The 118,464-nt window shown below is 44.7% G+C and overlaps 3 protein-coding genes and 1 long non-coding RNA gene across 8 annotated transcripts; 3 read left to right on the forward strand and 1 right to left on the reverse strand.

Annotated features, from left to right (window-relative positions):
• The first annotated feature begins 356 nt into the window (after positions 1 to 356).
• On the forward strand, positions 357 to 39,617 carry LOC123371383 (alcohol dehydrogenase 1A-like). Of its 3 annotated transcripts, XM_045018956.1 has the most exons (10): positions 362 to 494; positions 2,370 to 2,459; positions 13,452 to 13,553; positions 14,080 to 14,218; positions 29,018 to 29,105; positions 29,701 to 29,920; positions 30,860 to 31,123; positions 32,244 to 32,379; positions 34,803 to 34,941; positions 37,456 to 39,617. In XM_045018956.1, the coding sequence occupies exons 2-10, from the start codon at positions 2,442 to 2,444 to the stop codon at positions 37,478 to 37,480; spliced, it is 1,131 nt and encodes a 376-aa protein (XP_044874891.1). In that variant the 5' UTR covers positions 362 to 494; positions 2,370 to 2,441; the 3' UTR covers positions 37,481 to 39,617. The 3 variants fall into 3 exon arrangements, with proteins under 3 accessions (XP_044874892.1, XP_044874891.1, XP_044874890.1); XM_045018957.1 differs by lacking the exon at positions 2,370 to 2,459 and having other exon boundaries at positions 357 to 494; XM_045018955.1 differs by lacking the exon at positions 362 to 494 and having other exon boundaries at positions 2,314 to 2,459.
• A 5,623-nt stretch (positions 39,618 to 45,240) lies between these two features.
• Positions 45,241 to 51,048, forward strand: LOC123371080 (alcohol dehydrogenase 1-like). 2 transcript variants are annotated; one of them, XM_045018262.1, is made up of 9 exons: positions 45,241 to 45,381; positions 48,996 to 49,097; positions 49,310 to 49,451; positions 49,696 to 49,783; positions 49,877 to 50,096; positions 50,185 to 50,445; positions 50,520 to 50,655; positions 50,739 to 50,877; positions 50,969 to 51,048. In XM_045018262.1, exons 1-9 carry the CDS (start codon positions 45,364 to 45,366, stop codon positions 50,991 to 50,993), a joined length of 1,131 nt encoding a protein of 376 aa, XP_044874197.1. In that variant the 5' UTR covers positions 45,241 to 45,363; the 3' UTR covers positions 50,994 to 51,048. The 2 variants fall into 2 exon arrangements, with proteins under 2 accessions (XP_044874197.1, XP_044874198.1); XM_045018263.1 differs by lacking the exon at positions 45,241 to 45,381 and having other exon boundaries at positions 49,038 to 49,147; positions 49,203 to 49,451.
• Positions 50,988 to 71,585, reverse strand: LOC123371081. The gene is made up of 3 exons (XR_006579698.1): positions 71,572 to 71,585; positions 57,558 to 57,561; positions 50,988 to 51,127 (listed from the first exon to the last, which is right to left on the reverse strand). It is a non-coding gene; the product is annotated as an uncharacterized LOC123371081 (long non-coding RNA).
• Positions 65,306 to 112,315, forward strand: LOC123371079 (all-trans-retinol dehydrogenase [NAD(+)] ADH4). Of its 2 annotated transcripts, none has more exons than XM_045018259.1 (9): positions 65,306 to 65,446; positions 99,190 to 99,291; positions 99,891 to 100,032; positions 104,101 to 104,188; positions 105,701 to 105,932; positions 106,595 to 106,855; positions 108,840 to 108,975; positions 110,906 to 111,044; positions 111,929 to 112,315. In XM_045018259.1, exons 1-9 carry the CDS (start codon positions 65,423 to 65,425, stop codon positions 111,951 to 111,953), a joined length of 1,149 nt encoding a protein of 382 aa, XP_044874194.1. In that variant the 5' UTR covers positions 65,306 to 65,422; the 3' UTR covers positions 111,954 to 112,315. The 2 variants fall into 2 exon arrangements, with proteins under 2 accessions (XP_044874194.1, XP_044874196.1); XM_045018261.1 differs by lacking the exon at positions 65,306 to 65,446 and adding an exon at positions 85,139 to 85,287.
• The last annotated feature ends 6,149 nt before the right edge of the window (positions 112,316 to 118,464 follow it).

Raw genomic sequence — 118,464 nt, forward strand, 5'->3', positions numbered from 1 at the left:
TAGGTATGCATTAAGTAGCCCATAAGCCAGTCTATCCTAATTTACGGCATGGGACCTCAATGAGGCATCAGAACAGCTGAATGAAGCCACGGGGCAGGAAAAAGGCACATTCAGGTCAGGAAAAGTTGCGTGAACCCAGGTCCACCCTGCTCCTATCCTGAGCATGCCTCTACCGCTGTGGATTGAAGCAGCAGATAGGTTTCAAGAGACTTTCTTCCTGGCTTCTGTTGGGCCCCAAAACGTAAGCTCCATGAGCAAGTTTACAAGGACATAGTTGTAGGGCTCAGATTTTATATTCTGAAAGCCAAAAATTTTTCTCTGTTTTCTGTGAAGTTCAGATCAGCTATGAATGCGGGAGGAGAAGAAAGAAGAAAAATATGGTGAGGGGGAATCAAAAGAGAAATACACAGGAAGTAAACAACAAGACAAGAAAGAGATGATGGCAGCTGGGGACACGGGTATACTCATGCCAAGGGGCACACCCACAAAAACAGGTGAGGAGGTACTGATTATGTAGCTACTAGTGTGTATGATTAAGTAAATGCAGAGTTAAGGAGTAGTGCTGGGTGAAATTTTTTGGCAGATTTTTTTTTTGGGTGGGGGGGAAATGCAGATTTAGTGACACTGAAACATTTTACAAATTAATGCCAAATTGTTCACATAAAATAACCCAAACAAACATCCAAATATGTAAACATTTCAATATTTGGCTTGAAATAACTTTTTTGTTTTGAAATTTCCTTTTATTTTAAAAATGGTCAAAACTGAAAACAAAACTTTTTTTGGTTCAAACAGAATTTGTTCAACCCGAAAAATTGTCAGTAAACCAAAAAAATCTGTTATTCACACAGCTTTATTAAGGAACTCCAAACAGCCTTAACTCTGCCCCCATAGCCTTTATACACAGCACTCTCTTCATAGAAGGTAGACAGCAATCTATGACACTAACTGACATCTTAGTGGGTTGGCCAGGAGCCTTTAGGGGTAGGAACACTTTAAACCCTGGGTAATTTGATAACTTTCAGTTTGGACTTTAAGAAGTCCACTCTCTGCTGCTGGACAGCAACAGCAACTATGGTTTACAAAGCAGGGAGTGGGTCTGCTCCGGTAAGGGACCCACCACATGTATAGTGAAGGATTATTGTTGGTGTCACAATGGTACCAACAGGCCCCAATCAGGGATCAGAGCCCCATTGTGTTAAGAAGCATACATATGTGATAGATAGTTTCTGCCCCAAAGATCATATGGGATTTGCATCTGAGATGAGACAGCAAGAGGGAGAACAAGATAACAGTGAAACAATCAGATGATATTTTGTAATGGCAGTAGGAGTGCTACGACTGCTGCTTTAGCCATTATCTAGAGTTTTGTAGACATCCCTTTTCTTCACAGGGCTTGACTTCTGCAGGTCAAGTCAAACTCGTCCAAGGCAAGTGGTAAAGAAAAACTGACTCAATACAATTTTACTAAATGGCACAATTTCGACAGGGCAGGATCTGCGTCCAGCACAGATGTCTCCAGGAAGAATTCCTCTAAACTAAATTGCCACCTAATAAGCATCAGCAAGATATTCCTACCTGCAGACAGCTCTTTTTCTGAGGAAATTCCATCTAGGCATCTTCTCTCACTCAGGTCCTGACTTCCGAACCCCGACAATAAAATAGCTCACGTCAAAACAAAATGAGCAAACAAACCTCCTGGCCTGGAGGATATGTGCCTCCCTGAGGCTGCTGAGGAGGAATTCTAAGCCTTCCCCAAATTGATCCCCTTTATCAGCCACTTGCAATACTGGTGTGTCCCCCTCCTGGCTGAGAAGGGCTGGTGATGATCCCTTTGGTACTTCTCAGTATCATCCTGAGAGTCAGACTGGGTTGCCTCAGAGCAATCCCTGCTTTCCTTTTCCCAGTTCACTGCATCTCTGTAAGGAGATGTGTGTTGCCTCATTGGCGCCCATCAAATCCTTTGCTAGACCAGGGGCTGAGAGAGGTGCTAGAGGTCTGAATTCCCCTGTAGAGCTGTATGCCTTGTACTTCACTGGGCTTACATCTGCCTCCCACTCATAAGGACAAGCACACTGTGCTTTATCTGGCATACCCTATTTATTGTATAATGCCATGTATGTTTGTGGCACTGTATAAATGCACTGTAATAATACAGTAGACACCGTTTCAGCCCAATTCTAATTGTTTAATGTTACAAAAGTTCAGTGGAGAGTAGGGATTCATTAGAGGAGTGGTTTAGTTTTTCTGTTCAGTGCATTGGATGTTTAAGGGGTGGGGTTAAGGAACAAATAGGCTTGGTTAAAAGGCCCCAAGTCACGTATTCATAGCAGCAAATTGCAGGAACAGCTTCGAATCTATTTATCCAGCAGGACAATCAGCAAGAGAAATCAGAGCAAGCAAGAAACCAGAGTTAGCAAGCTGTGAAAGAGACAGACAGCATGAGCACTTCAGGCAAAGTAAGTAAGCAATTCATTTAAGAAAGTTCTCCTCATTGCAGGTGATAAAGAAACTGGTACAGAATTGTTGTTTTTAAATTTGTGACTCTTAATATTTTAATAGTTTAGAAAACTCTTAAATAATGGTTGGAATAAACATGGTATGGAGTGTTTGCTGCGCTGCCCAAGAAAATAAGCACTATGCTGAGAATGAGCAACAAAGTTTAAATGCAGAACTTTGCTTTTCAAACACACCCTGTCAAGACATAGCAGCAAAATCAAAATGAAACCCTGTTGTTTGTGCATTTATTTTCATATCTGATTGTTTAGCTGAATACATTTCAGGTTCATTTTTTATTAAGCCCTAATTAAATTATACATTTATGCAGTGTAGCACCTTTGTCCTGAAAGATCACAACGCGCTTTAAGCTGTGGGCATAGGGATAGTGTTTTTCTATTTTATTTTCCTTTAAAAATAATTAAATACAAAAAAATCAAGACTAAGTTTATAGAGTCTTAAGTTAGCAAATGTAACTGTAGAAATGTCCATTCAGAACCAAAGTTCACACAGCACTTGTAACTTAACCATGTTGAATACGATCTTAAATAAACAATGAACAACTACTGCAAAATAGGGCTAAATTATGGTTGCTTTGGGAAACAATGTGTAAATATTATCTATTGATCAAAATCATTTATTGAATATTTTCCTGTTCAATATTAAATTTGTAAAATTTATAATTTAACCAAAGATAAATGAATGAGTATTTAGACCTCTACTAGGCTCTGTAGTTTCCATGCTGTTGTAGGTGGCATTGATAGATTTGGTTTCCTACATTTAATAAAAGATAGGGAAAAACCTTGATATAAGAATAATGGATTTTGATAGATGAACATGGGCCCTGCCAGATGGAACACCTAAAGGAAGAAGATACATCACTGAAAGACTCATTAAGAAAGTTCTGTTGAGACTATATTGTTTGTTGTACATACAGTCAGATTATGTATAAAGAAGGGTTACTACATTACAAGTCTTGGGGCTAAATTTATGTTGCAGAAAGTCAGAGATGTTCTGAAGCCTCTGACTGTGTGACCCCCAACTCATGCTGCCAGACACTAATGGTTCCTACAATAATCCAATGGGTGAACACATGCCTAGGGCTCCCACTGAACTCAGTGGGACTTCTTCAGAGGGAGCCTTATGTACTTATTCAGAAAGAATTGGGTTCAAATATATTTGTTTGTGTTAGGAATTTGTAATTCAGAGTTTGGAGGTTTTGGCTACACTTCTATTCATAAACTGTGCAGGAACTTTGCCCTTTGCAGGTTGTAAAATCCACATCGCCACTTGGTAAATGAAATATTATGTAAGACCAAAGTGTACAAGCTTTTTTTTCCCCCCACTTGTACCCTATATCTCTATTTAAAATGTGATCTTTGACCTCAGCTGTAAATTGATGTTGGACATCCTTACATCTGACATGTGAACTTGCAGACCTCATGGAGCATTTTTATTAGGTCTGTCTCTCTCACGGATTACAGTCATTCCCATCTTGAGTCAGTGTGCTGGGGCTGGACTATTTTGTTGCACTCTGCTATTATTTTGTAGAACTCAATTTTTTTTGTTCAGATAATAGGATTTATTACTAATTGGAAATGTTTCTTATTTTGTATTTTTGTTAAACAAAAATTGGTATTTTTCTCACCACTCTGATGATAAAATCCTTTTGCATTTGTGAAGCTGTCTGGAGTAGCTGACAAGCATGAGTGACAACCTCAGGGCAGACTGTGAGGAAGCAGGGCTCAAACCCCAAATTGGTTGGGAGTTCTACACTTAGATTTCACCAACCAAGAAGTGTGAACTCCAAGCGCTATAGCAACCTAACCATGGAGTTACAGATAGTCTCCTGGCGTAACCCAGTCTGTATTGCCACTCAGGCAAACTTGCCTTTTGTGATAGATGGTCCCTTACACTTAAAAAAAAAAAAAAAAAAAAAAAAAATCACAAGCAATATTCAGGGTACTACCAGTCCCAAAGGACCAGTCACTTACCCCAGGTCAATTGCACCTTAGATCTCGCACCAAAAGACAATACTTGTAGCCAATCCTATAATAAATGAACTAAAGGTTTATTAACTAAAAAAAAAGTTATTTACAAGGTTAAAGCAGGTGAACAAATGCGTTACCATCTTAGGTTCCAAAAGGTAATAGACGCTGCTGCAATATGCAAGCATTCCATGTTCTTAAGAGCTAATCCGAGCTAAGCAGCTTGAGGATCCCTTGCTTATGTTAAGAAATATTGCCCTCTCTGAATGCCAAGTACCATAGTGATGCAGTTCCTTCTGGTCAGGGATTTTTATATCTTTCTCCCTGAGTTCAAACTCACGGGACAAGTGTTTGTGTCCATCTCTTCTTCATGGGTGGGCGTTTGAGAGGGGGGAACACAATCAACAAAGTCTCTGGCCTTTTAATGTTTCACAGTGGCTTATTTGGTTTTAATGGCCCTTCTTGTGTGAAGGACCAGCACTTTACATTAATTGATGCTTCGTTCCTGTTTGAGTTATGCAGTTAGAGATTTACATGTAAACACTCAATATAACTTTATGCCATGGGATATGGAGGTTATAAGTGAGATCAGTACATCCTACAAACATTTCATCAGGTCTAAAGACATTCTTATAAATTTATCATCTCTTTTAACAACACTAACACACAGCTGAGCCAGCCTGGTTTTCAGCTGTGCATTTGTGAGGGTTGGGGGAGGCCTAGAGGCCTTGGCATGAGCTTGGCAGCATTATATATAAAGGCCCACTCCTGCAAAAACATATACATGTGCTTAACTTGGTGGACTGTGGGCTTGATCCTGCTGCCACTGATGTCAATGGCAATATTGTGCCATGTGAGTCATCCTAGTGCACTCAGTGAGACCAGTCACAGTGTGTAAAGTTAAGCACGTGCTTAAATCTTTGCGCGATCAGAGCTGAAGTTGCTTATTTTTGAATGTTGTGGTGTTTTCTATAATTACGCTAGCTAGCTTTTATAGTGGCCACGCTTAAAAAGTCCATTTTAATTTTAGTGGCGCTAGTAACCAAGTTTTTCATTGAAAAGGTTTTTTTTTAAAAATGCCATGCAATCTTTTGACAGATGTTCTTTTTTTCACTAAAAATGTCATGTCTTTCTAATATTTAGAATTTTTAATAGAAAGTGTCAAAATAGTCAAAAATTTTCATTTGCTGAAAACAATTTCAGTAAACAATAAATGTCCATAACCTTTTTGATGATTTGAATAATGCTTTACATAAACACTTCAGAAATTTAAAAAAAATTGACAGATTATTAAAAACAAAGAATCCATTTCCAAACCTTTCAAATTAAAACAAGTTTGAAACTTTGAAAATGTTAATTAAACTAGTTTTTTTTCCTTTTTTAACCAGCTAATATTTTGAGAGAGATGCTTGGTTCCAGTGGCATTTCCCATTTTAAAAGTCACACCTACAAGTAGAATCTTTTACAGTGGAATGAACTTTTAAAAGTGGAGTAGTCACACTTTAAAAGTCCAACAAGAGACAATGGTATTTAAATTAAAAAAAATTTTTTTTTTTTTGGTGTCAAGTCTACTCTCTTTCAAATGAATTTTCATCATTTACAGAAATGTGATTCTGGAAATGCCAGCAGAGAAGTAACTCATTGACCCCTTTCAGTGCAGTTAATTTAAAATATTTAAATATATTTCATGCAGCAAGAATCCTGGATTTAACTTCAAGATTTTTCTGTCTTCCCCTCATTTAATAAAGGTCGGAAGTTGATGGAAGAATTCCATATTTTTCTCATGCCACTTTTCATTTTAGAAATTCCCCTAAAGACAAATCCTCCCAAGCACAAGGGGAGGAGCCAGATGCTGCCCTTGGTCAGTGTTCTTGTCCTGCAAGAGCAGCCAGGACCAGAGTTAACCTGATTTACATAAGGCTACTTTTGCTCTAGTTTCTAGTCCCTGGTCTATGTGCAGAGCAGCAGCAGAGGTGTGGCCTTTTAAAAGGGTAGGATAGAACAACACACACAGAAAAAAGTGGGGAAGATAGTGAGCAAACAAAAAACTAGGAGTACAGAAGTGGGGAAGAGCCCCCCTCAGTGAGAGAGAAGAAACCACCAGAACAAGGCCTGAGGGAGTTGCAACAATGGTTTTGCATCAATTGATCTACATTTAGGGACTGAATTTGGTTCCTGGTTTGCTGATCCAGGTGTTGTAATTGCTCTAATGTGGGAGCAAATATTTGCATTTGCAAAGGACTAGCTCAAGTGCATGCATATTGTACACCAATGAGCCACAATCAGGGATTAGAAATCAAAACCTTTAACTTCCTCCTATTATAAATAAGTGGGGCTGGAGGCAGAGCCTCCTCCCAAACAGGGGATAAAGTTCCTGATTTCTTAAATGATGAAAAGGAGTAGAGGGATAGGCTCTAAAAATGGGGTATTTTGGCTGGGTTCAACAGTTAGAATCCTGAAACTGTATCTGAATTTCTCCTACTGAACAATTTTGCCAACAAAATTTGTTCTAAATTTGTTTTTAACTTACTTGCATAGTATTTTACAAATATGTTTTACAAGGTCCCTTCCAAAGAATTAAAATATAAACAAAATATGGGAGAAAGGAGGGCAACATACAATTTAATTGCTAAGTAGTTATACTTACCATGGGTTTTGTTAGGTAGGGGGGTGTGTGTATTTTTGGATGCAATTATTTAGAGAGAAGAGTGGGATTTGTAGGCTGCATGAATATGGATATTGGAGGAATAGAGCAAAGCCTCAAGCATGAAATATGTCTGTACAGAAGACAAAGCTTTCTCAGCAACTGACTCTGAATCTGGAATTCATTCTTTGGTGATACCCTGATGACCTCAGCATCTTTGTCACAAAATGCAAAAGCTACTGCATTTTGACCTTGCCTGCCCACCATGACATCACAGTCGTGGGGAATATACCTCCTGCCAAACAAGATACCATATAACAGACTACTTACTAGGGGGAGGTGAGAGAAAAATCGCTATCTTGTGTATGCTATAAAACTGGGAGATGTTCAGAAATCTTCTTTATGAACGCTGAGACAAAAAGCTGCTTTAAAAAAAAAAGGAGCACTATAAGCTAGAAAAATTGTTATACGATATCTTCTTTCAGTGTAGCCTCTCACTTATGCAGAATGACTCGATCCTGAGTTCCTGGTAGTAATCCCAAAACCAATATACACTCAAGACTTCTCTGGGAGATTTGATTGCAAAAAAGGGAATTCAGGATCTGACCCAGTGTCAATAATTGTACACACTTGTAAACCCAGACTGGAGTTTGCCAGCTCCTGGGGTGCCAAACTCTTGCCTCTGAAGCTGCAGACTCTAAAATGTGGGACAGTGACCTTCAAAATGAGGGACAACACACCTTGAAATGAGGAACACTATAAGGGACATTAAGTTTTATTTAAAATAGCCTGGAAATTTCTATAATGAAAATAAACAGTGATTCTGTGCACTAAAGCCCTACTTCATGTATGAAGTTTGAGAGCAGCCCTGAGGCATCCTTTTGCACAGTACTTCAATGCCCTAGTAACTTGGGTATTTCTTGCATTGCACAAAAGGAATCCACAGGTTACAACTGTAGGTGCCCAGAACAGAAGAAGCCCTTCTTCAGGGATACCTTTCCTCCCTGCTCTGCTACTTGCCACCAGTGGCACTTTCCATTTATGCAGAAAGTTGTGCTCTAGCTGGGGTGGAAGGGTGTGGGAGGAGAAATCTTATTCCTTTTAAATCCCTTCATTAAAGCCTATGCAATAAGTGTCTGCAGAAAGTTCATGAGAATCATTAGGAGTGAATACAAAGATACCTTTCATTGTGCTGCTGCTTCCAGCCTCTGAGCTCAGCTGCTGAGTAGGCAGTGCTTGGCATGTGCCAGCTGCCACTCAGCACAGTGCAAGAGAAACATGAACCCTCCCTGAAAGATTGAGCCAGGATGCTGTAATCTTGGGATGTGCCATCCCACATCTCTGCAAGGAGTGGAGGGAGGGGCAGGGTATTAATTAATTATTCCCCCCTTCTAGGTGCCACTTGGTAGATTGGTTGCCATTATCCTCAATTGTTTTTGTTCTTTCCTTCTGTTTCTCTTGAACCAATCACCTTCAACCCCTCCCAGAGCTGAAGTCACCTGACACAGCTCTGACTAGCCCCAAGACAAAAGTTATGCATTCAGAATGTATGTGATCCACAGGTCGCATGCCAGCAGCCATGATGGGCCAAGTCAGACAGGTGCAGGAACTCGATGGAATATTTGGAAATATTGGACTTTAGAAAGGTTCTCCAGTACAAATAACCTCAAGAGCCAATGCTGACCCATGCAGCATGCACATGCCTCACCACACCATAAAGTGGAAACTGAATTAAAGAGAATGGAATGGATTGGCATAATTGAGAAAATCTCTGAGCCAACAGCATATTGTGTTCCAATAATACCAGTTATTAAAATAAATGACTTAATGAAGATCTTAAATGACTTAATGAAGCAGCTGCAAGAAAAAAAAAAGTATCCTCCCACCACTGGATGACTTCCTCCCCAAAGTTAAAGGAGCTATAGAATTCTCCAAGCTGGATACTTTGGGCAGATTCTGGCAAATTCCTTTAGCCAAGAAAATGCTAAACTGTCTCTCTTTATCACGTCCTTTGGGAGATTTTACTTCCAAAGATTACCTTTTGGGATCACCAGTGCACCTGAACATTTCCAAAGAAAGATGGCAGAATTGGTAACTTACACAAATAGGGTTGTAGTTTTCATGGACAACGCATGGATCTTCGATGGAAGAACACAAAACCCTCAAAGTCCTAAACCTGATCAGTCTGTCTGGATTAAAACTCAACAGTGAAAAATGCATTTTTCACCTACCCCAAATCAAGTTTTTTGGGACAGACAAAGAAAGATGAAATCAGTCCTAGCCCTGAGAAAGTACAAGCAATTAGAGAATTGAATGCAACAACTAATGTACCAGAACTGAGAATGTATTGGGGATGGTAAATTGCCTTGGTCAATACCTACAAAACCTTTCTACAGTGACAAAACCACTGAAATTGGCTGTGGTGGCCTGTTAAGGGGCAGATATACCCCATCAGCCCCGTAGGGCAGTATGGCCCTGTGGCCCCAGCTCCTTAAGGCAGGCCTGGGCTTCAGGACCATAGGCTTGGTGGCTAATGTCTAAGTAGCTGCTCTCCTTCCCAGGACAGCATGACCCAATGGCCAGAATCAATAGGGCTGTCCTGGGGTTCAGGAAGTAAGGCCTCGTGGCCAAAGTCTAAGTAATGGCCTTCAATGGCCCAATTCACCTCCCTGTATGGTGGTGGTGTCCGTGGTGTGTTAGATGGGGCAGGGAGACTGGGACCTTCCCTTCTCCACCGGGTTCCATCCAAACCAGGGCCTTAGGGAACTGATACCTCGCTGCTCAGTGTTGGTCACCTGTTCTTACCATCCCATTCCCTAGGTTGCTTCTTATCCCCCTGCACTGGGAGAAGGGGTCCCTCGGCAATAACTACCTTCTCTCCATCAACCTCAGCAGTCAACTGGGGTTCAGTAGAGGCACCGACTTGGCTGGCATTGGCATCTGGTGGCTCTGGCACTCTCCCAGAAGGAGCCTGTAGTGCACTTCTACCCTCATCAACAGTCAGCCCAGACTGAGCTGAGCTGCTCCCTCTTATACTGAGGTTCCAGTCAGAGCATGACCAACAAGTGTGAAGGGTCATGGCTACCTCAACCCATAGCATGGGATTAACCCCCTCCAGTGGGGCAGGTATTCCCTATCATGGGGCCAAATTGAGAAATAGCCTTCAAAAAGAAAAAAAAGACTTCAACAGCTCCCATTCTCAAGTACAACAGTGTTAACAAACCCACAGTGGTCAGTGTGTATACAAGCAGCTATGGCCTAGGTGGTGAATTGTTGCAACAACATGGCTCTGAGTGGAAACCAGTTGCATTTTGCTCTTGCACACTCACAGAAGCAGAAAAATGATATGCGCAGATTGATATGCGCAAGCATATGAGAACTTTTACAGATCTCTGTACAAACATGATTTCTTTATACTGATAAGACAATAAACCACTTGTAACACTCGTTAATGGAAAAGACCTGGATCAAGCACTGCTGAAATGCCATCTGTTGCTAAGGTTAATGAGATTTAACCTAATAGCTAAGTGTTTTCTGGGAAAAATTTGGTAGCAGCAGACACTAAGTCATGGAGCCCATGGAGTCACATTCAACTGCCCATGAGCTCGAAGATGATGTAGAAGCATACGTGGATGCTGTGGACACACATAGGCCAGTGTCAGAAGAGAGACTACTCAAGCTACAAAAAGCAATCTCGACAGACACACAACTTCAGGAAGTTCTAAGTTACATTAGGGGCAACTGACTCAAGTATCTAAAGGACACTGAGGAAGTAACAGGAGACTACTTTGCGGTGCGTGTATAAGTAAGTGAGTCAAGTGGACTGAAAATTAAAGGGAATTGCAATTCCAAATGAAATGAAAGGTGAAACCCTAAACCTCATCCATGAAAGACATCAAGGAATAACTAAATGTTGTGAACCGGCCAACCAGTCAGTGTGACGGCTGGGCATCAGCAAGGACTTAAAGAATAAAGCATCTGTATGTGAACACTGCAGAGCTAACAGACCAACATGAGACAAAGAACCTTTAATAACACGACCTTTACCAGGCAGATGTTGGAAGAGACTAGCTGCAGTTTTATGCAAATTCAGAGGAGGACATTACCTGGTCATCGTGGACTATTTTTTCCATGTATATAGAAATAATGTACTTGAAAGACATATATATCACGTCACAGTGTTATCGAGAAACTGAAGTTCGCTTTTGCTCACTTTGTTATTCCAGAGCAACTAGTGATGGACAACAAACCACAATTCACTGCAGCAGAATTTAAGTTGTTCCAAACAAAATATAATTTTGATCCTATTAATAGCAGCCTACATTATCCACAAGCAGATAGAAAGGCTGAGAGATCTGTGTAGACAGCCAAGAAAATCCTACAGCAGGAAGAGCCATTTCTCGCTCGAGAGTAGCCAGATTGAATGAAAAGGCCAAAAGAGCTTATGAACACTGCTAGAACAAATGTCGCTCAATTAGAAAATTGCTGGGTCTAGAACTTGGTGACTATGTTTATATCAAATTGGATGGAGAAAAAGGATGGACAACTGCAGCTGTCCTAAAGAAAAGGAATTCAGTACCAAGCTCATATGTGATCAAGACTGACAGGGGAGAGTTCAGCATAACCCATCAACGTCTGCAGTTTGTTCCTCAGAAAGAACAATCAACAGAGAGAACTCTACAGATGGTGGATGCAGAAGATGACTCAAAAATTCCAAACCCACCACAGCTACTCATTGCAACTAATGGACAGACAGATGACAAAGTAGTTATGCCTTTGGGTCATATAATTTAGAAAAACAGCATGATTCAGAGACCCTTAACTGTACTGAACTTAAAAGACAGTGTGATAGTGTAGGACTCTGACCGAGGAGCCTGCCTGACCCAGCATGAAGACACAAGAGGACCCTTTTTGTTTCAGCCAGCCGATGTTCACAGTGCTGCTGCACATGTCCCCAGACTCGTCTCTAGCATACCATCTGCTGGGGAAGGTGCCCGGAAGGGAGTTAGGGATGGTGAAGATTTGAGTGTTGGTAGGTGGAGAATTGGTTGATTTGCTATGTTTTAATACTTAATTAACCCTAACTTTTTTTCTTCCCCAGATCCTATTTTCCAGCTCCAAATAAAGTCCCCTTTTGTATTGTTGTTTTTGGGTGTGTCATTCCTTTCCTGGAATGTGTTGTTTGTTGCGTACTGGGCATAACTGTAGTGTCCTCGAGGCCCAGACAGAGTCTGCTTTGTGGGGCGGGCTCTGGCCAAGAACAGGCCCCTGCAGGAATGCAGCAGGGAAACTCCCTTCCACCCCAGAGACACTTGTTCTACCCGTCTCCTCTCTCCCCTCCCCCTACGCACTAAACACATGCGTGCACACACAGTGGAATAGTACAATGAATATAGGAAAGGGAAATATTTATTTACAGAAGGATGAATGGAGGAAAAACAAGGGAAAATTTAGGGGGAGAAGTAAAATGATTACATCCAATGCAAAGATCCAGGAGCCCAGTGCTATTACAGTATAAAAGGACAGATGCTGAGCACTGCATCCAGACTCAGGGCTCAAGAATACTTGGCAGAGTTCCAGTCCAGCAGTGAATCTTGAGTGTTCCTCATCATCTTCAGCACCAGTAAACTTCCCCCAACAACCCCTCCAGTGTCCTCTTCTCCATCTCTCCACAGAGCGACAACCCTCCCACTTAACTGGTTACAACCTTTCTCCATATTCTCAGTGTAGTCATACGCCTCAGTACTCATGGCCCTATACAGTCTGTCTGAGTGACAGTGATACTAGGTACAGCTTTGTTTTGTCCTTCTGAGGTGATTCCTTACTGGCATGGTGCTCCTCCTGGCTCCCATTCTGGGGTGTCCCAAGTCAGCAGTTGTGTCTCTCGCAGGCGTCAGGCTGGTTCTCAGCTGCTTCGCTATGTGGGGGTCTGCTGGCTGTACAGATACCCACACGTCCCTGTCCTCTCTTTCAACCCCCTCTCCCTTGGACAATCAGCACTTCCTCTTCTTGGAACAATAGCACTTCCTCTGCCTCAGGACAAGGTTTTAAAGCAGCCACTCTCTCTAAATCCGAAGGGGTTACATTGGTTTTATACTGCTTACCAGCAGAGATAGCATAATTCATTTTCCCAAGGGACAAGGTGAAGAGTCACCTTGGGTGAAGGCACCAGGTGTCAGAAAAAGAACCCAAGACCCAACCCTGGTGAATAGAGGGGAGAAGCAAATCTTAAGTACAAAGTGCCAGGGAGGAGGCTTGCGCCACACCTTGGGGAAGGTGCTACATACACGAATGCCATTTTGTTTTCCTTGCTGTTTTCATAGGTCATTAAATGCAAAGCAGCTATTGCCTGGGAGCCTAAGAAACCATTTTCCATTGAGGAGGTGGAAGTTGCCCCCCCAAAGGCACACGAAGTTCGCATTAAGGTAGGAAAAAGATGAACTTTGTAAATTACATACTATAGCGGTGCCAGTTACGTTTGTGCTCTAGAAATGTAGGGCTCGATCTTACAAATATTGCCACCAGAGTGGTTACTATTGGATGAACTCGTATTGAATTACGCAGGCTATTTAAAACTGCTGTGTTGGTTCCAGAATATTAGAGAGAGAAGCTGGGTGAGGTAATATATTTTGTTGGACCAACTTCTGTTGGTGAAAGACACAAGCTTTCAAGCTACATGGACCTGAAAAAGCGTAAACATTTATGGAAGAGTCTTGTGTGGCAGATGACAAAGGCCATAACTTGCTTTGCAAAAACACTAAAAGTTATGATCTCTGTCATGAGTCATGGCTGTGATAAATAAGCAGTCTTAGGGATCATGTCTTAGGTTTATTATGGTTATGCTCGCTTCTCTGGATACAAAATACATCTTCACTTCTATATCATATCAGACAGGTAAAATCTGAAAAATTGGTTCCTTACATATTGAAATATTCTTTGCTTTCCCTACAGATTTTGGCTACAGGGATCTGTCGCTCGGATGACCATGTTATGAGTGGTGCATTAACTGTGCCTTTTCCAATAATTCTTGGCCACGAAGCAGCTGGTATTGTAGAGAGCGTTGGAGAAGGGGTGACTTGTGTGAAACCAGGTATAAGAAAGCATCAAGCTCTAACCAGTGATAAGTAGTTCTCACCTAGCATTCACATACCCTGCTCCAATATCAAAAAACCTACATGTATGAACTCCTTTATTGCAGAGGAAACAAGTAATCCAACATTCAACCTTCACAGGGCCTTGTCAAGGATATTTTGGAGCAGAAATATGTTGTTTGTCTTTCTTGCTATACTCCCAAGTGATCTTTCATATTTCAAAAGTTTTTGCCTGTTCGTGCATCCGACGAAGTGGGTATTCACCCACGAAAGCTCATGCGCCAATACGTCTGTTAGTCTATAAGATGCCACAGGACTCTTTGCTGCTCTTCTAGTTTTATGTGACTGTAAAGTGCTCTCCCCTTCCCCAGCAGTCAAAAGAAGTGCTTATTTGTATTTCACTCAAAGGGAACCAAAGGTGAGCTACCATCTTGAGTTCAGACCCTCATTATGGTTTCCGTTCAGCAAGGAATTTGAATATGTGCCTAGCTTTGTGCATATAAATAGTCCCATTTACTTTAATGTGACTACTTTGTTAGGCATGTGCTCAGATACCTTGCTAAATCAGGGCCCAGGTCATCAGACTTTGATGGTACTGAAATTCACACTTTGGGTATGTCTACATTACAAAATTAATTCGAACTTATTTTATTTGAATTTTCGGAAGCGATTTTATACATTGGGTGTTGTGTTCCCCACTAAAGTGCGTGAATTCGGTGGAGTGCGTCCACAGAACCGAGACTAGCATCGAATGTCGGAGCGGTACACTGTGGTAGCTATCCCACAGTTCCCGCAGTCTCTGCCGCCCATTGGAATTGTGTATTAAGCTCCCAGTGCATGATGGGGGGGAAAAAAACATTCTTGCAGGTGTTTCTGGTTGTGTGCCGTCACTCACTCCTCCCTCTGTGAAAGCTACGGCAGATGCCATACTACCAGCAGACAGTGCAGCACGGTGCACCGCCTGTCTCCTGGTACTATGAATCCATCTCACATGTCTTCTCATCTTTCTGTCTACTCTTTCATCTGACTATTTCCTGCCTTTTTTTGGCTACCATGAACAGAGCCGCACAGCTTCCGCTGCTTTTTCCATGTTGTTGGTCATGGGATCCCGTGGAAGCTACAGAAGGCAACAAGTCCCCGCCATTTTTTGGCCATCGTGAGCAGAGCCGCACAGTTTCTGCCGCAAACTCCGCTCTCCCACTCTTGCAGCTCTAATGAGCGTCCCGACTCCATGAAAGCTACAGAAGACAACCATTTACTGCCTTTTATCGGCCATCTTGAACCGAACAGCTCGTTTCATGCCCTTTTTCCAGGATTACCCGTGCAGGTGCCATAGTGTAGCAAGCATGGAGCCCTCTCAGATCTCCACTGCAGTTTTGACTATTGTAAATACCTTGCGCATTATCCAGCACTATGTGCAGTATCTGCAAAACCAGGTGAGGAAGCTACAACAATGCAATTACTATACTGATGAGGACATGGACACAGACATTCCTAGAAGCACAGCATGTGGCCATTGGGAGATCATGGTGGCATTGGGCCTTGTTCATGCTGTGGAACGCCGATCCTGGGCCCGGGATACAAGCACAGACTGGTGGGACCACATAAGTGTTGCAGGTCTGGGATGATTCCTAGTGGTTGCGAAACTTTCGTATGAGTAGGGCCACTTTCATAGAACTTTGTGACTTGCTGTCCTCTGCCCTGAAGCACAAAGGCACCAAAATGAGAGCAGCCCTCACAGTTGAGAAGCGAGTGGCCATAGCCCTGTGGAATCTTGCAACACTGGACAGCTACCGGTCAGTTGGGAATCAGTTTGGAGTGGGCAAATCTACTGTGGGGGCTGCTGTGCTGCAAGTAGCCAATGCAATTATTGACCAGCTGCTATCAAGGGTAGTGACTCTGGGAAATGTGCAGACCATTGTGGATGGCTTTAATGCGCTGGGGTTCCCGAACTCTGGCAGGGCGATAGACGGAACGCATATCCCTATCTTGGCACTGGCACACCAGGGCAGCCAGTACGTAAACTGCAAGGGGTACTTTTCCATGGTGCTGCAAGCACTGGTGGATCACAAGGGACGTTTCACCGACATCAACGTGGGATGGCCGGGAAAGGTGCATGACGCTTGCATCTTCAGGAACTCTGGTCTGTTTGACCAGCTGCAGAAAGGGACTTACTTCCCAGACCAGAAAATTACTGTTGGGGATGTTGAAATGCCTATAGTTATCCTCGGGGACCCAGCCTACCCCTTAATGCCATGGCTCATGAAGCCGTACACAGGCACCCTGGACAGTAGTAAGGAGCAGTTCAACTATAGGCTGAGCAAGTGCAGAATGGTGGTAGAATGTGCTTTTGGATGTTTGAAAGCGAGCTGGTCCGTTTACTGCCTCAGATCTCAGCACAACCAATATTCCAACTGTAATTACTGCTTGTTGTGTGCTCCACAATCTCTGTGAGAGTAAGGGGGAGACATTTATGGCAGGGTGGGAGGTTGAGGCAACTCGCCTGGCGGCCAATTTCGCACAGCCAGACAACAGGGCGATTAGAAGAGCACAGCAGGGCGTGCTGCGCATCAGAGAAGCTTTGAAAGCCAGTTTCGTGACAGTTGTTTGTTTCTCTTGAAGTTACCCGCCCCCTTTATATATGAAAGGAAATAAGGTCTAAATTGTTTAAAAACTGTTCTTTGTTATTTGTTGCACAACACATTAAGAGAAATCCGAAGGTAGACCGGGGGTGGGGAGGGGTATTGGGTTAGTGGGGTGGAGGAGGAGGGAAGGACAAGTCCAGAAACCAAATCAAAAGTTCGCATATGCCAGCTTTCTGCTGCTTGGGCGATCCTCTGGGGTTGAGTGTGTGGGTCCCCGTAGCCTCCCCTCTCGTGTTCTTGGGCGTCTGGGTGAGGAGGCTGTGGAACTTGGGGAGGAGGGAGGGCGGTTATACAGGGGCTGCAGCAGCAGTCTGTGGTCTTGCTGCCTTTCCTGCATTAGATCCACCATACAGCGGAGCATGTCAGTTTGCTCCCCCATGAGCTTGACCATAGCGTCCTGCCTGCTCTAATCGCGTGCGTCCCTCCTCTCTTCGTGTTCCTGTAATGCTTTACGGGACTCCGCAATTGTTTGCCTCCATGCATTCAGCTGGGCCCTATCAGTGCGGGAGGACTGCATGAGCTAGGCGAACATGTCATCCCGAGTTTGTTTTTTCTGCCTTCTAATCTGGACCAGCCTCTGGGATAGAGTAGGTAGGGGCCGTGTTGAAACATTTGCACCTGCAGGAGAAGAAAAAGGGAGGATACTATTTTAAAAGATGCATTTCAGAGAACAAAGGGGACACTTTGGTGAGAGTAAGCCATCACACACAGCCAGGCAACAGAATTCAGCTTGCAGGCAGCCTAGGGGCAAACAGGGTTCTGCTTCTTTTACATTCATTTCAATGCTTTCAGACTGCTGGGCCCCCTTTCCAATAGCAAGCAATGCCTGGTGGGTTTGCCATAAAGGAGGGCCTGCGGGCTCTCTGGGATGATCACTTCACACAACACCCCCTCCCCCGCATTGCACCCACCCCGTGGCTCCGATGAGGCTCTGAGCAGGGATAAGCCCTTTAAACTAAAGCAAACAGCCCAGCACGGCTGGGTTCCCCCCCCCGCCCACCACTGCATGGCTCCGATCAGGCTCTCACTCACTAGAAGTACCTTCTCTAGGGTCATGGTCCGGGAGCCCCCATTGGGAGTGGGGGGAGGCTATTGGCTACAGCATCAAGAATAGTTCCTGGCCAGGGGGGAAAACGGATTCCTCACTTGCTGTCTGTGCACCGTCCCTCTCCTCCTCCTCCTCCTCCTCCTCTTCATCCTCCAATGACTCTTCCTCCTCGCTCCGTGCAACTCCCCCCTTGCAGGTGTCCATGGACAGTGGTGGGGTAGTGGTGGTGTCACCCCCCCATAATTGCATGGAGCTCACAGTAGAAGTGGAATGTATGGGTCTGTGACCCAGAGCACCCGTTTGCCTCCCTGACTTTTTGGTACGCTTGCCTGAGCTCCTTGATTTTTGTACGACACTGCTCTGTGTCCCTGGAGTAGCCTCTTTCCATCATGGCCCTGGAGACTTTAGCATACGTATTTGCGTTCCCTTTTTTTGGAACATAGTTCTGCCATAACAGACTCGTCTCCCCAACATGCGATGAGATCCAGTACCTCCCGTTCAGACCATGCTGAAGCTCATCTGCAAATCTGGGACTGTGTGATCTCTTGTGATGGTGGACTCTGCATGGTTGCCTGTGATGGTGCACTGTGCTGACGGTGACCTGTGCTGATGGTGACCAAACAGGAAATGAAATTCAGAAGTTCCCAGGGCTTTTCCTGCCCACCTGGCTAGTGCATCAGAGTTGAGTGTTGTCCAGAGCAGTCACAAGGGAGCATTCTGGGATAGCTCCTGGAGGCCACAATACCTTTAACCCGGGATTGCGATCTCGATTTAAGCACTACTCCACTTGCCGAGGTGGAGTACAGAAATCGATTTAAAGAGCTCTTTAAATTGAAAAAGCCAGTTTGGTCATGTGGACGGAATCATTTTTTTTTTCAAATTAACTCAGCTAATTCCGAAATAACAGACTAGTGTAGACCAGGCCTCAGTTTCACGCTGAGCATTCAGGTGACACTAGCACAGAAAGTATCTTAATTCATGTACTTAATTCATCTGCCAGACAAAAGATTTTGTTCCTGTGCCTGTTCTCTCAGAGAACACTGTTTCGTTGTTTATTGCTTCTTTCATCATATTCTCTGTGCAATAGAGCTGGTAAATATCAAGCTCCAGGAGGAAGTTTTCATCTTCCTCTGCACACTGCAAGATGGGACACCAATGCCTGTACTCTTTTCCCGGTAACTCTGAACTATGAGGAGGGCTGCGCAGAGTGTTTAAGGTGAAATATTAAATGAACCAAATCGGTATCTGAATCTTGAACTGAATCCAAACCATTTTTTAAAGATTAAAATATTTAGCTACTCCTCCCCACCCCCCCATGTCTCTGTACCTCCTGGCTATTCTGGCAATGTAAGTGCTTCAGTAATGTAAAAGCATGTATTCTATTCTTACTGGAATTAGAAAGGACTGGAAATCTTCTGAGAGAGCTTATTCCCATCAGATTTCCAGATCAAATTGCGTTGGATAAGCTTCAGATAAGCATGCAAACTGTTGGACAAGTTTTGGCTGCAAAGAAACACCTTTTCTTTTGAGCCTGGCATAGAGTGTGTGACAATCATTTGGTCCAGAGAACTGATATAAACATAATACTTTTAATTCTAACTACCATGTAATTTCAGTGGGGTCAGGCTGTACTTTTGGGCAAATCATCAGAACAACTTTTTACTTTGGAATTCTGTTGTTGCTTTGGGCGCACAGACCTTTGGTGTGGCCCGTGAGACAAAGGAAGAAGGGGAAGTGTCTGTGCTAACTGCAGTTCAGAGGGCAGTTGGCAATGAGATCTATCAATCTCCTATTCCATCAGGTTGTAACAACAAAAACTGGAAGGTTTCTTTCAGCAGTCTTATTACTAAGTCCAGGTCACAGTTATCTAAAATTGGTTGCTTTCTGTCTTCTCCATCTTCTAATTCCCTATGATTTATTTCCCTAAATCAGCATTTCTCAAGTGTGGCCACTGGGGGATTTTCTTGTGGCCACAGCCTCCTGGGCAGTGATTGGTGGGGGCAAAGCAGCTGCCCCTCCCTGTTGCTTCTGGATATGCCACCTTGGTGTTGGTTGCTGGGGCTGCCAGCAGGGGTTGGGCCCAGGGGCGGCTCTAGGATTTGCGCCGCCCCAAGCAGGGCGGCACGCCACGGGGGGCGCTCTGGCAGTCGCCGGTCCCGCGGCTCCGGTGGACCTTCTGCAGATGTGCCTGCGGATGCTCCACCAGAGCCGCGGGACCAGCGGACCCTCCGCAGGCACGTCTGTGGGAGGTCCACCGGAGCCGCCTGCCGCCCTCTCGCGGGACGCCGCCCCAAGCGCGTGCTTGGCGCACTGGGGTCTGGAGCCGGCCCTGGTTGGGCCCCCCCGGAGACACCTGGGGCAGAACCACAGAGGAGCGGCAGCCTGTGAGTTCCCCACCTTCCCAGGGGTGGTGGGGCTCGGGCTTCCACCCTGGGATGGTGGAGTGGTAGGCTCCGGCCATGGGGCTTCAGGCTCTGGCCCTGACCCCTGGCTGCAAGGCCCCGTCTCCTGGCTGCAGGGCTTCAGGCTACAGTCCTGGGGCTTCAAGCTCCTTCCTGATGCCCCATCCCTCAGGCTTCAGGCTCTGGCTCCCCACTGCCACCCCTCATCGCCCCTGGCTCCTGCTGCCTATCCATCCACCTCCCCATCCAGGGCTTAATTTGTCCCCAGGATTGCCAGGGCTGAGTATGTCTGCAGTGAAAAGTGTTAATATCCCTTTTCACAGCAGAGACTTGTTAGCTAGCTGGGAGGCTGTGAAAAGTGATAGTAACAAACATACAAAAATCACTTTTCACAGCAGCAGACTTACTAGCTAGCAATAAATAAATTACAAGGATTTTGACATACGTATTTATTTGTTTCTCCTAAAGTTAATTATATATTTTAGGAAAAAATTGTCAGAGCAGCCACCAGTAAGAGTTGGTGGCCGTACACTGAGACCACCAAAAAATTTGTCGTGAGAACCCCTGCCCTAGATAATCTGGCACTAGAGAGCCCTGACAGCTTCCATTTAAAGTTAGGCATTGTGCGGCATGTGTTTATCCAGATAATCCTCTGAAATCGTTTGATGTTTGCCCATTGAGACTGGGCTAGGAAAGGTAGCCGTGGTCTTCCAAAATCCATCATTCTGGGGTAAAGTTTTTATTCTTTTGTCAGACATTGCAGTAAAATAGTGTCTAATCCTAATGTTATTTACTGGGGTTCCATTGTGTATTTCTCCACCACCGAGTTAGATTTGTGTTACCTTATTAAAGAAAATTAGCAGATTTTTTTTTTAAGAATTCCCATGCCACTCCGGGTCAGCAATTCAGCTACTGGTTCTGACTTGACTTCGTCAGGATTATAGTACCGTGGCAGTTAACAGGTGCATTAAGAAGTTAAGGTTTTATTCTGCAGAGGTCTCACATTTCTTTAGTATGAAGGTATGATTATAACTGATGTCCAAACTTGCACATATCATTGTTTTCATAACAAGGATTCCTAGTAAATGTATTGCACAAGTAAATGCATAGCACAGGGTTTTATTAATTGACGAAGGCAAATTTGTGCACCGGTCTGAAGCTGTTGAATTGTAGTGACATGACACTTAAGCCTGGTCTACACTAGGCGTTTAAACCGGTTTTAGGAGCGTAAAACCAATTTAACGCCACACCCGTCCACACTAAGAGGCCCTTTATATCGGTATAAAGGGCTCTTTAAACCGGTTTCTGTACTCCTCCCTAACGAGAGGAGTAGCGCTAATATCGGTATTACCATATCGGATTGGGGTTAGTGTGGCCGCAGATCGACGGTATTGGCCTCTGGGCGGTATCCCACAGTGCACCACTGACCGCTCTGGACAGCAATCTGAACTCGGATGCAGTGGCCAGGTAGACAGGAAAAGCCCCGCGAACTTTTGAATATTTCCTGTTTGCCCAACGTGGAGCTCCGATCAGCACGGGTGGTGATGCAGTTAAAAATCAAAATAAAGAAAGAGCTCCCGCATGGACGATGCAGACGTGATCGCTGTAAGGACAGGCAAATCTGTTCTATCAGTGCTCCGTTACAGAAGACGAAATTCAAAATCATTTTTAAAAAATCTCCAGACAGATGCCATAGCAGGGACACAGCGCACTGCTGCGTGACAAGCGTAACGGAAAGCCAAAGAATCAAATGGACGCTCATGGACTGGAGGACTCAAGCTATCCCACAGTTCCTGCAGTCTCTGAAAAGCATTTGCATTCTTGGCTGAGCTCCAAATGCTTCTAGGGTCAAAAACAATGTCCGCGGTGGGTCAGGGCATAGCTCGGCAATACGCAAACCCCCACCCACCCCCAGAAGTGAAAGGGAAAACAATCCTCTATTGACTCTTTTACATGTCACCCTATCTTTACTGAATGCTGCAGATAGACGCGATGGTGCAGCACTCAACACCAACATCCTTGCTCCCCCCACGCTATGGATGGCTGATGGTACAAAATGACTGGTATCCGTCCTCATCATCAGCCTATTAGCACATGGGGCAGTGCAAAAGGACTGGTAACCATGCTGACTAGCATCTGTTAGGTCGATCAAGGGCGCCTGGTCCTAATTTTTCCTGGTAGATGGTACAGTATGGCTGATAACCATCGTCATCATAGCAACAGGGGGCTGAGCTCCATCAGCCCCCACCCTTCATGTGTAAAGAAAAGATTCAATTGCCCCTGAACTAGCAGAGGGATGCTGGGCTCCTCTCCTACACACTCCTTACTGTCCTGTCTGGACTATCATAGCAGCTGGAGGCTGCCTTCCACTCATATCTCACTAACAAGTCACTGTGTCTTATTCCTGCATTCTTTATTACTTCATCACACAAGTGGGGGGACAATGCTACGGTAGCCCAGGAAGGCTGAGGGAAGAACGGAATCAACAGGTGGGGTTGTTGCAGGAGCACCCCCTGTGAATAGAATACAGCTCATAATTACTGCAGGATCTGACACAGAGCAGCTGTGCTCTCTGGTTCTCTGATACAGTGGTTCTCTAGTACACTTGCCTATATTCTAGGCAGGACTGATTCTATTTTTAGATACCAAAAAGGAGGGATTGACTCAGGGAGTCATTCCCAATTTTGGCTTTTGCGCCCCTGGCTAAGAGCAGCCAGGGGCACTTATGACAGCAGCAAATGGAACAGTGCAAAAGGACTGGTAGCCACGATCATCTTATTACCAATTTATGGTATGGTAGATGGTACAATATGGCTGATAACCATCTCTGCTATCATGCAAAAGCAAAAGCATGCTGCTGTGTAGCGCTGCTGAATCGCCTCTGTGAGCGGCATCTAGTACACATACGGTGACAGTCACAAAAGGCGAAACAGGCTCCATGATTGCCATGCTATGGCATCTTCCAGGGCAATCCAGGGAAAAAAGGCATGAAATGCTTGTCTGCCGTTGCTTTCCCAGCGGAAGGAGTGACTGACGACATTTACCCAGAACCACCCGCGACAATGATTTTTGCCGCATCAGGCACTGGGATCTCAACCCGGAAATTCAAAGGGGCGGAGGAGGCTGCGGGAACTATGGGATAGCTACGGAATAGCTACCCATAGTGCAATGCTCCAGAAATCGACGCTAGCCTCGGACCGTGGACGCACACCACCGATTTAATGTGTTTAGTGTGGCCGCGCACACTTGATTTTATACAATCTGTTTTGTTAAACCGGTTTATGTAAATTCGGAATAATCCCGTAGTGTAGACGTACCCAGAGACCCTTCAAGTATTTCTGTTGTTCAAGGGAATGTTTACTGGGTTGGGAAAGAGAAGACGAAGAATTCAGATCCTCATGTAATTAACTACCCTTATTGATGACTAAGACCATGAGCTCCTAACCTACCAGACAGTTAAGAAAGACCCGCAGAACATTTTTAAGTATTGAAGGCAAATATGTGGGTCAGTCTGAAGCTGCTGAATTTTAATTTGATCAGAAAGACAAACAGATGCCCTCATCAAATATCCCTGAAGCATAACAGAAGGTTCCCTGAGCTGGAAAAAGAAGAAACCAGGAGTTCTAATCCACATGTAATTAACTACCCTTATTACAGTGCTATGGTAGCATAGATAAGGTGATATTAAGAACTTTAATTTTGACAGGGATAGATTCATGTTATCTTTTGTTCTGAAATAAGTTTCAGTAAAATGAAAAAATGGAGTAGAATCTTAGTTTTATCTTGGATTGTTTGTATTGGTTGTTGAATCTGAAGTTCTGAGAAGTGTATAATATGTTAAAATGGGTGTTTGGGCATTTCTTTCTGGGAGTGTCTTCACTATCTACAGTGGTCTGCTTTCTTTGTGCGGTGGGTGGTTTTTTTTTCCTTTGTAAGCATATTACATAACTACAAGACAATTTAACAGGCCTTTAAAGTTTGTTTTGGCAAAACAGACTGTAATCAATTCCGTGGAATATAAAAACTGTTTACCTATCACTCATCAATTATCAAAAGTAATAGAAATGATTAATATCTTTATACAGAGATAGCTCAACAACAATAAGTCAGAATTAAGGCTGGCAAAAGTAGAGCTGCTGGAAAAGATGGTAACATTTGATTATATTAAAAGTAGCCCATTTAAAAATGCCTTCATTACATATTTCCAAAATTTTAAGGCATTAGGTTTTTATATGTTAAAAATTCCAGAGGGACACATGTAGATTTTGCCCTGTTCATGTACGCTCGAGTGGGTCTGCAGACATCCCCGCAAAGTAGCTGGTGCTCCTGGTTTTGAATCGTCAGATTAAGCTCTTGTAACGGGTTCCATGATATAGACTAGAAACATGAAAAATATTTGAATTTCATACCTCCATAGGTGCTAAAAATTAATTCTTCTTTGGCAATTGAATGACAGCTGCTCACAAAGATTAGTTAACATTTGCATTGCACTTTTTAAGATGTAAAAGTACAATTAATGTTAATGATTAGATCAGGAAGTATGGCAGTGAAACTTGCCACACACCCACTGTGCAGTTCATGGTCTTGGGTAGGCTAACTTTTAATATGGGCACATATATATCTCATGCATTTTAAAGGCCCCCCTTTTGACAAAAGTGGCATGATAATGGAATATTTGCTGTCTGTAGCAGCAGCTCATCAATTAGCTCATCTAAAGATAGTGCCTTTCCTCCTGACTTACTGGAAAGGCAGCCAATATTGTCCAGAATGGTTTTTCTTCAATAATGCCACAGTAAGATTTAAGATATTCTTTGCTGGTGTTTGCCCAAGAACTTTTGACTTAAACATAATATGAGAGTGAATTGTTTGGTTGCTAATTGAGATTGTCTGGTGAATATATATATTTAGTGGAGATAAACTGTAAATAAATTAATTGCTTAAATACCCAAAAGCTGGTGCAGAAAGGATGAGTGATTGAATGATCTAAAGAAGTTTGCCTTACAGAAATTTGGTAAAAGAAGAGGTCGATTACCTTTAGAAATTTTGGAATATACTGCCATGTGTCTGACCAAAGTAAAGATGGAACAGGAAATGGGTAGGGAATGTTAGAGAACGGCTATCAAAAGGGAGTATTGGTCTAGGGACTGATCTGTGGGGTATGTTCATCTTGATTCCATCAATTCCCTGTACATTGGGTGGTAGCGATGGGCAAATAGTCCATTAATCTGATATGTATAATAGTTGGATGTGGAGGGCCTAGTAAAGAGGAAATAACCCAATTTGGAAGTACAGCTATCATAGAATCGTAGAACTGGAAGGGACCTCAGGAGGTTTCGTAGTCCAGTTCCCTGCACTCAAGGCAGGACTAAGTATTAGCTAGACCGTTCCTGACAGGTGTTTGGAGATTTTTAAGAGCAAGTTAGACAATGATGGAGATTCCACAACCTCCCTAGGCAATTTATTCCAGTGCTTAGCCATAATGACACAAAATTTTTCCTAATGTCCAACCTGAACCACCCTTGATGCAATTTAAGCCCATTGCTTCTTGTCCTATCCTCAGAGGTTAACGAAAACATTTTTTCTCCCTCCTCCTTGTAACAACCTTTTATGTACTTGAAAACTGTTATCTTGTCCCCTCTCAGTCTTCTCTTCTCTAGACTAAACAAACCCAATTTTTTTCCCAATCTTCCCTCATAGATCATGTTTTCTAGACCTTTAAATGTTTTTTTTTTTTTGCTCTTCTCTGGACTTTCTCCAATTTTTGTCCACATCTTTCCTGAAATGTGGCGCCCAAAACAGGACACAATACTCCAGTTGAGGCCTAATCAGTGCGGAGTAGAGCGAAAGAATTACTTCTTGAATCTTGCTTACAACACTCCTGCTAATACATTCCAGAATAGTGTTCACTTTTTTTTACAATAGTGTTACACTGTTGACTCATATTTAGATTGGGATCGACTATGACCCCCAGATCCCTTTCTGCAGTACTCCTTCCTAGGCAGTCATTTCCTATTTTTATGTGTGCAACTGATTGGTATGTGTATATATGTATCCAGAGCCGTCCCTTGGGTATGGCGAATTGGGGTGACCACCCTGGGCCTTGTGCTTTGGGGCACCCAGCACTTTGATAAAATCATGAGGGGGTGGGGAGGTGAGGCGGGTGGATGAGCGGGGTGAGAAGGTGAGCATCAGGCTGGGGGAGAGGGGTGAAGGGGCGGGCAGACAGCAAGGAGGAGAGCAGCGGGTGGGCAGGGGGTTGAGAAGGTGAGCAGCGTTCACCAGCAGCTCCCCTACAAGCATCTCCCTCTCAGCACCTCCCGCCTCCCACGGATCAGATATTTCACGGCGTCAGGAGGCGATGGGGGGTGGGGAGGGGAGAAGAGTGAGGGTGCAGCACGCTCGGGGGAGGGGGTGGAACTGGGCAGGGAAGAGGTGTGGCAGGAAGGGGGATGGCTGGGGTGGAACGGTGGGGAAGAAGCATGGCAAGGTGGGGCCTTGGGGGAAGGGGTGGAGTGGGGGCAGAGCCGGGAGGAGCATCACCTGGCAGATTAGGAACTCGGCGCCTATGTCCCTGGCCCTGCACCCCATCTAGGGACAGCCCTGTATGTATGTACTCGTATATCATCCAACCCTGGCTGTCCCAGAGCTTCAGAGAATGTCCAAAGGGCCTGTTGCCCCATCTATTCTTGGTTACAGTAATGGTGGAACAGTTGATATTATTTATAAAATACCAACATTGTGCTAGGTTATGTACATTCTATAGCAGGGGTCGGCAACCTTTCAGAAGTGGTGTGCCCAGTCTTCTTTTAGTCACTCTGATTTAAGGTTTTGTGTGCCAGTAATACATTTTAACATTTTTAGAAGATCTCTTTCTGTAAGTCTATAACATATAACTAAACTATTGTTGTATGTAAAATAAATAAGGTTTTTTAAATGTTTAAGAAGCTTCATTTAAGCTTCATTTAAAATTAAATTAAAATGCAGAGCCCCCCCGGACCATTGGCCAGGACCCCGGCAGCGTGAATGCCACTGAAAATCAGCTTGTGTGCTGAAGGCCATAGATTGCCTACCCCTGTTCTATAGGTATGAAGACCAGGGTCTTGCCCTGAAGAATTTACAGACTGTACACAAAGAAATAATGCAAGAAGGAGATGAGGATTGGACAGAAATCAATGTGTTTTGAGCACTGAAGTTCTGCACTTCTTGTGAGCGTTACTGTTTTTTAAAAAGAAGAGTTTATACCATCTGGCTTGCTAACTCCTCAATGAGGAGAGACTAGACACTTACGTAGGAAGTGCCTGAAGCAGAGTCTGGAGGGAAGAAATCATACTGGGTTAGGGAGACTCGGTTTCAAACGTAGTGGACTGCATGGAAGAAGGCAGAGAGAATCAAAGAGCTGGTAAACTCACTCACATGCAAATTCTCCTCCTGTGATCTTCTGGGGAGTTGCTTACCTGTCTGCATCCCCATATTGCAGCAGCATGACTAGATATGGGACAGAGACTCAAGACACAAGAGTTTCGGTCAATGAATGCTTTGTTTCCTGTTAATGCAGGTCTTTCATATGGAGTTACAAAAGAACCTATAAGGCCTACTTAATTTAGCACCTCTAAGCCCCCACCAGTAGTTCTCAACCTTTTCCATACCATGACTCATGTTACAACAGAATGTAATGGTTGCATATAGGAATTAAACAGTTTTGGGAGGGAATTAATAAAGATTCATCTGATGACAAAATGTTGGCTTCCTGGATATCCCCTAATGTGTGTTTAGTGCTCCAGTAAAGGGTTTTCATTTTAAACAAAACAACAAAAAAATTTTTTATTGTTAGCAGCTAGACTTTATATTGATCATTATTGGATATGTGACTCCTTCTCCGGAATTTTGGTATAGTAAAATATGGACCGTCTTTGTAATGGAAAAGCTTTCGCACCACGCATATACACAAGAGAAGAGACACAAAGAGGATAGATATTTAGAAATGTGGTCGCTCTTCCTAGTGTACTCAGAGGAGGAGGGCTCCCCAGCCAGCCAGCCAGAATCTTTAGCCGGATTCTTTACTTGTTAGCATCAATATTCAGTGTGTGATGTATGTTAATGTTCTGTTGTAACTTTGCCTTAATAAAACGGTTTTCAACAACAACAAAAAGTTTCATGATCGCCCTACTATCTATTGGTAAAGAAAGGAAGGATGGTTATGACCCACTGAAAACCTTTTTGTCACTCCCAGGTTTTAAATTCATGCTCCACACTAACAGTACTTCATTTCCCCCTTCCCCCCGTCTGCCCCATGAGAAAGGGGAAATGTGGTAGATGAGTCATTAAATTTTTCATAAACAGCATCACAAATTATGAACAGGCAACAAAGCTTTGTCACATACCATGTCTCCAGCACATCCACAGCAGCTGATAGATACCATCTGTTTGAATTTCCTAATGATTTTTTGTGTTAGAATTCCCAGTTAGAACTTGGTACTAATATATTTTGCAGTGAATTTTGAGTCTTAGTGAGCAAAAACATTTAGGTACTTACTAGCTACTCTGTTTGAAATGGTTGTGCTGAGAACTCAAGTCTGCATTGTACTCTTCCTGCAAATGTGTTTGTGTAATAACTGTACCCACTACAATCTTTTACATGTGTGCTCTTCAGTGTTATCTATCTGCTTGACTGAAATTTTCATAACTGCTCTGCTCGATTTCTAGGTGACAAAGTCATCCCGCTCTTTGTTCCACAGTGTGGAGAGTGTAGCTCTTGTGTAAGCTCCAAGGGCAATCTGTGCACTACAAATGAGTGAGTTTCATTGATTATTATTATTCAGGCTATGATTTAGTCACGGGTATTTTTAGTAGAAGTCATGGATAGGTCACGGGCAATAAACAAAAAGTCACATCCCTGATCTGTCCATGACTTCTACTAAAAATACCCCCAACTAAATCTTAGGTGCTGGCTAGGGCACTCCCGCAGATGTTGCTGTTCCTGGGGGTGTGGGGGGTGCTCCGGAGCCCCGATGATGATGATGATGGGGGGTAGGAGGGGGAGGGGGAGCTCCAGGCCCATGCTGATGCTCGGGGTAGGGGGTGGCCTGGGGCCTCACCACCACTGCTGCTCCAGGCGGGGGGTGGCCCAGGGCCCTGCCAACACTGCTGGGGGGTGGCAGCTTGGTGCTCCTCCGCTGCTCTGGGGCAGCCTCGGATCAGTTGCCCAAGCAGCGGCTGGTGTGCCTGGCCCCGGGGCTACACGAGCACTGGCCGGTGCCCAGCTGCTCCATGCTTCCATGAAAGACTTGCAGCCTTAATTATCCTAAGTAATTTGATATCGTTCATGCAAAACTGACCCACCTTTAAAATATCGAATTTACCCTTATTTTTGGTTGTCTTTTGAATAGCCTTGGTGCAGTTCGCGGCTTAATGAAGGATGGCACCACTAGGTTTACCTGCAAAGGAAAACAGATTCATCAGTTTATTAGTACAAGCACCTTCACTGAATATACAGTGGTGCACGAGACAGCAGTTGTCAAAATTGATGCTGGTGCTCCTCTAGAAAAAGTCTGTCTGATCGGCTGTGGATTTTCCACTGGTTATGGGGCTGCCCTCAATACTGCCAAGGTGAGGATTAGCATGTGCGTTTAAAGGACAAGCTCTGTTGTTGGGATAGTGCTGATTGTTTGTGTGGGTCTAGTAAAGAGGGCATCAGCCTGATGAGTCAGGAGAACTGGCTTTGCTGCTGTTTGACCGTGGCCAAGAAATATCACCTCTGTGTGCCTCCCTCACTTTCCCCATCTGTGAGACTCTTTGAGTTCTACAGATGAAAAGCTACATACAAAAGCTAAGTATTATTATAGCATGTAGGGTTTTCTCTGTTAGTATGTTAGTTTTTATTTATTTATCTTATGGCTCATTTTTAGGAGTAAATAATCTTGCATTTACTGAATTGCAAAAAGGTTTCCTTTAATTTATATTAAATAAATAAAGCCCTTCTATGAAATCACTGGTTCCCTGTAAGCATGGAGTTCTTCAGGGCTTGACAGTTTTTTCTGTGGCAACAGCTTTCATGCTGCAAAATTGGCCCAGTTCAGGTTTCTTTTTTGGCTATACTTAATGAAAAGTAGAAAGAGGCTCCAACCAATGCCATAGATGTGAAGAGCCCCACGTTTATATGGAGGGTTACGAATCCAAATCCACATGAGTATCTGATTTTACAGCTGGCCTCATCTCCAGAATGGGCTGAGCCCAAAGCCCTAACCTGAACACCCCCAAACACAGGAGGGCATGAGAAATCTGGATCTAAAAGCACAGTTTGTGACTTGGGAACATCTCTAATACAAACCTATTCTCAAATGTATGCTGTGGTAGGTTTTATCCCGTTGTAATCCAATAATGGGAACCTGTACTTTGAATAGCAAAAATGCTTTCATCCCATGTACAAGTGTGTAGTATCCAATACAAACGGAGCCTAAAATGAAGAGATTTGCAAGATAACTCATGCAGTGGAATCACTATACATCACTTGTGTACTAAGAGTCTGATGTTTTTATGATTATGCAGGTGGAACGTGGTTCTACCTGTGCTGTCTTTGGTCTGGGAGGAGTTGGCCTCTCTGTTGTCATGGGCTGTAAAGCTGCTGGTGCTTCCCGGATCATTGGGGTTGACATCAACAAAGACAAATTTGCCAAGGCTAAAGAGTTAGGAGCCACCGAGTGCATCAACCCTCAGGACTTCACAAAGCCCATTGAAGATGTGCTGAAGGAGCTGACTGGTGGTAATGGTGTGGACTATTCCTTTGAAGTCATTGGACGCACTGATACCATGGTATGTGTTCAAAAGATGTACAATAATGATGTTCATCAACTTTTGTCCAGAGGCTAATGCAAAATTAATCAGCTAAGAGTTGCTTATCTTGTGTCTTGATGCACTAAGGACCCAATCTGAGGTGCTGAGTGCCTCCTGCAAGGCGTTAAGTGGAAATTCAAAATCATGGAATCCACATGCCTCGCCCTCACACTGATATTCTGGAATGGCAGGAGCAAGGTGGGGAGGGGGAACTTTGTAGAAACTTTGAAAAAGAAATTATACCATCCCCTATGCTGGCCATGTTCAGCAAGGAGGCAGAAAACTCTGAGGGCCTTATGACTCCAGTTTTATGGCATGTAACTCCATTGATCCCTACTGAAATTAATTGAGTTACACTAGTATAAAACTGGTATAACTGAGTGGAGGATTGCATTTACAGAGATTCCTTTGCTTTCCTCTGTTTGGTATGAGTGCAGTGGTTTTCCCCCTTACCCAAGGCAGCAGCATTGGGGTTCACCCCCAATCCAGTAACTCTTTCCAATCTGCAGAAACATGAAAACATCTGCACAAAAACCCTGTACCACCACAGTGGCACCTGGAAGCCAGGAGCCATGCTGCCAGAGAATGCCCTTGTTATCCAGAAACCCCCTTACAGAAGGGGTTCAGGAGCACAGAGCATTAAAGTAGGTAGAATAATGCTGAAAGGATCAGTGTCAGCATTAACTTACCCTTTACAGCCCCCAAAACTTTGAGGAGGGGACAGTGCCTCAAAGAGCAGATAGATAGACTCCTGCCTACCCGTGGATCCCAGTCCACCCAGATCCTTCATGGAGAGGCCTTTGCAGGTTGGGTGGTAATGGTGAGGAATGATGCTAAGGAGGCAGCACTACCCTCTTTGGCTCCCGTCACCTATCAATATTTGGTTCAATATCAGGCTTTTTGTCCCTCCTCACCTCACAATGGCAGATGGGCCGATACGGGCCACAATATTTATTTTATTTCTTGTTGATATCAAAAGGACTTTACATTTTCAGTCACACAACCAATAAGCAGCCTGGAGTGGAAGATGATTTCATAATGTTGCTAGTAGATAACTGCCTTTGTCTGATTTATAGAGTGTTTCTTTGTTTTAAATCAGACAGCTGCCCTGGCATCCTGCCACATGAATTACGGAATGAGTGTGATTGTAGGAGTGCCTCCATCAGCGTCACAGATCACCTACCCTGCTATGCTTCTCTTCACTGGACGCACCTGGAAGGGGTCTATTTTTGGAGGTATGCACATGAGAAGAAGTGACTAAACACTGTTGTGTGCTTATGAAATTCACAGATTCTTGGACCAATTATTTTCAAATTTGGGTGCCATAATTAGGTGTCTAAATCCGTATTTAGACTCACGACTAAAGGGTCTGGCTTTTCAGAGATGTTGAGCACTGTTCTGCTGATCAGAGAGTATCTTGGGCCCAAGATGGGATAAAGATGTTAATGAAACCCTTGTTCATTTTTACAGCATTAAGCAGTTATGTAAATACGATTTGAGGTTTCGTGTCAAGTTATCACTGGCTTACTCCCACTGTAACAACCACTGTTAAAAATCTTTTACACTTTTATTAAAGACACACAGAAGAGAAAGGAAAAACTATTAAAGCTTTTGAAAGATAAAGTATTAAGTAAAGCTTTCATTTGAACAATGTCCCTTATTCCCTCTCTCTGTAGCTGGCTTTTATAGGTAGAAACCCTGCTTAATAGTCTTTCTGATAGCATTAAACGGGTATTAACTGTCCTTTTTGGGGGGGGAGGGGAATGTTATATGGTCTAGAGATGCTGTTGAAGTCCAATCCTTTTTTCTTAAGACAAAACAAGACACGCACACAAAATGGGGGAAGAAAAGGCTAGCAAAGCTTTTTTTTTTTTTTTTTTAAATGTAGCTTTGGTGGGCTGGTGCTGTCTTTCATGTGCTGTCTTGCTGCCGGAGAAAAAGTCTGCAACAGACCTGGCAAAGTTTTACCAGCGTCAGGCTCTTAAAAGGTGTTGCTTTTACTTGCCTCTGGTCACAGGATCACAGCTGTGGTAAGGTGGAGTTAAGGTGGTAGATAAGCCAGACTTACTGGACAGGAAGCAAAATCAGAGAGCTAGGAAAGAGGAGAAATAAGGTGGGGAATGAAAACAAAAGATAAGGGAGGGGGTCAATGCAAGAACCCCTGGCTCACATTCCAGGTGTTCTTCAGGATTTAGCTGAAGCCTGTGAAGGTGGCAATGTCATCTGGTTCCTTCTCTCTGGCCTGGCCTGGCCTTATCAGCATGCCTTTTTAAGATCAGGATATGAAGGCCCAACAGTGTCACGGTGGATCCCGGGGCCCCAGGAGATTGGGGGGGAGTACCAGTCATCATGGTAAAGCTTGCTTCGTCCAGCCCACCCATCCCCAGATAACAATGAACTCATCCAAACGACTCATTTAGTTGTGATCCATTGGAACACACTTTCTTAGTCTTCTTTTTGGCATGTGTTTTCCACCAGGCTCATAGTTTGTTCTCTCACAAACCCTGAAGTAACAGTTTTATTGTCCATTTACAGTCAAACATCAGAGGGAGCCACCTGACTCTAATTCTCATTTTATAACTTGGTTTTTTATTTCAAAACACTTCTGACCATGAGATTTTTTTGGTACATCTGAAAATCATACCAATGGAAATAAGATTCAGGTTGCCTAAATACTGAGTTGAGCCCAGATCCCCAGTGGAAATTAGGCACCTAAATACCTTGAGGATCTGGGTGTTGGGTCCCTAATTTAGGCCTCCATGATTGAAATAACTCTTATAGAAAGTAATTTAGAAAATTAAACATTAGTTCTAAGTTATCAGAAAAAAATAACCTATTTGGAGTGACCCAGGTTAAAATGAATTGAAGTGTAGAGTAAATTGTTAGAACTTTTATCACCAATTTCAAATGACAACACTGGCTTTTCCCCCCCTCATCTTCCATTTCTTCTGGCGTATTTAAAAGATATGTGAAAAAAGAATTTGTAACTCAATGGCACACGCTGAATTCTAAGTACACTCTGAGGTTCTGAAATACGTTAGGGTCCATAGGTCATTTGGTGCCTCTTGACGGGGGCCCTGTAGCTCTGATACATCCCACTTCAGTGATGCCTGTAGGAAATTATAAAATCCAGTTTTCTGTTTAAGGAATCACTTCCACACTGAGCTTTGTCTGTATGCTTGCAAATGTTAGGGGTACACGGTTAGTTTGCGTAGCCAGTGTAAGTCAAATGGAGTGATATTGAGTGGGAATGGATTGTATGGCAGGAAAGAAACTGGCTGGATTCTATAAAGTTTAATTTGCAGACATTTGAAATTTTGAATTTGTTTAAAAACTGTAGAATTCTTATAAAGAAAGTGTTTAAATTGTTTTTAGAGTGCCAGCTTGATTCCACTGAAACATACTTTCAACTTAATATCTTAATAGGACTCCTTCTTTTTAACAATGTTTTTTGTTTGCACATGGCGTTCTATGGGTAAATACATATACATTGATAAGTCCCAACAAAGTCTCGATTGATGCATTGCTCTGCCAAAGAGCTTACCTCTTAATTTAAGTCTTCAGGGCTATAATATTCACCAACATTTAATTATTTTTTCACATTTATTATTTCAGTGACAGTATGTTGCTAGATAATGGATAATCTTCTGTCTTTCAGGCTGGAAGAGCAAAGATTCTGTCCCTAAACTAGTTGCAGACTACATGGGGAAAAAATTCAACCTGGATGCATTAATAACCCACACTATGCCTTTCGATAAAATCAACGAAGGATTTGAACTACTGCGGGCAGGGAAGAGGTGAGAGTCATTTATTTATTCATCTTGTAAATACCATTTCAGTGAAAAATTCACTGTAACACAATGCAATAAAAAACCAAGCACTGACAAGAGTGGACTCTAAGAATTTAACCCTGCTCCATTACATTCCTCCACCCCCAAAAATCGAGGTTAGCACCACTGTACTGTAAAGTCAAAAGACAAATGCTAATCCCAGGTTCTTGATCCTGGAATTGCACCTCAAGTTATCTTCCGTACATTGTATACATTTCCATTCATGGCAAAAAATGCTCATCAGAGGTCATTTTAACTTTTTAAATCATGCTGTATTATTGGAGGCCCTCAATTTTTTGGTAAGTGACTTATGATGTTCCAGCAAGTATTTTATGTTCTCCAAAAGAAGAGGTCATGATCCATCTTTGTTCCTTAACAATACAAAGTAACAAACAAAACTCTTTCCCTGGAAGATAATTTAAATCACTGTATTCATTTAAAATTCTGTCCTTGTAAGCATATATGAGGCTCCTGCTGGCTTCAAGGGCTCTTGGAAAAGAAGAACAGCAGCAACAAAACCTCATATTTCTTTTTATTTCCAAAGTGAGACTTTATGGGTTCTAATATAGTTAATGTAAACTCAGGCTGTATTTTCATGGGAGATGTAATCAGAATCACTGGCTTTGGTGAGCTGCACCTGATGGAAATAACCATTGCTAGGGGGGAGAGGAACAAACTTGGTAACATTCACATCTTAATATGAGTGGAGCCTCCCCTTTTTCAAGCATTAAGGTATGTCTGCAAATCATACACATTTTGAGAATTAGGTCCAAATTCTGCTCATATGTGATGCGAGTCCCTTCTAGCTCCCCTGAAGGGCGTGGAGTTACTCTGGACTTACACCTGTGTAACAGAGAAAAAGAATTTGTCCTTTCACACTTTAGCTTTATTCAAAGGCGCTTCTAGTTCGGGGTGGGCAAACTACAAGCTGGATCCAGCCCGTCAGGGCTTTGGATCCAGCCCGCAGGATTGCAAGCCCCATGGCTCAGCGGGACTAAGTCAGGTTCCCATTTTTGTGCTCGTTTTCAAATTCTACATCCTAGTGTGGTGGGAGAAATAAGAGTGCCGCGTTAATAATAAAGTTAGGCTCACTGAATTTTGACAGGCATTTTCAGAAAGCGGTACGGTTCAGCTGAGCAGTTATTAAATTATTTTCAAATTGTTAGTTATTAACAGGATGCTGAATTATTACAGTGAGCAACTTATCTTTACAAAACATAAATGGGAGCCAGAAACAGGATAATAGTCCTAACACTGGCTATGTTGTTCCTTCCCCAAATGTGTTAGGGCTATTTTTGCCAAAGTTCAATTAGAATGATAATCTTATCGTCACCTACTAATTGGAATTCTTTCCGTATCTCGCTGCACCCGTCTGGGTATTCTTTTCCCACCATTAGAAATGTCCCTTGCTCTTATTGTAGTGTTTCCCACATTTTTGAAAGCTGAGCCCTGCTTCAGGAAACCAATTGTGCCTGCATCTCTCATGCCTGCCAACAACTCTGTTGTTGTTAAATGCCTATATATCTTAATCTGTACGTCTTCCATGCCCCCTCCTTACCCTTTAGGAGATACTGCTGCATCCCTTCATAATATGATTCTTCTCCTCCTTTCTTACGTCTTTTGGGGATCAGTGAAATAGTTACCATCTGTTGAAATGAACAGAGCAGCTCAAACCTCAGAGCTACTGTTTTTGGCTCTCTGCAAACTCAGGCAGGCATCTCTGCATTGGTTATGCTCATGTTTTGAAGGTGTACTTCACAACCGTAACAGCTAGAGACTCACTGTTTCTAAATGAAAGCTGAGACGGAAGAGCAGGCTCTCCCAGGGGGATGTGCCCCACAGTTTGGGAGAGTCTGCTTTACAGAAAGCATGTAGTGTAGAACCAGCAGAAGCTGGATTTCAATTTGATAAGTGATAGAGAAATTAAAACTTACCCTCTCTGGAAGGGAGAGAACCTTTCAGTAATCTAGTGAAATGTTTACATGGTAGGATAATATACATTCCTGACATGAAAACAAGAGGATTGCATCTCAGGATTTCGTTAGGGAGGTCTGCAATAATGACAAAACAGTTCCTCTTAAAGGAAGCCACATATTCAAAATAAGGTATGCATAAGGGCTGCAGCACTAGGAAATTTATTCTTGGGAACTGTCATGAACTGAAAAGGGAATGACTAAATGACCCCATGGGGCTTTTCCATCTCTAAATTCTGTGATTAATGGCCAAAGCAGAGATGGGCTCATGAGTGAACTATATGGCACAACAACATCTGAAAGACACAAATGTTACGTGAGAAAGGAGTGTTTCCTTATGCATTTCTATTCAGCTAAATTTGCAATCACTTCTTTTATAGTTCAGCCAATAGCGTGTTGGTAGGGATATAACAGAGGATGAGGTTATCCTGAATCTTGTGAAATGTTAGCAGTTACATACTGATGTTTGGAACATCAGTCATTAACCTGACTTTTTTTTCTATTTCAGTATCCGCACTGTTCTGGTGTTTTAGGATTGGCATGGGGGTTATCAACAGCATGACACATCTCATCCAAAATCTCCTCCCTGCAATATCTATATCGTGAAATCATAAAACAAAATGTGGAAAGTCTTGGATGGTTCTTTGCTACTAATAGCTGAGTAAAATGGACCAAACAAAAGCTGGAGTCATCTGGACAGAATTTGATTAATAAGGAAGAATCTTTCTAAGCACAGAATTTGAAATACAAACTGTTGTTTGGAGGTCTTTTAAATAGAGGCATATAAGAAGGAAATGAATCTGCTTCCTACCAGGGTATCCTACAAAGGACCCTCTATTGGTGATTTCTTTAAATCCTTTACCCTGTTGCCCCTTTCTGTGCTGAATCCTCGCTGTTTAATTAGTACAATTATAAGCATATGAAATCTACGGTACTTGACATCTCAAACACCAGTATGTTGTGAAATGCCTTGATTCTTTTTTTTTTAATTGTTGTACTACCTGAGGTGAGAGAGAGATGTTTCTTTAGGTCTTTGTCTAGCATCCTGTGAGGTGTTAATTTTTCCTCAATGATGGTCCTTTATCCATCTTGAAATAATTTGGTTTTCTGAATACCCAAGAGAAGAAAGTTATTGGTGGTTTTAAAAAAAAAAAAAAAGAATCCAGGAACAGGTAACTCCAGTGCAGCAGTTCTCAAACTGTGGGTCACAACTCCGTTTTCATGGGGTCACCAGGGCTGGCGTTAAATTTGCTGTGGCCAAAGCTTGAGCCCCACTGCCTGGGTCCAAAGCTGAAGCCCAATCCCCACCACCTGGGATCAAAGCCTGTGGGCTTCCCTCCCTGGAGTGGCTATGGCTTCCCTGTCGGGGGCAGCAGGGCTTGGGTGGGCTTAGTCTTTGGGGTCCCCCCCTTGGGGACATGTAGTAATTTTTGTTGTCAAAAGGGAGTCACAGTGCAATGAAATTTGAGAACCCTTGTTTTAGTGTTTAAATCTTTAAATATGTTACATAATACTCAATGGTATAGTGAAAGAAATTGCAATATATGGCATTAGTTAGCAGGATATTAGAGAACTCTTTTATTTACTACTTCTGATTCAAGTATATAATATTTTAAACATCAGTCATTATATCTTGTCATTTGCCTTTTTAAATTCTCTTGAACCTGCAAGATGCTCAGTGCCCTCAACTGGAGTCCTAAAATCTTTCCAAGCTTGTTCAAATACAAGTGTTTTAATTTCTCTGTTTTTCTTCCTTTGAACTCCCAACCCTCTCCATCTGTCTATGGTCACTCAGGTAGCGAGGTTTGTAATGACTGAGAATGCCAACAACCAAACACTGAATGCTTGAATTTTTAACTCCAATAGATGACATGTAACCAAGTCACAAATCTAGATACATGAGGGTGCTCATGCCATTGCATATATTGCTCATTTTGCAGTTTCAACTTTCATAACTCTGAAATCAATGTATGTTTAAAAAAAAATCAGGACTATTTATATGCCTCTTGTACTCCTGCTTGTTTAAATTAGTTGTTGGGCTGATCTGGGAGGAATGTAGTTTTGGACATTGTTCCAGTTTGTTTTTATCCAGAAAACTTGTACATGGGCCCAGAGCTTTGGAAGTTAATTAAAGCAATTAAATGAAAATTGTTATCATTTAGCATTATTACAATGTTTTTATCAAACCCTGCAAAGTTATTTGCACTGTTTAATTACAGCATTGTGTGAGAATTTTTACTCCTTTTTATAAAAAATAAAAAAGGGGAAAAAAGGGAAAACAGACAGTGGAATATGGCTGCAGTCTAAGAGATTGTGCAGCTTGGAAAGGATGGGATTATCTGTTACCACCTGCAACAGTGAGAGGAGAACTCAATTTCAGTCAATATCTGTAAGAATTTTTGTTTCTTATTTAAGCAAGTAGACGTTCAAAATGATCACATTAAGAATGGATGTTATGATATTTGAGTTGTAAAGCATGTGAACTGAGGTTGCTCTGGATGTTAACTTAGCCTTAACTGATGAAGTCCTTGATCTGTATTGATTCTATCAATACGAAATGTCCTTGAGAAACGACAACTCTCAGTTAATGATTTTTTGTGGGTGAGTTAATATATACACATTTCACATTTTTAAACAGTAACGGTTTATTAAAACCAGCTTATTCTGAGATTGAAGAATTAGACTTTACTTGTTTACCACCATATCGCTATTCAGGCTTACTGTGCACTTTGCTCAGAAAATGTACCTAATTATTCTATGGGTCGTGAAACTTCTTGTTTTCTGAACCTTTTAGGGTACATTTGATCACCTTTTAAAGCTTTTCTCCACAACATTCGGGCTAGAAATGTACTTTTAAAAAAAATTAATGAAAGCTGTGATTTTCACATAAACACACGACTCCAGGAATGAGAGCTTCAAGGAAAAACACCAAATATGATGAGACTCAAAATTGTGAAAGCTGGCAATAATGGATACATCATGTTTATTATGTCTAAAATAAGAGTGAGCTCTCCCGAGCAGAGATTGTGACTTTCTAATAGGCTCAACCACCTACCACATTTTTAGTGTTGTAAAAGTAATGCAATAAGAAAAGCCTGAATCGTAACCTTGGGCCAGGTGCATGCATCCCAACAGGAAGAAACCAGATTCAGGTAACCTGGTAAATATTTTCTTGAAAGGAGAAACATAACTGAGAAGCCATTTCAGACAAGAACCAGAATTGTTTAGACTGGTCTGTAAACAATTATGGTATTCCAGCCATTTATCACAAATTGTCAGTGTTCCAAAAGATTATTTACAAGGGTTGCACAACAGCTTTCACAGCACTATTCAACTCTTGCAATATTTTTGTGTGAGCTCAGCATATTTAGTGTTTTTCTAAAATCCCCGGCACCTAGACTCAAGTGCTTACACAAGAATCTGAGCTTCAATTTTTTATTTTTATTTTTAAATGGTTCGTAGACTTAAAGCGTATGTATGTTCTACATAGCGGCTGGGAGCATGCTTCCCAGCACAGAAACTAGCCAGCTTGAGCTAGTGTGCTAAAAATAGCAGTTTAGCCATGGTGGTATGGGCACCAGCATAGCAGATGCCTGAGTGCAATCACACCTGATCTCCTGGGTACATACTCAGGATAGGGTTGCCAGGTGTCCAGTTTTCGACCAGAACGCCCCCTCAAAAAGGGACCCTGGCGGCTCCAGTCAGCACCATTAAAGGTCCAGTTGGTGGTGCGGTGGGGCTAAGACTGGCTCCCCCTGATTCCTGAAAGCGGTTGGTATGATCCTGCCCCCACCCCGGGAAGGGCTGCAGGGGCAGTGCCTGTGGGTGGGGCAGCATTCAGAGCCTCCTGGCCGCACCTATGCCTAGGAGCTGGAGAGACATGTCACTGCTTCCTGGGAGCCGCCTGAGGTAAGCGCTGCCCGGAGCCCGCACCCAGAACCCCGTCCTGCACCCCAAACTCCTGTCCCAGCCTGAACCCCCTCCTGCACTCTGAACCCCTCATCCCCAGCCCTGAGCTCCCTCCCACATCCCAAACCCTTCATCCACGGCCCCACCCCAGAGTCCTCACCCCCAGCTGGAGCCCTCACACCCCAACCTCCTGCCCAAGCCCTGAGCCCCCTCACATACCCCAGAGCCAGCACCCCCAGCTGGAGCCCTTACCCCCCTTACACACGCCAATCCCTTGCCCAGTGAAAATGAGTGAGGATGGGGGAGAGCAAGCGATAGAGGGAGGAAGGGAGGATGGAGTGGGGGCAGGGGAAGGGTGTTTGGTTTTCTGCAATCAGAAAGTTGGCAACCCTAACTCAGATGGCTCTCTCAACTGCCACCCAGGCTGCTGCAGCCACACTGTTGTTGACATGCTAGCTTAAGCAGAGCTAGTGTGTCTCTGGTGTCTACCACTGCTGGGAAGCACATTTGCAGCTGCAGTGTAGCCATACTCTATGATCGCAGGAAAAAGCTTGAAAACATGACCTCAGTGCTTCCTAAAGGCACTAAAAACAGAACGTAAATTAAATAAAAAAACCCAAAACATTATTTTAAACCTCATAAATTTTTTGAGGCCTGACTCATGATTTTTGAACACTTGGATTATAAATACCAGAACAATCACAACAAAAGATCATCCCAGGCATTTTTAACGGTGCAGTCTGCTGCTTACACACAGGACAGCCACCTTCCAAAGCACTCTCTGGCCTCAATACTGTTTACTGGTCTCTTCTGGGTTTCACTATTTTTCTCTCAGCAAGTCTCAGACTGTGGGTTGGGACCCCGAGTGGGTCGTGACCAAGTTTTAATGGGGGTTGCCAGGGCTGGTGTTAGACTTGCTGGGGCCCGGGGCCGAAGCCCAAGCCCCACTGCCCAGGACTGAAGTTGAAGTGTGACAGCTTCAGCCCTGGGTGGCAGGGCTCAGGTTACAGGCCCCCCCACCCCGAGTTGAAGCCCTTGGGCTTTGGCCTCCCCGCTGGGGCTGTGTGGCTTGGGCGGGCACAGGCTTCAGTCCCCCTGCCTGGGGTCGTGTAGTAATTTTTGTTGTCAGAAGGGGGTCACGGTGTAATGACGTTTGAGAACCACTAGTCATCAGGACTGGCTAGAGATGCTGAACTGAGTCTCTAACTTGTCCTTTCCCTGCACCTCATTTTGTGGGCAGCAGGTTCCTTATGCTATTGTAAACCTAGCAAACCAGGTACATTGGGAATAATTGTGAAGTCTGGTACATGTAAAGGGCTTAAAGAGAAATAGGGCAACAAGAGGCATTTTTTTCCCAGTATTTCATGTTCTTTGTTCTACAAATGGCTTTCATTGTTGAATCAGACTTTGATTAGGTTAAATGGTGGTGGTGGTAATGCATTGCACTTAGGCAGGAAGAGGAGAGAGGGTGTTGTGCAGGTTGCCGTGAGGGTGGTATCTTCATATTGCTCTGAGAGAGCTTGTAGTAACCAGCTTCTCTTCCTCCTACTTGTGGTGAGGACAACACTGTCAGCAACACTTAGCCCAAGTTAGAACACCCAAGCAACTAGCTCAAGCTGGAGTAGCCATGCTGCAAAACAACACTGGAGCTACCACAGCGACTGGATTAGTGGTTGATGAGTTGTGGTAAATCTAATCTAAACCATAACCTGTAGCTGCATCCCCACTGTATTATAAACCAGAGGGTCAGCAGCACGAGCTTCAACCTACGGGCCAGCTAGCTTGAGTTTAAAGCACCACTTAACTAGAGCTAGAGATTTTTGTTTGTGGATAGGAGTCAGGTTAAGGGTGACACTCGAGAGATATTTTGAGTTAATTCTGCAGTGAAGATGATCCTGGAGGCTGCTGTTCCCTGGGAAGGTAACAGAGTAGGAACAGACCTGCTGCTAAGGAAAGATGCAAGAGCAGAGAGTTTGCAAGGAAGAGGGACAGAATAAAGTCCCATCCTTACCTATCAGGTAGCACAAAGACCCTTTTGTCTTGTGTTTGAGGGGGTAGAAGCAAACTGTAGGGTGGAAAAAACAAGCCTCACAAGGGATGGTAAGCTTCGGTAGCAGTTTTCCCCTCTATGTCCACTATTGCTCTGTGAAATAACATAGTTACATTCTAATGGCAAATGTAAAAGCAAATGTAATTAAAGACAATGATGAATAAAAATCCTATCACATGAAAAGACGGACTGGGCTGTTATTTGCAGTGTTGCTGTAGCTGTGTTGATCCCAGGATATGAGAGAGACAAGGTGGGTGAGGTAATATCTTTCATTGGATCAGCTTCTGCTGGTGGAAGGTACAAGCTTTTGAGCTACACTGAACTCTTCTTCAGGTCTGGGGAAGGAAGCAGAGGTTTTGGAAGTTAGTTTAAAAACCCCTAAATCCCAGACTGGGGCAATGGGAACTTCTACAGCTTGTCCTAGGCTCTGAAAATCTTGGCTTCTGCCCTAGTTCTTTTAAAACCATGATCCATTTTTCTTTCAATGTGCTTGTTTGAGGAGGGGCTAAAATGCAGGCACGTTACTTGAAACTGTCCCAGAGTGGAAGCCTACATATGATAAATCAGCAGTTCTCAACCAGGAGTCTGGGGCCTCCTGGGGAGGCTGCAAACAGGTTTCAGGAGGTCCCCCCAGCAGGGTCAGCGTTAGACTCACTGGGGCCCCTAAGGCAGAAAACTGAAGGCCCTCTACCCATGGCTGAAGCCTGAACAACTTAGCTTTGCAGGGGGGCCCACCAATTGCCCTGCTTGCTGCCCCTTAATGTCAGCCCTGGCTTTTATATGTAGAGAAACAGTTGTGGAAGAAGTGTGGCTGGGAGTTTTTACAGTATGTTAGGTGGGGCCTCAAAGAAAAAAAGGTTGAGAACCTCTGTGATAAATAACAAGAAAGCATGTAGCATCTCTGATTGTGAAGTTATATGTATGGCTACTGTATCTTTCATACACAGACCTGAGGCCAGGGGTGAGCTGGAGCCGTTTGCACGAACCGGTTGTTAAATTTAGAAGCGGTTAGAACCGCTTGTTAACTGGCTTCCCTGCAAGGGAAGCTTTGATGGGCTCTGGCTGGGAAGGGTGTAATTCCTCCTCCCGGCCACCGGGGGGCGCTGCACTGCACTGCAGGAGCCATGTGGGCTACCTTCTGGCCCTGTTGCTGCTGCTCCTTGGACTTCTGGCCGTGGGGCTCCTGCTGCTGCCTGGTGAGTCCCTGGCTGCGTCCTGCTGTTCGGGCTGCTCCCAGCTGCTCTCCCCGCCTTCCCTGCCCGCAGCCACCCCCCATCGCACCCCCTGCCCGCAGCCACCCCTTGCCTGCAGCCACCTGCCACCCATAGCCAGCCCCTGCCCGCAGCCAGCCCGTCTGCATCACCTGCCCACAGCCAGCCCCTGTTGCAGCCAGCCTGTGTCACACTCCCTGCCTCCAGCTAGCCCTGCCCCACGCCCCTGTCTGCAGCCAGCCCCATGTCCACTGGTGCCCTGCAGTTCTCAGGGCAGTAACCCTGCACACCTGCTTCACCGAGGGGGAGCAGGGAGCAGCTGGGACCAACACGTGCACACCCTAGGGTGACCAGACAGCAAGTATGAAAAATCGGGACAGGGGGTGAGGGGTAATAGGAGCCTATATAAGAAAAAGACCCAAAAATGGAGACTGTCCCTATAAAATTGGGACATCTGGTCACTCTAGCACACCCCAAGGGAGTGGCGGGGACCCACACATGTGAAAAGGAGCTCATTTCTAGTTCAGCCCCATCTTTTTAAAAAAGAACTTTAGGTAGGGTTAACATACATCTGTATTTTCCTGGACATGTCAGGCTTTTCAGTTCTTAAAAATTCCTCCCAGGAAAATACGGACGTATGGTAACCCTATTGGTACAAAAAATAGATGCTGTCGCACATCCCTTAAATCAGAACTTTTTATAGGGAACCGGTTGTTAAGATTTTAGCAGCTCATCACTGCCTGAGGCCAGTACTTACTGTCAGGAACCCTGGCGCTAGCCATTACATAAGCACTAGGTGAACAAGACAGTGCATATTTAAATTGCAATCACAGGCTCCCCTGCATTTATTCACAACAGAACTGTTAAAGTCTCATTTCCAAATTTCACAAGGCCAAATATTCTGAAATCTGATTCTGCTTTGATTTATTTTGGTTTTGCTAATTAAACGTAAGGAAATGTGGTAATTTTGCAACCCCCTCGGCCCCCTTTCAACCAGGGAACAAATGATGAGACTCGCGTGGTGCCTTTCAGGGTCAGCGGATCCGCAAAGCAAACGGAGAGCGCAGCTGATGAAGACTTTGACCGCTACGTGGAGGCTCTGGATCTAGATCTCTTCTCCCTCCAGAGGACGGCGGCTGCTGCGGGAACCGCCGCGCCTGGGAGCCGGTGATCTGCGCCTGGGGCAAAGGGAAGCGGAGCCTGCCTGGAGGGAGCGGCCGGGCCGGGCCGGTTCTCCGCGCGCCCCATGGGCACCTCCGGCAAAGTAAGACTCAGGGCCTGATCGTCGCTATTTCAAATAGCCCGCACCGCTGCCCCGGTGATTGTTCCGGGCGGGGCTGCAAAGAGTTGCTGCCGCTGAGCCTGGCCCCGTGCTGGTAATGGGGGAGTCGCTGCAAGCGCCGCGCCACGGCCCCACACACTAGCGCCTTCGCTCTCCGCAGCTGGGCCACACAGCTGCAGCCCCGGGCCAGCCTCCAGGCAGCTTTACTCAGCGTTAATCAATCACCCCCCAAATAGCTGGTCACAGTAAATGCTGAATTTACAGGTCTAGCGCCCTGACCCCCCCCCCCAGTTCTGTGGTTTGGGGCGGAGGGGAGCTGCGTGCTCAGGGACTTTGATTTGTAAGTGCCCCCGAAGGCAGTGGGTAGAAACAGCCATAGTCCGGCGGGCACATCCCAGCATGGAACTGGCAGGCTGGTAAACCAGAAAACTAATCCTGCTAGGACAGAAAACGGTTGTGTTTAAAACCAAAAACGACCCTCGACGCTGAGTCAGTTAGAACTACCTCTCACTGGCACTTGAATAGTCTCCTGGTGCTGCCATCTGGAATTTCTTCTGTTATTACCTGGAAATCGTTTTGATTCCCCCACCCACCCCCACCCACACACACACATTTGACCTTTCGAACTCTCTCTGTATATTTCGTTTAGTTCTCTTAAGAGAACAGTTCTCTGAGAAAAAAGCAGTTTTCTATTGCAGCATGCCATACACACGTTCAAGTCTGCTGCTGCTGCCCCCTGGGCTAGCATTCTCATCTATATTATTGCGGCAGAGCAGTAAATTATTTGCTTTATTAATTAGATACTGTAGTATCTGAGATTTTGGAGCCTGGCAATATTGGAATTATATAAATAGTTTGGTAGCATCATATGCCATTTTGAGCACAGGTGGTCTGTGATGTAAAATAGCTCTTTTTTGGAAAATTTTATTGAGTCAGACACTCTGGTTACCTTCTCCAGACCTAAAGAGGACCTCTGTGAAGCCCGAAAGCAGCTTCCACCAGCAGGAGTTGGTCTAATAGAAGACATTATCTCACCTAGGTTTTCTCTCATATTAAAGGACTGGGTGGGAACTTGGGAAATCTAGGTTCAGATTATTAGCTCTGGCAAAGATTTCTTATATGACCTTGAGGAAACCACTTAAGCTCTGTGTGTTGGCGCTAAGGTGGCTTTAAACCACCGTTGCACCCTCACAATCCTGCGCTGCTTTGGGCACAGGTAGCACCTTCCAGAAACTCAGCAGTGTTGCAGCCCCCTCATGTGAGTGTTTGAAAAGGGGCCTTGGGATGGCAACCTTAGCTCCACGGTGCCTGCACTGAGATGTGGGGGTGTTAGGGACTCTTTGTGACCCTCCTCCCCCATACCCAATGTAAAAGGGTCTAAAGGCGGAGGTGAGGATCTGAACCCTAATTTCAAGATCATGTGAAAATGGAAACGTGGATACAGGCAAACAAAACGGAAAGGTCCATAGGTATAAATATTTCTTTTGATGCGTGGTCTTTAATTTAGAAGAGTTCTATAAATGTGTCTGAATAAAAGCAAATCACTATGAAGTAATGTTACAGTGGTACTTCAATCCCAAACTCCACCTACCCCCAAGAAATGTCTTGGAAGCCCAGGGTACAGGATCATTTTCTCTGTATCTGGTAGGAGTATCCAAAAGTGGCAATGCTGAATTCTACAGGTATGAATTCATAAAGACTAATCCGATGAGGTGCTGAGTGCCCTAATGCTCAGTACTTCACAGGATTTAAGGCTTTGAGCCTTCAAACTGTTGTTAGATTGCCCTTGGATGTTCTGGTGATACTTCTAGCCTTGCAGTGAAAGATATTAGATTAATAACTTTGCACCTGTTCATTGTGGCAAAGTATTGTCTACTTGAATACAGGATAAAGAATTTCCCCAGATAGGTTTCAGAGTGGTAGCCGTGTTAGTCTGTATCAGCAAAAAGTACAGGCGTACTTGTGGCACCTTAGTGACTAACAAATGTATTTGGGCATAAGCTTTCATGGGCTAAAAGCCTAATTTGATGGTGTTCAGTTTGCAAATTAATTCGTTCTGCAGTTTCTCGTTGGAGTCTATGAATGTTATAATTCTTGATGTCTGATTTGTGTCCATTTATTCTTTTGCATAGCGACTGTCCGGTTTGGCCAATGTACATGGCAGAGGGGCATTGCTGGCACATGATGACATATATCACATTGGTAGATGTGCAGGTGAATGAGCCCCTGATGGTGTGGCTGATGTGATTAGGTCCTACGATGGTGTCCCTTGAATAGATATGTGGACAGGGTTTGTTGCAAGGATACGTTCCTGGGTTACTGTTTTTGTTGTGTGGTGTGTGGTTGCTGGTATTTGCTTCAGGTTGGGGGGGCGCTGGCTGTCTGTAAGCGAGGACTGGCCTGTCTCTCAAGGTCTGTGAGAGTGAGGGATAGGTTGTAGATCCCTGATGATGCGCTGGAGAGGTTTCAGTTGAGGGCTGAAGGTGACGGAAAGTGGTGTTCTATTACTTTCTTTGTTGGGCCTGTCCTGTAGTAGGTGACTTCTGGGTATTCTTCTGGCTCTGTCAATCTGTTTCTAGAAATCCTGTAGGTGTGTGTCTCTGTCTGAGGGATTGGAGCAAATGCGGTTGTATCTTAGAGCTTGGATGTAGACAATGGATCGTGTGGTGTGTCTGTTGAAATCCTGGTGGATAGTGCAAGTAGAGTAGGGGCATTAGGAGATGAGAGCTGAGGAAGCGTTGTTCTAAGTCATCCATAAAAATGTTGGCATACTGTGGGGCCATGTGGGAATCCATAGCAGTGCTGCTGCCTTGAAGGCATACATTGTCCCCAAATGTGAAATAGTTGTGGGTGAGGGCAAAGTTCAGCCACCAGGTTTTCTGTGACATTATCAGGGATACTGATCCATAGTGGCGTAGGGCCTGAGGAAAGAGTCTACATAGCCAGACAATCCTGCTGTCAGGGTGCCAATGCCTGAGATGCTGGGGCATCCAGGTTTATGGATCTTGGGTAGCAGATAGAATACCCCTACCTCTGCTTGGAGTTCTAGGGGGTGTGTCTGTGCACATTTGTTCCTGTGCTTTGTCAGGGTGTTTCTTGAGCAGATGATGTAGTTTCTTTTGGTAACCCTCAGTGGGATCAAAGACTGGGAGTGGATGGGTCAGTACAAAAACTATTTCCCCCATGCTAATTTTTCCCCCTACTGTTACTCACACCTTCTTGTCAACTGTTTGAAATGGGCCATCCTGATTATCACCACAAAAGTTTTTTTCTCCTGCTGATAATAGCTCACCTTAATTGATTTGTCTTGTTAGAGTTGGTATGGCAACCCCCATCTTTTTATGTTCTCTGTGTATATATATATATATACACAGCCCACAAATGCTTATGTCCAAATAAATTTGTTAGTCTCTAAGGTGCCACAAGTACTCCTGTTCTTTTTTGCAGATAATAGTAGTTCCAAAGGGACTCAAATGCACTGTCCACACTCATTTGGTGTCATTCTCAAAAGATATTTTAAATGTAAATAACTGCTGGGGAAAATGTTTATTTAATAACAGTTCCTACATAAATGTAATCAACCATATTTTTCACAGGTTATAAAATGCAAGGCTGCCGTTGCCTGGGAAGTGGATAAACCACTCTCTATTGAGGAGGTAGAGGTTGCACCTCCGAAAGCCCATGAAGTTCGTGTTAAGGTACCCTACTTTTGTTTTTAGTTGTCTAAAACAAGATGCTAAAATGTGTTCCCTTCAAGTTCCTGATTTTCAAGTAGCTAAGCTCAAAAATATTCATCCAGCTTCATATCTGATTGAAAAATGGGGAAAGTTACCAGGTGTCAGTCATGTTATTGGACACAAGGGGTACATCTCTTCAGTTTCACAAGATGTGTTCTTTCATTTCCATACAGATAGTGGCCACAGGGATCTGTCGGACAGATGACTATGTTCTGAAAGGTTCTTTTCCAAATATAGATTACCCAGTTATTCCTGGCCACGAAGGAGCTGGGATTGTGGAGAGTATTGGAGAAGGAGTGACATGTGTGAAACCAGGTATGAAGGGCTTTCTCTTGCACCCATTGAAGTTTTACCATTGACTTCAATGGGTGCAGGAGCAGACCATTACTGTTGTGGACGCAGAGGGGAGGACAAAAATATTTCACCTCTTTGATCCAGTATTGGAACTGAATTTTTCAAAGCTTAGCCACAATTTAACTTTGTGAATAAATTCCTTGCACAATGCTTCTCGATCACCAACTGACAAAGACAAGATATTCTTCTTTCTTCCCTCCCCCAGGAGAAAAAGTCATCCCTCTGTGTCTTCCCCAATGTGGGGAATGCAGCTCCTGTTTGAATCCTGACACCAACTGTTGCCTGAAGATACAGTGAGTTTGTTTCAACTTCTGTTGCCTGAATCTCACCCTCAGTTTGTCTGACAATATTAATCATCATATATTATGTCTCTTGTCTCTTAACAGCCTCTATGAATCCCAGAACCTCATGCCGGACAAGACCAGCAGATTCACCTGCAAAGGGAAACCAATTCATCATTTCCTGTGGATCAGCACCTTCTCAGAATACACAGTTATGCCTGATTCTGCCATTGCAAGAATTGATGATGATGCTCCTCTGGATAAAGTCTGTCTGTTTGGCTGTGGATTTTCCACTGGTTATGGTGCTGCCATCAATACTGCCAAGGTTACCACCCCCACCCCCTATGTTCCAGGACTACAATTCAATCTATGGATAGATTCTTACAAAGTCCCCTGTTTTTGTTGTTATGCAGGTTAAACCTGGTTCAACTTGTGCCATCTTTGGTTTGGGAGAAGTTGGCCTCTCTGTTGTTATTGGCTGTAAATCAGCTGGTGCTTCCCGGATCATTGGGATCCACATCAACAAAGATAAATTTACCAAGGCTAGAGAGTTAGGCACCACTGACTGCATCAACCCTCAGGACTTCCTGAAACCTATTCAAGAGGTGCTGGTTGAGATGACTGGCTGTGGTGTGGACTATTCCTTTGAAGTTATTGGACACACAGATACTATGGTATGTAAATATACACTGCAGTTGTTTCATAAGTTTCACTCCATGTGATGTTGTCATCTTTTTATTTAAACCAGGTAGCTGCCCTGGCATCCTGCCACATGGGCTCTGGCACCTGTGTGATGGTTGGAGAACCTCCTTTAGGATCACAGCTATCCTTTGACCCTATGCTGCTGTTTACTGGACGTACCTGGAAAGGGAGTATTGTTGGAGGTATGGAGATTCAATTTTGATTGCTCACTAAAAATCTGGAGTAAACAACTAGTGATTTCAGTACCCATCATATGTTTTTCCAGGTTGGAAGACCAAGGATTCTATCCCCAAATTAGTGTCTGGTTATATGGAGAAGAAATTTAATCCAGATGTGCTAATAACACACACTTTACCATTTGATAAAATCAATGAAGGATTTGAATTGTTACAGTCAGGAAAGAGGTGAGTGGGTTTTTTTAAACTTACATATATGCTATGATGCAGCTGAGCAAACATTACTATGATCACTGCCTGCTTTTGTTTTATGTTTCAGCATTCGCAGCATCCTTCTCTATTAAGGTTCCACTTCTCAGACCAGTGGGATGGGATTAAAGACCTTTTTATTAAAATCAATGAAATGGTAATTGTTGGAAATCCATCCTCCTATGCCAAGTATGTAGGCATTCATAAAGTAAATGTTTTGTTTGTGTAACTTGCATTATCCTAACAGATCTAGATTTCTAAAAGTATCCCGGGGGGGGGCAGTAATATTCAGGCCCTCCTTAGGATTTATGGTGCCTTAGGCAGGATTATAAAAGTAGGATATAAGAAGGGCCGTACCAGGGTCAGACCAAAGGTCCATCCTTTCTCCTGTGTGGAAGTAAGGAAAGAATTAACAAGGATTTGAAGGGGATCTTAATGCATGTCAGTTAGTTAGCAAGAGTCAGGCCACACTGTGTAGCCTGGCGTCTCCTAGAAGTGAGAAAAAAGAAAAATAAGATAGCAGGATGGCTTATGTATAAACAAGTTGCTGTAATTGTTTACCTGTTGAAAGACCTGTCTGGGAGTGGGGTGACCCTGTGTCCTAGGGCACTCCCTCCCTCTATTGTAATTACTGGAGAAATACTTTATTATTTGATTTTGCTGCACCCAAAGAAAAAGCGAGAACTGAGTTTTTCTCTGGTCCGGCGAGGAAGCTACCTGGGGCTAGGAGCATGTGAACTCATCTCCTTTCCTTTGTGTGATCACTGGACACTATCAGAGTAAGTGTCACAGTCTCATAGAGACTAGCTGACACGCTTTTAGATAAGATCATACATCTCAGAGGAGCTTTTAATCACCAAAAAAAGCCTGCCTCTGACACAGTTTTAAATTCTGCTTGGCCCAGAGATAAAGTGTCAGCCTGATCACCTGTCATGAGGGATAGATTGGATAAGCCAGCAAGACCCCTTAAAGATAAAGAACTGTGTAAGAAGTTATTATCAAGCTTGCTTGCAACTGAACTCTGATAATCAAATATATGTAGACTGGTGTCTCCTAGACGTGAGAAAAATAAGATGATGTATAAAACAAAATGCAGTTGTTGCTCATTGTTGTCTGTAACAAAGGCATAAGACATGCCCTGGACTGGGGCAACCCTGTGTCATAACAGGGAGTTCATGCAGCAGCCCCGGGGGGGGGGGGTAGCATATGTGTGCAGTCAGTGCAAGGAGCTCCTGGCCCTCAGAGACACCATGGTGGCATTTTCAGAAATGCTCCCAGTTCCATGCTCTCAGGGTGGTGTAGATAGAGAGGGAGGGGTTCACATTCATGAGGAACTGGAGAAACGGGCTCCACCTTAAACCCAGGTTATGGCCAGGAGCAGAGGACTGAAAAGTATAATTATAGATATAATAGGCATCACAGAAACCTGGTGGACTGATAGCAATCAATGGGACACTGAAATGCTAAGGGAAATTAGAGAGGCTATCAAAATTAAGAACCCAATAATAGTGTGTGTGTGTGGGGGGGATTTCTGAATAACCTGTCCTTCAAATCTGCTTCAGTACCCAATGACTGGAAGTTAGCTAATGTAATGCCAATATTTAAAAAGGGCTCTGTAAACTTTGAAGGGGGGAGGGGGTTGTCAACAATGCCCTTATATAAATCCATGGTATGACCACATCTGTACACAGTATCACAGTCAACCTGAGGGGGGGGGGGAGGGGGGGTTGTGAAGGTTAGGACTATGGCTATTAGCCAGAATGGGTAAGAATGGTGTCCTTAGCATCTGTTTGGACCTTTGGTCTGACCCGGTACGGCCTGTCTTATGTTCTTATGACCACCATGAATTTAATCCAGTCCTAGCCTTCACAACCTCCTCAGGTTTTGTTCTATCCAGGGAAGGGACTGGCAGCAAAACCAAATCCAAGCTGGTAATTCAGGGGAGGAGAACTGCCAGAGTGGGGAAGGAACCTTGACAGAAAAGTAAAGCAAAATCACCATTGGTAACAAACAATGTATGATAAATAGCTGCCAGAGCAAGACATGGCAAAATTATATGGCTGTAGAACATCATTCACTATTTATCCCCCAGGTTGCAGCCAATCTGTAGTAAGAAAGAAAAAATGGTCAGTTTGTAACTCAAAGCCAAGCACTGATTCAATAACGATGAAATGCCGCCAACTGTGTGACGCTATCCCACAAACAAAGCGTGTATGTAACATGAGACCATCCTCCCCCGGGGGGGGTTGTAACTAATCCCAGCAGCGACGCGGCAGCCCGCACCCCCTTAGGCGGCGGAACGGGGGCCCCGGCTCGCGGCTGGGGCGGTGGAGGGGGGGAGGGGGCGCGGTACCGTCCCTTACTTTCAGCAAATGCCGGAGTCACGTGGCCCGGGGAGCGCCCGGCAGCGCGACACGCACCGCTCCGGCCTCTTCCTTGCTCTGGATGCTGGAGCAGCCGCCGCTCCCTCGCGCGTGAGCCGCTTCCGGCTTTGTACCCCGCCCGCGCCGCCCCATTGGGTGGGGCGGCGACCAATGGGACGTTGTTCCCCAATGCGCATGCGCCAGCCAGACCAGCAGGTGGCGCCGGAGGCTGATGGATGGGCCGCGAGACACGCTGGGTTCTTAGCGGGGAAGTCACGTTCCACGACCTGCCTCAGGCCCCTCCTGATGAGCTACAGCCCCCGCTCCCCTGGGCCGTTGGTTCGTGCCAGACCGCTGCTTTCACCCCAGCAGCTCATGGTGCCTTCCCCGGCTGGCTGAGGCTGCGTTGAGCACACACCAGCAGATGGGCAGAGGCCTTAGGCCAGCAATAACCAACCCTGGGTCACGTTTTTATTTTATTACCCCTGAACTTGTACAAAGAGCATGTGGAACGTAGAACCCAGACATCAGCCTTCCCCTTGATGTGACACCACAAAGTGGAGAAGGGTACAGCACCAGGTGCAGGTTGCACAGAAGACAAGTGGGAGGGTGCTTTACCACACTGACATTCCCCTGGGTCAGGAGGCACCTCACTACTACCACCACCCCTGCCCTTTGCATGAGGAAGTCTTGCTGGGGAGCCACTCCCTGACCCCCTCCACCTCTAATTACACTGCACTCCCTGACCAGGAGGCACTAAGTACACACACCCACTGCAGTGCCCAGCCTGTGCCACTCAACACTTTCCCAAATGAACAATACATACTGACTTGTAAGATTCAACTCAGGACCAGCACTTGTCTTAACCACAGGCACTGAGATTACAGAAAAAGAATAAAATTAACAAAGAACAGAGTTTAATAAGAATGTTGGAAACAAGTCATTACCTAAACAACCAAAATCATAGCACACTTTCTAGACACAAACTATCAGGTTAACCTCCTGCCTGAAGACATTTCTCTCATCAAAAGTCTGTTGCAGACTTTTCAACCGAGGCTGCCTGCGCCCCACGCTCTCCATTCGCTTGCCAAGTGCAGGATGAAGGGTTGTCTTCTGTGCCTTCTACATATACCTCTGAGGTTCATTGTCTTTACTCCAAGGCAGGATAATCCCCCGTGGCTTGTTTTCACCTGCACGGTCCTTTTCTGTAGAGGTCACATCTCTTATTACATAAACTTTGTATGTAAACAGGCATGATGACTGGTATGTCCCCAGCATTTATGTGAGACCTCACCTGAGATGCTTTGGGAGAACCAGAATGTTCATAACAGACTCGGGTTTCTGTATCCCCCCTTGCCAGGTGCAATTAACATATTCATTTGTCACAGACACCAGACCGGTGGCAATGAGTCAATGCAGGGATTTGTGACTAGCCACTGAGCCCTTCGTTAACCCATCAAACAAGTAACCCCCGGCCCCAGGAGATGGATTGCAGAAGCCCTCGGATGGCTCTGTGTTGTAACCAAAAGGCAGGCAGAACTGAACATCCAGGCAATGCAAAGGAGGTAAGCTACATGTTGCAATAGTACCGCTTGGCCTGTGATATAAGCAGATAGGTCACTTGTCAAAAATCCAAATACATTTCTAGTTTGCCACAGAACAAACTATAGAGGTACCTTCTGGGGTCAGTACCTGGAATCAGGGGCGGCTCTAGGAATTTGGCCGCCCCAAGCAGTCATGACTGCGGGAGGTCCGCCGGACCCGCCTGCCGGCAAAATGCCGCCCCAAGCGCGCGCTTGGCGCGCTGGGGTCTGGAGCCGGCCCTGCCTGGAATGCTAGTATCCAAAACAAGGAGAATGAATGGTATAGAACAAGTTACTCCTGAGGGCATTTTGCACCAAAAGAATAAAAATTCTGTACACGGTATTTTAAAATTCTGCAAATTTTATTTGTCAAATAAATGTGGACGCTCCAGCCTGGCATTGGGAAGCACAGGCCACTGGCTTCATAGAGGTGGGAGATCACTGTGCAGCTCCCCCTGGGACTCAGCGGTGAGGCTGCACCCAACCCTGACACAGCGCAAGGACAGAGCCTGGCCCAGAAACAGCCCAGGGCTCTGCCCCTCCTTGCTAGGTGCACCAGCCGTGGGCAGGCAGGCTCTGCAAGGCAGGATCTAAGTCTAAAGGGACTTCGTGTATGGAGATCCAGGTGCGGGTTGAGAGGGTTCTGGGTGGGGCAGTCTGGGTGCAGGCAGCTCAGTGGGGGATCTGGCTGCAAGAGGAGGACCTGGATCCACAGGGGCTTGTTGGAGGGTTCTGGGTGCAATGGTAATGGGACTTGGCGGAGTGGGGTGTCCAGGTGAACATGGTTGGGGCTCAGCGGAAGGGGTGTGTGGGGGAGGACAGAGCTCAGAAGGGGGGGTCTGAGTGTGGGGGGTCCAGATGCTGGGTAAGTGGGGCTCATCAAGGGGGCTCTGGGTGCGAGGGGGGGGGTGAGGCTCAGTGGGAGGGTCTGAATATGAGGAGGGGTCTGGATGCACAGGGTTGGGCAGATGGGGGAGTAGCTCCCTCTACAGTGATCCTTCCCCCTGCAGCTGAAGACCAATGGGTGCAGGAAGTGTGGGGTGGGGGGATGTGCACACAGTGCTTCCTACAGCTGGGGAGAAATCTGGGGGTGAGGTCTGACAACCCCAGATGCCATGCAGGGGAAGAGGAAGTCCCATCCTCCCCAGCCCAGATGGGACTAGCAGCTGAGCCCAGCACATGGTAGGAGCTACCAGCCAGGTCTTCCCCAGTCCTGCCCCCTGCCCCACAATGATTTACCTCTCTGCTGACTGCCCTGGACACCAAAACATACTGCTGGGGAAGGTTGCATGACCACTCTTGTGGCTTCCTTATCAGAAAGTCATTTTTCTGTGGGGGAGCAAAGAAATTTGTGAGGGACAAATTCTGCACAATTCGCCCAGGAGTAACAAGTGAAAGAATTGGAACCAACTGATGGGCTCGATTTTAGTGACATGTGAAGAGTTTTATAACTTGTAAAATCATCCTAGAAATACAGGACCTCCCCTGCAACGTGGGATGCCTCACAATGCCTTGCTTCTGTGGCTCCCAAGCAGGGCCGTCACAAACAGCCAAACAACTTGCAGGTCACACCCTGAATGTCTGTGTATCGCCACGGCCCTGATCTGGCAATTCTGACCCCTGCTGACCATGCTCTGGCTTCCTGGCAGCCTCAATTACTACATGCACGGTGATCCTGACACACTCCCGGTCTTCCCTGCAGAAATGTCTGTTCCGCACTGTCCAGATATATTTGGTCCTTTGCCTCTGTGAGGGCATCGAGCTACAGCACCTTAAATGGAGTTCCCCACACAATTCACAATGCTGGATGATTTGTGATTAAAGAACAAACAAGTTTATTTAACTACAAAGAGGTTTTTTTTAAAATACAAGTTATAGTCAGAAATTGTTACAAGACAAACATAAAACGCTTCCTAGTACTCAACTTAAACTAGACATGATTCAAGGTGAAATCATTACCACAGATTTTCATTAGCATTGCTGACCAAATTACAGGGCAGGATCTGCTCCCGAGGTCCAATGGCTGTTGTCTTTTGTCCGCTTAGGTGAGAGAGAGAGAGATGGACAAGAAGAGATAACTTGGGATGTTTTTGCCCCTCTTTTATAGCTCAGTCACCCTTTGGAAACCATGTTCCTGAGCATGATCCCCTGGTTAAAAGCTCTTTTCAGCTGAGAGCAAGGAGAGACAGAGTTTGGTAGGGGAGAGGTTTCATACTGTCATTTGCTAAGATCAGATCTGTGTGTTCTTGCCCTGCTTCCTTGCCAAACAATGAGCACTTGATCAGGGCTGGATTAACTCTCCTGTGGGCTCGGGGCTATTAGATTTTGTGGGGCCTCTGGGGGCTTGGGGTGGGGGAGTGGGCTCAGAGCTGGGGCAGGGGATTGGGGTGCAGGCTCCAGCCGAGAGGCGCTTACCTCAGGCAGCTCCTGGAGTACCCAGCCAATGGGAGCTGCAGAACCAGCGCTGGGGGCAGCACACACAGATTCCCAGAACACCCCTCACCTAGGTGCCGCAGGGGCACGTTGGCGAGCTGGCGCTCACAGCTCCAGGCCCAAGGGGTGGGGGGGCGTGGATGTTCAGGGACTGGCGTCCGGCCCGCAGCACAGAGACTTGCCACAGGCTGGAGGAAAAGAAGCAGTGGGCCGCATCCGGCCAGCAGGCTTGCAGGGCCCCGGGGCTGCAGCCCCTAAAGCCCCTGCATTAGTCCAGCACTGCACTTGATAGGTGATGACACCTGCCTGGTGTATCAACTTGTCTTTTGTGTTTGAGAAACAGGTTTGCCCACACCCCAGACATGTCTGGTAAACACATAGTATTGATTTCGGCTTATGTTCATAACTTTACATATAATGTTGCTACATACATTTTACCATGATATTATTGACCAGCAAGTTTTACTTCTCACGTGGTACCCCAAGCAGGCGTATTTTGTGCAAAGATTTTTACAATAGTGTGTCGGATGTGAATACAGGGGCGCGTTCTGTCATGGTATCTTATTGCACTTTTCTTTCTGTACTATGCCATTATTGACTTTTTGCAATAAACCTGACTGATATTGGTTATTTGAGCTCTTCTATATATTTCATAACAAACCAAAGCAAAGCCAAGCACTCAATGCTATAATTTATCAACACTGCTCACCAGCCACATAGGCAGTTAATTACAGGCGGGTTCCTTCTTTAAAAAGCTCATCATGGATAGACCAGACCCTGGCACCTCTTAAAGAAGCCGGCCACCCTGGGACATTGGCCTTAAATGGTTGGTACATTCACTGCTTAAATGGTTGCTCCTTTGCACTCCCTTGCCCTTAAATAAGGGCCACCCTCTCCTCTGGCATTTCATACCACTTTGACTGGAAGGAGATATGCCTTGGTCTCAGCGTCTCTCTTCATGCAGAATTATTTCTGTGAATTAAAAAACGCCCCCAAAACAATGGAAATACCAACGGGTTACAAACATGTTGTGACAGTTCAGCAAAGGGCCCTGGTCCCTGAATGGCTTGAGACCTGGCTATACAGTGGCCAATGGTGCTCCGATCAGACCCCTATAAAATCAGAATGACCCAATGGGGAGAGAAAGGGTAGGGGGATATCAAGATCAAAATCCAGTCTGAAGTGGAGTCAGTGGGATTACACAGAAGAAATCAAAAGCAAAATCCAGCCCAGAGTCAAACAGCTGCTGGGCTTTCTGAGGGAGCGACCCCCTCACTGTACCCATCAACGCTTTCTGCTCTAGTGACCCCAGCAGTAATACCATCCAGGCGGGCTGTGCTCTTCTGGTGCTGTGACTCCTACTCCCCTGGAACTGTAGGGTGCTGATCTGACAGCAGCAACAAGAAAGAGTTGAAGGCGGGGAAGGCAGCGACTGCCTGGAGCCAGCACAGCTTGGCCACTTGGGATTATTGTTGTGTGGGCTACAGTAGTGCTGACCAAAATCAGGGCTCACTTATGGCATGGCCACTATTAGCAGTATTAGGGTAGCACATAGAAGCCCAAAACCAAGGAGGAGACCCTGTGATATGCACGTTAGCAGCAGCACATTACAGTAGCACCTTGGAGGCGAGGCAGGCCATTATGAAGTGCACATTAGCAGCAGCATTACAATAGCGCCCACGGGCTCCTCTTTTTATAGTGCCTGGGGGGAACCCCCTGTATGGGAGCACCTGTCCCAGAACAAAGTGCACATTATCCAGGGACATGTGCAGAAATTTAACTTTGACCCCTTTTGTTGGGGCACTGTGCGCCCCCCCCCACCACTCTGGCAGAAGCATGTTCTTCCCTCCCTCTCTTCCCCCCGCCTCAGCTCCAGCAGGAGCTCGCTCTGCCCACCACCAGAGGAGTTCAGTGTCTCCAACAACTACTGGGGAGGGGGTGTGCCTCTGCTTGTCCCCCCTTTTGCACGCCCCAACATCATCATACCGCCTGGGAGGTGCCCCAGTATGAAGTAGACATTATCACCAGCATTACAGTAACAGCCTCCCCTTTTTATAGTGCACATCGTCAGCAGCATGATGGTAGCGCCAAGGGGGCGGAGGGGAATTATGAGGTACACATGATCAGCAACATTATGCTAACTCCTTTGGCCCCTGTGGTTTGCTGTTACTTGGGACTGTGCTGAACTATTTCCATCTGGCACAATCCAAGTTACTCATGGAGAACACAGAGAGTCCTGTCCCTTGAGGGAATCACACCACCTAGGCCCTTTCCTTGCTCTGAAACCCAAGCCTGCTTCTCCAGCCCGCCCCATGCCCAAAGGAGCTGTTTCTCTGCTTCCTTCCAGGGGCCTGGCTTCCTTTACTGTCTGCTAACTTTCTGCCCAGAACACAGCCGATCCCTCAGCCTCTGCATCCACAACCGGTCCCAGAGACACCCCTGAGCTTCTGATCGGCTGTGCCATGTGTTGTAAGATGAGGCCCTGAAACAAACTCGTGTGAGAGGCCTGAAGCCTGAACCAAAGTACTTCCAGGCATTGCTAAGCAAAAGCTGGGCTGTGAGCCAGAGGCAGGCCTCACTCACAGAAGTTGGTGAGAAGAGGGTTGTTAGAAGCAGGTGCATCCACACATATAAGTGCTAATAAGAGGAACTTGTGCCAAGATGACATCAGGACACTCCACAGACAAAACGACGAACAAGCAGGTGCATCTTAAAGACAGGGTCAAAAAGACAGCATGATGGATAGATCTATCTGTTTGAAACAACATGATCAAAGGAGGAGACAGCACCCTAATGAGCCCAGGGGCTGTACTTCAATACGTCAGTAGGGATGAGTAATCTGTCCTGTAACTGTACAGAACTGGGCAGTTGGGGTGATCCACCCGTCTTCCCTTCCCGGCAGTCAGAAGTTTAGGGTTGCCTCGGGCATGGGGTTGCATCTCTGACCATCTTGGCTGATAGCCATTGATGGACCTATCATTATCTTGTTCTTCACTGAACCCAGTTATACTTTTGGCCATCAACATCCCATGGCAATGAATTCCACAGTTTAACTTGACATTGTGTGGGAAAAGTACTTCCCCTTATTTGTATTAAACCTGATGCCTATTAAAAAAAACAAAAAAACAAAACAAAAAAAAAACCTGTATAAAAGTAGGTCCCGGAGTATGCATCTTTGTCTGGCCTAGGGGGCAGTGGAAAGTCCTGCCACTGACTGAGCTGGTCCATTGCCAGGGGGCACAAATTAGTAGTATGTCTTGTAGAGTCTACGGGAAACTATTACTGTGCTGTGTTTGACAATAAACCTGGCTCGGGTTTCTTCGTCCCTTACCAGAGTCTGTGGTCTTTGGGGGTTCTCCCGGGGTTTGCTGTGTCAGCTGAGCAGAGCCGGGGCAGCACACAGAGGGAACATGCATGCAGCCAACTGTTATCATCAGCGAACAAGAGCAGAGCACCACACCGCTAGCCACTGACAATACCATGTGGTCCAGTGTCTTAGTTGGTGGCTCCCCATTGCTCACAGCTATCTCTACACAAAGAAGCATTTAATTGCTCCTTCTGCTTAGCTGGAAAGAAAAGCTCTTCACACATTCAGGTCTATGATTGTCTATAGATCAAAGAGCTATTATCACCTTCCAGCATAACAACAGTTAATGCCCACATATCCTGGAATGGGTATGAATCCTCAGACCTCTGGAATAGGGCACAGGGGCTGTTTAGACAGGGACCCTCCCCCTTGCCTGGTGCTGAGATGCAGCCACCTCTGGGGTGAGGTATAGGGGCTGTTTATACGGGGATCCCCATGGGCACTCTGATTTATAATTTAACCCTTTGGGGACTGTACAGCAGGCAAAGTAAGAGGAGTTTAACCACAGTAACTTTTACCCTCAACACACACATGAGTCACAGATATTCAGATAAAACAAGCAAAGCCCATATGGCTCCCCCACCCCCACCCTGTCTCTGCTCACCCCTCCTTGAGAATCCACAGGGTAGTCCTCCTGCAGGCATTGTCAGGTGATGCTCAGCAGATGTACCAAGCTATGTATTTCCAGGAGCTATTGAGACATTTCAATGCTGTGGACCAGGCCTCATCTGGAATCCTAGGTCCAATTTGTGTCCCCGAATAGAAATTCTAACTAAGACAGAGCAGGACAACTACAATGCTCAGGGAAACAGCCCACCACTCTTCCAAGAGGAGACTGGAAGAGTTTAGCTTGTTTGGCCTAAAAACAGGGATGTGGTTGCTCCCTGTAAGTACACCAGGGAAGGAAAAGAGCTAGCGAAGCTAAAGGACAATGTTGTCCCAAAAGCCAACAGGGATAAACTCACCAGGGCTCAGCTGAGGCTGGAAATGAGAAGACTGTTCCCACGCACCAGCAGATAGGGGGAGGGTCTGAAAAACCCCAAACTAGCTGCAAGCTGGAGCAGTTTCTGAAGGGGATTCTCTGTCATAGCCCTCCCCATAAGAGGGAGCCCGGCCTAGATCCAGCCCTTAAATAAACTTCCTGACCCTGCTTTACCCCCTGATTGGCTGCAGGTGTGACACTCCCTGTCCACCTGGAGATCAGCCTGGCTCCTCCTCCTACCAAGGCATCCACAGCTGATGATGACTGAGGTGTCAGCCCTTACAATGAGCTGCCCTGGGTCTCTGCTGACAGCTCAAGGTTTTCATAGAAGGGATCCCTGTGATCATCTCATCTGTCCCCCTGTCTGACTCAGGCCCTGAATTAATCCCTGCTTGAACCAGAGCAGATCTCTTAGAAAAAATCCCATCTTGATTTAAACCTGGCCAGAGCTGGAGAATGCACCACAGCTCATGGGGGGAGCTGTAAACCAGGATGTCCATGTTCTATCCCCAGCTCTGGGAGGGGACTGGGGACTAGTGGGGGGGCTAGAAGCCAGGACTCCCAAGACCTGGACAGGGTCTGGGGGAGGGGGGTTTAGCACAGACCAGTCTGTTCTCTCCTCTTAATGTCTTGGGATCTGCCAGTCAAAAGGACCCATGTTCCAGCCGCCTACTCAGCAATGAGCCAGATCGCTGTTCTCCTGTACCCTCCCTGCCTGGGCACTGACCCACAAGGCCCTCTCCTGCTTGCCTGAGGCTCTCCCTCCTATAACACTCTCTCACCCTGCTCCTGTTCTTGTGCAGGGTGCACCTTGCCTGGGCCGCCTTCAAAGTCTGTACCTCCAATGTGCACAGCTTTGGAGAGGCCAAGTGGCCAATGTGCAGGTGATAAGTTCACTGACTGAGGCGCTTGCTGGGGGGTGGTTCTGAGACTGACCTGGCTCCACAGGGGGGTTTTAGGAACCTGTCTGGCTCTGGAGGGATGGGTCTGTCATGGGCCCGGGGAGCAGGCGCTGATGAAGCCAGTGAGGTGCCTGGCTGCCCACGCCCCCCTGCTCAGCATGCGTCTCTGCAGATCCTGGTGCTCTGTGACATTGCCATGGTGCAGCAGGCCCGAGGCAGCATGGGAGATGCTGTCCTGGCCCTAGCGAAGGAACTCACCGGGTAGCGGGCCCAGCCAGGATGCCCGGGTTCTATCCCTGGTTCTCAAAGGGGGATGGGTCTACTGGGCTATTGAACAGAGGAGCTGGGTGCTACTCCGGCTCGGGTGGGGAAAGGCAGGGGGTGAATGAGGTGATGTTCCCTGGGCAGGTACAACCTGTGCCATCGCTACGCCCAGTTCGGGAGCCAGAGACTTGGGTACAGAACCTACAAGGAGCCGGTCATGTGTGTGTATCAGTAAATTCCCCCAAAGCACCCCTCAGTGTCAGGTCCCCATGTCCCTGTCCCCACCCCCTTGAGCTAGCCAGTCCCCCTGCTTGGGGTCTGGATTGGCTCTGGCATCCCCTACAGAGGAAAGGCCCCATGTCCCATTTCCCCCCAACATACACTCCCAGGCCAGCCAGTCTGCCTCCCTGCCCTGGGGCCGATCGGAGCTAGCACTCATGCAGATGTCATGCTCTGGGCTGGCTGTGATCCCGCTCTCCTGGAAGGTCAGACATGATGTCAGTCACCAGTTGGTGCCAGTTTGGGTATGAGGAGGCTGGACAAGCTGGGGACTTTTCCAGGGGGTTCTTTGGGGGTAGGGGGTGCAGCAAGGGGAACAGATCCAGCCACCCAGGTGTCCAAGGCAGCTCTCCTGGGAGAGGGATGACAGTGCTGCCAGCCCCATGGGGAAGGAATGTGACCCAGACATCCAGAACAGCTCCACAGGGGTTCTGTAGCTCCTGGGGAAGGGAACGAGACCCAGACATCTGGGATGACTCCTTTAGGGGCTCTGCAGCTCCCAGCCCCTGGGAGTGGGGGTGGTCGGAATGGGACCCATGTGTCCAGGCTCCCGTCTCTCTCTGTGTGTGTCCCCAGAACATGATGGTGCTGAGGGACCCGAGATGTGCGGAGATCCTGGTTTCCCCTGGCTGATCAGGGACAGTGGATGGCTGGAGGACTGGGGGAATGAGCACAGGGCGGGGAGGAGTGGGGGTCTCAGCCTGGGACGTGGAGAGAGCTGGCTCCCAGCCCTGGGTGAGGGAGGGCAGAGAACTGGATCAGAGCACACCGGTGTGGGGAGGAGAACTGACTCCAAGCTAGAGGAGGGGCTCCCCAGGGTGGGTGGGGGTCCCAGCATGAAGGTTGGAAGAAGTGGGGCACAGAGAGCCCCGGCAGAGAGGAGTGTGTGGGGAACAACAAAGGAGTACCGTGGTCTCAGGCCCCCGCAGTTTATAGGTTAACCCATCTGGGCAGCTATTGCAGGGAGTTGGGGGGGCGGTCTCTACCCCCAAAGCAGATGACAGGAGCAGATCTCCAGCCCAGCAGATTCCCCCATCCCAAGCCAGTCTGCTCCCCCGGGGTACACAGACAGGTATGGAAGACTAGGAGTTTGGGTTCAAGGAGGCAGGAGATGCTTGTCAGATTAATCTAAATTGACCCTGTAATCATGATATCCACTCAGTCCACACCTAATCATCTGTATTTTTCTCTTGCTCTCTTTCTAGCAACTCTAAAGACAAAACAGACAGGACCACAGAAGCACCAAAGAAATGGCAGGAAAAGAGAAGGGAAGAAAAAGCCCCGGAGAAAGGATGGAGACACACTGCATGCATGCCCCTGCTCCCCTGTAACAAGGGCTCGGGTCTTAAACACTTGTTTCAGTGGGTTTAAGCCCCCTAGAAGTACCATGTAGAAGGACCTCCCTGTAAATAATGATCAAGGTCCTTCGCCTCCAAACAAATGATTTGGGTATCCATTACAGACTCCAACGAGAGACTGCTGAGTTGGAATTAATTTGCAAAATGGACACCATTAAATTAGGCTTGAATAAAGACTAGGAGTGGATGGGCCATTACACAAAGTAAAACTATTTCCTCATGCTTATTATTTCACCCCCACCACTACAGTTCCTCACATCTTCTTGTCAATTGCTGGAAATGGGCCATTTTCATCACCACTACAAACAGTTCCTTTTCTCCCCTGTTAATAATAGCTCACCTTAACTGTTCACTCTCCTTATAGTGTGTATGGTAACACCCATTGTTTCATGTTCTCTGTGTATATATATATATATTTCCTACTGTATTTTCCACTGCATGCATCCGATGAAGTGGGTAGTAGCCCAGGAAAGCTTATGCTCAAATAAATTTGTTAGTCTCTAAGGTGCCACAGGTACTCCTGTTCTTTTTTCGGATACAGACTAACACGGCTGCTACTCTGAAATCTGTCATTACATATCTGTAGCTCAAGGACCATGCTTAAATATGGGCTCAGGTCACTGTCTGTTTCACATCTTTGGGACCTAGTCTTTTAAGTGCCCTGTGTGATTGACCTCTCCATGCAACAAGGGTTCAGTTCCCCCTGCCCCATACTGAGATGGAGTGGCCTCCCACTGAGCTGGAGGGGGAGGGACCACTCTCTGATTCCTAGTGGGTGGAACCAGGGTGGCTCAACCCTCCTGCAGGAAGCTAAGGTATGGGACAGGAAATATAAAAGGCGGAGCCTCTAATGTAGCTCAGCCTGAGCCAGGGAAGGTAGCAGATGTCTCCAGGCTGCTCTTGAGCCTGAAGCTACACTGTGCCCTGCCTGAGGATGTGACTAACCCAGGAGAAGAGTTTCTGGGATTGCTACCTCCTATATACCTTGAGGAGATGGAGGATGACCCTGAGCTGCAGGTACCTTATGGTGGGAGAGTAGGAAGTGGTCCAGGGACAGCTGACTATAGTTCAGTTTTGTGACTGACTGAATACTGGTCAGTGTGTTTTGGTTGGCTCCTTGCTGAACCAGGGGTGGAACACTGTCATAGTTGGGGTCCTGGGTCCCCCTATGCCCTGCTGCCAAGCCCACCTTGGGGTGGCAGCTCTTAAGATCAGAAGCCTGAGTTTATCTGCTGGAGTCAGGATGGTAAATATTAGAGTGTTCTGCCCTGCTTAAGGGCCTGGGCTCCTTGAGACTGTTGGTCTGCACTGTCCCACCTGACCTCTAATTCCTGGTAAGGGATGGTGTCCCAGGGGTGTAGTGAGGTGGAGTAGCTTCCCACTCAGGAGGAGGGACACTGCCAAACCACAATCCCTCTCATCTAGCTTCTTGGTCCTGGGTTCTAGGTAACTGCTGGGTGAAATGACCCCTGGCTACTGAGGGAATATAGGTCTCTACTTTCCCCCACTCTTAGCCCTAGCCTTTTTTCATGCCCTTTGTCTAATGACCACCTGTTAAGAGTTTGGGTCACCTTTCCCATGCTTATTTCATCATGGGTCCCTTTGAGGTGCCAGGCAAAATTACTTCCCTGTAAACCCAGTGTAAGGCCTCAACCCAATTAATCTCAAAATAGTGGGGCCTCTTTGTGGCTTGAGGCTATTGCTGCTTTTCTGCTGGCCAAGAAATGCCTGGGTATGGGGCATAATTAGTCATGAAGCTATTTTTGAGATGTAGCTTCAGCTACAATACTGGTTTGTCAGCTATCAATAAAATTATTGACTTATAACTATCTTGCCTGGGGACCATTTTGGGCTGGACCAGAGTCGGGGCCTGGATGGAGGCGAGAAGACTAAAGGACCCTGGTAGGGGGATGGGGGTGTGACAATGCTGTGGCTTAAGCCCTGCAGTCCAAACTCACAAAGATGTAGCAATGCATGACACATCCAGGGAGACAGTGCATGGTACTTCAAATACCCTAGATATTAAAATCTGGCCTGAATCACCAGAGCAAGAGGGGCTATTGGTGTGGAGGTATGATGTTCTGGGGGTTCAACCCAGACCAGTAAGGGGTTGTGATATCCTGGCCCTGCAGCTCTGTGGGCCTTAAAATCTATGGTCACAACCTGTTCACTAACAGCCAGTGAACGAGCATGCAGGTCACCATAGGTGCTGACTTCTGCTGGTGCCGGTGGGTGCCAAACTCTACCCCTACCCTGTGTTCCCCCCCCCCATTCCAACCCCTTTCCCAAAGTCCCTGCCCTGCTTCTTCCCCACCTCCTCCACTGAGCATGCTGTGTTCCTGCTCCTCCCTTCTTCCTCTCAGAGCTTGTTGTACCGTGAAACAGCTGTTTTGCGGTGGCAAGTGCTGGGAGGAGCAGCAGGGACATGGTGCACTCAGGGGTGGAGGTGAGGTGTGCTGGGGTGGGGAACTTAGCTGCTGGTGGGGGCAGAGTCGCCACCAACTTCCCTGTGGGTGCTCCAGCCCCAGTGCACCCACAGAGTTGGTGCCTATGTAAGTCACCCCCTAGCTTCCACCACCCATTTTACTTACACACACTCCTGAATTTCCCCCAAACCAGCTGCCAATGTGACAATCAGCCAAGGTTCCCAGAATTGTGAATTACTATGTTACCCCTCTCACTCTCGGCAAATGAGAGTTTTGCCACTGCTAAGTTGTGTCACAGCTCCCTGATGTACCTGTTTGTAGGCTGACCAGATGTCCTGATTTTTGGTTTTGTTTTTTTTTTCTTATATAGGCTCCTATGACAGGAGGTGGAGGGTAATGATTTTTCACACTTGCTGTCTGGTCACACTTTTCCTGTCCTGTTAGGAAACTCTTCAGGACTCTGCCATTCCAAACCTTGCTTTGCTACTAACAAACAGGAACCCCCTACTCCTCAGTTCCCCAGAGATGTTTCCCTGCAGTGGCCCACCTTCTCTTGGAACACTCTCAGAAATTAAGCTTGCTGCTTCTTTAAAGAAATGGTAGCAATAGCTTGTTAATGGTAACGCTAAATGTAATCACAGCACTGAATTGCTTTATAGTAAATAAAAGTGCACTAAAGATTAGGTCAAAGGTTTAAATGACTCCACGTATAAGGAGTAAAGCTAGAAAGGGTGACAAACAAAAGTACATGTGCTGCTAGGACAAACTTCAGCAACTTAATCTTCGCTGAAGCAGGTTTCTCAACTGCATTCACTTCCCAGAGACTTCAACCTCCTTGGCTGAAGGACCCTATGGTCTGTGATTTGAGACAGGCCCCTTGAGTCCCCTAAATCATGGATAACTCAATGTCTTTTTGCCCCTGTGATGGGGTTTACTCGCCACACAGGACCTCAGAGGATTGACTTAGGCCAGGCAGGTCCACTAAAGCAGCAAATAAGGGAGAGACTTAGGCCATGAGGAGGTCACTATTTGGAAGCAAGCTCTCACCTGTGAGGGAACAGGTGGGGCTTACATAAAGATAAGACTGGCAACAGAAAGATGGCTGCAGGTGAATAGTATGGATGTGCTTTATAATTCCTCATAGTGCTAATACACCAAGTGTGAAAAATCAGGATGGGAGTAATAGGAGCCTATATGAGAGACCCAAAAATTCGGACTGTCTCTATAAAATTGGGACATCTGGTCACCCTACTAGTGATTAATATTTAGAAATATCTATCTCAGGCTTTCATACAAGACCTCACTCAATGCACTTTTGTAGTACATAAGGCTGTACTTGAATTGTGGGTTAACTGTCAAAAAATTGACTTGTAGAGAGGCCATGAGAAATTATTACCACAGACATGGTGCAATATTACTTTTTCATAGAGTCCATTGTTGCTTTGCCACAACTGAGTGGCCACCCAGGGCTCCCACTCAAAACTGTGCTGGAAACAATATTGTGGATTCAGCAATGTTAGGCAAGTTAAGGTATTAACAGTATAGTAATACCATATACAAGTAACTGAATCTTGCTTATTTGAGGGTCAGACCTCCCTTTATAGTTAAGAGGGTGTCTTCTCCCTGCTCTCAACCTTTCCAGACTACTGGACCCCTTTCAGGAGTCTGACTTGTTTTGCATACCCCCAAGTTTCACCTCACTTGCTTACAAAATCAGTGCTCAATTCATTCTGGTCCTTGGCTGGAATCTGCTCCTCCAGCTCAGTGAAATTTCTTGGTACAAGTGACTGTTCCTGCCATTCCAGGAGAAGCTGTAGAGGACCCTGTACTCCAACCACACATTGACTGGCACCTGGATGTGATCGGTGGGCCAGGTGACTGCTCAGAGCAGGATCCCTTGTCACCTGTGACAAGTAGGGCAGAAAGCAGTTCTGATATGGTCAGTGCAACACACTACTACTGGTGAAAATGGGGGCACAGGGAGCTTTACAGATTGGGTAAGGGTCAGGCAGAAAAGGGTGCAGTATGTAGTGGGAATGGGGGTGGAAGACTACTAGTACCTCATGTTTGTCCCTTACACCCATCCGTGCTGCCAACTGGCACAGGTGTGGAAGGAGGAGCTAAAAACTCAAACTCTATAGAATAGAGTAAGGCAAAACAGGTGGCCTACACACCACTTTTGTGCTCTTACCCCTGCTCTTCTCAGCTGCAACAAGCATAAACCTGTCTCAGCTGAGGACCTGGCACACTGCCTTTGATGTAATTAGCTAAGATTTTTACTGAATAACTTTATTTGTACAAGCCATTTTCATGAGTGATTTGGCTCAGTGCTGTTGGCTGTAAAAACTGGGAACTAAAATAAGGTGAAGAGTCACCCAAAGTTGAGACAATTTCAGACCACCATTGTCACTGATAGCATCTGGGCACAAATTTCTTCCAGACATTAACAGACAAGATGGAACTGGTAAATGGACCCAAGTACTATGCACTGGGAAGTCCTTCCATGATAGTTATGACCTCATCTGATCCTTTGATCTGGTGTTCTAGTCCTGTCCTTTAGTTTCAGGTCCAGTGTCTTCTCCAGTTTGGGTCCATGTTCACTTAGGTCTTTACCTCTGTGCATTACAGATTATCTTTATCCAATTGTCTTTTTAATACATCAACCCTTTGGGTTTTAGGTTACTTGTACATTATAAACAATATTGGTTTCTCCTAAACTAGGGAAATGCAACCATAAGATGGGTGCATAACAGGTTGGAAAATTCATAACTACTCTCTGGGAACAGTGGTTCAGTAAGGCTGGAATGGCATAACAAGTGGGATCCTGCAGGGATTGATGAAGATATTGAATAGCACTAATGATAAAGTTTGCAGATGATACCAAGCTGGGAGGGGTTGCAAGTCCTCTGGAAGATTGAATTAAAATTCAAAATGATGTGAACAAACTGGAGAAATGGCCTGAAGTAAATAGGATGGAATTCAATAAGGACAAATGCAAAGTGTTCCTAAGTGGAGTAATCAGTTGCACACATGCAAAATGGGAAATGAGTACCTAGGAAGGAGTACTGCAGAAAGGGATCTGGTGATCACAGTGGCTCACAAGCTAAATGAGTCAACAATGTAACTCTGCAAAAAAGCAAACATTCTGGAGTGTATTAGCAAGAGTGTTGTAAGCGAGACACAAGTAATTCTTCCACTCTACTCTGTGCTGATTAGGCCTCAACTGGAGTATTGTCCAGTTCTGGGCACCACATTTCGGGAACAATGTGGACAAATTGGAGGAAGTCCAGAAAAGAAATGATTGGGCGGGGGGGGGGGAGGGAATTGGGTTTCTTTAATCTTCCCTCATAGGTCATCTTTTCTAGACTTCTAGTCTGGAAAAGAAACTACTAAGAGGGTGTTGTGTATTTGGTTGTCATGGTTTTTGTTGCTATGGCAACTGAGTTAGATTATTATGGGTTAGCTCAACCGGTTTCAACCGGCTGAGTGAGCTCTCTGTATATCTGTAAATAAAATGGAGGTTTTGGTTAGCTGCCTGCTCTCTGGCCTCAAGTGATTGCTTCCTACACCGGCTGCCCCAAGGATATAACAGAGGGGACATACCTTTTCAAGTACATAAAAGGTTCCTACAAGGAGGAGGGAGGAAAATTCCTAATCTCTGAGGATAGGGGTCAGGGATAGCTCAGTGGTTTGACCATTGGCCTGCTAAACCCAGGGTTGTGAGTCCAGCCCTTAGGGATCTGGGGAAAAATCTGTTTGGGGATTGGTCCTGCTTTGAGCAGAGGGTTGGACTAGATGACCTCCTGAGGTCCCTTCCAACCCTGATATTCTATAGACCGGTTAGATAAGAATTTTAATGTCATTAAAATGAAATAGCATGTTTTGCTAAAATGCTTGGAGGGGAAAACCTGTCTAAACATACATTATAGCTCAAAGATTTCCTAATGGAATAGGGATTATAAATTCCCGCAGGCATGCCGCTGAATCTGCGTTACCAGCAGACCTCCCGCAGGCACACTGCTGAAAGCTGCCTGACTGCCGTGCTTGGGGCGGCAAAATACATAGAGCTGCCCCTGCAGATTGGGATTGGCAATATTGGGCAGCCGATGAGTCATAAATTAATTATCTTAATCCTAATAAATTAGTTTGGATGTTGAGATTTCAGTGTCTCTCCTGAAGGTCATGGGGAGGGTGCCTTGATGGAAATCTTTTATTCACTTATTTTGTTCAAGGGCTGTTCTCTTCCAAAAGTTAAATTGCTGAACTTATCACTACAAGCCTGTAACAGCCAGCAACATTGCAGGGGGGAAACGTCTAATAAAAACATCTGTTAGATGGGAGCAGAAGCAGCTAAAGCAGGGACCTTTGGAAACCTTTCTGCAGTTTTGACTGGACTGTCTCTGCCCTGTGCTGACTAGCTGTTTGCTTCAATCCTCCATCTCTCTCAGAGGCTGTTCACCTCAGCATCAATCCTCTTACTGTCTTACCTCATTCTCTTCAATGTCCCTTCTCCCTTCACTGTAGCATATCCCCCACTCACTAAACCCACCACACACCAAAAAATTGTGTAACCATCAATTGTTCACTCTGCCTGTGGGTTATTCCTTCCTCCACCACAGACTGTGAGCTCTTCAGGACAGACACCATTTTTGTTCTATTTGTACAGCACCCAGCACAATAGGGTCCTGGCCCCTGAAGAGGGGTCCTACGTATCACAGTTACACAAACAATAATAGTGTATCTGTCTGTGGAAGCCTTCTTTAGGTTGAGCAATATAGTTGCCAGTTGAGTCCAAATAATGAGTAAGAAATTAGGAGAAACGGGAAGCTTTTGTGTGGGGTGGTGCTTTACTTTTGCAAAACCCTGTTAAACAGGGTGTTCATGTGAGGAGTTTTTAGAGTATGATCTCAGAGGCAGCGTTATCTATTGACTTATCTGGTAGCAGTTACAAGATATTATGCCTTTTCCTAAACTCCTTGAGACTAGTCATGGTGGTAAGCATTATGCACTATAGTGTTCGTAAAATCAGGCCCTATATCTTAAACTTTGTGTACAAAATAATTATTTTCAGGTGAGAGAACAGCTCACAATACCTAGTATGAAAATGCAGCAGCTAGCTGGGCTATTAGTTTACTATAATTACAGCCCCAACCAATGAAACTGTTTGTTCTTGCTCCAAGTAAAATGAAGGGGGAGGGGAGGAGGTTACGAGAGATAAACGTGCTCTTGATTACCCAGCCTCTCTCTCATGTTGCACTACTAATAAAATATCTTAAGTACTTTAAGCAATAAAATACAAATCATTGTAACTTTTGGTGTGTACTAATTGCTATTTATGTAACACCTGTAATTGGAAGGCTAGGCATGTGGCATAGAGTTGGCCAACTTGCATGTGGTTAAAGACAGAATGCTATGCCACCTTTTGTCTCGTTCCCCTGGGCTGTGTCAAGCCCCAGCCCAACTTAGAGCATGCTCAGGACTACTATAACTTATACTGGCTGATAATATTCACTTGGAGGCTGTTACATCAGCCAGTGATCCTAGACACACTTTGGCCACTCCCCATACACCCCACTCATGATCAGTTTACCATCCTCTCTCACCTCTGCAATCTTTGGGTGACATAGTGAAGGGCCATTATCAACCAGTCTAAGTTCATAACAGCCCTGAGGCTGCTATAAAGTGTGCAAGCAGCTGAATCAGCCCCCAGCAGCCCTAGGTATGGGGAGAGCACAAAAGTGATGCAGTTTTCCTGTCCGGTAGGTATTGATGTGCTGATATGCTCATAATCCATGGGAGTACAGCTTCCTGCACAAAGTTCTAAACAAGAACTATAAACAGCTATTACAAAAATCACCAGAATTTAAGATTGCATTGTGAGAAGAAAGGGATGTACACATTCCATAGACGGATGATTTGAAATCCATTAGAATATCATCCTGCTGGGCAAAAATATTTGTAAACTTAACTTTTTAAGTGAGGTCTAATATGGTGCAGTGCAAGGATGTTCTCTGTGCCACGAGCTTCAAAAGCCTGAGCACAGGATCCAGAATAAGGCCCAGGGGTGCCTTCCGATGGTGTGATTATAAATAACCTTGATAAGAAAATATATTAACGGAGCCCCAATCAGAGCATTGCTGTCTTTTTCCAAATAGACAACTGTTAGTGTCTGTCAGTGCCATCTCAGCACTTTCCAAAAATAAATCTAAAGAGTGAACATGCAATGTTACTGCCACAGATGTAGCCATTGCAAAACTATTCATGGTAAAGAGGAATAGGTAGAGCATGAAGGAAATGGAACTGAGTGAAGCCTTGTCTATAAACTTCAATGTTGCTGCTCTGAAAACTCCTAATGTTTCTCTACCTTAAGTACAGTTTATATTAATAGAATATAAGATAGGCTTACCTCTGATTATCAAAGCTTACTTGGTGAAGTAAAATGATTGTTAATGCCTTTTTTCTTTGCCAATAAAAAGCCCTGAATATTTTAAGAAATGCTGAGATAATGAAATACGGAGAAGTGAAAATGTGAGAAATATTTCAGTAGTTCATATTAGATCACTGATCACATCCAGAACATACAGAGGACTTTAACTTAGCTCATTTGCACCCTTTAACCAGTACCCCAAAGGAGGTGGGCTGACTCCACACCTGTGGAGTCATCTGTTAAACGCCATGTTTTCTGTATTTTTTTTTTTTAGAGCAGGTCTGGTGACATATTACAGAATGATCAGTAAGAGAGAGGGACTTTCCAAAATGACCAAAGGTCACACTCACCCACCTCAACCCAGATTGGAGCAGGGTATGAGACTTGTGATCCCCTTATTTGATCAGAATATCTCCTGGGAGGTATCACAGGGAACAAGCTAGAACCACTATATGGACTTGCATGGCCCAGTGGAAGAGGGGGAATAGTACCTATAAAAATGGGGTGGGGGAGAAGAGCAAGTTAATTGGGAGGTGGGGTGTCAGTGCTTGGGAGGGGTGTGGGCTTGACTGCCATGCAATGTACTTATGAATGACAGGATGAACAATGAATTGGGTGGTGAGAATTACAGTTTGGGTTCATATAAGGAAGCTATTGAATTACTGTACCTAACTGCACAGAAGAATAGTGTTTGCTTAGTAATGTATAATTGCTGCTGATCATGGTTTTTAGCTTTCTCAAATCATGATTGTATGATGTGATGCAGTGATACCAATAAACTTTCTTGGTGACAAAAGGGTTTATTTGTAAATGTGCTAAAATGATCCAACAGTCACCTGTTGCTAGGCAGGCCAGGTGCCATTACAACATCCCCAAACAAGTAACCGAAGAGAATTTCCAAAACAAAAGTGCAGGAAATAGTGCAACCCCCCTACCGTTGCATGTCGCCTGGCGCCATGTTCTCTTTTCCCTGTTTTCTGCACGCTTGGTTCTTGGGATGGAGGATAAAAGTAGCATTGTTTTTAATTAACAAACTGAACTTTTTAGATTCTGCATATCGGGCCAAATCCCGAGGCCAGGTTATTCAGCTTTGAGGGGCATATATTCAGCAGCAGGCTGTGTAAGTTCTCTGCACTCTGGGTATGATGAAAAAAGTTGGTGGAGGGGTAATACACCCACTCTCTGGGCTGGAATCTCTCTGCTACAGTGACTAAGGTGAGCCAATTGTGGTGATGGATTTTTGTACCATGGAGACTTATCCTCCAGGACTCACACTAAGAACAATAGCTCAGGTCACCTAGACCAGCAGCTGTCCATTTACATAAGTTGCTCACACCCCAGCTGGGATAGATTCAGATCAGTGGAAATGGGGTATTGACTCTGATTCTCTGAGCCATCTAATCCCTTTGATAATTTAGTTTATAATAAAGCATTTCATTGAAGCACTTTTTTCTTTCAGTACCCATTTCATTTCACCTCCATATTCTCTTGAATACAAACATGGTTTAATAATTAAAGCATGTATGTATTCATCTCACTCTGGTACTATCCCACAGGGACAAGCAGCAGCCATTAGTCACTAATGCCAAGATTTGCCTCTTTACTTATCTTGCCTCACTCCCAGTGTTGAAGCCTATTCTGTGGTGTACTGATCAGGCCAGAAGACAGGATGTTTAACTTGGATTGTGGCATTTACTCATGGCCTTCTATTACTGTATGTCAATACACTTTTTTTTAAAGCAATGAGATCTGCTTCCTTAAGATGGATATACAGCTAGAGGAAATTGTTAAATATATTATATGTGTAAATACAATACTTTTTCCCCCAAAATGAATGATTAAAGAAAACTAAAATATGCTACAGCAAAAAGCCTGGTTGTTGATACAGTGTTTTTGCTTGGCCATGTTATGATTGGCTTAAAAGATATGGACACAGTCAATGTCAACATGTCAGTTGCACAACAGTACTGTCTAGCTTTATTTTTTATGGTCAACAGCCAATTTTATGCTTCAACAGAGCCTCACTATGAATGGAGCTGCCCTGCGCTCTAATAACTAGCCACAGTCACTCTACAGAGCACTGTCTAGAGAAGGACACACAGTTAAACATGCAGGGGATCACACTTATCCCAGGTCTCCTCAGACACATCCATTTGTTGCCTATATCTGCCACCTTTTACCCTTCAGTTAGAGGAGTAGGAATGTGGGTGGCTTGGGACTTAATGCTTCTCAGTGCAGTAACTCTGACTTTTGTCTGCCCTAGCATGCCCTGATGCCGAGGCCCAATGACTATCATACATAGTGTGTAAGGACTAACAAGACCAAGACCAGCATGTTTTTTAGTATCTATTTCACTTAGCTACCATGGTGATTGGTGCTCTATTAAAAAATATAAGACTTGGAATGAATTCAGGCAGAATCAGAGATTCACATCGGAAACTCTTGAGCTCAGAAATATCAGAGTATTTTCCTGGTGCACTATGATCCACTGAATGGGTAACACTATTTTATTTATACAATGCCTGATTCTGGTTTCAGTTCTACTGATGTGAAATGGGAGTAATTTCATGGAAGCTAATGGCGTTCCACTATTGTAAAAATGGTGAGATCAGAATCAGGCCCATAATACTTAATCCCATGTTCCCCCCCCCCCTTTCTGTAATTTTTTAAACAATATATGGAAGAGCACATTAAAAAGGCAATTGCTTATTGTTAGTGTGGTGATGATAATGCAGAAGGCATATTGTTCAGCTAGGATATCTATTCTGGGAAACATTACCTGTAACTACAAGAAGAATGACAAAGAACATTTTCTAAAATCTATTTCCTGCATAAATATTTAGCTTCTACTTCAGATAAAGCAAGTCAGTTATGATGGACAATACATAAGGAAATGTTGAAATAAGACTATTTGAAAGTCATAAGGAAATTCATGGAAAGTACAAAGCTATACTGCATGTGGGACCAGCTGTGTAAGAGACCGTAAGGATTAAAGGGTGGATTCTGCAAGGCACTATGCTTCCCTCAGTACCACCACCTAAACAGGCCCATTTGGGGAACCAAATATAGAGACAGCAACCCAACCACAACAAAACTAATGAACATACATCTTCTAAAAAGCAAGAGTGCCATTTATGGCATTACATAATCACTTATTCCCTGCAGTGACCTAAAATACTTCACAACAAACTCATCATATCCTCAAAAAGGGTGGCATTTTGCACACGTAACTGAGACAGAATTCTTCTAGAAGTACAGTCGGTTAAGTTCACTATTCCACTGCCCTAAAGAGACCCAGGCTGGCATAATGGGGTTCTGTACAGACACAGGGCTCCTGCCCCATGGTTTTCTTTACTGGACTGGGACCCATAATTTTATTTTTGCTTTGCCTTTACTTGTGAGTGTAAAAGATGGATTTCCTAATGATCCTTTTTTTCTCCTTATTTCCTTTCCCCTCCATTAAGTTTTACAACTGAGATTGCAAAGTGTTAATCGTAAAGCAAAAGAGAAGCCTAGCAACCAGCAAGTAAGTCAGCAGAGATGCATTACAAATAGCTTTTTCTGTTGGCAATTATAGCAGTTTTATGAACAATCCCATTGCACCTACAAGTTTACTGCAAATGTGTTTCTTTAAGGTAATATTGTTTAAAGATGAATAAAGCCACAATGAAAAGGGGAAAATACTGAGAAAACAGTAAAAAAAGCTATTTGGGTTTTATGTCAGGCAATCAACACCAAAATTAACTTCTGCAGGACAGGGGCAGCAACTATTATAAGGGTTGCTGAGCAGCAGGTAGTTTACAGAGTTGAACTTGTGCCCATGCAGTCTTGCACTAGGTCACCAAGAAACAAACAGCAAGAGCAGTTTGTGATCAGCTGTGGTCTAGTGGTTCTCCCGTGGATCTGGGACAGAGATTCCTCTAACTTGTAGAAAAATCAGGGTGGTAGCTTACCTTGCTATATTGCAGTGTACCCAGGAGGTGTTGTTGTTTTTTTAAATACAAGGAATATAAAATTGAATTAGAGATTAACCCAAGCCATTGTTCTGGAACTGGATTCTAGTTCACAGGTTTCAGACCATTAACTAGAGGTTTTTTAGCTATCAACCTAAATATTGCCAGTTTGAATTGGGATCTGGAGTGTTCAGCTCTGGGTGCTTCATACTGCTTGTTTTGGAGATAGGAAGTCACAGACTCTGCACTTGGGCTAGATTATACAGTGCAGGTGACAGGATATCATACTGTATTTTAAACTCCTGGTTAGGGACTCTACAGTACCTTTAAGGGTAGGTGTAGGACTTTTGTTATGGAACTATTTAAAGGTGCTCTCTGTACTTGGCTTCAATTTTCATTAGTTTCCTTTTAATTCTACTGCGGGATAGTTTTCTCCCAGAAAACTGAGCAACAATTTATTTAGTACAATTTATTTCTTTTCTAATACACTTAGAGGCCTCAACTAAGATCAGGCTCCCATTTGTGTTAGATGCTTTACATGAACCTAATAAGCACACCCACTATTACAGTAACTTTGAAATACACAATGAGAAATGTTTACTGAAACCATAGTACACTTTGAATTTGTTAAACCTTGCAGTGTATGGTTGCTATGTAGTTAGGAGAGATTACTCTTGTATTCTGTATGTTGCAGACTTCACAGATGTCATTTCCAAGCTATTCTTACATTTCCTGCTAAATATTATATCAGACGTATTTGAAATCATTTTTCCATGATACAATAGTAACAGTTTTCTCATTATTTGCCACTTTAGGCAAGATTTATTGTCTCTCATAATTCTAGATATGAAGGGAAAAATGTGAAGTCACACTAGTTAATGACAGATAAGCAGAACATCTTAAACAGTCCTTACTATAAAAGATTGACTGCAGTTTGATTTTTTTAGCAATTGTTTTCAATTTACTGTATGAAATAAACCTAGCAACATATTCTGCATAATGCAAAAGCAAGAGATAAAGAAAAGACAGAACCAGAAGCAATGAGTTGTATAGGTTCCCTCCTATTAAGCCATAATAAACTTTATTCTGATTATAAATCTGGCCCCAATACTCCTTCATTGAAGTCAATAGCAAAGTGGAGCCCTTAATTAATAAAGTAACACTTGCCCATCCTCCCATCCAGGAACTTGGAGTACTGTACAACATTATTAAAATTTGTCTATAGGTGTATCTGAGTAATAAATAATCCTTTGCTCTTTTAGAGCATCTGCCATCTAAATCTCAAAATGCTTTACAAAAACAAAGTCTCACAGGGCATCTCTTTGAGGTTGACATGTAGGTAGGTAAATATTATTAGTTCATCTAATTTAAGAATTGAGAACCTGAAGTTCAGAGTTATTTACGCTTGACCAAAGTCACACAGGAAGTCTGTAGATGAGCCTGGAATAGCATCCAGCTCTCTGGGTCCCAGTCTTCTGTCTTAACAGCAGACCATCCTGCCTCCCCAAGAACTCACTTAGGGTTGAATCCTACAGCTACTGAGCAGTACTGTGGTCCTGATCCAGTAATACTTAACTTCAGTAAGACTCCTCGTGTACTTAAAGTTAAGCACATGATTAAGTGTTTTGCTGTATCAGGACCAGATGCCCAGCCTCTTGTGGGATCAAGCCTCTATTGGTTTAGTTGTTGGGAAACGGTGACTATGTAAGAACATGGGGGGAAATGGTGTCCATGCTGCTGACGGAGATTGCTGATCAGAACCAGTTAACACCCATTCTTACAGAGTCTCTCACAACTTGCTGTAAGAAATAATTTTTAAAATGTACAATATCATCGGATGATATGAAGGGACCACAGGGCAGGCACCAGAATATGGCATGGAGTGGGAAAGAATCAATTACTGACTTCTCATAATGGTGGTTCTCCAGTTGTTACCTATGTCCATTACACTAGGTGAGCATGCACTTCATGCACCAGTACTGGAAAGATTTCCCTAGTTGTACCCTAGAGGCATCCCTTGTGCTCCAAGCTGAGAATATGAAGGGTGGAGACATCCCACCCATCCTTCAGTTCCTTCATACCAGAATCTTAGATGATGGACTCCCATGTGCTGGGGACGAAAGGCAGGTCGTGTAATCAAGTGGTTCTCAACCAGGGCTATGTGTTCCCCATGGATTATGCAGAGGTCTTCCAGGGGATACATCAACTCATCTAGATATTTGCCTAGTTTTACAACAGGCTACTGAAAAAGCACTAGCAAAGTCAGTACAAACTAAAATTTCATAAATGTCTTGTTTATATTGCTCTGTAGACTATACAGTGAAATATAAGTACAATATTTATATTCCAATTGAATTATTTTATTATATGGTAAAAACGAGAAGGTAAGCAATTTTTCAGTAAGTGCGCTGTGACACTCGTGTGTGGGTTTTATCTGATTTTGCAAACAAATAGTTTGTGAGGTGAAACTTGAGCTACACAAGACAAATCAGATTCCTGAAAGGGGCACAGTAAAATGGAAAGGTTGAGAGGCACTGGGGTGATGGACTTATGCAACATATTTAGAAGAACACCTGTTACAAGACGTGAGTAATCGTCTTTTCTTCTTCGACTGACTGCATATGTCCATTATATTATGTGACTCCCCAGCTGCTCTCAATGGAGGTGGAGCTAGGAGCTTCATCAGAGTGGGGTTGCCAACTTTGTACTCGCACAACTGAACACCCATGCCCCTGCCCTGCCCCTTCTCTGAGGCCCTGCCCCCTGCTCACTCCATCCCCTTTCCTCTGTTGCTCGCTCTCCCCACACTCACTCACTTGCTCATTTTCACCAGACTGGGGCAGGGGGTTGGGGTGAGGGCGCCAGCTGGGGGTGCAGGCTCTGAGATGGGGCTAGGGATGAAAGGTTTGCAGTGCAGGAGGGGGTCCAGGCTGGAGGGTGGAGCTGAAGGGTTCAAAGTATGGGAGGGAGCTCTGGGCTAAGTCAGGGGGTTGGGGTGTGGGGGTGAGTGAGGGCTCTGGCTGGGGTCGTGGGCTCTGGTGTGGGACCAGGGATGAGGGATTTGGGGTGCAGGAGGGTGCTCTGGGATGGGACTGAGTGGTTTGGTGGGTGGGCAGTGGATCAGGGCTGGGGTAGGAGTTGGGGCATGGGAGGGGGTCAAGGATGCAGGCTTACTTCAGGCAGCTCCCAGAAGCAGCAGTATGTCCCTTATCCAGTTCCTACATGGAGGTGTGGCCAAGCAGCTCTGCACACTGCCCTGTCCACAGGCACTGCCCCTGCATCTCCCACTGGCTGTGGTTCCCAGCCAATGGGAGCTGCAGAGCTGGCACTTGGGGCTGGGGCAGCGTGTGGAGCCCCCTGGCTGCCCCTACTCGTAGGAGCTGGAGGGGGACATGCCACTGCTTCCGGGAGCTGTGCAGCGCCACGGCAGGCAGGGAGCCTGCCTTAGCCCCTCTGCGCCACCAACCAGACTTCTAAAGGCCTGGTTAGCTATGATGATCAGAGCCACCAGGGTCCCTTTTCGACTAGACGTTCTGTTTGAAAACCAGACACCTGGCAACCCTATCAAAGGGACTGTGGGTCTGCTTTCCCCACACTCACATCTTCCCTTGATGCAGTAGTAACTGAAAGAAAAGAGGGCCTAAGGGACTCAAATAAGTACCACTAACTAGAGCTAAGCTTACAACTAGCTAGAAAGGCAAGTTCACAGTATGTGCTGACCACCAACCATGGACAGTAGGAAGGAACTGAAGAATAGGCAGGGGCAGCTCTGCCCTTTCTAGCCTTGTTTGGGAGCATGAGGGACATCAGGGCACAGCATGGCTGCCCCTACATGTACTGCTGGGGAGAACTCACCAATGCACAAGGTGTGGCTGCACCTAGTGTAATGGACATATGCAATTTCTCAGAGAAGAAGAGACATATACATCAGTAGGGCCACTTTCACCTTACCTGTGTTCAGACCCTTATTTCATCTTGCAGAAGCCATTGTGATTTTTCTGCTGCCTAATATCACTTAAGTTTTGGTTTTGCACAATAAGGATTCTATTCCTGCTTTCCTTGTGCACCCCAAACATTCAGTAGGCTTCAGAGGTTTCAGCCTCTGGAATCTGAGGTGTGCAATAAAGCAGGATCAGGCTTTCTGTTCCCAAACAAGGGCCCTAAGTGGCATTAAGTAATATTTAAGTCACTGAGTTTTGGGCATGCCAAAAAAAAAACACACAACAGGTTAGTGGACAAAGGAAGCAGTTGGTATAAACTGCTTCCTTATGTGCTAGAATGAGACCCTGATTTGGCTGAAACCTCTCAAGCCATTCTTGGTAAATAAAAAATTAAGACAGAACAGAGGGGACTATGCTTTCTACCTAGAACCTGCTTGGAACATTTCCCATTAATAGTTTTTCTCAATACAGATTTCTTCTGAGAAACACTGTGTAGAATTATATAAAATCATGACCGGTGTGGAGAAAGTAAATAAGGAAGTGCTATGAGAAGGAGCAAATAACACAAGAACTAGGGGTTACCAAATAAAATTAATAGGCAGCAGGTTTAAACCAAACAAAAGGAAGTATTTCTTCACACAACACACAATCAACCTGTGCCAGAGGATGTTGTGAAGGCCAAGACTATAATAGGGTTCAAAAAAAGAACTAGGTAAGTTCATGGAGGATAGGTCCATCAACAGCTGTTAGCCAGGCTGGGCAGGGATAGTGTCCCTAGCCTCTGTTTGCCAAAAGCTGGGAATGGGTGACAGGGGATGCATCATTTGATTACCTCTTCTGTTCATCCCCTGTGGGGCACCTGGCATTGGCCACTGTCAGAAGACAGGATACTGGGCTAGATGGACCTTTGGTCTGACCAGTATGGCCTTTCTTATGTTATGTTCTGTGGTGTTGTGACCCAGCTCCAGTTACTAAGCACCTCTTTGAACATTCTAGGGATTTTTAAAGTAAAAATTTCTTTAAAGATTAATGTCAATGTCCAACATACTGTGAAAAGCCTTCAAGGCAATGATTAAGGCCCCACAACACTTTTTTGCTTCTGATTAACTATAGTAATACAAACACAACATAATGTTAATATAAAAAAAGTTTCACGATAGGAAAGTCAAAGTATGATCTGTTTATCGCCAAGTGTACACAAGACAGAACAAAAAAAATAAGCTTCAGTGGAGAGATACTGAAGGCTGTTGCTCAAAGCAAAACAAAGGAGCTATGGATGGAGAGATAAGATTAGCCAATTACATGCCTGATTGACAAGAGAAACAGCACATTTTATTTCAGTAATAACAATAAGGTGATATTATAATACAGAATGCCATTAAATAAATAAATCCCTTTATCACCTAAAGACCTAGTCCATTCACGCTTCCCAATACTACCCTCAAAATATAAATCTCTCATGTAGTCTTAGCACACACTGCCAAGAGATGCACAATAACATCAAATCTTTTTGAAAATTAAAAATTTCCCCAGAAATCTTACTGAATGAAATTTTGCAAGTTAACAAGCCTTCCAGCCTAGCAAAACCACTGGAGCAGACAGTATATCAGTAGGTTTGTTACAACCTATGTGCACAATAGAGAAACCAGCCTTTACTGCAAATGCTTAATTATGTTCAAAGCAAATTAGCACTCTTTGTTCCAGAACCTGACTTCTATTTCTATACCAACAAACCCAAATAAGGACCTCACAAATTAACTCTTAAGTTCATAATATTACCACAGAACTGACATAAAAATGTTAAGACTATTCAAGACACATACAAAAGGACATGCACATCTTTATAAATCTGGCCCCTACAGCTAAAGGAGGCAATGTATTCAGAGGGCTAGAGCAAGGGATGAAGCCAAGACTCCCAAATTCTTTCACTGGCTCTACTACAAGCTTTCTATGTGACCTTGGCAAAGTCACTTAACATCCTTGTTTTCCCCCCACTATCTGGAAAATGGGTATACTACTACTAAAAGACTGTAGACTAGCCCCAAGCTGTATTTAAACCCAATTATTATTGTCTACATATTAGAGAGACACAAGGTGGGTGAGGTAATATCATTTATTGGACCAACTTTTGTTGAAAGAGACAAGATTTTGAACTACACAGAGCTCTTCTTCACCCACAAAAGTTGATCCAATAAAAGATATTACCTCTCCCACCATCTCTCTCTAATATTCTGTGACCAACACGTCTACAACAATACACTTTACATATGAGCAGAGGTGAAAGTAAGCCAGTACGCCCCAGTATGGTGTACCGGCAAGAGCCTGTACACCGTACCAGACCGGCTTCCCCAAGTGGCAATTTAAAGGGCTTTGGCCGCCATTACTGCCCCAGGCCCTTTAAATCTCTGCCAGCACCGACAGTGGGGCTCAGGCAACGATTTAAAGGGCCCGTGGCAGCAGCAGTGGCTGGAGACCCCAGCCCTTTAAATGGCCCCTGGGGCCCCTAGCCATCTCTGCAGCTGGTAGCTCCAGCAGTGATTTAAAGGGTCTGGACTCTAAAGGCCATGCCCCCTTCTGGTTGAGGCCATGCCCCTGCTTAGGACTCCAGAGTACCGGTAAGTCCTTTTAAGTTACTTTCACCCCTGCATATGAGACTGTGACAAACTAACTAGCATCCTTTTATTAATTATAATATAATGTATATATTTGTATTATAGATCAGGATGCCATTGTTAGGTGCTGCACATACATAGAATAAAACTAAAAGTCCCACAGAAAGAGACAGACCTGTCCTGAAGAGCTTACTTTGCATTGTTACTCCCTGAATTTGAAAGACCTTTACAAATGCTAAAAAGAGTGTTTTGTAAAGGGCTTTGAGATTCTCTGCTGAAAGGAGCTAAACAAATGCAGAGTATTATCATCAATAATAAAAGGGTACCACTACGTTTGTCGTAGTCCAAAATGTAGGTTTTGGCTGTTAAAACTTCTTGGTGTATACATTTCAAGGCTACAGGATTCAGCCCTGCTCCCATAAACTTCAATGAGAACAGGATTGAGCCCAGACTCCCTTTCAATAAAGTCTGTACTGCGTAAATAAATCTGACTCTCTAAGTGTATCATGAATCAAATCAATGCAGTTGAAAAGTTAAAAATCTGTGTGGCAATTTCAAATTTCAATTTCAAAATTTGTATTGCTGGTGCTGTATATAATACATATGATAGAGACTAAAAGAAACAATTCAAATTATTGACTTTAAGGTTAGGTGTACAACTTCACTTTACTAGTAGAGCTCCAATGAATTGTCAAGGGATCCGTTTAGCACTGGATATCTGCATAATGACTACTTTTTTGGAACGTTAATAAGAGATCAGTTCAGAATTATTTATAAGAGTGGGTCTACTGTATTAAAACGGAGTCTCTCAGAGCTTCACGTTACTTTTAACTTATTTTTAGTACAGTTTTGCTTTCACCAGCTGCAAAGTAAAGCACCAGTATATTTCTCTCATCGATCTTGTTGCCAAGCTCTCTTCCCTTTCACCAGCTGCACATATACCAAGAGGAGGCTTTCCATTACAGATTAATCCTGCTCCCTTCAAAGTCAACAGATAATACTAAATATATCTGTCCTCTGCCATCACCAGGCAAGTCAGAGTGCAAGCCAAGTGAAGATGTATCTCTGTTCCTGTTGCTTAGTATTTGATATACAGCATGAACAGCAGCTGTATTTTGCTAGGCCTTTGAAACATATATGGGATTAATAAAGTTCATTGGTAGTTTACCATGGAGTTAGAAACAGTTGCTTTTGTGAACTAGAATATTTAATATTTCTCATTTCAGGCAAACAAAAGGTTGAGTAAATCATGGGAAATACAGGGAAGGAAGTACTGGGAGAGGAGGGGAGGAGTGCTGAGGTAGGAGGGGACAGGAGAGTGGAATGAGGGAAATGCTAGCTACTATTTAAGGCAGTGTAGGCTGCTCTCTGGACAGACAGACTTTTGTGGGCTGTACCTGTGGCGCTGGTAGCACGGCTGATCTGAACACGACTCTTTGAGCCCAGACTCCTTCCTGAGAGAGACTCCAGAGAGGAGGAAGATGAGCACTGTGGGAAAAGTAAGACAATGGTGTATGCTTGTTTGGTGCTGATTTCCAATCCTCCTATTTGACTGCATAGCATGGGTACATCTGCTCAGAGTGCTGTGCAGGTACCACATAGTTCACTCTTCCTTTGCAGCAATGACAAGGGTGGCACAGAAGGAGAGTGCTCTGAAGGGTCCCCATGTCTCCTGCTTGGGGCACTGTAGAGCGCAGTAAGTGTAGAGTAAAGTAAGGGATGCTGCAGTCCTGGTGTTTCCTTGATTTCACTGGGGATTTGGGGGAAAGACAGTCACACAATTGGGATGGAGAGTAGCAGGGTCAGGCTGAGAGCAATACCCCTGTGCTGCAACATGGGGGATGTGCACCACTGTGCAGAGAAGCTGTTTCTGAAATTAAGATGCACAGAAAAGGGTTTTTATTAAATCTAATCTTAAAAAATTGGACTAGGACAAAATGTGGCAAATCAGAGAACAGAGCACGTTCCTGCTACATGCGCTGCCCCGACGTATGCCATGGTTTGACTTTTATTCCCTGTTGTACAGCGTACCTGGTCAGAAGTATAACTGTTTCCCTGGAATGTTAGTATGGTTTATCGCATATGAATGTTACAGACCTAGGGCTAAGTGCTGCATGGGGCCCAATCCTTCAGTCTTTATTTTAGTATTATTACTTGGTTAGCATTGACAATATACTCTGCAAAACAGAATGGTGTACAGCCTCAAGTTTGCTGGAAATCTGCTTGTTGCTCCTCAGGAAGGAGTGGGGCAAACATGACTTGGAATAGCTCTTAAGGGCATTACATCGGTGGAATTGCTGAAATGCAAAGCACTCCAGCCATGCCTCCTCCAGCCCTGGGCAAACCCCCCAAAACAATGTCCCAACCCTGTCCTGAGTAACGCAAAAGCAACATATCAGCTCTTGAGGGTAATTTTACAGTCTTTTTGCACCACTCTAGCAGCCCAATGGGACCAGAGCAAGGATAAGAATCTGACCCAATTTAAAGGGCCCCCAAAAATTTACATTCTCAGGGTCTGAACACATTTATATGTCAGTAACCTTATTTATGTGACTTCAGGGGGAGTGCTCACATGAGTAGGATTATGCACAAGTGTTTGCAGGGGCAGGGTCTAAAGAGGAGACGGGGCACACTGCCAAAACTGGACGAGGAAACAATTTAGAGTTTGCTTGTTTTTGTTTTCTATATTATTAATACTACAGCCTCAGTCCTCATGAGCATTGTTAAAATGTTTTTCAGAGATATCTCAATGAGGACAGGGTGGTAACCTGCTGAACTAGGAGAAGATAGGGGCCAGTGCTTGCATAAGGGAAAACTTCCTATGATTTAAATGCAAGCAGGGTTAGGTCCTGACAGTTACACCTAATAAATTATTTTGCAAGGCACTCTCATTCCATTAACTCTGTCCAAGTTCACATTTCTCCAAGAAACTGTAAAGATATAATACTAATAGGGAGAGTTATGATGAAATACTGGATGATGGCAATAAGAAAAAATAACAGGACAAAAAAGGTTGCTAACTGATTGCAAGATTCCATTCCTGACAGTTATAAATATCTAGTTACATTGGAAGCCAAGAGGAATTCATTTCAACAAACTGTGCTTGAGGCTGTTCCACAGTAAACCAGAACCCTAATTTAAATAGTTGTTTTGTTAGAAAGGAAATTAAATTAGGACTGCAGTTGAGTTAATGTTAATTGTTCTATTAACTGAACAGTTGTTTGATCAGATTGTTAGATTATTCCTCTAACATCTTGTCTACAAAGCAGCTGAAGTTCTGCAATCCAGAAAATATTGTTTTAATTAGCTGTATATTTGAGCCCCATATCTGATTGTTTTTTAAATTACATTTTAAGATTTGAAGGATGAACGCTAAATTGAAAGCCTCAGATTCCCAATTTCCATCAAACCTAATAGAATCTGGATTAATATTCTATATGAAAAGTTGATCACAGATAAATATAGTCTGTCTTTTTTAAATACTAACATAGCCCGGCATAACCATAGTATCTGAAGCCCAGATCCACAAAGGGACATAGGCACCTAAACCCCAGATTTAGGCTCCACTGCAATCCACAAATGCTCCTAGGGTGCTACTTAACTCTGTAGGTGCCTAAACTCACTCAGCACCTACATTCTTGTAGGGCCAGATTAACTTTTTTGTGGGCCCAGTGCCAAAAATATTTGTGGGCCCCCACTGGGGAAATAGGACATATGATGGGGGGCAGTGCACAGAGCCAGGGGCTGCTTGGGGGCAATGAGACACAGCACGGGGGAGGTGGCCCCACTCAGCCCAGCACAAGGGCACTGTTTACAAACCCAAAACTGCTAGACGCACACTGGCCTGCCCAGCCCTGTGCTGCTAGCATGCCCCTTCCACACTGCCCCCCTGCCCAGTGCCCTGCCCTTATGCCCAGCACCCCCTCACCCAGAGACTCCCCCCACAGATCCCTATGCCCAGCGCCCTCGCCCAGAGACTGCCCCCACAGATCTCAATGCCCCCAGACCTGCTATGCCCAGCACCCCCTCACCCAGAGACCTCCCCCACAGATCCCAATGCCCCCAGACCTGCTATGCCCAGCACCCCCTGCCCAGAGACCCCTCCTGCTGACCTCCCACCACAACTGCACAGAAGCCTGCACACCATATCCCCGGCCTAGCTCCCCCACCCACAGATCCCCTACTGTCCAGCATCCCCTTCAGTCCCACCATCACAGCTGTACAGTGCCCCATATTCCTCAGGGAATTCTGCATCAAATTCTGTGCATAATATTTTAAAATTCTGCAATTTTTTTACAATAAATGTGGAAGCTCCACCATGGCAGTGGGGAGCACAGGACACAGATGGGAGAATACCCTGCAGCCTCCCCCGCCCCCTGGGACAGGGACTTGGCAGTGAGGCTGAACCTGACCCTGACACAGCACAAGGGCCATTCCTGCCACAGAAACACCCTGGGACCCTGCCCCTTTTGCACCAGGCACACCAGATGTGGGCAGGGAGGCTCAGCCTGGCAGCAGGATCCAAGTGCAGATGGACTTAGTGTGGGGGGGTCCAGATGGGGGTAAGAAGGTTCTGTGTGGGGCAGTCTGGGTGCAGGCAGTTCAGTGAGGGATCTGGATGTAGAGGGAGGTTCGAGGTGCTGAGGCAACAGGAGTCTGCAGGGGGAACAAGCGAAAGTGGATAGAGCTCAGTGGGGGGGTCTGGGTGCAGGGGAGGTGGGGTTCATTTGGGTGGGGGTCCGTATGTAGATGGTTTGGACTCAGTGGGGAAGGTGTCTGGGGGGGCTCATCAGAGTGGTACGGATGCAGGGGAGGTGGGACTTGTCAGATTGAGGGTTTGATGGGCCTGCTTAACAGGGGACCCCAATCCGCTGCCAAGGGGATCCATATGCTGGGCCCCCACTTTCCCATTCCCCTTCTCTTCCCCATCCCTTGCCCCTTCCCCCTTCCCCACTGCTCCATCTCCTCCCCAGGCTTGGGGGGCAGGGGGAACTGCCCCCCACCACTCACAGGCGGCGTGGCTGGGAGCCAGCGGAGCGAGCTGGGGCCGGATCGCTCCAATTTCTGCCGCTGGTGAGTGCAGGGTGCCCGACCCCTGCAACAGTCCTCAGAGGAGTGGGGGTGGGGCTGGGGTAGAGCAGGGGTGGAAAGGGGTGGGGGGCACTGGCCAGGGGATTGGGCTGGCTGGGGCCCCTTCTAACTCTGGACCTGGCATCATGGCACCACTGGTGCCGTGGTAAACCCGGTACTGTTCTTGCTATAAAAGTTCCCTAGGCACTTAAGTTTCTACCTCCAGGCAGCTGCACTATACTTCACTCTAGGAATATGGATGCATATCTCATGCTTAAGCCCCAGCAAGATCCTCAAACCAGGTGAAGATAGGCTGGGGAATGCCTATCTTGCCTGTGGGACCTGATCTCTGGAATTTTTAGTGCACAGTAGCAGGTCACACAGCCAGTTAGTGCTAGCCTAGCTTGCCACGCACTAAATTGCCGCGTGGACAAGTCTTTTCTCTGTAAGCTGGTGGCTATGGCACTCGCGTAGGAGGAGGAAGACCCAGGTCCAGTCATCTGCTCCAAAGATGGTTTAATTATTTATCCAAAGTGGAACAGCTTCAATAGGAGTCTGTGGCAAGCAGAACTACCGATTTAAACTAGAGCAAAATCTGTCCCACCCTGATGTGATAGAAACTGTTGGTCATACCTGCAAGCCAGACAAGGGGAAATGTTGGCTCAAAACATACAGAACCTCAGTTGAAATTGTGTTGTGTTTATTTATGAACATTGAAAATATAAATAAATCAGAAAATCTCATGTTCAAATAAAGCAGTTCATCTTTCTAATCCTTTACACCCTGCACAATTATCTGCTTCTCCACTGAGGGACACCACTTCTGCAGCAGGATCCTAGACTGCTGCACCTCAAAAGTGCCACAGTGATTTCTTCACCCTCCGACCTCCCTGCATTTCACAGTCTCAGTTCTGCCCAGTATGCTTGGTGTACAGTACACAGATTCACTAAGGCAGCCTTTAAAAAATATATTACTTTTGTAGGGTCCATTCATCACTGCCTCCTGTCAGGGACTGGTCAAGCTCCCCTTGAGGGATACTTGCCAGACTGCTATGAGGGGATCTAAATGCTGAATCTCACATGCCTTAGCTTGCTGGGGTGGGGCACAGTTTAAGCATTGTCCCTGACTTTGGACCTCCTGGCATGCACTCCTGGCACAGACCTCGTATCTGACATCCCTCTTGGCAGTAGGGACCCTGCAGCCCAACTGCTTAGGCCTGGAAACTAGTGTATTCTCCCTCAAGCCTCCCCAGCAGCTCTTGCATATTCCCCATGATCCCACCCAAGGGGTGAGCTTTCTGGTTTACAGCTCAGCTCCTTAAGGGTGCATGACAGTGAAAGCCGACAGACACACAGACAGGTTTTGCAGAGGATTCTAAACACCATTACTCTTTACTTCACCTGAGAGATACTCCATTCTATACAAAGTACGAAACAAGCCTATATGTATTTTCCCTGCCTCAGTTTCCCCACCACTCTGGACAATTCTTTGGGCAAAGTCCAGAGTCCTCTATGAAGTCCATGTTCCTTTCTCTGCCCCCCTGTCCTCCTGCATATGGACGCTCTGGTCTCTTCTCTTCCCCGCTCTCTCTCTCTCTCTCCGCTTCTAAAATGGCAGCTGAGACGCCCTCTTTTTTATAACCTCCAGCCTCCTTTGGCAGGTGACCACAGAACCCTACCAGGTGACATCATTGCCAAGTGACCTCTCCCTCTGCAAATCTGTCCTCATGGATAGAAACCAGCCTTTTGTCTCACCTGAATAAGTGATCATTTAAGATCTAAAGACTGACCCTGTGGTCCCTGGTCCGGTAGGTACGTGCTACAGCCCTGTCAGCAAATGATCCACCGAGAGGCATTCCATGATAAAACAATTTCATAATAGGAAGCAGAATTCATCAGCTGCACATAGAGTCCCCAAATTGTCACACACTGAACCTTGTGCTTTCATGAACAGCAGTGCAGAGCGAGTGAAAAGTGGAAATAAAATGCTACCTTTCTGACCTGGTAGCATTTTTACAAGACTTTGCACACTAATTGTGCTGATGTCAATTACTACACAAGGTGCAGGGCAACCATCAATCAAGCCAATATACCTGAAATTCACACCCCTGTGCAGAAGGCCCGAACAAGGCCTACCCAACCACTTAAATCTCAACTAGGACCTAATCCCAACTCTGGCCTGTTCCTCTGCACAGCTTTAACCCTAATCCTAGGCCTATGCTGGTCCTCTGCACAGGGATGCATTTCACCCATATAGTTGGATTTTGCAATAGGTTTTAGTAAGTCAGTCACAGTTCACTCAATTTTTTAAAAATTCTCAGTCATTTAAAATGATGCCAGTTGGCAGCTCTGATTTCTATGCTTCTTAGCTGGCTAAAAGAAAAACAAAAGTAAAATGTCATTTACAAAAAGTGCACACATTGACTCAAACACAGTGTCTTTTCTCAGCTATTTTTGAGGACACAACTACCCAATTCAGGCTGCTCTAGTTAGAATAGTGTGGTATTTAGATGCTACCTGTATTATTAGAACTGGGAGCACTGGCTGTTGGGAATCTGAAAGGCCAGGAAACAGGAAGGAGGGGGAGGACTTGAGGAGGCAGAGTGAGAGTTACAGAGGGTGCAGCAGCAGCTTGGTAAAGAGGTTTCCACTTTAAAAATAAAGTCCTGGTTGATACAACATTTTGGCGACGAGGATGGATCTTCTGCCTCTGAACCCACCTGCACCCTTTCTGCAACGCCCAGGTGAGCCTCCAATTGCTTTTACTGCCTGGATCCACATGTTTGAGACTTATCTGCTTGCAATCAGTGCTATAGAGATTTCTGAAGTAAGAAAGCGTGCTCTGCTAATCCACTGCCTTGGAGCAGAAGGGCAGCCTATATTTTACACTTTTCCCCTTGCATATGATAAATATGAGACTGCACTCACTGCATTAAAGAACGTTTTTGTGCCAAAAGTGAATGTAGTAGCTAATTGCTACAGATTTCGCCAGCATGAGCAGAAACCAGGGAAAACTATAATGAAGTATATTGCTTCCCTGAGGAGTCTGATTGTAACTTGTGATTTTGGGAATATGGCAGATGAGATGATTAGAGACCAGCTCATTGAGAAAACAACCATGCTTCGTGTAAGAGAACTCTTACTTCTAGAACCACAACTTACACTAGAAAAAGCAATAACCATTGCTAGTCAGATTGAGTCAGCTACAGCTGAAGCCAAAATAATGAGCAAAGATACAGGAGGCACAGTCCAGTTCTTTGCAGAAAAGTTCACTATCGCTGCAGACAAACAATTGCAAGAAGAAAACTAATAAGCCACTGAATCAGCAAATGCAAAATACAGTAAAAGCTTTCGCTGTGGATCCCCACAACATCTTGCAAGTTACACAGGATGTCCAGCAAAAGCAGCTCAGTGCAATCATTGCAAAAAAGATTGGGCATTTTGCTAAAGTATGTCGCAGTAGCCAGTTCAATCAACAGGTGCATGCAGTTACAATACCAGATGTTACTGTGCTGAGTGTGGACAAAATCACTACTGCACATATTCCAGAACAGATAAAGTGCACTGTAAACGTTTCCGCCATACCCTCAGGCAAATCACACTCTATTCAGCTAATGTTGGACACTGGCTCAGCAGTACCTATACTACCTGATTCCATCTATTTGCATTACTTTAAAGATGTGCCTCTTACTGAACCCAAACTTGAGTTGGTGTGCTATTTGAAAAACCATATTCCATTACATGGCTGCTTGCCAGCACTAGTTACTTTTGGTGATTGCTGTGTAAATGCAGAGTTCTACATTGTCCACAAAGGCACTCCTGTCCTTGGCCGAGATTTATTGGCTGCTTTAAATCTTAGGGTAGTTAATGGACAAATTGATCTTCCTTAGCAAAGCACTCTTGTGGTACACACCAGTTTCAGCTGGGACCCAACACCAGGTTGAGGAGAAACTCGGCTATGCTTATGGGTTTCTGCATAAAATTAAAATGCGGAATCATGTGATGCCTGTACGACAGAAATTACGGCGCTTGCCATTTTCAGTTAGGGAAGCTGTTTCAGAGGAACTTAGAAAACTTGTTCAAAATGACATTATTGATGAGATTAATTCTTGGAATGGGTTTCACCTATAGTAGAGATGCAGAAGAATGGTGGAGGCATTCACCTTTGTGTGGACTTAAGGGAGCCAAATAAAGCTATTGTGATTGACAGCCATCCTCTTCCTCACATAGAAGAAGTATTTGCAGAACTCCATGGAGCAAAGATGTTTTCTACTCTTGATTTGCAGAGCGCATACCACCAGGTTATGTTGCATGAAGACAGCAGAGACCTCAAAGCATTTATTACATGAGGGACTATTTTGTTTTAAATGAGTTCCATATGGTCTTATATCAGCCCCAAGTGCCTTCCAAAAATGATAATTGGAGATATACCTATCTCCTAGAACTGGAAAGGACCTTGAAAGGTCATAGAGTCCAGCCCCCTGTCTTCACTAGCAGGACCAAGTACTGATTTTTGCCCCAGATCCCTAAGTGGCCCCCTTAAGGATTGAACTCACAACCCTGGGTTTAGCAGGCTATCCCTCCCCCCCTCTGAAGAATCAACATGGAGTTCAGTGCTGTTTGGATGATATGATCGTGTTTGGAAATACTACTGAGGAGCATGACAATAACCTGCAGTCTGTACTAAACTGCATCAGCAAAGCAGGCCTCAAGCTCAATAGGTCCAAATGCAAATTTAGACAAACTGAACTCTCCTTTCTGGGGCATACAATTTCACAGGCTGGACTAAAACCTGATCCAGATTGTATCCTGGCAATTTCAAATGCTCCTCCACCAACAGATTTGCAAACCTTACGTTCCTTCTTGGGTCTTACCTCCTAGTATGCAAAATTCATTCCCAATTATGCTTCTGTCATTGAATCGTTATGAGAATTACTACAGAGAAGTTCAATCTTAGTGTGGACAATGGATGCACAAGCTAGTTTCAAAACGGTGAAAGACTTGATTGTACATAGTCCAGTACTTGCATTATTCAGTTCTGCATTGTCCACGATTGTAATTACTGATGCTTCTGATTATGGACTTGGGGCTGTCCTCACACAACTTCATGAGGACAACACAGAGAGGACTGTTGCATTTGCTTCAAGGACACTAAGTAATGCTGAGAGAAAATATTCTACAGTCGAAAAGAAGCACTTGCTTGTGTCTGGGCTAAATGGAGAACTTACCTGTGGGGCCGCACGTTCAAGTTGCACACAGACCACAGCCCTTTGACGATGTTGCTCACCACAAAAGGACTGGGAAGAGCAGTATATCGTATTGCTAGATGGTCTGCAAGACTACTCTCTTTCAATTAAGAAGTGGAATATAAGCCTGGAAACAAAAATGTGGTAGCTGATTGCCTTTCTCGCCTGCCTTTGCCTTAACCAGATGGTCCACCAGAGGATGAGGATGTAGTAGTTGCGCTTATTACAAGCACTCTTACTGCAGTTACAAGAGAACAATTTCAAGTTGCTTGTTCAGCATGTCCAATTTAACAAAAAACTATGGGAATTTCTGACAAAGAGATGGCCCAGTAACCCTAAAAACCTTGACCCAGTTTTGTTGCCTTATTTTAGAGTTCGGGATGAACTTTCTTTGTTTGATGGCTATGTGCTACGAGGTACACACTGGCTACTTGTTCCAGAAGAATTACAGTCAAAACTCATATACCTGGCACATGATACTCCTCAAGGAATTGTCAGAACCAAACAACGACTACAGGATCTGTATTGGTGGCCAGGGATGGACTCTCAAACTGAAATCCTGTGTCATTTGCCAAATGCATGATAAGACAGCAGTGACATGTATCCCCCCCATTACAGCCTGTCCCTCTTCCTGAATCTGCATGGGAAAAAGTGGCGATTGACATTGTAGGACCCTTTGATACTGCTCCAATTGACTGTCGTTATGCCATCACTTTAATAGACTATTTCAGTAAATGAGGTAGCGTTTACATCGCAAATCTTTTCTGCTACAGTAATTAAGTTCCTCTCTTCAGTTTTTAGCAGGGAAGGTAACCCCAAAGAACTGGTTTCAGATAATGGTAGTCAATTTACTTCCCTGGAGTTTGAAACTTTTCTAGCAGAGAGGAACATTTTACACGGAAGGTCATCCCTATATTACCCTCAAGCCAATGGGGTTTAACAGAAGTTTGACAGAGAGTTTGCAAACAGCTAAACTGGAAGGGCGATTGTGAGTACCCTTCACTACTGATTTCTTGCAAGCATACCGGGCTACACAACATGCCACAACGCAAAGATCACCCGCAAAATTACTGCATGGGAAACAGATCAATACTAAACTGAACATTGCTGGATTGTTAAAGGCATGACCTGATGCCCCAACTGAGGATGATCTGAGAAAAACAGTTGAACAGAACCAAAGTATAAGGCTTTCACAGACAAGTGGCGGGGTGCTAAGGAACCGAAGTTTAAGTGTGGTTCCTTCGTTAGAATATGAAAACCTGGAATTTTACGCAAAGGGAACCATAAATTCACAGCTCCTCTTAAAATCATAGTAAAGAAGGGACCTTATACCTATTGACTTTCTGATGGGCGGGTATGGAATGCTTCTTAACTTGCACTTGCCTATGCACCAAGAGGCGATTATGCTAACACACAGTCTGCATTGGATGACTTCACCGTAGAACCATCACAACAAGACATTGCACTGGAACCAGGGCTTGAGAGACAGCCTGTCAGATCCAGATGACCACCTGCCTGTACTAGAGACTATGTTATGTAATATCTACAGTGTTTTCAGTGTAATATTTTTGCCAATAGTATAGTGTCTTGTTTCCTATTTGTTCCTGTGGTTAGAACAACAATGTTTATTTTAATTGGGAGAGTTTCTTAAGAGAGGAGGGAATGTGATGTTTAGATGCTGCTTGTATTATTAGAACTGGGAGCCTGGCTGTTGGGAGCCTGAAAGGACAGGAAACAGGAAGGAGAGGGGAGGAGCTGAGGAGGCAGAGTGAGAGTTACAGAGGGTGCAGCTGCAGCTTGGTAAAGAGGTTTCCACTGTAAAAATAAAGTCCTGTTGAAGCTTGTTAGTACCTTGCCTGGTTTGATACAACAAATAGTATCTGGACACTGCCACTAGAAATCCTTCTTTTTAAACATCAATTCATAACTTAGTTAAACAAATTAAGTTGGAATACAGGGTCTCAGCCAAAAATAATAACTCTAAACAGCTAAGGGGTAGATTAGTGAATATTATTAGTTGTACAAGTCTTAAAAATAGAAGCCAAGACTGCCTTATAATATTTGTCAAAAGAACAGACTGAATATCACCTTCCCTTCCCAGTGCAGGATTACTCTTGGCATCTTGGCAGAGCAGCCTTAAAACTGACAACCAGATTCTGCTGGTGTAGGTGAACCCCCAGGGCACGCCCTGACATACCCCAGGGCTTGCTCTTGCATAGGGGGTATGTCAGGGCGTGGCCTGGAGAAGGATTGGAAGCATGGCCAGGGCCGGCTCCAGGCACCAGCGCAGGAAGCAGGTGATTGGGGCGGCCAATGGGAAGGGGCAGTACGTCCAGGTCTTCTGCGGCAATTCGGCATCGGGTCCTTCAGTCCCTCTCGGAGGGAAGGACCGGCCACCAAATTGCCACCAAAGAATGAAGCGGCTGATCACGACTTTTTTTCTTAAAAAAAAATTTCTTCACCACTTGGGGCAGCAAAAAAGCTGGAGCCGGCCCTGGGCATGGATAGAGCGTCCTGTGCTCCAGATAACCCTAGCTGCAGAGTGGCTCCTGCCTTTCATTCAGCTATTTTTGTATTTTGTATTTAACTTCCTTCTTGCCGATTGTCAGTAGCTAAAGTAACATGGGCGGGGGCAGTCAGGAACGGGGGGGGGTTAGATGAGGCGGCAGGGGGATGTCGGGGCAGGGGCTCCAGGAAACAAGGGAGGTTGGATGGGGCAGGAGTCCCGGAGGGGCCATCAGGGGGCGAGAAGCAGGAGGGGTCGGGTAGGGGGTGGGGGTGGGGCTGGGCCACGCCCGGCTGTTTGGGGAGGCACAGCCTCCGCTAACCGGCCCTCCATACAATTTTGGAAACCCGATGCGGCCCTCAGGCCAAAAAGTTCGCCCACCCCTGTGTTAGATGCTTACAATACTATAGATTTCTTTCTAAAAACCTATTACCACAGACCCTGTTCTGTTTTATTATAACAGCTGCTCCCGCTATTATGGGTGCAGCAAAGCAGTTCCTTATTTAGCACCAGTGTTCAAAATCCCAAGGAAAAAGATAAGAGCTATTTTTCACATAATTTATCTGTATGTATTATACTTCTTCAAATATTCAGATTTGTCCTCATTATCCTGTGGCTCCATGCTTGGAGATTCTGAAAATGCTCAAGCTTTAAGGAGGAATTAAATTGTTGAACACATTTCAAACAACATAAGAGTTATTAAAAGGCCATATTCCTGTATTCTTTACTCCGGCAAAACTCACTTCATATCAATCAGTGACCACTTTGCCTCAGCAAGGAATGAGAGACACACATGCTGTTCTACCGTGGGAGGAGTGGGGGGAGGAAAGAGTTCTCAAGCTGCTGTGACTTTGAACCCTTCGGATTTCAGTCAAATCCTTGCCTCCGGAGTGAGGCATTTATGACACTGTGGAGAGGAAAAGAGACAGGGCTGGAAAGACCAGCACTCAACGGATCTACAGAGACTTTTGAACAGAACTAGCAATTTGAGTTCCCTTTCCCTTCCCCAGACAACATGACTCCCTTTGGAGCTGTGCTGCTATTGGTTCTGCTCCCTCTCCAAGTGGTTAGAGGGTACAAAAGAGAATTAATTCTGCTTTATTCAGCAGTTATTTCCTCAGGGAAATCCACATGTCCTGAGAGGTGCACATCGCACAGAGTGGCTAGTCCTGGCTTCACCTCAAGCCACAGAGCCCTGACTATACATGAAGTTCATACAGAAGAGCTGCCATGATCCATAGGGGCTAAGGCATAGTATGACAATGATCCTGCTCTCCCCTATCGCCTACATGATGCACACAATTCAGGGTTGTTACGCTCTCTTTTGCCTCTCTTCATCTAGTATCACATAGAAAAGGGGAGCTGATGGCCCTGTTGCATTTGGGTCACAGTATTTATGATACTTCCATATCAAAGTGATGAGAATTAATGCATCTACAATGTAAATAATGTGGGATGGAAACATAAAAGGAAGATTAATAAAGATTGGAAAATTATTGTCTTTCTAAACAATGCAGATTATCTTGTATTTGAATTCCAAACTTGTCATAGACCTCAACTTCAAGCTGATTTTATAGGGTATGGATCCCAATTGTGATTTCAGTTACACCAGCCTTTCTTCTGGGGACCATCATTCACAGATTCATAGATGCCAAGGCCGGAAGGGACCATTGTTATCATCTAGTCTGACCGCTGTATAACACAGGCCAGAGAACTTCCCCAAAATATTCCTAGAGCAGGTCTTTTAGAAAAGCATCCAATCCTGATTTTAAAATGGTCAGTGATGAAGAATACACCATGATGTTTGGTAATTGTTCCAGTGGTTAATTGCTCTTATCATTAAAAAGTTATGCCTTATTTCTAGTTTGAATTTGTATAGCTTCAACTTTCAGCCACTGGATCATGTTCTACCTTTCAGTTCTAGACCAAAAGAATCCATTATTAGATATTTGTTCCCCATGTAACCAAGTCGCCCCTTAATCGTCTCTTTGTTAAGATAAATAGATGGAGCTCTTTGAGCTAACACATTTTTTCCAATATCTAATCATTAATCATTTTTGTGGCTCTTCTCTGAACCCTAATTTATCAACATCCTTCTTTAACTGTGGGCACCAGAACTAGACACAGTATTCCAGCAGTGTTTTTTTCCCAAATGCAGAACAGAAATATTTATTGAACACTTTTTCCTTTTCTGCATTATTATTGATAATTCTACCATTTCCATCTAGTAAAGGACCAACTCCATTGTCAGGATTCTTTTTGTTCCTACTATATTTTAAAAGCTCCTTATTGTCCTTAACTCTCTTAGCCATAGATTTCTCCTTGTGTCCCCTTGCTTCCCTTATCAATTTTCTACAAGTCATAACTTCTGATTTATATTCATCACTATCAGCCTCCCTTTTCTTCCATTTGCTCTACATTTTTATTATTTTTTATTTTTCATTTATTTAAATGAAATTATTCTTGATTCACCCCAGGATGAATGAGATCAGGGTCTTGCTCTTTATTTTTCAAAATCCACAGTAGAGAGTGCAATAAAGTAAAATCTCTAAATCTAAAATGTACTTACTCCTTTCCAAGGTTATTAAATGCAAGGCAGCCATTGCCTGGGAAGCAGGGAATCCCTTTTCTATTGAGGAGGTTGAAGTCGCCCCACCCAAAGAACATGAAATTCGAGTTAAGGTAAGTCATCTACATTGACATGGGTGTAAAACTGGAGTTGCACAGCAGTGAAGGCTATTCCATTTGAAAGAAGCAGTTAAGATTCACCAATATATCCTGGCTGTGCAAAGCAGTCATAAACATAAACAGTTTAAAAGCCCATGTATGATGGGTTGACAGCTGCTTTGTGTTGCTGAAGTGCGGCAGAGCAGCCAGAGTGCACTTCGTTCCCTAAATCACACCAAGATGTACATGCGGGCAAAATTTCATGATAATCAGATTTAATTCACTTTGTGTGTTGCTTCTCAAAAACAAACAAAAACAAAAACAAAAAACAAAAAAAAAAAGAATGATCATATATTTTGGGATTATTTGTCTCCATAAAAAGGGCATTCAAATGTTTATTTTCTACTGTACATGTTGACAATGGTTGGGTCATGCAAAACCACAATACTAATGAAGTTCCAGTGCTTGGTATTGTCAAGGCAATAGCTCAAATTTCCCATCAAACCTGGTGGTATTGCAATGGTAAGAGCAGCTCTCTAATTTGATTCAAGTCACAGTTGTAATTCTCCATTATCAACCTACAGTGTGAATGTAAAGGTGTTACTGCCTTGCAGATTGTTGCCACGGGGGTGTGCCGTAGTGATGCTCATGCTGTAAGCCCCAGTTTTAAAGAGGGTCTTTTTCCAGTCATCCTGGGCCACGAAGGAGCAGGAATTGTGGAGAGCACTGGACCAGGAGTGACTAGATTTAAACCAGGTACTGAGATATTAGCTATACCATTGTAGTGTCAGGGCTTTATTCGCCATTCAGACACAAGGGCTATATGTTGGTGATGCTCTGTTGAAGTTAATGATTTATACTGGTATAAACTGCTGAAACCAGTGAAGAACCAGGCCTTCTACCAGGGTAGAAGTTTATACCTTGGTGGTTATACACTGGAGGATAAAATGCAATGGGATGAAGCATTTTGTCTCCAAAATTATCTGTTATGCCAGAAGACCTGGCACTAGTAAATTTGTTTAAAAAGAGTGCATATAAACTGAACTCCTTCTACACACACCCCCACATGTGATCGGGGATATGATTACTATCTGTAAATACATTGCGAGGAAGGAGGGAAAACACCAGGGAAGATGAAGAGCTATTTAAGCTGAAGGACAATGCTAGCACAAGAACAAATGGGTATAAACCAGCCTTGAACAAATTCAAACTGGACATTAGAAGAAGTTTTCTAACTATCAGAGGGCTGAGGTTATGAAACAGCTTCCCAATAGGAGTTGTTGGGCAAACAACTTAATTAGTTTTAACAAACAGAGCTGGACAAATTTATGAGTGGGAGTGCATGACACGGTTGCTTGTGATGATGCGGGCAAGGTTCAGCAGCCTGATTGTCCTTCCATTTTGTCTTACGTTCCTAAAATCTCATGCTTTGGGACTCATCCCTTTGGGTCAGGAAGGGATTTCCCCCTCACAGTTTATTCGGAGGGATGGGAGTGTCTTCTTATTCTGAAACAGCAGAGATGGCCGCAGCTGGAGATGGGACACTGGATAGGGTGGGCTAGTACCCATTGCCAGTGGCATTGGGATTTCTTTATTTTTGCCTTCCTCTACAGCATAGCGGGCAGGTCACTTACTGGAATCATCTGGGTATATCTCACTTAATCAGTTCCTAGCTATTGCAGGGGCCTCAGGCACTGATGCACCTCAGTCCCTCCGATTCTCTGCTTGTAGCACATAATAGTTTAGTTTCCAGAGGGCTGTATTATTTTGGTTGTTGGGTTTAGTACAGGGATGAGCAAACTTTTTGGCCCAAGGGCCACATCTGGGAATAGAAACTGTATGGCAAGGCATGAATACTCAGACAATCAGGGTTGGAGAGCAGGAGGGAGTGAGGGCTCTGGTTGGGGGTGCAGACTCCAGGGTGGGGCCAGAAATTAGTTCAGGGTGTGGGAGGGGGCTCTGGGCTGGAGCAGGGGAGTGGGATGCAGGAGGGGGTGAGGGCTCTGGGCTGGGGATGAGGAGTTTGGGGTGCAGGAGGGTGCTCTGGGCTGGGATCGAGGGGTTTGGAGGGCGGGAGGGGGATCAGCACTGGGGCAGGGAGTTGAGGCGAGGAGGGGTGAGGACTCTGGCTGGGGATGAGAGGTTTGGAGTGCAGGAGGGTGCTCTGGGCTAGGACCGAGGGGTTCGGAGGCTGGGAGCGGGATCAGGGCTGGGGGAGGGGGTTGGGGCATGGGGGAAGGCTTAGAGGTGCAGGCTCCATGCAGCGCTGACCTCAAGCGACTCCCAAAAGCAGTGACATTTCCCTTCTCCAGCTCCTAGGCAGAGGCATGGCCAAGCAGCTCTGCACGCTGCCCCATACGCAGGTGCTGCCCCTGCAGCTCCCATTGGCTGTGGTTCCTGGCCAATGGGAGCTGTGAGGGCAGCGCTTGGGGTGGGGACAGTGTACAGAGTGGAGGCCCCTGGCTGCCCCTATGTGTAGGAGCCAGGGGGGGCCATGATGATGCTGCTTCCAGGAGCCAAGTGGAGCGGCCCCCGACCCTGCTCCCTGGCTGGAGCGCCAGAGCGGGGCAAGCCCCAGATGCCACTCCCCAGCGGGAGCTCGAGGGCCAGATTAAAATGGCTGGCAGGCCGAATCCGGCCCGCGGGCCGTAGTTTGCCCACCCATGGTTTAGTAGGTGGGGCTGGGTGTTGTTGGTGGGCTGTGATATGCAAGAGGCCAGGCTAGGTGATCTGATGGTCCTTTCTGGCTTTGATCTCTAGGAGTCTGTGACAAGAAATAACTCTGGTGTAGCTAATGGAGATACGATTACAGTTGTTTAGGATTTGAGAAGGAAAGACCACAAAGCAATTCACACAGATCCTGCTGCAGATATGTCCCCTTCAGTTATTGTACACAGAAAGAACAGAAAAATATCTGCAGAGTAAACTAGAAATGGAAACTTATGCTGCCTGGCCAAAGAACTCTCGGTGTATTTAGACTGAACAGACTGGGCTTCACTGCTCCCGTTGCTGAAATACCCAAGTTCTATCCTTTTCTTCCTCTTGCCCATGTGGTTTGTTTTTTTTTGGTTGAAGCCACTGATCCAGAATCTTCTCCACTCACAAGTTTGAAAGAACAGCTTCTGAAACTGATGCCCTTGGGGCTGGTTGGCAACAAGTGATTGATGAGTGTCACCAGGGCTGTCACTGCTCCCCAGAGCCAAAGCTAATGCTGCCACGCCCAGTCTCAGGCAAGGAGGTTTATTCTTTAAAGAGAGGTTAACAAACACACACAACACCGTCCTAACTCAGCTTTTGGTCCCAGGCTTCAGGGCCCCAGCCTCCCTCCGCTCTGCGCCCCCCAGAGCAGCAGCTACAGGGCTGCGTCCCTGGCTCTAGGGACTAGGGCAACCAGATAGCAAGTATGAAAAATCAGGACGGGGATGGGGGGTAATAAACACTTATATAAGACAAAGCCCCAAATATCAGGACTGTCCCTATAAAATCGGGACATCTGGTCACCCTACTAGGGACCCACCACAGGAGCAAGCTCCACTCCAGCACAGCTTCCTCTTTCGGGCTCAGCCTATCTCAATCCTTCCTCTCCCTGCTGCCTATGCAGCCCTTTATAGGCCCAGCTGTAGCCTAGACCTCTTTAATTATCTGTACTGGGCTTACCCACTCCAGTCCAGGGCACTGGTGTCCGTCTGTCCACAGAGACCAGCTACCCTATGACAATGAGCAAAGCAGGTGGCTCTTCCCTCTCTCATCTGATGATCAGCTAGTGTAATGCTATCAGGCTTTCCCATTCCCGCTATAACTTCTGGGGCATTTTTTGGGTGGTGTTTTTGGGGTGAGAGGTTGTTTTGTTTTTACACAACCTCACAGTGATACAACCTTCTCTTTTCTGGATTGCTGTATCACCACCCTCAGTTCATCCAAAATGTGGCTGCTAAAATTATCTTCTTTGCCCTCTGATCTAAACATCTCACCCTCCCTTTGACTTCCTCCACTGTTTCCCATGTGCCTAACAAACAGAATTTAAACTTCTTGTGCTCATCTTTAAGGCTCTACCCAACTCAGTTCTGGCTTTCATCTATCTCATCCCTTGTCTCCCTCTGTGCCCTGTCGCTGTCCCACTCCCAGCTCTGTGCCTTCCCCGATGTTGCCCAAAATACATGGAATGCCCTTTTCATGCAGCACACCAAGCCACCACCTCCTCACTCAAGTTCTTCCTAACTGCTCACAAGAAGTGTGCACTGGAAATCAATTAATAACTAATAATAAAACTCACTCCCTTTTGTGGGTTGTCCAGTGCATCCTGTTTCCTCTGTATATGCTCTCCAGGACAGGGACTGTTATTTTGTGTTTTGTACAGCACCCAGCATGCTGTCAGCTGTCCTACCATCACAAGATCAGTCGACACAGTCCCAGCCTGGAAGAGATGTAGAGCTGTTCCTGTCTCTAGTGTGTGAGAGGGAGTATAACAACACCTGGATTATCGTTCTGCTAGGCTAAATCACATACTGAGTGGAAAATAGACATTCAATGTAACATGGAGTAAGTAATGTTGTTAGAAACAGTCAATCATGTGAGCTAAAATATTGAATGTAATATTTAACATTGCAAGCAAACCAGAGGTTGAGTAACTAACAGAGAATTATCAGAGGGGTAGCCGTGTTAGTCTGGATCCACAAAAACAACAAAGAGCAGAGAATTAGACATATATAGGGCCTACAGGAGTTCCAAGAATAGAGAACTTGTAGGGCTGGGCCTATGAGACTTCAAAAAAAATTTGGTAATAACTTTAAACAAAAAATATCTAATAAATATTGATTTTTCTAGGTGACAAGGTTATCCCACTCTACGTCCCTCAGTGTGGTCAATGCAAGTTCTGCTTGAGTCCAAAGACCAACCTTTGTGAAAAGATCAGGTAGGAATTGCAAATATTTTACCTTGCAGGGAGCAGTAGGAGAGGCTTTTCCATTGGGCCACAGCTGCGGAGGTGTTGAGAGGCAATCATGGAGGCAGTTACACTTCCATGATTCTCTGTGCAGCTTCATCCTGGGGACTGCTCTAACTTTCACAAGATGGGATAGGCCATCCACCACCTGGCAGTAGCTGGAGCACAGCAGGCTCTAGCCATGCCTTATCCCGCCTGCCCCTACATGTCTCTTACACTGGGGTGAGAATGATGGTATAGGGACCAGCTACATTTCTTTATGGGTCTCCCGCCATACCAGGGAAAGACGCTGCAGGGGAAATGTGGAGGTTTTCCTCTCCCTTTTTGTGCCAAGAGGAGTCGGGTCAGAGAACACTTCACTTTCTAGTCATCTTGCTTGCCAGACACTTAGAACATGTAATGAATAAAATATTGGTCTTTCCCAGCTTTTGAATCCAAGTAATAGCCACAGGAAATTTATTCTCAAGTATTTAGTTATAATACGTGACTGTTAGGAGCCAGGTGACGCACTAATCTAGCAGAACATCTGGAGACTCCAGTTAAAATCCTTGCTCAGGACAGATATGAAAATGAGTTTGATGGTTGGTCTCCTCCTAAACCAGGGGTGGGCAAACTATGGCCCGAAGGCCACATCAGGCCTTTCAGACATTTTAATCCATCCCTTGAGCTCCTGCCGGGGAGCAGAGTCCGAGGCTTGCCCCACTCCGGTGCTCCAGCCAGGAAACAGGGTCAGTGGTTGGCCCTGCTATGCACGGCTCCTGGAAGCAGCAGCATGTCCCCCCTCTGGCTCCTACGCGTAGGGGCAGCCAGGGGGCTCTGTACGCTGCCCCCGCCCCAAGCATAACCCTGCAGCTCCCATTGGTCGGGAACCACAGCCAATGGGAGCTGCAGCGGTGGCACCTCTGGACAGGGCAATGCACAGAGCTGCCTGGCCATACCTCTGTTTAGGAGCCAGAGGGGAGACATGCTGCTGCTTCCGGGAGCTGCTTGAGGTAAGCACTGCCCGGAGCCTGCACCCCGTTCCCCTCCCAGACCCCAATCCCCTGCCGCAGCCCTCCGAAACCCTCAGTCCCAACCCAGAGCACCCTCCTGCACCCCCCATACCAACTGCCTGCCCCTGCCCCAGCCCTAAGCCCCCTCCTGCACCCTGAGCTCCTAATTTCTGGCCCCACCCCAGAGCCCACTCCTCCAGCTGGAGCCCTCACCTCCTCTCACAACCCAGCCCCCAATTTCATAAGCATTCATGGGCCACCATACAATTTCCATACCCAGATGTGACCCTCGGGCCAAAAAGTTTGCCCACCCCTGGCCTAAACTCTACTGTTCACATTCCACAAAGACCAACTCACCATTTGGCAAAACTGACAATTTTTGTTCAAGTGCAGCCCATGACTGCAGTAACAAAAGGACGGTGAGTAGGGGATGCTGACAGCAGGGGACAGTGAAGTATAAATTCCATTTTTGTTGTTGTTGTCTCCCTAGCAAAATTAAAACACCTATTTCTGATCAAGACCTGATGCCTGATGGTACCAGCAGGTTCACCTGCAAAGGGAAGCAGATTTACCACTTCATGGGGACTAGCACCTTCTCTGAATACACTGTTGTAGCGGAAACCTCTCTTGTCAAAATTGATGCTGCTGCTCCCCTGGATAAAGTCTGTCTGATCGGCTGTGGATTTTCCACAGGTTATGGGGCTTCCCTCAATACTGCCAAGGTGAGCTAATTAAGGCTCAACTACTCACTGTAATAACATGAATACCTTTTAATTATCCTAATCAATTCCCTTTGATTAGGAACTTGTTCCACATGATTGTAATGAATTCAGTAGCTTTACTCACATGAAAAAGTGAGCAGTATTGTCTCTAAAGGTTAATTTAAAAAAAAGAATATGCTCTTCTGGAACATTAGTCTTAACCATTTTATATTATACATATATATGCATGTATAATGTAAAATAATTTAATAAAGTTTTACATAGTGTATTGTTACTGTATTTTTATACAGTGTTTTATATATTTTTAAAATCTTTAGTACAGTTCTAGTTTTAAAAACACAACCATACTTGATAGTTTACGTATAACCTCAGTTTCCAATTTCCACATTTCTGGGGTTAATAGTAATGAACACTAAGCCAACACACCAAGTTCCATTTGAGAGGTGAGGTCTGGGTGAGTCATGAATCAAAGGTCTTGATATTAAACACACAAAAAGTGGATCATTTCTTATATTTTTCAAACAATAAAAAGGATATGGCCCCATCCAACCTGTGCATTTGCTGTGGTTTATTGACATGAGCCGGAGATCACAGACAAACATTTAGAAAGCTCCTTTTGTCTCCAGAGTTCTAAGGCCATTCCCTAACCTTTCTTATTGCAGGTGGAACCTGGGTCTACCTGTGCCGTCTTCGGCTTGGGAGGAGTTGGCCTGTCAGCTGTCATGGGCTGTAAAGCTGCTGGAGCTTCTCGGATCTTTGCAATTGACATCAACAAAGATAAATTTTCATTGGCAAAAGAGTTAGGAGCCACTGACTGCCTCAATCCTCAGGATTTCAAGAAGCCCATTCAGGAGGTTATAACTGAAATGAGCAATGGTGGGGTCGATTTTGCCATTGAATGCATCGGTAATGTTGCTGTCATGGTATGTGTCATGTTCTTCTGCACCAGATATGGACTGGTCACAGAGCTTGCTTATGCACACCAGATGTGTTCACCATAAGATCCTTTACTGCTCTGCCAGGTATGGCTAAGGTTAGCTTTAAATAAGGTATCTTACACACAGTGCCACCTAATGACTGAACCGTATAATACAGTTTAGCATTCCATTACAGTATGTATATTTTGGTCTAGGTCTGTGCTCTGTTACAGTGGTAATAGGTGTGATATGAACACTTAGATGGGATAAACAGTCGGATATATTGAGATTGTTGTTTTTATTAAAACAGACAGTAATCATTCATTACAATTAAATACCCTCCAAGTGTTATGTTCTAAAGATCCTCCCAATAACGGTCTCCCCCAATGGCTCTTCTTCCCAATATGGTACACTCTTGACATGGAACTTACAAGAATAAAGCTGCTAATATTAAATTTCTATGGGTTGTACAGTGCCTTTACAGAGGTTACTGAAGGGTGTACTTCCTAGCTGCAATTTCCTGAGGTGTTGCTTCTGAGGCAAGCAAAATGTCCCAGGGAGCTCATGAGGCACCTGTTGTTGCTGCATGCTTTAATGGAGAAGGGGAAACCGGCCCCTTTTCAGGGATGGATTCTTAGTATGGCCTTTGCTGTCAGAATTCCCCTCTTCTTTCAAACCTGAAGTACAAGGAACAAGATTGTTCCTGGCCCCTGCACAGAGACACAAGAAGGTCCTTGTGTCCTCTTCCTCACTCCCAGGTACCTAGCACTGTGCAGGTTTGTGATATAGCAACATGACTTCATCTGGCCACTGTATCATATGGAAAGCCAAAGGCAACCTCACCTATTCCCACTAGCTGCCAACTCAGACACTGCCCATCCTGCTGTTTGGGAAAGAGAACCATACAAGCAAGCCATTACATAAAGCATTTCCATCCAGCATCTTCTCCAGTGCTCACTAGCTGCCCCAATCAACAAGGTCTCCAATCAGGCAGCAAACCTGTAACCTCAAAATTCTATTTCCAGCCCTCAATAACGCAGACTGAATGTACGTTCCCCTCACCTTTATATGCTGCCCCCAACGGGGTGCATACAAAGATATTCTATACACACTTTTGGAATTGTACAGGTTCATATGCTGCCATTTCACAAGCCAGAAAGCTTCAAAAAGAAATGTATTAAATTACTCAATCTTTTTTCTTTTTAATTATTTAGTAATTACTAACTTCTTACATCCTACTTATCCCATGCAAACTGGTACCAAGTATACCACAGAGCTGCAACATTTATCCTATCTCCCAGCAAAATTTTGGATTTATGAGTTAAGAAATCATGAATCTATAAACCAAATTACTGTGTCACATGAAGTATTACCATTTACAAGAATATGATTCCAGTGCCAAATTCTGGTTCTGTTCAGCCCAATGAGAGTACTATCATGGCCTTTATTGGAATCAGGATTTGACTTTTAATGCAAATGAATTAAGACTGAACTACTAAAACAAGCATAATTACTGTAAAATATCACAGTCTTTAAGACAGGTGATCATGGTATTGTTCAGGTAAGACTAAACTAAGAACTGACTTTTTGGAGGGCACAGAGTTCATGCAATCTTTCTGCATAATTATGTTAAGTCAATCTTACTTGTTTTGCAAATTTTCAGAACACCTTTATGTCTAGTTGAATTGCAGTGGTGAGGAGTGGGATCTGTTCCATCTTTTCATTTTAAGCACCTTCAAACACGTTTATTGCCATGATGAATTCTACCATTTTTCCTGCTCTTTGTTTTCTGGAAATTAGCCAGTTTCTGATCCCTGACAGTAATTTACCTCTTACCCCGTGGCTAGCATCTCAGTCCTCACTCAAACTCCCATTAAAGTCCATGGACGTTTAGTGAACTATGAACTGAATAAAGGCCTAAAGTCTGACCCCACAAGGAGTAATGAGTTCATCTTCTGCCCTTTAAATCTGAGTTTGCTTTGTCTTTCAGAAAGCTGCCCTGGAGTGCACCACGGTGGGCTGGGGAACTTGTACGATTGTTGGAGTGGCTCTGGGTGGACAATCAATCCCTGTTTCTCCAATGCAGCTGATAATGGGAAAGAAAATAAATGCCACTTTCTTTGGAGGTCAGTTTTCCCACATAGTTTAGCCCAGGGGTAGGGCTAGTATATTCACCCTACCTTTTTATATAGCTGTGAATCACTATAATTGTGTTCATCAGAAAAGATTGGAATTACTGGTCTGCAGGGAGCACTTCACCCCTGAGCTTCAATCACTACATTAGCTCCCTACTGAACCCTGGATCAAATTCAAGTTCATGGCCCTACCATTCAAAGATTTCCACAGGCAGATCTATCTGACAAACAGCATCTTCCTCCGCCACAAAGATTTTTCATGATACCTTTTTTTGTTTTGTGGAGCACAGTTATCTATCAGAGTCAAACTCATGAGGATGGGAGACCGAGCTCTCTCAGCAGCCAGCCCAGGACTGTGGAACTCAATTTTTGAAAGGGTCAGGCTGATCATGGATCACTGCTTTCAGCTTCCAAAGGCACAAGCCCATCTCTACACCCTACCTGCCTTCAGCAATAATAACAATTAACACAACAAGCCAAGTAACCAACACAATTTAACTTTCAGTGTCATAGGAGGGGAGAGAGAACCACCAGACAAAGAATCACAGGAGAAATTCACCCTGGCAGAAGTCCAGCACAAGGGCTATTCACCACTCACACCCTCAAAGCAAAGCTTAAGTGGGACTGAACTGGTGCACAGGCCTCATGCTGGCCCTCTGCACAGGGGTAAATGTCACCCACTTGATTACTTGGCTATGGTCTTGCCACAATGGTGAACATGGTATAAATACGTACATCAGGAGTCTAAATGGCCATTAAATAAGCTATACCCCAAAATCAGTTAAGGATATAATTTATATTGTTGTACATACAAATATTATCAAACTTGTAGATCTTCAAAATCAAATTACTATTCTAAATTATAAAACTAGTTTTAAAAGTGGTGGCTCGCTTCCTAACAGATTAGAGAGACCAGGCTCTCCAGTCTGTGAAATGAAGTATGTGAGTGACCCCTCCTGAGTAGTTGACATTTTGCCTACAATTTCGTTTTTCTGTGCCAAATCCTCATTGACTTCAATGACCATTCCACATATGGAATGAAAGTAAACTATGATTCTAAATGCTTTTTTAATGACTGACAGCTCCATAAACTACAACCTTGTATACCTCATGGTTTAAGCAAGACAGAGTCTTAAATAATTGTTCTGAACTTAAATTAATTTACATGTATATTCTCCTACCTGAAAACTGTTGTGCCACTTGGTAATTCTAGAAGTAACTGGAGAAAACAGGGGTAGTTTAAAAAAACCTCACAGGAAAAAAATGTTCAAGTTGAGCACTGATTTAATGACCACACCGCTGTTATGTTCCTCTCTTCATAGAAAATACAGGTGGCTTTTTTCACTCCCTAGGCTTTGCCAGGGAATACCAGCAGAACCAGGATGCCAGCTGTTCCCCATAGTGGAAAGTGAATGAGAAGGATGGGTTGAGATGACATAGGCTGCCTGTATCCTCAGTCCCCCCAGGGAACATGGAGGCAGCCAGCACAGCCCAGAAATTGCGATGGTCCTGCTTAGGAGAGGACATAACAAGCGTGCCTAGGACATGTGCTAATCCAGAATATCTCTTGGGCAGCCTTTGGTGAGAGGGGTACCTTCCGCAGAGTCCCTGCCATAAATTAATGCTGACCTCTCCCAGTGGAACTCAAGGGGAGAATCACAGTGCAAATATCTCCTCCTGGAAGTCAATCTCCCCAAAGACACAGTTGCAGGAGAGTGCAGATTGCACTCCTTTCTGGGCCAGAGGAGGCAAATCAAGTCCACTTTAAGAATGACTTTGGTCTTTTCAATGAAGTGCTGACCACACATGAACCTCCCTGACTAATTTCCTGTTCCTATTCCTGAACCAAAATTATCTTTTTTATGACCAAGTTATGTAAATACAGCCTGTTTGATTTGGGGTGTTATTTGCTTTGTTGCAGGTTGGAAGAGTGTAGATTCTATACCAAAGCTGGTGTCTGATTATATGGCCAAGAAATTCAGTTTGGATGCCTTGGTGACGTACACTCTGCCATTTGACAAAATCAATGATGCTTTTGATCTTATGTATGAGGGGAAGAGGTAGGTAGTTATCAAGAAATTAAATCAGCCTTATCTTTGCTGATATATCACCTTTAAAATAAACATCATTAAAATACCCAGCAACAACCTCATTCCTGCTGCTCACTTAGCGAAGCACAACTGATAGGGTGATCAGACGGTGTTTTCAAGGGGCTCCCACAAACAGTTTCCTAGTCAGCCCAATGTATCAGGCAGGGGTTCATGTGCTTCCACAGAGGAGGGTAGAGGGACTGGGAAATCTACATTTAAATAAAATACTTTCTTATAAACTAAACTAAAAAATGAGGTATCAGCACTGAGCAAACCAACCCTTTTTTTTAAGTTACACTTTTGCTGGAAATATTTATACTTTATTCCTGAGATATATACTGAGTATATTGATGCATAGCACTGTGTTCAACTTTTGAAGGGTGCATGTGAGGGGACCTTTTAGAGGGGCCATGGCCACTGCCATCTGGGCCAATCTGGCCTATTGCAAAAGCCAAAATTTGTCTTGCCAAGTCTTTTAGTGACATTCCACCACAGGATTATGTTATTTGTGGCACAGACAGGTTTAGCAAAGAGCAAGTGACTCCATCCAAGGCAGAGAAACTAGCCCAAATGTCCCTTTACTGTGGGGACAATTTTAAGAGGGACCCCAAACACCCCCTGCACCCCATCACTGCAACAACCTCTGAATCCCAGCACTTCACCCTCCCAGCACAAGAATAGTTCTGCTAAATTGGTCAACAACTGACAGAGGTGGGAATGGCTGAGTGTTTAAACAGAAGCAGCCACATAAGGTAAAAAGCAAGCATTGTCCATATGCAGATGCTATGCACAAATGTTAAATAAAAAGTTACAAATAAACAACATTGATATATTTTTCTGTTTTCTGTTTGCAGCAACAGAACCGTCTTGGTTTTCTAAGGATTCAACTTAAATTTTTGAAGACTCCCATATGAATTTAAGCGTTATCCTCAGGCTGCCTCACTGCTTAATGACTCAATTATCTTTTCTTTATATATTCAGGAAAGTACTTATGTTCAGTATGTGATAATATGGAATAGGTAAAAACTAAAGGTCACAATAGACAGTAGCTGTAAACACACAGACATAAGTGTTGTGGAAGTGTACGATACCAATACATAATATTTATACACGGATGTGTAGACAGTGGGTCACTTTAGTGCAACATGCTTTTTTGCTAACACTGCTATGTTATTTTTGATTTGTATACAGTATCTAATCTCATGAAATAACTAACTATATAAAATGTGTTTTCTAGTTTTTATGCCAAGAGTTTTCATTCCATTCCATTTCTGTTGGCATCATCTTGCAAAAGACTACAAACAGCCTCAAAGTGACTAAGGGTTAGATCCACAAAAGGCCTGAGCATTGTAAAGCCTAACTTGCCACCCAGTGGTATCCTCACCCCTGAGTTAGGCACATAGATTCTCTATACCAGGGGTAGGCAACCTATGGCACGGGTGCCGAAGGCGGCACGCAAGCTGATTTTCAGCGGCACTCACACTGCCCGGGTCCTGGCCACCGGTCCAGGGGCTCTGCATTTTAATTTAATTGTAAATGAAGCTTCTTAAACATTTTGAAAACCTTATTTACTTTACATACAACAGTAGTTTAGTTATATATTATAGAAAGAGACCTTCTAAAAACGTTAAAATATATTACCGGCATGTGAAACCTTAAATTAGAGTGAATAAATGAAGACTCGGCCCAGCACTTCTGAAAGGTTGCTGACCCCTGCTCTATACAATGCATTGGGAGAGTTAGGTACCTAAGAAAGTGATTCACAGAAGCCAGCCCGATAAGTAGGGAACTGCTTAAGGTAGCCAGTAAGAAATGCTGAGGAGAAGGGTGTGGCCGAAGCCCTGCTCCCTCAGAGAAGTTACGCACCTAACTCCACTACTAGGGATTCACATTCATGAACCTTCTGAAATTGGATGTCTAAGCCAGCCTGCCCTTTCTCCCAAAGGGAAAAAACCCAGAATGAGAGACAGACACACCCACTATCATAACCAATAACCCAGCAGTTAGGGCACTCACCTGAGATGTGGGAGGCCTGCTTTCAAATCCCTTTTTCTACCTGGCTTGGAGCAGGGACTTGAGCATGGGTCTCCCCTATCAAGAATGCCATAACCACTGAGCTATTAGGCATTCTGGGGTAGAGCACTCAATCTCTCCTGTTGAAGTGGTGGAGGGGACAGGAGTCAGAGAAGCCGATACCTGAGACCAGGAAGGGAGAGAGCCAGCAGCTGCTGGGAACAAGGAATCAGGCTGCTGCTGGAAACAGGAGGGTGGTGCGTATAGTCACCATCTCCAAAATTACTGCATGGGTGCAGGAGCTCTTTGTATCATCACGAGAACTCCTGCAGCAGGGGGGCACAAGCATGTATCTCATGATAAATTCATGAGACTCAGCAATACTGTGTCTATGTGGGAAAGCTATGCCAGTATAAGCTAAGGTGTGTATTTAAACCAACAGTGTTATATCAATATAAACCCCTGTGTAGACACTTTTATTCCAATGTAAGAGGGCTATTTTTGGTTTAGCTTGTATCACTTGGGCAGCTGTGCAAACAAAACCAAAAAAGGCACTCTTATCCTGGAATAATAGTGTCTACACAGAGGTTTATACTGGTATTACAATATTGGTTTAACTATACCAGTTTAATTATACTGGTATAAATAAGGCCTGGTCTACACTGGGGGTGGGTGTCGATGTAAGATACACAACTTTAGCTACGGGAATAGCGTAGCTCAAGTTGACGTACCTTATTTTGACTTACCTCCTGTCCTCACGGCGTGGGATTGACGGCTGCGGCTCCCCCGTCGACTCCGCTTCTGCCGCTCGCTCTGGTGGAGTTCCAGAGTCGACGGGAGCATGTTCGGGGATCGATATATCGCGTCTAGATGAGACACAATATATCAATCCTCGATAGATTGATTGCTACCTGCCGAGCCGGTGGGTAGTCTGGACGTAATAAAACTTCCCTGTTTAGGCAAGCCCCCAGTGAAAGTTACAGAGGAAATATCCACGGCCTCACTTTTATGACAAACATTTAAATAACATCAATGGCCCTGATCCTGCAAACTCTAGGTACACCCTTAACTCTCCACCAATGCAGGGCCACTGGAACTACTGGTGTTGGAGATACAGCATCCCTCCCAGCTCTAAGTAATAATAGGAACTGAATGCAGAGCTTCCATCATACACAGTGTTTACAGTTTTGTTAGCTTTCAGTATTCCCAATATAAAACTTGTTCCAGCCCCCATGCACCTGTACCAGTTCTGTCGAATTATTCAGGGCAACTGATTTATTCAATTCACATTTAAGCATGTGCATAAATTCTTATGGGACCAGGGCCTAAAATATTAACTAACGCATTAACATCTCACCTCTACATTATAAATAAATAAATTCTAATCTCCATACCATTGAGTATTACTGTCGAGTTTTGCAAATTTGACTGAATCTAACCAATTTTGTTTTATTTAGCTCCATGTCATAAAAGTAACAACTATCTAAAACTAGGTAAAAATAAATATTACTATTACAAACACCAGTCTTTGTCACTGGACTTTATCACTAAGTTTTACAATTTATTTTTAAACTTTTCAGTTTTAAGAATTGTATAAGTGCTCCTGTGAGGAAACATTATGCAATTAAGTTAACATTTCACACAAGTTATTACAGTGACATCTAGTGCTCATTTTAGTTTCTCTTTGGTACAATTTGTTATTGTTTAATTTTCTTAAGATGCAGGTGTAATTTGTTTTTTTCATATTACAAACACACGGCAATTTGTTTCCAGTAGACTTATCCGATTACTAGCATCACCTGGGTCTGTGTGTGTAAAAAAATATGAAACTCCCTAATCCTCTCCTTCTGAGCCAATAGGAGTTTTGCTAACCTTTCATCAACTACAAGTTGCTCTTACAGTATATCATATTGACCACTGATTGGTCAGGGCCTTGGATAAAACACAGGTTGTCAATATATAACGGTAGAGTTCCCCAGATCATATTCCGTTTCTAAAATTTCTTTGGCTTCTGAGTTGAACAAAAATCATATTTAAAAGACTAGCAAAGACCTTTAAGATATATATGAATTAATCTCCATTGGGAAGAAAAGTATGGCTTCAATTCAAGTGGGGTATGGTTTTGTTGCCTATAACCTTATAGTGTGGTCTTTGAATTTCTCCCTGGATGGTTAGTGTTTCACTCAGGTAATGTACCCAAAATTGACCAACCTTTTCTGAGTTTCTTTAAAAAAAAAAATCTAATGCAAAAAATTATAACAATAGTAAGTATAATTTATGGGGTGGCAAATAATAGAAAATGGACCCATATAAACATTAGAAAAAAAATGTGTTTGGTTGTGCAGTTAAGGTTGCATCAGGACATATGCCAACTATTCAAAACCTTAAAAGCATGAACATAAGAAGTTATGGGGAAATGCTCTAGCTTTCCTTGTCACCATCACACATCATCCACAAAGCACTGATTTCCATCTCTAACAAATACCGATAAGCAATATGCACCCCAGCTTCATGCTACTCTAATGCAAAACTTTAAAAGCAACCTTGTACTCTCTTATATCAAGAGATCAGCACATCTGACTGTCACACAGGCCATTCATTTGGAAATTTATTCTGCTTTAACATTACTGAAATCACAACTAAGGTTTTCCCTTTGAAACCAAAAATTGCAATACCTATTTCAATAACATTTTCCATGTTTTTAAGAAAAAAAATTTAAATCCATTAAAAATCGTGAAAAAAAACTAAATGTGGGTCAATTTAGTACACTTCCTTAAAATATTTCAAAATTATTTTCATTTTGAAAATAGGTTTTCATTTTTCAACCTGCTCTACTCAATAGAAATAAATAAGTAATATTTATACCTCTTAATTTTTCAAAGTGTTATACAAACATTGTCTTCCTAACTCGCCTGTGAAGTAAGTTAATGTAGGCGAGCTGAAATGATAATTCAGGCGTTCCTGGCTCCTAGCCCAGTTCATTGCAGGACATCACATGGCTTCTCCCATTCAAATACAGGCGCCAGTTATACAAGTAGTCCCTTACATGAGGATGGCTGCATTCACACATAGGCTCACTGAAGTCTGTGGGGCTTCACAAGGGTCCACTTGCATGGAACAACTTGCTGGATCAGAATCACAGTTGGTAAAAAGTACAAAGTCTCTAACTATTCATCTCCCCTCCCATTCTCCCCCTCCCCAAAAAATCATTTTCTAAGGAAGGAGTAATTGTTGGTAATACCATATAGGAATAATGGAGAGTCTGGTATTCGCCTTTTGGTGTAGCGTGAAGCCTGATCATGTACCTTGACGGGAGCTGAGGATTTTCTGATGCTCTTTGTCTTCCCCACAACAATCAAATTGTAAGTGTTTTTCAATTCCAGCTCTAACCAGGCAGAGCTTACTCATCAGATACAGAACCAGACCTTAAGAAAGCTGAGTCTGGAGGCCCAATAAGAAATAAGCAACAGAGAGTCCTGTGGCACCTTTAAGACTAACGGACATATTGGAGCATCATGTTTCGTGGGTGAATACCCACTTCGTCAGACGCATGTCCAATAAGAAATGTGAAGTAGGGCCATCTCACTTTAAAGGGAGTGGCATATGGCCAGGCATATTATGGCTGTAAAATCCGCCCCCCCCCCCCCCAAAAAAACTAAAGAAATGTTTAGCCTGATCCTGGAAATTTTTGTTCAAGATGGACAGAAAGAGCTGTTCTGATAGGTATGTTGGGATAAATAACATAGTCTGGGGGATCCTGCCCTCCCAGGAAACTCATAAGATCTGTCCAGGATCTATAACCAATTTGATACTTTCAGTTACTTTAGGACAGTGGTGTTCACAGAGGTCTTGGAAGGACAGCTTGATATAAATACCCATATACCTAGTACTGCATTTTGCTAGTCAAAAAAAGAAATCAGAATAGCGAAAGTAGAGTGTCACAGAGTGTATGAAGGGGAGGGACAAAAGTGGGGAATCCTCTCCTTATCTAATGTTAACTACATAGCCCAGTAAGTCTCTATATGAGGTAATAATTTGCTGTATATACATTCTATATATTTAAAAAATAAAAGAACACTTCAGCTATACCCCATGGCCTTGCAGGCATATAAGCTCCCATTCTCGTGGAGGTCATGGGAATAAAAACAATCTTGAAGAGAGATTTAAATAAGGAAGGGTAGGGTTCTCTCCGACCAGTTTAGGATAGGCATTACATGAATGAAATAATACCTGAGTGGGGAGCAGTTGTGATGTCACAAAAAAGGGACTATGGCTTTATGCAGGGGAATAATGAAAATCTATGTAATGCAAAAACATGCTTGTATCACAATATGAGACAACCTCAAAATAGTGTGAAAATGTCACGAATACTCAGTCATGTGACCACACAAATGCTGACACATGGAAACACCATGATGATATGTAGAACCCCTGGCTGCCCCTTACTGCACCAACTCTGAAGAACAAAATAATGTTGCAACATAATGATGTAAAATTCACAATGGGTGGCAACCCTGACGGAACTCCCAAGTAACAGCAACTTATTTTCATGCAAATAACCCTGGCAATAAACAGGAAAGAGAAATACATAAAGCATAAAAACATCTCTCAATGTAACTTCTTTTTAAAAAAGCCAGCATGAGACACTAGTGAATCTTGATATGGGGGTATCAAGAACGAGATGGGTGAGCATAAAGACAAGACTGGCAGATGTTTCTGTCCACTCCCACTGCTGGAATAGTGCTGTGTTATTATTATTAGCTATGCATTTCAAAATAGTTATCCTACTAGCCACGCTCCCACAACACAGGTCAGGGCCGCCCAGAGGATTCAGGGGGCAAAGCAATTTTGGGGGCCCCCTTCCATAAAAAAAAAAGTTGCAATACTATAGAATACTATATTCTCCAGGGGGCCCCCTGTGGGCCTGGGGCAAATTGCCCCACTTGCCCGCCCCGCCTCCCCCCGGCGGCCCTGACACAGGTCCTGCTAGAAGAACAGGAGTACTTGTGGCACCTTAGAGACTAACAAATTTATTTCAGCATGAGCTTTCGTGAGCTACAGCTCACGACTTCGGATGCATGCACCTAGGTCCTGCTAGGTGCATGGAGCACCCTGTAGGGGCGGGGCCAGCTGGTAGAACTGTATCTGACGCCGCACCAATATTTTGACTAGTGCAGCAGGTAATTTTATTTCCAAGTTTTCCAATGTTCCGCAGACCTTTCCCCGCTCTGGAAAAGGCTGGAAGTTCTGCCTCAAGAACAGTCACCACGTCTTATGAACCCCCGGCTCTAGCTTGCCCCCAGAGCGCCGTGAGAACACCCTGGGCGCGTTTCCCCGCTGGCTGCTTGGAGATGTAGGTGTGAGTTTTCATATAGCT

This window comes from Mauremys mutica, chromosome 5 (assembly GCF_020497125.1).
Source record: "Mauremys mutica isolate MM-2020 ecotype Southern chromosome 5, ASM2049712v1, whole genome shotgun sequence".
NCBI classification, from domain to species: domain Eukaryota; kingdom Metazoa; phylum Chordata; order Testudines; family Geoemydidae; genus Mauremys; species Mauremys mutica.

What these genes read in the sequence shown, in the direction of transcription:
- LOC123371383 (XM_045018956.1), top strand. An exon ending in CACACGAAGTTCGCATTAAG is followed by an intron (nt 13,554 to 14,079) that starts GTAGGAAAAAGA and finishes CTTTCCCTACAG; the next exon opens with ATTTTGGCTACAGGGATCTG. An exon ending in GAAGGGGTCTATTTTTGGAG is followed by an intron (nt 32,380 to 34,802) that starts GTATGCACATGA and finishes TCTGTCTTTCAG; the next exon opens with GCTGGAAGAGCAAAGATTCT.
- LOC123371080 (XM_045018262.1), top strand. An exon ending in CTGCCATCAATACTGCCAAG is followed by an intron (nt 50,097 to 50,184) that starts GTTACCACCCCC and finishes GTTGTTATGCAG; the next exon opens with GTTAAACCTGGTTCAACTTG. An exon ending in TTGTTACAGTCAGGAAAGAG is followed by an intron (nt 50,878 to 50,968) that starts GTGAGTGGGTTT and finishes TTTATGTTTCAG; the next exon opens with CATTCGCAGCATCCTTCTCT.
- LOC123371079 (XM_045018259.1), top strand. Translation starts at nt 65,423, where the DNA reads ATGGAGGATGACCCTGAGCTGCAG. An exon ending in CTTCCCTCAATACTGCCAAG is followed by an intron (nt 105,933 to 106,594) that starts GTGAGCTAATTA and finishes TTCTTATTGCAG; the next exon opens with GTGGAACCTGGGTCTACCTG. An exon ending in CTTATGTATGAGGGGAAGAG is followed by an intron (nt 111,045 to 111,928) that starts GTAGGTAGTTAT and finishes TTCTGTTTGCAG; the next exon opens with CAACAGAACCGTCTTGGTTT.